This window comes from Bos indicus, chromosome 1 (genome assembly GCF_029378745.1).
Source record: "Bos indicus isolate NIAB-ARS_2022 breed Sahiwal x Tharparkar chromosome 1, NIAB-ARS_B.indTharparkar_mat_pri_1.0, whole genome shotgun sequence".
Classification (NCBI taxonomy): Eukaryota; Metazoa; Chordata; class Mammalia; order Artiodactyla; family Bovidae; genus Bos; species Bos indicus.
In genome coordinates this window covers 141924188-142050479 of record NC_091760.1, presented here as the reverse complement: position 1 = coordinate 142050479, position 126292 = coordinate 141924188, and the positions used below count along the sequence as shown (strand labels likewise).

At 45.4% G+C, this 126292-nt stretch overlaps 2 protein-coding genes and 2 long non-coding RNA genes across 5 annotated transcripts; 2 read left to right on the top strand and 2 right to left on the bottom strand.

Moving 5' to 3' along the window:
* The first annotated feature begins 2920 nt into the window (after positions 1-2920).
* Positions 2921-6442, top strand: LOC139184641 (uncharacterized). Its single transcript, XR_011568190.1, has 2 exons — positions 2921-3121; positions 6030-6442. It is a non-coding gene; the product is annotated as an uncharacterized lncRNA (long non-coding RNA).
* Positions 6443-15485: 9043 nt separating this feature from the next.
* MX2 (MX dynamin like GTPase 2) lies at positions 15486-52726 on the bottom strand. Its single transcript, XM_019962832.2, has 15 exons — positions 52609-52726; positions 46230-46416; positions 45817-46125; positions 44805-44997; positions 42597-42728; positions 39042-39196; positions 37555-37693; positions 35147-35345; positions 28073-28151; positions 24003-24125; positions 23641-23782; positions 22333-22491; positions 20667-20743; positions 19184-19438; positions 15486-17543 (listed from the first exon to the last, which is right to left on the bottom strand). The coding sequence occupies exons 3-15, from the start codon at positions 46054-46056 to the stop codon at positions 17304-17306; spliced, it is 2133 nt and encodes a 710-aa protein (XP_019818391.1). The 5' UTR covers positions 46057-46125; positions 46230-46416; positions 52609-52726; the 3' UTR covers positions 15486-17303.
* A 137-nt stretch (positions 52727-52863) lies between these two features.
* On the top strand, positions 52864-55954 carry LOC139184639 (uncharacterized). 2 transcript variants are annotated; one of them, XR_011568188.1, is made up of 4 exons: positions 52864-53159; positions 53627-53830; positions 54008-54071; positions 54945-55954. It is a non-coding gene; the product is annotated as an uncharacterized lncRNA (long non-coding RNA). The 2 variants fall into 2 exon arrangements; XR_011568187.1 differs by having other exon boundaries at positions 53627-54071.
* A 691-nt stretch (positions 55955-56645) lies between these two features.
* On the bottom strand, positions 56646-122722 carry FAM3B (FAM3 metabolism regulating signaling molecule B). Its single transcript, XM_019962909.2, has 8 exons — positions 122583-122722; positions 117028-117171; positions 94710-94833; positions 62916-62974; positions 61350-61400; positions 60189-60276; positions 58302-58434; positions 56646-56896 (listed from the first exon to the last, which is right to left on the bottom strand). The coding sequence occupies exons 1-8, from the start codon at positions 122599-122601 to the stop codon at positions 56807-56809; spliced, it is 708 nt and encodes a 235-aa protein (XP_019818468.2). The 5' UTR covers positions 122602-122722; the 3' UTR covers positions 56646-56806.
* Positions 122723-126292: the final 3570 nt, after the last annotated feature.

Below are 126292 nucleotides of genomic sequence, written 5' to 3'. Positions count from 1 at the left end.
CACCGCCCCCTCTCCCCACCTTTAAATCTCTTGACTGCTCTGCATGTCATGTGGGATCTTGGTTTCTTGACCAGGGATCAAACCTGTGCCCCCTGAATTGGAAGCAAAGGGTTCCCTGGACCACCAGGGAAGTCCCAAGCCCTCCCTGAAGTTTAGCTCATTTGATTTCTTCAGGATGGAAATGAGTAGAAAGGGGGGGACCAAGGTCAAATAGACCCAAAGATGAGCCCTCCCGGAGGGCTTTGGGGGTGAGGAGTAAAATTTCATTTTGGAAAAGGCTGGCACCCCACCTCCATTCTCCTTGGCTCAGCTAAGAAGCCTGGACAACAAGTGTCCTCCCCACAAAGACTCCTGTGGTTAGAGAGCGTCTCCTGCGCCCTACACAAAGACCCAGAACTGCCCCTTTTCCAAGTCCTGGGGTCAGATGTCGACTTTAAAAAAAAAAAAAAAAACTGCACACCTAAAAACATTGAGAATTATATTTTACTTGGTGGACTTGCTGAGGACTTTCCCTGGAAGACAGCCTCTCAGACTGCTCTTAGGGATGGCTCCAAACAGGTCAGAGAGGAGCCAGAATATATGGGAGTTTTTGCAACAAAATCCAGGTAGTGAAAATATTAACAAAATTACTGTTACTTAAAGGAAAACCAGACATCTCAAGTTCATGAATTCAGCACTTATTCTATGTATGGGAAGATGCAACAGTCTGGGCTCCTTGAAATTATTCCTTTGATGTGCACCTTAGCCGTCTAGGGCCAGCATCCTGCTTTTCCTCATCCTGAATCCCTGAAGGACATACAGTCACAGGTCAAAAAATGCAGTGGGTGCTAGCGTGATGGCTGCAATATCTTTTGTCTACTGATATGGCAGGTGACATTCTTCAGCCACATCGGGAAAACTTGGATGGAACCAATTTCAATGTCGTGGCACCCAAAAGAAGGGGAGGGGGCCACACAGAGCAGCTCCCTGGCCTGAAGTCTGGTATGTGGCCCTCTGCTGGGGTCTAATGGGAGAACACGGGCTTCCCCAGCAATTTTCAAGGAACCCTTGCATGGCTGCTTACCCATCCAGGCCTCAGTTACTTCCTAGTTACAAATGAGAAATGGAATATTTCCTGCCATATCAGTAAACAAGGATGTCACAGTCACCAGCCATTGTAGCCACAGCTTACGGTGAACTGGTGAGCCCTAAAGAAACTCAGGAAGGAGAATACTTGCCATCTAGCAGCCATCATGGTACTCTCTTCCAAAAACACAAGAGAGGATGCTACTCATGGACATCATCAAATGGTCAACACTGAAATCAGATTGATTATATTCTTTGCAGCCAAAGATGGAGAAGCTCTATATAGTGTGCAAAAACAAGACCAGGAGCTGACTGTGGCTCAGATCATGAACTCCTTATTGCCAAATTCAGACTTAAATTGAAGAAAGTAGGGAAAACCACTAGGCCATTCAGGTATGACCTACATGAAACCCCTTACAATTACACAGTAGAAGTGATAAGTAGACTCAGAGGATTAGATCTGATAGACACAGTGCCTGAAGAATTATGGATAGAGGTTCGTACCATTGTATAAGAGGCAGTGATCAAAACCATTCCCAAGAAAAAGAAATCCAAAAAGGCAAAATGGTTGTCTGAGGAGGCCTTACAAATAGCTGAGAAAAGAAAAGAAGTGAAAGGCAAAGGAGAAAAGGAAAAATAAACCCATCTGAATGCAGAGTTCCAAAGAATAGCAAGGAGAGATAAGAAAGCCTTCCTCAGTGATCAATGCAAAGAAATAAGGAAAACAACAGAATGGGAAAGACTAGAGATCTCTTCAAGAAAATTAGAGATACCAAAGGAACATTTCATGCAAAGATGGGCACAATAAAGCACAGAAATGGTATGGACCTAACAGAAGCAGAAGATATTAAGAAGAGGTGGCAAAAATACACAGAAGAACTATACAAAAAAGATCTTAATGACCTGGAAAACCACTATGGTGTGATCACTCACCTAGAGCCAGACATCTTGGAGTGTGAAGTCAAGTGGGCCTTAAGAAACACTACTACAAACAAAGCTAGTAGAGATGATGGAATTCCAGTTGAGCTATTTCAAATTCTAAAAGATGATGCTGTTAAAATGTTGTACTCAATATGTCAGCAAATTTGGAAAACTCAGCAGTGCCCACAGGACTAAAAAAGGCCAGTTTTCATTCCAGTCCCAAAGAAAGGCAATGCCAAAGAATGTTCAAGTTCAGTTCAGTTCAGTCATTCAGTCGTATTCGACTCTTTGTGACCCCATGGACTGCAGCACACCAAGCCTCCCTGTCCATCACCAACTCCCAGAGCTTATTCAAACTCATGTCCATTGAGTCGGTGATGCCATCCAACCATCTCATCCTCTGTCATCCCCTTCTCCTCTTGTCTTCAATCTTTCTCAGCATCAGGGTCTTTTCCAATGAGTCCGTTTGTCACAGCAGGTGGCCAAAGTATTGGAGTTTCAGCTTCAGCAGCAGTCCTTCCAATGAATATTCAGAACTGATTTCCTTTAAGATAGACTATTTGGATCTCCTTGCAGTCCAAGGGACTCTCAAGAGTCTTCTCCAGCAGCACAGTTCAAAAGCATCAATTCTTTGATGCTCAGCTTTCTTTATGGTCCAACTCTCACATCCATACATGACTACTGGAAAAACTATAGCTTGGGCTAGGTGCATACAAAGAAAAGCTGCTAAATTCCTTAACTTGGAATTATCTGGTTTTCTGTAATTTATAAAAAAATTTTTTGGAATTCAAACTACCTGCCCTTTGTTGCAAAACATCTGTATAACCTGGCTTCTCCCCAGCTCCCTTGTTCTCAGAGCAGTTTTCCCAGGGTCACTTGAGATGCTGTCTCCTGGGCTTGCAGTCCTAAAAGTTTCTGCTGAATAATGCATACCTCCAAACTTTTAGGTTGCATGTATTTTTTCAGCTGACACAAAGAAGAGTGAAGACTTAAATCTGAGGCATGATCCTACTTCTTCAAACCACAGGAGGCTCTCCCCTTGATTCCTGTACAGAAATGAACTCAGGAAGAGCCACTGGCAAAAGTGAAAATTGGCCAGGGCAAAAGTCACTGCCCGGGCCAGAACTAGAAACAGGTGAGTGAGGTGCCTGGAGTTCAGTGTTGAAAGAATCACTCCCTGTCAGTAGGTCAAGTGTATCCTTAACATTGGTGCCCAGATGCTTCACGCTCTTCCCCCTCTTGCCTCCTGGTCTGGGATTTTGGTACCTGCTGCTTCTATATGCACCTTAGAAGGTAGTTCCCTAAAGAGCCCAGGGTTTTGTTTGGAATGTAATTCAATAATAAGACAATAATAGCTTGTATGCTCTAGGCCATAGTATGTGGGTGCCACCCTGAGAAAATAACTCACCTCAGAACCACTCTGTGAGGGGAGTAAGATCATCACGCTCATGTTAGATATGAAGAGACTGAGGCCAACAAGTCAGGTTACTCTTGGGCCCCTTGACTAGGAAGTGGGGGAGCTTAGACTGTAATCAAGACATTTATTCTTAAGCCTGGGTTCCCTAGCATCTTCTCTCCATGCTAAAGCTGACAAGATGCAGCTCTTGTTCTTGGGAAGTTCACAACCTTTTACCTGACTTGTGGACTACTCTTCCCCTACTAGAGAGACACTATACTCTACCAGGTAAGTGTCAAACTCTTAGCCCTTGAGAGTTGCCCTCCAGGCTCAGCACCCCACTCACCACCCACCACCCCTGATCCCACTTCTGCTGACCTAACTGTCATCCTGGGCTCCCAGAGACATGCTCCTTTCTGGTCAAGCCCCAGCTGTGTGTTTCCTGTCTCTGCAGCTACCCTGGACAGCTCCTTCTAAGCCTGGGTCACACCTCTTCCAGCTTGGGTCGCACCTCTTCCACCTCTTCCCTTCTGTGGGCCTAATTAGCTCAGGCAAAGATGCTTTGCATTTCAGATGGATGTTCTGAATAGTGCGGATACGGCCACCTCCTTGATGAGGCTGTCATCTTGATAAAAGCCTATCAAGCTTGGATGCTCCAGTGCCTAACTACTTACCAACAGTGATTGCTTAGTAATCATGTGTGTGCTTAGTCACTCAGTCGGGTCCCACTCATTGCGACCTCGTGGACTGTAGCCTGCCAGGGTCCTCTGTCTATGGGGGTTTTTCAGGCCAGAATACTAGAGTGGGTTGCCATGTCCTCCTCCAGGGGCTCTTCCCCACCCAGGGATTGAACCCATGTCTTTTATGTTTCCTGCATTGGCAAGCAGGTTCTTTACCACTAGCGCCACCTGGGAAGCCCCCTACCCTCTTCTTACTGTTTCCTAACTTCATTAAAGTGTCTGGCGAAAACACAGCATCCACAGGAAAGCATTTGTTGCTGTTCAGTTGCTCAGTCGTGCCCTACTCTTTGCAACCCATGGACTGCAGCATGCCAGGCTTTCCTCTCCTTCACCATCTTCCAGAGTTTGCTCAAACTCATGTCCATTGAGTCGATGATGCCATCCAACCATCTCATCCTCTGCCTCCCCCTTCTCCTCCTGCCCTCAATCTTTCCTAACATCAGGGTCTTTTCCAGGAAAGCATATCAGAGGGAAAAAAAATCACGCTGACTCCAGAACCCCTTCTGCCTGTGCTGTCCTGGGTGCTCAGGGCTCTGTAGGTCTCTCTGGCCCTTGTCCAGCCCTCTCATCACCTGCTGGCTTGGCTCTGCAGAGGAGAGGTGCACTGGTGTTAATGGGAAGCCAGGCTGAGCAGTCTTCTATGCATCACTCCCTACTTGTAACTGGTGCATTTCCTCAGATACCTGTGTGAAGCAAACGGACCCCCGTGCCCCACTGCAGGGTTGGGAGAGGGTAGAGGCATTCCAACCTGCTCAGCTTGGCATGCCCAGCCTCACCTTGCTCCACCTCCATTGCCTGAATGTAATGCCTCCTCACTGCACAAGAACTTCCAGTTCAGGGCTTTCATCTTCCACCTGGGCTTCTCCCCAGAAGTCAGCCAGTCTCCGTCCTTCTCCAGGCCTAATGGACTTGCTTTCTGGGAGCTCCCCGCCCCAGCTTCCGGCTTCCCGGGACCATGGCTTCATCACACCGTCTTGGTCTTTTCTTGAACGCCCTGTCTGCTACCAGGCCATCAACAGGGCGGACAAGTCGGTGGTGTTTGTTGCTATCCTTGTGATCCAGCACAGTTCCTGACACATAGCATTTCAATAAATGTTCTAGAATGAATGAGTGAGTGAAGAGTCGGAGGACTGGCTCTGTTCCTGCAGAGTGGCCTGCATGACCACTCCGGAGGTTACATGACTTCCGGAGAGTTCCCCCAGGCCTCTCAGTTTCTGATCTCCGGTTTCCCAGTCTATTCAAGTTGGGTTTCGGTTTCTTCTTCTCGGTTCAGAAAAAAGAAAAGTCCTACTGGCGCCGCCCTGGAGTCCAGGGACCCGGAGAGGAGGGGGCGGTGCGCGGGGTGGGGGGCGGAGCCTCAGGAGACAGAAGGACTCGCGGGAGGTGGAGGGGGTGGAGTTAGGGGTCCGCACCCCGCCCCGCCGGATGATTTCGCAGCCTGGCTGTCCTGTGCGCTGCGCGTTGTGGCCGCGCTGCTGCTAGGACCTTGCATCCAGCCCGGAGGCAGTTCTTCCGGAGCGCAGGGTTGCGCGGGGCTCCGGGGGGCCTGGGAACCGACCCACCAGGGTCATGCTCCCCTCTCTGATGCTGGTCAGGGCCCTGTCAGTCCATGCTGAAGACTGAGTCTGGTGTCACTGCCGCGTTTTCTCTTCTGTGCGGGTGACATATATCCGTGCTTCTCAAAGGAAGGTCCCCCGGCCGTCAGTATCGGCTTCACCCTGGAGCTTACTAGAAACGCAGGGTCTGTCACTGGTGGAGCTGAGTTGGTGGCCCTGGGACGAGACTTGGTGGTGGTGTTAGTCGCCCAGTTGGACTCTGCAACCGCGGGGACTGTAACCCACCAGACATTTTTGTCCAAGGGATTTCCCAGGAAAAATACTGGAGAGGGTTGTCATTTCTTCCTCCAGGAGATCTTCCTGACCCAGAAATGGAACTCCCAGGGATCAAACTCGCATCTCCTGTCAGATCTCCTGTGTTGCAGACAGATTCTTTACTGTTGACCTACTGGAGAAGCTCTCATGTGGCCCAATGTGGAGTCGCTGGGGACGGTTGGTGGCCATTCCAAAATCATTTTGTCCTGGATAAGGGCCAGCTGTCCAGCTGGCATTCATCGTGATCACTTGGCGAAGGTTTGATATTCCAATGGAGGAGGCAAAAGTGCATGTTACCTGCCTTCCGGGGAACTCTCCCCAGGGGAATGGAAATTGGTCCATCCAGGCTGTCCTTCATACAAGTTTCCTGCAAATTCCAACTCAGTTCCTCCTCTGTCTGCAACTGAGTTCCATGCTTTATGGAATAAAGTTGAATTTCTGTGTTAAAATTGCCATCTCTTGGGTATGGAGCATCTGTGGAGTGACCACGTCAGGCGTTGGGCTAATTTGTCTACACATACGATCTGGAAGATTGCAAAAATAAATCAAACAGGGAAATGGAGCTCAGAGAAACGGACTTGATCTGGGGTGGCCTTGGCCTGCAGCGGCTTGCAGCAGGCTTGGCTTCCCTAGCCAGAGTGAGGTCAGGCCCCGGCAGTGAAAGCACTGAATCCTAGCCATTAGGCCACCGGGGCCAGTGGCTGGTGATAAGGCTCCAGCCCACTAGCTGTGTAGAAATAAATTTCCACAAAGAGTAAAACAAGTAAAGTGTTTATTAGGAGAAAAAAAGAGTAGGTGTGAATAGACACACATGGGTGGGCTCAGAGTCACGCCCTTGCGGTAGTTTGAATTACTTACATGGGGCATTTCTTCCAGGTTTCCTCTGGCCAATCATCTTGCTTTACCTGGTTCTGTGGCTGTATTTGGTATATCTCGGGAACCTCCCATGTGTGCACACATCTCTTAGCCAAGTTGGATTACAGCTAAGAGGCCCCCAGGTAGGTTGACATCACTACCTGTAGGGAGGGTGCCAACTCCCTCCGTTTTTGACCCCCCAAGGAGCCTTCCTGTGCATGTGCAGTCAAGAAGGTCACCTTGACCTTGAGGATGAGAAATATGTGGTCTTTGTCTCTTATCTGGACAGGGCTCTTGCCAATGCCATTACTGTTAATCTTAATTGTCTATCTAGAGGCAAAGCCAGCTATTTACCTTGTTCCTGTTATTATTTCTATCTGGAAGTTATTTCTGTCTGTAAATGTCTAACCTATTGTTGTTCAGTTGCTAAGTCATGTCTGACTCTTTGTGACCCCATGGACTGAAGCACACTAGGTTTCCCTGTCCTTCACCATCTTCCAGAGTTTGGTCAAACTCATGTCCATTGAGTTGGTGATGCCATCCAACCATCTCATCCTCATCATCCACTTCTCCTCCTGCCTTCAAGCTTTCCTAGCATCAGGGTCTTTTCCAATGAGTCGGCTCTTCACATCAAGTGGTCAGGGTATTGGAACTTCATCTTCAAATGTCTGACCTGGAACCCATCTATCTCCTGCCTCAAGTGCAGCTGACTGGCCCACAGCTGGACTGAAACTTCAGGAAAGACCCTGGGCCAGAGGCACCAGTCTGAGGCTCATGTGAATTCCTGAGTCAAGAAATGATGAGGAAATTTCAGGGCTAAAATTTGGAGTAATTTGTTATGTAAAAATATAATAACCATTATACCATGTCACTATGCATATTTAAAAGCAGAGACATTACTTTGCCAACAAAGGTCCATCTAGTCAAGGCTATGGTTTTTCCTGTGGTCATGTATGGATGTGAGAGTTGGACTGTGAAGAAAGCTGAGCACCCAAGAATTGATGCTTTTGAACTGTGGTGTTGGAGAAGACTCTTGAGAGTCCCTTGGACTGCAAGGAGATCCAACCAGTCTATTCTGAAGGAGACCAGCCCTGGGATTTCTTTGGAAGGAATGATGCTAAAGCTGAAACTCCAGTACTTTGGCCACCTCATGCGAAGAGTTGACTCATTGGAAAAGACTCTGATGCTGGGAGGGATTGGGGGCAGGAGGAGAAGGGGACGACAGAAGATGAGATGGTTGGATGGCATCACTGACTCGATGGACGTGAGTCTGAGTGAACTCCGGGAGTTGGTGATGGACAGGGAGGGCTGGCGTGCTGCAATTCATGGGGTCTCAAAGAGTCGGTCGGACACGACTGAGCGACTGAACTGAACTGAACCGATGCATGACAAAGGGGGCATTTTAGGACCTCAAGGAGAAGAAACAAGATGGACAATCCAAATTTGTTTATCCTACCTGTAGATACCCTCTTATGGATAGTCCTTTGTCTTATAGCTACTAAGTCCAAGCTTGCTGTGCTCACTACACAGCAGACCAATAATTTGGGAGACGAGGTGTTGAGGCAAGTGAGAGAGTTAAAGCTTCAGTTCAGTTCATTTCAGTCGCTCAGTCGTGTCCAACCCTTTGCGACCCCATGAATCACAGCATGCCAGGCCTCCCTGTCTATCACCAACTCCCGGAGTTCACTCAGACTCACGTCTATCGAGTCAGTGATGCCATCCAGCCATCTCATCCTCTGTCGTCCCCTTCTCCTCCTGCCCCCAATCCCTCCCAGCATCAGAGTCTTTTCCAATGAGTCAACTCTTCGCATGAGGTGGCCAAAGTACTGGAGTTTCAGCTTTAGTATCATTCCTTCCAAAGAAATCCCAGGGCTGATCTCCTTCAGAATAGACTGGTTGGATCTCCTTGCAGTCCAAGGGACTCTCAAGAGTCTTCTCCAACACCATGGTTCAAAAGCATCAATTCTTTGGTGCTCAGCCTTCTTCACAGTCCAACTCTCACATCCATACATGACCACTGGAAAAATCATAGCCTTGACTAGACAGACCTTTGTTGGCAAAGTAGTGTCTCTGCTTTTTAATATGCTATCTAGGTTGGTCAGAACTTTCCTTCCAAGGAGTAAGCGTCTTTTAATTTCATGGCTGCAGTCACCATCTGCAGTGATTTTGGAGCCCAGAAAAATAAAGTCTGACATTGTTTCCACTGTTTCCCCATCTATTTCCCATGAAGTGATGGGACCAGATGCCATGATCTTCGTTTTCCGAATGTTGAGCTATAAGCCAATGTTTCACTCTCCACTTTCACTTTCATCAAGAGGCTTTTGAGTTCCTCTTCACTTTCTGCCATAAGGGTGGTATCATCTGCATATCTGAGGTTATTGATATTTCTCCCGGCAATCTTTATTCCAGCTTATGTTTCTTCCAGTTGAGCATTTCTCAATTTCTCATGATGTACTCTGCATAAAAGTTAAATAAGCAGGGTGACAATATACAGCCTTGACGTACTCCTTCCCCGATTTGGAACCAATCTGTTGTTCCCTGTCCAGTTCTAACTGTTGCTTCCTGACCTGCATACAGATTTCTCAAGAGGCAGGTCAGGTGGTCTAGTATTCCCATCTCTTTCAGAATTTTCCACAGTTTCTTGTGATCCACACAGTCAAAGGCTTTGGCATAGTCAATAAAGCAGAAATAGATGTTTTTCTGGAACTCTCTTACTTTTTCCATGATCCAGCGGATGTTGGCAATTTGATCTCTGGTTCCTCTGCCTTTTCTAAAACCAGCTTGAACATCAGGAAGTTCACAGTTAGGCAGGTTGATAAGAGAGTCCAAGGCCCCTTAAGGAGGAGGAGGCAAACATTCTTTTTTTTTTTTTTTTTTTTTCACATTGTTTTGCCTTAGTCACATGGGCCCTTTAAGCAACAATACATCTTGCTCAAGGACATACTTTTCTTAAAGCTCTGTATTGCAGCAATATATCTTGTCTGAAAATTGGTTTTAAGGCCAGAGTTAATGATATATCACAATATATCTTACTGGTGGAAAATGCTTTTCTTAGGCTCCACGTTAATGATTATAATTTTAACAAATCTTGCCTTGGAGTCTGTTTTCCCATATCACTGCTTTCTTGCTTGAAGACACAGTGCCCGGAGCCTATTCTCCTTGGCTAATCTTATGGTGATAGTATCTAAGATATATGTTGTGAGAAAGAGGTCTGGCAAAAGTTTTGCAACCTTGAAGTATTCTTTTACCTATTCTTAGTAGCCAACTGAAAAATGTATAAAGCTCCGTTTAACCTCAAAAAAAGGGGTACTCTTTCTACCTCTTTCTGATGTCTATGTCAAAAGCTTTCTCTATCCTTTCACTTTAATAAAACATATGCTGCACGAAGCTCTGAGTGACTGAGACTGTGTCTTTGGCCCCGGAGAGAAATTTTCTCCTTTAGATACCACGAGCTGGGCACCATTCGCTGTAAGCTATCACAAAGAATAGTGACTTTATCAAAGAGTTAGCCTTCCAGGAAGATGGTGAAGTAGAGTTCTAGAGGACCATCTTTCGGGGGTCTGGATGCTAATTTCTTTTATAGAACAGAGAGGGGGAGGAGGTGAGGAAGTGAAATAAAAAGGCCACAAGTCTTGTAAAACATCTCCTGGTTTCACAGTCTTGGGGAGCAGTTGTGTTAATTTCTTCTTTGCTGCAGCCATTCAGAGGTGGGCAGGTCAGGGTGTCTCCTTGTGAGCTGAACAAAGGCAGTTTTGTTTAACATTAAGGTAGAGGGGCACGGTCCCCAAGGCAGGCCGTTACGGACTTGCCAGGTGGCTCTGCAGTAAAGAACCTGCGTGCAATGCAGAAGACTCGGGTTCAGTCCCTGGGTCAGCAAGATCCCCTGGAGAAAGAAATGGCAACCTACCCCGGAATTCTTGCCTGGAAAGTGCCACGAACAGAGGAGCCTGGTGGGATACAGTCCATGAGGTCACAAAGAGTTGGACACAACTTAGAGACTAAACAATGACAACATAGCTATAGACAGAACAAAAGCAATGAAAAGCAGAGGTCAAAGTAAAAGAAACACATCCAACATGGAGTCAGATTTTGTCTGTTATATTATCACTGCACCATTGATTGGGGAGAATATTCCTTCCCCACCCCACCTCCCCCCCAATATGGAATCTCAAGGGAAGGGAGGGGAGAGAGTGATACTGAGCAGGATCTTGTGGGGTTGCTGAGCACAAAAGCCTTTCTGTGTCCCCCATTTCTTGATTACAGAAAATAGGCTTCATTCAGCCTCCCTTCCTGAGTTCCAGCAGTTGCCGATTAGGGAAGGGAGGTGATGCTGAGACAAGGGAGAAACAGTTGAGAGGCAGTAGTACAGCCTTGGACCAGGGTCCTGGTTCCCCATCAAGGGACGTATAAAACAATATCTTTGAGCTGTTCTGCAGATACTGAAACTCTTGCCAGGTGGGAGAAATTAGTGGTATGTTGCCCATAAGTGCATAGACCTCAGAGGTTGATTCATCACCAACCAATGAGAAGAATGTCCACAAGCTGACCATGTCCTCTTTGAACCATTACCCTAAAACTTCTCACTACCCTCTTCAAGTTGGGACACACAGTTTTGAAGGCATTAGCTTATTGTGGCCCCCTTTGCCTGGCAAATCAATAAAGCTGTTCTTTTCTACTTCATCCAAATCTGTCTCCAAAAATTAATTCAGTGTGGGGGTAGAGAGGCTGGAATCAGCTTCAGGAGGGATCATATTCAAGCGTAGGCAGATCACCAGATTTTGATCAAAGCAGATTTCACCTGTAGGAGCAGGTCTACAGTGTCCAAGGGCAGAGGAGAAAGGAAGGCCGCGCAAGATCTCAGGGAACCCTGCCCCTCTGCCTGGATGTTAAATATAACTGCTTTTGTTCATTTCACAGGGAGACACCCGGACCTACCCATCTCTGAATGGCTGCAGGAAAGAAGAAATTAACCTACCCCTCCCCAAGACTGGTGAAACCAGGAGATATTTTACAGGACTTCTTTTACTTTACTTCCTCACCTCCTTCCCTTCTCTGTAAGCTGTCAGAGGCTTAACATACAGTGAATGGTCAGACCACATGTGAAAAATCTGACCTTTAGGCTGGAGCGACTTGTCTAGGAAACCAATCCATTTTTTGCGGTAGCCAACCAAGGAAGCCAGCCTGTCTCAGGCCAATTTGTAGGAAGTCAGATCGCTGTTTCCAATAGTCTGGGACGTCAAACAGTAACTCCTGGAACAATTAGCTTCAAATGACCAGGGATTTGTTACCAAACCAGGTCTGTTTGCAGCAGAGAAAGAGTTTATTCACAAAGCAGCCAAGAGTGCGGAAGAGAGAACAAGTCTCAGATCCACCTCCCAGAATATGAGGGAGTTGGAATATTTATGGGGTAAGCAGGGTGGTCTTAGAGTTGGGGAAAGGTGATGGAGATGGAGGAAAAAGCTGAGGTCATTGGCATTCTGCACAGGCACATCTGGGTTGCATACATTGACTAAAAAATTATTTAGAACCTAAAAGTTGAGAGTTACATTTTATTCAGCAGGGATTTTTAGGACTTCAAGCCCGGGAGGCAGGATCTCAAGTAAACCCGAGAGAACTGCTCTGAGGAGGCAATGGGGGGAGCCAGGATGAGTAGAAGTTTTTGCAGCAAACAGGTACTTGGAGCATCAAAAGATTACTGCTGCTAAAAGAAAACTAGGTGTCTCAAGTTAAGGAGTTGAGCACTTTTCCAAGTATGGGAAGATGCAAGAGTTTGGGCTCACTGAAATCTTATTCCTTTGATATGCACCTCACCTATCTGAGGCCAGGATTCTTTGTTTTCACATACTGTTTCCTCAGGGCTCAATTAGGGTGTAGCTGTAGTCTGATGGTTGCTAGGTGGCAGATATTCTTTTCCATCCTGAGTTCCCTCGGGGATACCGACTCACCATCAGCTGTGGCTGCAGTCACTGATCACTGTGACATCACTGTTTACTGATATGGCAGGAACGAATCCATTTATCACTGGTTTCTGTGTGGGGCTTCCCGGGTGACTCACATGGTAAAGAATCCGGCTGCAATGTGGGAGACCCAGGTTCCATCCCAGGGTCAGGAAGATCCCCTGGAGAAGGGAGTGGCAACCCACTCCAGTATTCTTGCCTGGAGAATTCCATGGGCAGAGGAGGAACGGGGTGCACAGTTTCAATTCGGTTATTATGTAACCACCAGATGGCATTTCTGGGGCCTCCAAGTCCTTTATGTCTGAGCACAGGAAAGAATTCAGCAAGAGGTAGTGTGATAGATATGAAGTGATTTATTAGAATATGAAGTTTATGTGACTTATAAGCAGGCAGGCAAGAGGGTGTTGCACCTCAAGAAATTAGTGGGATCCAGTTTTATAATCAAAGGAAAAGCGGGGAGGGGAAAAAGACCACTTTCTTCCTCTTTCTTGAATAGACGTCACACTTCCATCATCAGCTCCACTTCAGGCAGGCGAGTTTTCTTGTGCCTACACGGTCAATTCTGGACTGTCATGTTCAACAGAAATGAGCAAAAAGGTGGTAACATATGCTAAAAATAGAAAATCAGCTTAGGTTTTAGTATAATGTCACCTTTTCCATATATATATATATATATATATATATATATATATATATATATATATATATATATATTGGAGAAAGCAATGGCACCCCACTCCAGTACTCTTGCCTGGAAAATCCCATGGACAGAGGAGCCTGGAAGGCTGCAGTCCATGGGGTTGCTAAGAGTCAGACACGACTGAGCGACTTCACTTTCACTTTTCACTTTCATGCATTGGAGAAGAAAAGGGCAACCCACTCCAGTGTTCTTGCCTGGAGAATCCCAGGGACGGGGGAGCCTGGTGGGCTGCCGTCTATGGGGTCGCACAGAGTTGGACACGACTGCAGTAACTTAGCAGCAGCAGCAGCAGTGCAGAGGATGGTATCCTAGGAATTATTAACTTACTGAGCTCACTGGGCAGGATGTGAGTCTCATGCCACCATTGTATTTTTGTTTGGGGGCATGTTTCATGTTTCTGTTGCATGGTTTTGTTGCTAAGCAAGCCTGCTTGGTTTTGAGGTTTCGAAAACCACTTGAGCACTATCTTGAGTGATCATTCACTTACAAGGGTCTCCCATACTTTTTCTTTACTTACAATCCCTAGTGGGATTAACTATTTAATCACCTCCTTCTTCCTTTTACTCTGTCCCTACCAATAAAGTCTCACTTTTTTGTCCCCACTTTTAACTTAAGACTGTAAAGAAAAAGAATTGTTGCCTGACATTCCAGTTCTACAAGGATCAAGCCATTGGGCACCACAGTTGCCCACTCACAGTGCACCTGAGGGGAACACAGGAGGGGGAAAAAACAAGGAGCACTCTGTGCTTAGATACACCAGCCCTTAGATACCAATCATGAAGATGTACACTAAGGAAAAGTTTCAATGGCCCCAGATTCTTGCATCTTCTCCTATTTAGAAAAGCACTGAAATCATTAACTTGAGATATCTGTTCTTTGTGACCAGCAGTAATCATTTTCTGCTTGACCACATGTTTTTCTTGGGCTTCTGTGGTGTCTCAGGCAGTAAAGAATCTGTCTGCCAATGTAGGAGAGCCGGGTTTGATCCCTGGGTCAGGAAGATCCCCTGGAGGAGGAAATGGCTACCCACTCCAGTACTCTTGCCTGGGAAATCCCATGGACAGAGAAGCCTGATGGGCTACAGTCCAGGGAGTTGCAAAGAGTTGGACATGATGGAGCCTGCACACACACACATGTTTTTCCTAGCAAAAAATGTTCATAAATATCCTGGCTTCTCTGTTTTCTCTTTGGAGCAGCTTCTCAGTGCAATCTGAGCCTTCATTTCCGCCCCTCCCCCCCCCCCCCCCCCCCCCCGCCCCCGGCCGACCCCACTATTAAGCTTTCCCACTCCTCTGCCTGTCCTTGAGTTTCTGCCAAAATGTAAGCAACCGTGGCTGACCCGCTTGCTACCACCAGCTGTAAATGAGTAAGTTTGCTTGTCCTTGTGGACTAAGAATGCCTCCAGAAGGAACCAACCTTGCCCACACCTGGATTTCAGACTCCTGGCGTCCAGAACTGTGAGAGAACGAACTTCTGTTGTTTTAAGCCCCCCAGGTCGTGGTGCCTTGTGTTGGAGTCCCCGGAAACCTACACACCTGATACTGAGCATCTTCCCCAGATGCCTCGCACCTAAGTTTTGGGGTCAGTCCTGAGGTGGTAAGTGAGAAGGCTTGGTTGAGGCTGTGTGCATGTGCACACAGGTGTGAATGCATGTGTACACATGTGTGAAATGTACCAAGTATTTAGGGGCAGCTTTGACTATACAAGTTATGACACAAATGATAACATCAGATTTCATTTTTCTTAGATTCTATTGTTCACAACTGCATTTATACTGTGAAGGGATTTGATTCTTTTCTTTTCTTTAGTTCTGCTACTATTTGTACCTGTGACCCAATTCATAAAATGAGGAGGGAAAGCCAAAAATAAGAAAAGTATGATACCTAAACTGAGACCAATGCTTGTCTTTTAAATTTTCTCATAATCTTCAATTTTGATATTACACTTCTTTAAAATCAGAGTAAATTTGTAAGACATGGATTCCCACTTGTACCACTTTTATTTAACATAGTATTGGAAGTTCTAGACAGAGTAGTTAGGCAATTTATGGAAATAAAAGGCATCCAAGTCAGAAATGAAGAATCAAAATGATTTTGCTTCACAGATGATATGACCTTGTGTGTATTAGAAAAACCATAAATATACCACAAAACTATTGTAACTAAGAATGAATTCAACAAAGTAGCAAGATATAAAATCAACACATAAAAATGATATATGTAAATTTACATGTATGTAAATTAGCAGTGAATGATTTGAAAAGGAAATTAACAATTCCATTTACAAGAAGACCAAAATACTTGGTAACTAAGGGACTGAAAAACTTGTACACAGAAAACTATAAAATATTGCTTAAAGAAATTAAAGAAGACACAAATAAATGGAAAGACATCCTATGTTCACGGATTGAAAGACTTAATATTGTTAAGATGCAAGCACTACCCAAAGCAATCTATGGATTCATTACAATTTCTATCAAAATCCCAATGACCTTTTCTTTTGGCAAAAATAGGACAACTCATCCTAAAATTCATATGGAATTTCAAGGAAACCTGAACAGCCAAAACTCATGGGAAAAAAGGACAAAGCTGGAGGACTCAGAGTTCCTGATTTCAAAACTTACAAGTCTACAATTATCAAAACAGTATAGTAATGTCATAAAGACAGTCATATAGACCAATGGAATAGAACAGAAAGCCCAGAAACAAGTCCTTGCATATATGGTCAAATGATTTTTGACAAGGGAACTAAGATCAATAGGGAAAGAACAGTCATTAAAAAAAATGGTGCTAGGAAAACTGGATATCCATATGCAAAAGGATGCTTATCTAACATGATATACAAAAATTGTCAAAATATCAAAGAACTAAATGTAAGAATTGACTGGAAGAGTCTTAGAGCTGAGGACTTCTCTGTAGACCTAGAGGTAAAGAAAAATTAGAGGGAAAAATTGCTGGCAGTTTTGAACACCTGCTTTGGGACACACAGTTTGTAAAAATGGTTTCACTTAACTCTCCTAAAATTGCTGTGAAGTCATTAGCTTAGTTCGAGGGAGAAAATAAAATTATCCATAATCCCCCGATCTAGAGATGACCACTGTTGTGAAGCTCTATATTTTTTTAAAAAATGTTTTTCATTATTAAATTTCTCTTTAAGACTTAATACAGCAATGGAGCTCACTGCATTCAGAGAAACTAAATTAAAAATGGTATCACTCAGCTGGTTTCCTCTAGGGGGGCTGGGAAACACCATCACAGCAAATGATGGGAAGCAGGTGGTACGACTGAATTTATAAGAAAAGGACCAGCCAAGGGACACCATTCCAAACAACCAAACTGGATTTAAGCCACAGCCTCAGGTAATCCCCATCATTCATTTGTTCAATGAGATATTTATTAAGTGAACTACTATGTGCCAGAGGCCACGCAAGATTCTGGAAATACAAAAGAATAAGAACTGACCTTACCTCTCTGAGGTCTCCTAATCTAATGGGGAGGGGTGACAAGTGAACAAAGAATGGCGGTAGTATTTAAGAATATTGTAACTGGGAGCTATGGGGCCCAAGGACTGGAGAGACCCCTCTTCACAGAGGACCGGGAAGACCTCCTGGAGGAGGTGACAGCTCTGAGCGGCTCAGGACTTCAGATATAAACTCTTGTTCTGAGTGCAGTACAGCAGAGATAGATGCAGACAGCAGCAGAGAGGTCTGGCCCCACACAAGAGGCCAATTCCTGGACCACCTCCCTTAATGATCATGCACATAAGCAAAACCCAGAAGTACTGCTGTTGCTTTGGCATTTACCCCTTGAAATGGGGGAATTCGTAGAGAGCTTGCTGTGCCTGAGTCAGCCGAAAAATCTTCTCCTTCAGGAATTTCCTCTTGGTAGCTGTATCACTCTGTTCTTGAAGCAGCCAGGAATAGTGCTGTGTGTCCTGTAGTAGCTGCATCATGGCTTTCTGGACCTTATCGCCATTCTCTTGGAGCATAAAATACTGAATGATGAATGGGATCTGATTGGCGAGACGTTTGCTGGTTTCCTGGAAGAAGGGGTAAGAGGTCAGCTGGAGGGGTCTATGGTTGCAGAGAGAAGTTCCTTGGATGCATGCTAAGTCCTGGGGTCCTGTCCACCTCCACTCCAGTGGTCAGTACCAACCAAGGGAAGGATCTATTTGGGTTGCCTCATTTTCACTACTCAGGTATTCCCTCTGACACTAAGATCCACCTGAAGGCCAGCAGAACCAGCCACCTTCTGGACATCCCAGTCTTCCTGGAAGGGATCTCCTCCTCACTTCCACTTTCCTCCCTGGAGAGACCTCCTGGCAGTGAACCCCAGGTCCCTTCTGGGAGATGATCGGGACATATTTCAATGCTTATTTCATTCACTCGTTTCATCAGCATCTCCAGTTTGCCTGACAGCTGGACCCCACATCTGGGTCACTCTACTTTCTATCCTAATCAAGAAAGGGTTTCAGGAGTTGGGTAGTTTAAAAGCTACCTTCTTGGACTTCCTTAGTAGTCCAGTGGCTAAGACTCTGCATTCCCAATGCAGGGAACCTGGGTTCGATCCCTGGTCAGGGAACTAGATCCCATATGTCACAACTAAGATTCCATGCAACCAAATAAATAAATAAAAATTCAACTAAAATAAAAAGCTACCTTCTTTTCCATGCACCCTAATACTTTAATCAATGGATGAAGCCTTAGAAACCATGAAGTCAACTGGACCGCAAAATTTAGGGACAGGCTTTTTCACTTCCACTTTGTGGGACTTAGTTTGAGTTTGAGGCACTCTGGGTACCCTCTGAGAACATGCAGGAAAGCTAAAACATAGCCAGTAAAGTTAGTGCTTATGTTTGGCTGTATTCTGATCATAGTAATTTTGGAATTTATGCAGAGAATAAAATATAATGAACTTTGGAGTTGGAATTAATTTTGAGTACTGCTGCTGCTGCTGCTAAGTCACTTCGGTCATGTCAGACTCTGTGCAACCCCATATACAGCAGCCCACCAGGCTCCCCATCCCTGGGATTCTCCAGGCAAGAACACTGGAGCGGGCTGCCATTTCCTTCTCCAATGCATGAAAGTGAAAAGTGAAAGTGAAGTCGATCAGTCGTGTCTGACTCTTAGCGACCCTATGGACTGTAGACTACCAGGCTCCTCTGTCCATGGGATTTTCCAGGCAAGAGTACTGGAGTGGGGTGCCATTGCCTTCTTCAATTTTGAGTACATGTTCTGCTAAGATGAAAAATCTGATTTGGGGCAAATTAATTAAAAGTGTCTTATTAGGGTTACTGTCCCTGGTGGCTCAGATGGTAAAGAATCTGCCTGCAATGCGGGAGACCAGGGTTCAGTCCTGGGGTGGGGAAGATCCCCTGGAGATAGGAATGGCTACACACTCTAGTATTCTTGCCTGGAGAATTCCATGGACAGAGGAGCCTGGAGGGCTATAGTCCATGGGGTCTAAAAGAGTCGGACATGACTGAGCAACTAACTCTTTCCCTTTCAGTGTTACTGTAAAACTATGATGAGATGATATATGAGTAGGTTTTCACAGCCTAAAGGGCTTTGTACGCAGCAGTGCCCTGTTCTTTGCTCAGCTAAGCAGCTGTCCACCAGGATACCTGCTTTCTGCTCGGTAGGGACCACAGCACACTGACTTGTATCCCTACATGCTCACCATGAAATATGCGTTCAGGTGGACCCCAATCTCAACGATGGAGGAAATCGAAGATTGATCATTTAAAAAGGGCTGCTTCGACTGAGGCGTCTCTGAAGCCTTTCCCATGGAATTAAAAATATCTTCTCGGACTTTGTTCAGAACCACGCCGTAAATCTGGTCTTGACAAAAAACCAGCTTCTCCATCCTGAACTGAAGTTGGATCAGATTTGCTGCTTCTGCCATTTGTTTTGTTTTTATGTCTTCGATCTTGTTCTGGTGGAATAAGGAAGAGAAATACATTACCTTCCCTTTTCTTCCCCTGCTGTTTAAACAGCTTAGGAAGTATTATTACTATTACTATAGTACCGTATTATACCATACTATTATTACTTATTATAATACCGTACTATTATCACTTATTATAATACTGTACTATTATTACTTATTATAATACCGTACTATTATTACTTATTATAATACTTTACTATTATTACAGTACCGTCGAACACTGAATTAAAAATAATCCAAGGTCAACGAAGGTGTGAGACTTTTCGAGCAATTTTCAGAAGCTCCCACTTTGCCCTCTGCTGTGTCCTCACCTGTTGCCTCTTGTGGCTCCCCGCCTTGCACATGCCATGCTCACCCTCTCTCCTGCCTGTTGTGTGTTTGTCAGTATATACGCTGCTGAAGCGAGCACCTGTCTGTTCTTTCTCTTGGCCCCAACCTGTTTCCTCGCACGTTACTGCCTTTCTGCTTCCTCAGTTACGGTTTAGTCCACAGGTTCAAGCCCATCACTCTTGTCTCTGTTGTTGGCTTGAATCGAAGCATTCAAGAATGCATGCAGTACTAATGAGCACCATGGGATAACAGCTCCATCTCTGTGCTTCCCAGAAATCCTGCGACTCCTGAGTCATGCACATGGGCAAGGGCATCCCAGGAAAGGGAGAGGTGACTTGGTGGAACTGGGTTACAGGTTGACTTTTGAGTTTCAAAGGGATTTTTGTGCACTGAAGGCAGAGACAACAGTTTGCGAGAAGAGAGAAAGTGAGAGCTTCACAAGGGCAGGTTCTTTGTTGGAATGTATGTGGCCACAAATACGTATGTGACAACTCACTCTCCTTGCAGATTGGGCGCCTGAGAGCAGAAATGGACTGTGCGTCACTTCCAAGAGGAGTTTTATGGAAGGACACAAGATCCTGGCTTCTGATCAGACTCAGGAGAAGAAGGTACAGATGGTGGAGGGAAGTGGCTGGCTGGGAGCCAGGAAGCTGCACCCAGACCTCTGTTCATCCCTCACCCAGACCTCTGTTCATTCCAGGATGCTACAGGGATCAGAGGCCTTTGAACTTTCCTGGCCCCAGAACAGCCTATGCTTGCAGCAGGTAAGAATACTGGAGTGGGTTGCCATTTCCTTCTCCAGAGGATCTTCCCAGGCAGGGATCAAACCCACGTCTCCTGCACTGGCGGGCAGACTATAAGCAAGCAAACTGCGGGAGCTTACCTGGACTGTTTGATGCAGATTGCAAAATTCAGCAAAATGCTTTTTGGCTGTGTCCTTGAAAGTTTGCCAGACAATTTCTGATCAAGGAAAGAACGAAACATCAGCAAAATGCAAGCAGGAATGAAATGGGTTAAAGACACAGGAGGATAAATCATGATACACTGGCCCCATTCTGGTGCTGAGCTCCTCAGATTACAGACCAAGAGAGAAGGCGGGATGGCACATAATACCATGGAGACACCAAATCCACCCCCATCCTAAGCAGATCCTGTCAACTTCTGGTCCTTTCCTGGGTGTGCATTCTCGGCAGGATTGCCGCTGTTGTTTAGTCACTCAGTCATGTCCAACTCTTTTGCAACTCCATGGATGGTAGCCTTCCAGGCTCTTCTGTCCATGGGATTCTCCAGGTCAGAATAGGAGTGCGTTGTCATTTCCTCTTCCAGGGGATCTTCCTGACCCAGGGATCAAACCCACGACATCTGTGTCTCCTGCATTGGCAAGCTTACTCTTTACCACTAGTGCCACTTGGGAGCCCCTTTCTGCAGGGTTAGCAGCTAATTATTCCACACACTGTGTCATCCAGGCTTAGGTAAGAGGTACATAAAGCTCATACACACTCTCAGTTCAGTTCAGTTCAGTCACTTAGTCATGTCCAACTCTGCGACCCCATGGACTACAGTACACCAGGCATCCCTGTCCATCACTAACTCCCAGAGTCTGCTCAAACTCATGTCCATCAAGTCAGTGATGCCATCCAACCATCTCATCCTCTGTTGTCCTCTTCTCCTCTTGCCTTCAATCTTTCCCAGCATCAGGGTCTTTTCCAATGAGTCCATTCTTTGCATCAGGTGGCCAAAATATTGGAGTTTCAGCTATAGTATCAGTCCTTCCAATGAATATACAGGACTGATTTCCTTTAGGATTGACTGGTTGGATCTCTTTCAGTCCAAGGACTCTCAAAAGTCTTCTCCAACACCACAGTTCAAAAGCTTCAATTCTTCAGCACTCAGCTTTCTTTATAGTCCAACTCTCACATCCATACGTGACTACTGGAAAAACCATAGCTTTGACTAGACAGACTTTTGTTAGTAAAATAATGTCTCTGCTTTTTATACACTGTCTAGGTTGGTCATAACTTTTCTTCCAAGGAGCAAGCATCTTTTAATTTCAAGGCTGCAGTCACCATCTGCAGTGATTTTGGAGCCCCCCAAAATAAAGTCTGTCACTGTTTCCATTGTTTCCCTATCTATTTGCCATAAAATGATGGGACCAGATGCCATGATCTTAGTGTTTTGAGTGTTGAGTTTTAAGGCAACTTTTTCACTCTCCTCTTTTACTTTCATGAAGAGGCTCTTTAGTTCTTCACTTTCTGCCATAAAGGTGGTGTCATCTGTGTATGTGAGGTTATTGATATTTCTCCCAGCAATCTTGACTCCGGCTTGTGCTTCATCCAGCCTGGCATTTCACATGATATAGTCTTCATATAGGTTAAATAAGCAGGGTGACAATATACAGCCTTGACAACACTCTCCCCCTCCCGCTAAATGGACAAACATCTGCAGGCTGTGTTTGATACTTCCATTCCAATCTCTCCCTCCAAGCACTGAGACCTATGGGAGGTACAAGCGTAACAATCTGAAAGTTTTTTTTTATGAGAGTTCCTCACCCATGGCCTTCTGGAGCATCTTGAGTGCTGGGTCTATCAGCTGCCCCAGGTAATGCTTCACGACAGTCTCAAATGTCTTGTAATTGACAAATCCAAGAAGTTCTTTGCCTCGATACTTCTTTTCATATTTTGAGACTTCTTCGTTAAGGATACTTTTAACTGCAATGAAAACAAACCACCAGGATAAATTCTAATAATTTCACAGACAGTTTAAAGATAGGGATTTTTTTCAAGTCTTGCTTACCCAACGAATCCTATGGCAATGTTTCTAAATAGAGTTTCTTTTCATCATGAAAATAATTATCTGTGGCCTGATAATGCCAGTTTGAGAAATATTGACTGTTAAGAAACAAAAATCTTTTTATACTCCATTGTGTTTCAGTTGAGAGTCATCATGCCAGGAGAGAAGCTGAGTGTTTATAATTGGTAGGAAAAAAATCTGATTAATTAAATGAAAATAGAAACAAAAAATTCTTGTGGCCCTTACAGCTCTTCTTCCAAGGCTACATGTAGCTGGAAGGCTCTTACCATGGAAGGGATAGTGCTGCTTTTATTCAATGTCAAAACAGAGCTTCCTCAGTGGATCAGTGGTTAAGAACCCACCTTGCAATGCAGGGGACACTAGTTCCATCCCTGGTCCAGGTAGACCCCACATGCTGCAAGACAACTAAGCCCATGCACCGCAATCACTGAGCCCACGCCCTAGGGCCCATGAATCACAACTGCTGAGCCCACATGCAGCAATGACTGAAGCCCGAGTGTCCTAGAGTCTGTACTCCACAACAAAAGAAGCCCCTACTCTCTGCACCTAGAGAAAGCGTGTGTGCAGCAATGAAGGCCCAGTGCTGCCAAACATAAATAAATAAATATGGATTTTAAAGTGTCAAAGCAAAGATACACACACATACACACACTACAACACCACACAGGCACACACCCTATTGGCCTTTGGGCTGGAGCAGATAGAAGTTGGAACTCTGCCAGAGGAAGTAAGGAGTTTGTTGTCAAAGCATAAACCTTGCTGATCTCGGAATGGGGGTAAAGAGGAGGAAAGAGACAGGGTAAGAGAAACTGCCGAGCCTCAAAACACAGAAGCAAGGAGATAGTTGGAAGTAGGTGGTGGAATGGTCTACTATTGAATTGGCAAGGGCCGTGCTCCACAAGAATGGCTGGGAAGCTGTTATAGATACTAAGAGGTCCCTAGTATGGGCACAGTCGGCTCTTTGCACAATTTTTATGTGCCAGAAGTTGCTTCTGGTCTTGGTAAACGTGATGTTGCTTTTGGGGAAGCCCTGTCCCAGGACTTACCTTTTTCGATATTGGTGGTAAGTATGAGTATCCAGCTTGTAAACTCCTCTCTGATTTTGTTACATAAGCGAGACTCTGTCTCCATTACAATTTCTTCTCCTTCTATTAACTTTCCAATGTCCTCATTAAATACCTTAATTTTCTGAAAAGATGAGATAAAATCATCAATCTGTGCTGTAATTATATTAAAGAGCAGGGATCTGGATCAGCCGTGCATGGTGGGGTGGGGGCTGGGGCTCCAAGGGGGTGAGATGACCCACCACCCACCTCATACATCCCCCACCCCCTACCCCCTCCCCACACCCACCACCTCATGAGAAACAAGGAGGGCAGAGCAACAGGGAGTCCTGGGTAATCCCCACCTCAATGAGGAAGAACATTTTATCCCCTTCATCGCTGGGAATGTCGTCCCCATATTGCTGCAGCTCCTCTGTCGCCCTCTGGTGCTTCTCCTTTATTTGGTTTTCTAACAAGGGGAGCGATTTCTGAACAAAACAAGAGCAAGCAATGAAAGGCTGCAGCGTGATGAACTTGTTTTGTTTTTAAGTCGCTAAGTCCTATCTGACTCTTTTGTGACCCCAGGGACTGTAGCCCGCCAGGCGTCTCTGGGATTTCCCAGGCAAGAACACTGGAGTGTATTGCCATTTCCTTCTCCAGGGGATCTTCCCTGATAAGAGCAAACAAGGAAATGCTGCCGCTTGCTGAAATTAGCTGACGGGTATCTTAGGTGTATGGGCAGAATCCCGTTTGAAAGCATTCAGCTTCTATTATCCTGTGACTCTTGTTGAGCGCGACTCCTGCTAAGAACTCAAGGAGGACTCGGGATGCAATGCTTGAACAATCTGGTGTTGAGAATTCTGCAGCTCTGTCATGTGACCAGAGTGGGGAGGGGATCGGTGGTGGCCAGTTTGGGGTTTTTTGTTTGTTTGACTCAGAGCTTTCATTGAGATAACAAGTACCTTTGAATATAATGGAAGGTTTCCTTAGTGAAATGTTCCCTATAACATTTGAGTGTTATAAACTGATAAACGGTGCTTTGGAAGAGGTTATGCCTATGTGTTGGTGTCGGCTGGCAAAGGTCCAAAGCAGTCAATGTTGCGATGACAATTTAACAAAGTGGAGGAGCAGGAACGATGGAGAGGGCACCGAGGAGGGTTGTCTTTGGGTTGAGCATCATTCCAAGTCCTTTACATCTTAGTGAAGCCCTGCGCTGTGGTACAAAGCACATGACTTTGTTGCCTGTTTTTCACAAGAGAGGAAAAGGCTCAGAGAGACAAACTGTTTGATATCATCACTGAGGTGGTAAGCAGCAGACTTTACTTCACAGCTGCTCACACCTTTACAGCCCGAGCAGGTAAAAACTGCAGGTAAAGATATCTGAGTGAAGGATGTTAGTGTAGTCAGCCAGGCAGAATGAGCTATTGGGATTTAGAGGAAGTTTGTGGAGTAGCGTACCAAGAAGTTGATAAGGTCTCTCCTCTCTCTCTTTGGACAGTTTGTATCTGTAGGCAGAAAGGTATTAATCTTTTTCCTGGTATTTCAAACGATCATGATTGCGTCTTGATATAAATTTTAAAATTAATTTAAAATAGTACAAAACTGAAATTCAAAATTTTAAGTTCAATATTTAAATGTTGAGAACTGTTACAAAAAAATTATCAAAATACAACATCTTTTTAAAAAAGATGCTTTTCTCAATTAGATAGGAGATATAGCTTTTAGACGGGCTTCCCCAGTAGTGTTAGTGGTAAAGAAAGTGCTTGCCAATGCAGGAGACAGATGTAAGAAATGTGGGTTAGATCCCTGGGTTGGGAAGATCCCCTGGAGGAGGGCACAAAAACCCACGCCAGTATTCTTACCTGGAGAATCCCATGGACAGAGGAACCTGCCAGGCTACAGTTCATAGGGTCACAAAGAATCGGACACAACTGAAGGGATTTAGTACTAGCAGCATAGTTTTTAGACAGGGTTATTTCTTTTAGAATTCTCTGCTGCAAACTGAAGGGATTTCACCAGAATCAGTACTTCTCCAAGTATGTTCCCAAAGACCACCTGAGAAAAACAAATTCATGGGCCCCACCCCAGACCTACTGACTCAGAAGCTCAGCCAGGGCCCAGGAATACGAATTTAAACAAATTTTCTAGGTAACATTTTTGCCTGTGTGTTAGGCAAAAATTCTCCAGGCAAGAATACTGGAGTGGGTCGCCGTGCCCTCCTCCAGGCAATCTTCCCAACCCAGGGATCTAGCCCACATTTCCTACATCTGTCTCCTGCACTGGCAAGCACGTTCTTTACCACAAGCACCATACACAGTTTGAGAAATACTGCCCCTCTACAAACAAATATTTTGAATATGTGTTTTCTGGTTCAAAAGAATTCATTGTTTCCATGCAACGTGCAATTTAGCACGGACTGGGATCCAGCCCTTAGGTTCCACCTCTGTTCTCAAGGTTCATCTTCTCATGTACAAGGGTTCAGGCAAGCATGACAAATATTCCATTTATCATTTGGCTTTCTCTCTATTGTTCTGACTGAGTGATTTCCATTATTCTATCTTCCAGATCACTTGTTTATTCTTCTTCATTATTCATTCTGCTATTTATTGTCTTTAGATCAGCTTTCATCTTGGCAAATGAATTTTTTTTTTTTTTTTTGCTCCTCTTTATAGTTTTTAGTTCTTTTTTTATACTAACCTGCATTTCTATCCATGGCCTTTCTTAATTCCTCCAGTATTTTCATTATCTCCCTTTTGAACTCAGCATCTATGAGACTGAAGAAGTCTCTTTCATTGTTCTTTCAGGGGCATTCTCTTGGCCTTTTAATTGAGAGTTGCTCTTCTGCATCTTCATTTTACTTGTATTTCTCTTACTCAGAGAGTTTAGGAGAAATGATTATCCACTGTGGTCTCAGAGGGCTATTTTGAAAGGGTCCTTGTGTAGCTTGTGTGGGTTTAATATTTTTAATAGGAGGACTATTTTTAGTATGGACACCTGCCACTCTTTCCTCTGCATGTTCTGGCCATTATCCTCTTGATTTGTTGTTGTTCAGTCTATAAGTTGTGTCTGACTCTTTGCAACTGCGCAGACTGCAGCATGCCAGGCCTCCCTGTTCTCCACCATCTCCCAGAGTTTGCTCAAACTCATGTCCATTGAGTCAGTGATGCTATCCAACCATCTCACCCTCTGTCGCACCCTTCTCTTCTTGCCTTCAATCTTTTCCAGCATCAGGGTCTTTTCCAATGAGCCAGCCTTCCACATCAGATGGCCAAAGTATTGGAGCTTCAGCTTCAGCCTCAGTCCTTCCAATGAATATTCAGGTTTGATTTCCTTTAGGATTGACTGATTTGCTCTCCTTGCTGTCTACTGGACTCTCAAGAGTCTTCTCCAGCACCACAATTTGAAAGCATCAATTCTTTGGTGCTCAGCCTTCTTTATGGTCCAACTCTCAAGTCATCCTCTTGATGGGGGTATGCAGATGCAGTGGCTGGTGCCTGGTCCTGGAGCCCACAGTGGTGATGGTGATGGCTATAAATATTCTATTTCTCAATAAGCACTAAGCCAGAGTCCCCCTTCAATGACATCATGAGAACTTTGTGGTTTTCTTATTTTGAGAATCACTGAAAACCGAACATTTATTTCCTACAAGTTTGAAGGTAGGAAAATGTTTTATATTTATATTTTTAAATTATTGTTTAAAGACTTGTTGAGATGAACCATTTTAAAGTCTTTATTGAATTTGTTATAAGATTGCTTCTGTATTATGTTTTGGATTTTTGGCCTTGAAGCACATGGGGCCTCAGTTCCCTGACAAGGGATCCAACCTGCACCCCTGCAATGGAAGGTGAAGTCTTAACCAGTGTTCCATCAGGAAGTCTAAAAGGAAAGTGATTTTTATATTGTGAATTGTTAACAAACTATTAAAAATTTGCTAACTCAATATTCACTCCTTTTTACACTGCTAACCTGGTGTTAGAATTTTTCTTCTCTCTTTGCTTGCCCCAAATTGACAGATTCAACTCTTTATTTCAACACTATGCAGTTACTGCTTTTCTGTTTCAGAAGCTCTTTTGTGAGCCTCTGACCAGGAGTGATTTGGTTTTCAGAATGTTCTTATTTATCTGCTGGTTTGGACATTTCACTGGAGTATCCTAGTCAACCCATGACTAAGAAAGTGACCTGGACAGGCTGTCATTTTTTTTTTTTTAAGATTTGTTTTTTGCTGTGGATCATTTTTAAAGTCTTTATTGAATTCGTTACAATATTGCTTCTCTTTTATGTTTGGTTTATTGGCCACAAGGCATGTGGGATCTTAGCTAGAGGTTGAACCTGTATTGCCTGCATTGGAAGGTTAAGTCTTAACCACTGGACCACCAGGGAAGTACCCAAGGCTGTCATTTTATTTTATAGCTTGCAACTTAAACTACTGACTCACATTGATGTGCCAGATGAGCTCGGTGGTAAGTCTTTCTGCCAGAAGAGGCACTGTGGCCTTTCCTTCATCCAGAAGAACTCTGAAACAAGACAGAACACACATGAATTTAAGAAGGGCCCTTAGGATCACTTTCCAGTACTGTACCTTATCAGTGGGTAGATGAGCTCAGTTCCGTGGAGCGACACACACCATCAGAAAAGCCAGGTGGTACATGAGGACAGTTGATAATTAAGGAGCAAGATCACACCTAGGCAAGCATAGTACTAGAGAGGTTACTTTTTTTTTCTTTTTGTGTCCCAATAAACTCAGGTGGTAAGTCATTTTTTCAGGAAAAGCAAAACAGTACAATTTCATAGAGGTTAAGTGACTTGCCCAAACTAGTATTTTATTTCTTATAGCAAATATTTATCCTTGATTAGGTGTATCAATCTTGAAAAGAAGAAGAAAGCTAGAGACATCATATTTCTGATTTAAACTATATTGCAAAGCTACTGTAATGAAAGCAGTATGGAGCTAGAATAAAGACAGATATAGTCCAGTATTCTCATCTGGAAAATTCCATGGACAGAGGAGCCTGGCCGACTAGAGTCCATGAGGTTGCAAAGAGTTGGACATGACTTAGTGACTAAACCGTAACAGCAGAGACCTATGGGACAGAATAGCAAGCCCAGAAACAAACCCATGCTATGCAGTTCACTGATTCTTGCAAAAGTGCCAAGAATACACAATAGGAAAAGGATAACCACTTGAACAAATGGTGTTGGGGAAATTAGATAACCACAGCAAAATGGAGCCTCTTCTTACACTAGACACAAAAGTCAACGGAAAATTGATTAAGGGCTTAAATGTAAAACCCAAAACTGTAAAACTCCTAGAAGAAAACATGGGGGATCATCTTCATCATATCGACCTTGGAAATGATTTCATCAATATGACACTAAAAGCACAGGCAACAAAAGCAAAAATAGACTGGTAGGACGATGTCCAACTAAAAACTCCAGTACTGCAAGTGAACAATCAACAGAGCAAAAGGCAACCTACAAAGTGGGAGAAAACACTTGCAAAACCTTGTATCTGATAAGGGGTTAATTTTCAAAATATGCACAGAACTCCACAATTCAATACCAAATAAACCCTAATAACCCAATTTAAAAATGGGCTAAAAAACTCGAATAGAGATTTCCTCAAAGAAAACATAAAAATGGCCAAAAGGCACATGGAAAGATGATCAGCATCACTAATTATCTGGGAAATGCAAATCAAAACCACAATTAAATATCACATCATATCAGTTGGGATGATATTAAAAAAAAAAAAACAAGACAAGTGTTGGCAAGGATGTGGAGAAATTGCAACACTAGTATACTGTTGATGGGAACTCAAAATGATGCAGCCTCTATGGAAAGCAGCAATAAAGTACTGTAAAAAATTAAAAATGGAAATACCATATGATCTAGCAATCCCACTTCTGGGCATTTATTCAAAAGAATTGAAATTAAGATCTCACAGATTTATTAGGGCTCCTCTGTTCACTGTAGCACTGTTCACAAGAGCCAAGATGTAGAAACAATCTCAATGCTCATGGAAAGATAAATGGATTGAAAATTGTAGATACATGCAATAGGATATAATTCAGCATTTCACAAGAAGGAAATTTTGCAGTATGTGACAACATGAATTAACCTTGAAGATGTCATGCTAAGTGAAATAAACCAGTCACAGAAAGACAAATACTACATGATTCCATTTATGTGCTCTTTCTAAAACAGTCAGACGCAGGCAATCAGAGAGAGGAATGGTGGTTTCCAGGTGTTGTGGGGAGGAGGAAATGAAGAATGCTAATCAAAGGGCAAAAAGTTTCTGTTACGAAAGATAAACACATTCTAGAGAGCTGCCGAACAATATCGTGCCTGTACTTAACAACACCACATTGTGCACTTAAATATTTGTTAGGAGGGTGAGCCTCATGTTAAATGTTCTTTCCATAGTAAAATTAAATTTAAAAAATGTTTACATTGTCTGTACTAAGTGCCTATTCCATTCTAAGGGCTTTACAAATATTTAATCATTGAACAACCAATTTTAGAGAGCGAAAGGCAAAGGCACAGGAATGTTAAGCAGCTTGCCCAGAGTCACAGACCAGGTGGTCTGGCTGCAAAGTGTTTACCTTTAACATAAATTCACAAAGGACCCAGTAGGATCATTTTTTCCAGTGCTGCTGCGAGCATCTTTGCTGTAAAAGAGCTGAGTCCCAGCACTTGGGTACACAAGGATTGAAACGCAGATGTTCAGTGACAAAGAACTTCAGCACACTTTTTCATCCAAGCCTTAACTTTCCCAAAGACCTTGAACAGGGTTTTCAAAGTGTGGTCCCTGGACCAGCAACGTTGACCTCAACTGGGAAATTGTGCTTGTGCTTAGTCACTGCCATGTGACTCTTTGAGACACTTTGGATTGTAGCCTGCCAAGCTCCTCTGTCCATGAGATTTCTAGGCAAGAATACTGGAGTAGGTTGCCATTTTTTCTCCTCCAGGGGACCTCCCTGACCCAGGGGTCAAACTCAAGTCTCTCAAGTCTATAGCATTGCAGGTGGATCCTGTACCTGCTGAGCCACCAGGAAGGTCTGGGAACTTGTTAGAAAGTCTGGGGGCCTACCTTAGAACTCAGAAACTCAGATGGCACAGCTAGCTGAATTTTAACAAACTCTCCCACAAATTGGTCCTTGAAAGAAAAACTATGACAAATCTAGACAGCATATTAAAAAGCAGAGACATGACTTTGCCAACAAAATCTGTAGAGTCAAAGCTGTGGTTTTTCCAGTTGTCATGTAAGGGTGTGAGAGTTGGACCATAAGGAAGACTGAGCACTGAAGAATTGGAGCTTTCAAATGGTGATGCTGGAGAAGACTCTTGAGAGTCCCTTGGACAGCAAGGAGACCAAACTAGTCAATCCTAAAGGAAATCAAACTTGAATACTCATTGGAAGGACTGATGTTGAAGCTGAAGCTCCAATACTTTGGCCACCTGATATGAACCCCTGACTCACTGGAAAAGACCCTGATGGTGGGAAGGATTGAGGGCAAAAGGAGAAGGGGATGACAGAGGATGAGATGGTTGGATGGCATCACTGACTCAATGGACATGAGTTTGAGCAAACTCTGGGAGATAGTGAAGGACAGGGAAGTCTGGCATGCTATAGTCCTTAGTGTTACATAGAGTCAGACACAACTGAGTGACTGAACAACAATAACCCACAAATTCTGTTGCTTGCTCAGGGTTGAAAACCACGTGTGTGATTGTTACAGAATCTTCTCTTTGCTTGGCAGCAGTCTTCTCTGCTGTAACCCTCAATACTTCTGAAAACCTTCTATTTCTGTCATTCAGGGCCAGAGCAGAGAGAAAGAAGGAACCAAGGTGATATTTATGGTGTGCTGGCCAGAACATTTGCATGTGCCATGTTATTTAATCCTAAACCTAATCCCATGAAGCAGTAGCAGGACGTTCTGAGCAGATGAAAAAGCAGAAGCTCAGAGAGGTTGAGCCATCTCCCAAAGGCACAGAGTAAGTAGTAAACCAGGTCTGCAAAAATTCACCAGTTTCCCACAGTCACTCCTTAAAGTGGGAGTGACCACTATATCTTATTACCCTCTCCCCCATGGTTCAGGAACAGCAAGTTCCTAAATAAAAGGAAAGGAAAAAAGTATCCAGTTCAGTGGAAAAAATCCCAACGTCTTTCAAGACTTTGTGGGACTCAAAAGAGAGAGCAAGGGAAAACATTTTGGGAAACCAAAGTGTGCTATGCCCTGTGACAGTGGTTCCCAACCTTTTTGGCACAAAGGACTGGTTTCCTGGAAGACAATTTTTCCACAGAGGGGAATGGTTTTGGGATGATTCTCATAAGGATCTTGAAACCGAGATCCTTCACATCAGCAGTTGACAGTAGAGTTTGTGCTTCTATGAAAACCTAATGCTGCTGTTAATCTGACAGGAGATGGAGTTTAGGTGGTAACATAAGCAATGGGGAGCAGTTGTAAATACAGATGAAGCTTCACTCGCCCATCAGTCACCTCCTGCTACGTGGCCCAGTCCCTAAGAGGCCACAAACCTGCAATGGTCCATGGCCTGGGGTTGGGGACCCTTGCCCTGTGAAATACTCGACTTCAATTTTTAATCAGTGTCATCATCGGAATTCAAGAAAAAATGATTTAAGTAAGCCAATGCATTTAATACCAAACTAATGAAAACAGTTGGTTATGCTAATTGTGAATGTCGACATTTTAGGAATCAGCGAACTAAAATGGACTGGAATGGGTGAATTTAAGTCAGATGACCATTATATCTACTACTGTGGGAAAGAATCCCTTAGAAGAAATGGAGTAGCCATCGTAGTAAACAAAAGAGTCCGAAATGCAGTACTCGGATGCGATCTCAAAAACGACAGAATGATCTCTGTTCATTTCCAAGGCAAATGATTCAATATCACAGTAATCCAACCAGTAATGCTGAAGTAGCTGAAATTGAATGGTTCTATGAAGATCTACAAGACCTTCTAGAACTAACACCCAAAAGAGATGTCCTTTTCATTATAAGGGACTGGAATGCAAAGGTAGGAAGTCAGGAAACATCTGGAGTAACAGGCAAATTTGGTCTTGGAGTACAGAACGAAGCAGGGCAAAGGCTAATAGAGTTTTGCCAAGAAAACACACACAAGAGCAAACACCTTCTTTCAACAACACAAGAGAAGACTCTACACATGGACATCACCAGATGGTTAACACTAAAATCAGACTGATTATATTCTTTGCAACCAATGGTGGAGAAGCTCTATACAGTCAGCAAAAACAAGACTGGGAGCTGACTGTGGCTCAGATCATGAACTCCTTATTGCCAAATTCAGACTGAAATTGAAGAAAGTAGGGAAAACCACCAGACCATTCAGATATGACCTAAATCAAATCCCTTACGATTATACAGTAGAAGTGAGAAATAGACTCAAGGGACTAGATCTGATAGAGTGCCTGAAGAACTATGGATGGAGGTTCATGATAGCAAACGGGGATCAAGACCATCCCCAAGAAAAAGAAATGCAAAAAAGCAAAATGGCTGTTTGAGGAGGCCTTACAAATAGCTGTGAAAAGAAGAGAAGCGAAAAACAAAGGACAAAAGCAAAGTTATACCCATCTGAAGGCAGAGTTCCAAAGAAGAGCAAGGAGAGGTAAGAAAGCCTTCCTTGGTGATCTGTGCAAAGAAATAGAGGAAAGCAATAGAATGGGAAAGACTAGAGATCTCTTCAAGAAAATTAGAGATACCAAGGGAACATTTCATGCAAAGATGGGCTCAATGAAGGACAGAAATGGTATGGACCTAACAGAAGCAGAAGATATTATGAAGAGGTGGCAAGAATACACAGAAGAACTATACAAAAAAGATTTTCATGACCCAGATAATCATGATGGGGTGATCACTAACCTAGAGCCAGACATCCTAGAATGTGAAGTCAAGTGGGCCTTAGGAAGCATCACTACAAACAAAGCTAGTGGAGGTGATGGAATTCCAGTTGAGCTATTTCAAATCCTGAAAGATGATGCTGTGAAAGTGCTGCACTCAATATGCCAGCAAATTTGGAAAACTCAGCAGTGGCCACAGGACTGGAAAAGGTCAGTTTTCATTCCAATCCCAAAGAATGCTGAAACTACCACACAATTGCACTCATCTCACATGCTTGTAAAGTAATGCTCAAAATTCACCAAGCCAGGCTTCAACAGTATGTGAACTGTGAACTTACAGATGTTCAAACTGGTTTTAGAAAAGGCAGAGGAACTAGAGATCAAATTGCCAACATCCGTTGGATCATGGAAAAAGCAAGAGAGTTCCAGAAAAACATCTATTTCTGCTTTATTGACTATGCCAAAACCTTTGACTGTGTGGATCACAACAAACTGGAACATTCTGAAAGAGATGAGAATACCAGACCACCTGATCTGTCTCTTGAGAAACCTGTATGCAGGTCAGGAAGCAACAGTTAGAACTGGACATGGACCAACAGACTGGTTCCAATTAGGAAAAGGCTGTATATTGTCACCATGCTTATTTAACTTATATGCAGAGTACATCATGAGAAATGCTGGGCTGGATGAAGCACAGGCTGGAATCAGGTTTGCCAGGAGAAATATCAATAACCTTAAATATGCAGATGACACCATTCTTATGGCAGGAAGCGAAGAAGAACTAAAGAGCCTCCTGATGAAAGTGAAAGAAGAGACTGAAAAAGTTGGCTTAATGCTCAACATTCAGAAAACTAAAATCATGGCATCCAGTCTCATCACTCCATGGCAAATAGATGGGGAAACAGTGGAAATAGTGACAGACTTTAATTTTGGGGGCTCCAAAATCACTGCAGATGGTGACTACAGCCATGAAATTAAAAGATGCTTGCTCCTTGGAAGAAAAGTTATGACTAACCTAGACAACATAATAAAAAGCAGAGACAATACTTTGCCGACAAAGATACATCTAGTCAAAGCTGTCGTTTTTCCAATAGGTCATGTATGGATGTGAGAGTTGGACCATAAAGAAAGCTGAGTGCTGAAGAATTGATGCTTTTGAACTGTGGTGTTGGAGAAGACTCTTGAGAGTCCCTTGGACTGCAAGGAGATCCAACCAGTCCATCCTAAAGGAAATCAGTCCTGGATGTTTATTGGAAGGACTGATGCTGAAGCTGAAACTCCAATACTTTGGCCATCTGATATGAAGAGCTGACTCATTTGAAAAGATCCTGATGCTGGGAAACATTGAAGGCAGGAGGAGAAAGGGTCGACAGAGGATGAGATGGTTGGATGGCATCAGTAACTCAATGGACATGAGTTTGAGTAAACTCCAGGAGTTATTGATGGATAGGGAGGCCTGGCATGCTGCAGTCCATGGGATCACAAAGAGTAAAAAAGCTGGACATGACTGAGTGACTGAACTGAACTGATGTTAATTGTATAATTTTTAAATATGGTAATCATCTTGGCCAATTCTGGTAGGCAGGGCTGGTTTCCATCGAGTCCAAGGCTGTCGTAAAGAATCTTACCTGAAATACGGATGCGTCTCAAAGAACATCGTTTCTTTCCTGGTTGCCTCTGCCAAGCTCAGCTTGTTGGTGATATCCTGCTGGCCCCGGCACTTCACGATCATATAGCCCTTCTTGAGATGATAGGTGAGGTTCTGCATGACCTTCAGGACACCTTTCTCGGTGCCCTTGTCCACCAGGTCTGGTTTGGTCAGGATCCCTGTGAGATGATTAGAGGAGGGCAGTGGAAAGGTCAATTTTCTCTTCAAATATATTGAACACTGCTAGGCTATGGGGTCTTTTTTGGCCAAGACCAGCAGATTATCATTTTCCCATTGTATATTCTTACCACTTGTGCCCCAAATCAGCTAACTATACAGACATGGATTTATTTCTGGGCTTGCTATTCTTTTTGCTAGCACCATACTGCTTTAATCGCAGTCGCTTTGTAATATACTTAACATCAGGAATTATGATGCCTCCAACTTTCTTCTTCTTTATCAAGATTGATACGACCAAGAGTCTTTTCTGCCCAGTGCCTCTCAGCTCATTCTTTCATTCCATTTCATTCCTATCACTTGTATTTTTATTTGCTCATCCAGTCACTCAACTCATTAATTGCCTTGTGTAATTTATTTAACAAATGTCTCTTGGGTGCCCTCTGAGTCCCCAACACTAAGGCAGCAGGCATCATCAGAACCAACTCACTCCATCACCATGTCTCCAAAAGCACATCACTCCCTACTGTAAGGAGGGTCTGTGACTCTCTAGGGTCTCCTGTCACAGACTCACTCTGCCCCTCTAGTGGTACCTCCTTTGAGATCCTCCCTGCCTTCCTCTCCCACTCTCCTGCCCTTACTCCTCTCGCTCACACTGGACTGAAGGCTTTGAATTCCAAGCGACTGTGATCTTGGTGGATGCTTGGTTTGCTTCCACCTTTTGGCTGCTGTGTACTTGAGTGTATATTCCATTTCTTTTTTTAAATTTAGCATACTTTTCTCTATTTCTATACTTAACCTTGAATGCATGGAAAATTTGCACACTGTTATAAGGCTGTTTGGAATATACTAAGGCCTTATTGTGTATACTCTTTGTGTATAGTACTTAACTGAATTTACAACAATAATACTTATTATTTAGTGAAAGCTTACAGATTATCAGAGTTTGTGGCTAATGAATGCTGGAGTGGGTAGCTATTCCCTTCTTCAGGGAATCTTCCCTACCCAGGGATCAAACCCATGTCTCTTGTGTCTTCTGCATTGGCAGGCAGATTTTTTTTTTTTTTTTGACCACTGAGCCACCTGGGAAGCCCCATGAGAAGAATAGAAAACTCCTAGTAAGAAGTATTACTCAATTTCTATAAAGAGATGGATATCCAAATAGATCTATCTACTTAACAGATGAAACTGTCTTCTGTGGTCCTTAATGAGACATCCCTAATGACTTATGATTGCATAATGGTGGATGACCCCAAACCTGAGTTTTCTCTCTGGTTCAATGTATTCTAGATGCCTGGAGAAGTCAGCAGGTAACAGGGTACAAGTCTAGTCTGACATATAATAACACATTAAACTTGAGTTGTATTCCCCTACTGTTATTTTTATCCTTATTGGAAACCTGGGCATTTGTTGGAAAAAAAGTGGAAAAGGCAGTAATATACTGGGTATCCATTTAGTCAAAGAAAATGACTGGCACGTTTTCAGGAAAGTAAGCTCAATGGGTAAGTGAAGTGACTGGGGAGAAGTGATATTCAGTAATATTATTAGAATTTTAAAAATAGCAGCTCTCATTTGCCCAAGGATATGTAGCCAGTAAGTTGTAGAGCAAGGATTGAAACACAGGCAATCTGTGCTCTTAAACCAAATCCCCTATAATGCCTTCTGTGGGGGACATTTTTTAAAAAGGAATTTAAGAGCACCCATCTCCCCAAGGAGGAGTTCTACTTGAATATAAACTCTGTAGACACCTGTGCTGCAGTGTAAACCTGTAAGTGTATTCCCGGAATACGTTCATACACGCCCTGGCAGGATCTTTTCCATGAACCAAAGACTCACAAGAATTTTTCCTGTGGACTTGCAGAGTTGATGGGCCAGTCATTTCCTCCTTTCTGGACCATTGTGGGAGAGAAAATAAGGCATTTCTCCTCCCCGATCCAGAATGGGTTGAGAATGCAAATAAGGGACAATAGGAAGGAGGGCAAAGAACCCCCAAATATTGGCCATACATCTAGCCCTGACCATGAGTGAGGGTGACCCGTCTGCTGTGTTCAACTGCACCCTGAGCCCACAGAGTTTCCCTGGGAACAGAGTTTGTATCTGATGCAGGATGTGGGCACCTCTAACAGAGCTATTACATCCAGGACCTTCCAAATATCTGAGGGGTCTCCCCCGGCTTCCTGTCCTCTAAGAAGCTTGGTGCTTTCTTCTTACCGATGGTCCTGTCTCCATCGGGGTCCACCTCCTGGGCCATGCTCAGCGCCTCTGTGGTGGCGATGTCCACGTTGCAGGGGACTACCACCAAGTTGATGGTCTCCTGCCTCTGGATGTACTTTTTGATGAGTGCCTTGATCTGATGCCAGGGAGTCACAAAGGAAGAGCACATCTCTGGTCACCCAAGAGCACAGCTGGTCATCCCAGAGCACCACCCAGTTTTCACACTTCTGAGCTTTGGCTTAGCCTATACCCTTCCTCTAGAATGTCTGACCACCTGCCCCCATTGAGCTCTCTGTTGATGTCCTGCTTATCCTCCAGAGCTCATCACTGGTATTTCTTCTTTCCCAAAGGCTCCCTGATTCCCGTGGTCAGATGAGACCCCTCCTTCCTCGACAGATCTTCCCTGGGATGCTTCTGAGCTGACAGCAGGAGGAAGAGGCATGCTCTGACCCCAGGCAAGCATTTTTGTCATGCCCTGGGAAATCCCACCCATTTACTGAGTGAAGCAGGGTAAGAAGTGTGGAATTAGTCCCTTAATTCAGGAAGGGGAATGACCTAATTACAAGGCTCCCAGAGACAGAGAATGGTGATCTGGATGTTGAGGAAGAAAGAGTAATCAAGTGCCTAAGACAGTGGGGCCAGCAGAGACCCATCCAAGAGGGACTGCCATGGTCTTAGTTGGGCTGTAATTGGGTTCCCAACACTGTCAGTGTACTCCCCCGCTTCGGAAAAGGCAAGAGGGCATCTGTGACCTCAGTCCCAGGGGAAGAGGATCTCATCTTCTCCCTCTCCTCCACCCCGTCTCTTTACACCCTGGACAGCAACCCTGCTTCTGAGACTGTCCTTGCCTCCTTGGCCTCCATGTGAGCTGGCTTAGCAAGGCTTGACAAGGCTGGTCTCAGGGTAGACCCAGCCAGAGATCAGGTGTGATTCTGGCATCCCTGTGATGACTATGTTCTCAGGCAACCTTAAGTGGGAAGGTCTTTGGTAAAGAAGCCCCAGGCTCAGCAGCTGTTGGTTTGTATCGGTCAGAACTGCTCTGCGGTTCTCATGCCTCCACTGTACCAGCCTTCTTGTCCCCAGCCAGAGACCACAATCTGTGTCCTGATTGACTTACGTAGAATTACTTAAAAAACTTGTGGCTAAAATTGGCAGATCCCATGTAAAAATCCAATGTCTGATTTCTTTTAAGTATTAGGATAGTGGTAACACTGGATCCATATTTCCGCAGGACAGCATTGGGCAGGGTGTGCGTTATACACCTCCAGGCCTACAGAGTCAGCTTTGCCTGTTTCCATGGCTGCTGGGCCCTTGTCAGACCCCAAGTATGAGGCCCTAGCCCTAGACTGTCCTCTTCAGTCTCTTCCTCAACTACTGAGAGCAGGCTGGGAAGGTGCACCAGAGCCCTGGGGGCTGCCGGCAGAGACCTCAGAAGTGCCCCCTGCTGAGCGTGGGGCCCACTCCCAAGTCGCAGAGAGGCTCACCTGCAGTCCAATGTCTTGTGGCTGGTTTTCCACAGCCACCCTGGTGATGCCAGGAAGGTCAATGAGGGTCAGATCTGGGACCTCAGGGGAGGTGATCTCCAGATTAATGAGCTCATGGCTGATGCCAAGTCCATTCCCAGCTATGATGTTCTGGGCTGTGGAGACCAAGAGAGGAGAAACCCTGAGTCCAGATGAAGAACCCAACCAAGCAAAAGCAGTGGAATCTGTGGGCAGATTTATGTTCCTCACCTATTTATGTGTTTCACCTGTATCTGGGGACAGTCCTAAGGTGAGAAACAGGGAGGCAATTTAAGCACAGCCCTGATGAATTGCCTAATTCTTTAGAGATTAGGAGGTGGGAGAATGATGGCAACCAGGCTACTTTGTAAATGTTTCCTGTTTTAGCTATCAATGCACCCCACTCCAGTACTCTTGCCTGGAGAATCCCATGGAGGGAGGAGCCTGGTAGGCTGCAGTCCATGGGGTCGCTGAGGGTCGGACACGACTGAGCGACTTCACTTTCACTTTTCACTTTCATGCATTGGAGAAGAAAATGGCAACCCACTCCAGTGTTCTTGCCTGGAGAATCCCAGGGACGGGGGAGCCTGGTGGGCTGCTGTCCATTGGGTCGCACAGAGTCGGACACGACTGAAGCGACTTAGCAGCAGCAGCCCAGTCACTACTTAAGCTATGATTTTGTAACTCTGTATTGAAGTGAAACATACATACAGGAAAGTACCCTTTGTCTTAAACCTGTGACTTCGTGAGTTTCACAGGCGGGACCCATTGGTGTCACAGAAACACATATCAAGAAACAGAACATGGTCAGCGCCCCCTACCCTGCTAAAGCCCCTCTCTCCCTGTGGATCACTAGCCCTCAGGTAAAGTAGCACTTATCTTAAGCTTTACCAGCATCTACTCTTTTGCCCATTTTTGTACTTTATACTTGGTTGAGCTAAGTGAATTTGCTGATGGATAATCACTTTTGACCTACAAGACGAGCATTTTCCTGTGGTCCCACCTAATTATAAAAGGAATCATAAACTATGTCTTCTCTTGGTATCATGCATGTGTGCATGTATGCTAAGCCAGTCATGTCTGACTCTTTGCGACCTCATAGACTGTACCTCGAAAGCCTCCTCTATCTATGAGATTCTCCAGGCAAGACTACTGGAGTGGGTTGCCATGCCCTCCTCCAGGGGATCTTTCCGACCCAGGGATCAAACCCGAGTCTCCTGTGGCTCCTGCATCACAGGTGGATTCTTCACTGCTGAGCCACTTGGGGAAGCCCTCTCTTGGTCCTGCTTCCTCAGCTCAACATTTCGTTTGTGTGATTACCTTATACTGGTGCTTGTGGCTGAGGGCTGTTCCTTTTCATTGCCATTCTGTGTCTTGATCCAGTCTGTGGGGTGTGGGGGGGTTGGGGCTGGGGGGTGGGGGATGGGTAATCATAGTTGCTTGCTTGCTAAGTCACTCAGTCATGTCTGACTCTTTGCGATTCTATGGACTGGAGTCTGCCAGGCTCCTCTGTCCATGGGCTTTTCCAGGCAAGAGTGCTGGAGTGCGTTGCTGTGCCCTCCTCCAAAGGATCTTCCCGACCCAGGAACTGAATCTATTATGTCTCCTGCATTGGCAGGCAGATTCTTTTACCACCATCGCCATCCGGGTATCATAATAGTGCTGCTATAGAGATTCTAGAAGCGACTTTGTGTGCACATTTTGGCTGGGGTATACTTGGGATAAAGAAAGCTGAGAGCCGAAGAATTGATGCTTTTGAACTGCGGTGTTGGAGAAAACTCTCAAGAGTTCCTTGGAGACTGCAAGGAGATCCAACCAGTCCATCCTAAAGGAGATCAGTCCTGGGTGTTCATTGGAAGGACTAATGTTGAAGCTGAAACTGAAATCCTTTGGCCACCTGATGTGAGGAGCTGACTCATTTGAAAAGACCCTGATGCTGGGAAAGGTTGAGGGCAGGAGGAGACGGGGACGACAGAGGATGAGATGGTTGGATGGCATCACTGACTCAATGGACATAAGTTTGGGTAAACTCTGGGAGTTGGTGATGGACAAGGAGGCCTGGCGTGCTGCAGTTCATGGGGTCGCAAAGAGTTGGAAATGACTGAGCAACTGAACTGAACTGATACTCAGGATTAGAGTTTTGAGGTGTCATGGGGTGTGCACACAGCCTTAGTGGATATTTTGTCAATTTTCCAAAGTAGTTGCACCAACTCACACTCCTACTTGCAGTGGACCAGAGTTCCCAGATGCTATAGATGCTTTAGAGATGCTGTTCTAAAGATGCTTATTACTCATCCTTACACAGAACATTCATCCACGTTCACAGAACGTACCCTCCCAGACCTGCCCACAGAGCTCACAGCTAGAGAGACTGGGCAGATCTCAGCCACGCTGAAGGATGTGCTGGGCACATGTGGACAGGATGGGTGTAGCAGGCATGGCAGTGCAGAGCTTTTATCATTTGAAGCTAGGAAACTTGCCAGGTGAAGATCTCAGGAAGTTCCTGTTTTGGGGGTGGATCTAGAATTGAGGCAGCACCTTGCAATTTGGGGAGTGATCCCTCTGGTGAGCTAGCTGGAGACACAGGGTTCTCAGGGAGCTGAGCCCAAGGAGTCATGTGAAAACCCCAGCCTCAGATGCAGTTTGCTGCTCAGTGAGGCATAAGCCCATCTCCCTAGAATGGAAGCTATGGCCACAGAGTTTCTTGTTATGATCAGAGGGAATTTTTGCCTGTCTGGCTGAGCCCAGCTTGAGAGCAGGAAGGGGAAGATGCCTTGGGGAGGGGTGGGCAGGCTCAGGGACCTTGGAGGCAGGGCTGCGAGGGGATGACCTCCAGGGTCCCCTCTGAGTGGGTATGGAAGTGGATTTCAGGAGCGTGTGTGCGTGCTACTTCAGTCATGTCCGACTCTTTGTGACCCTATGGACTGTAGCCCACCAGGCTCCTCTGTTCATGGGATTCTCCAGGCAAGAAGGCTAGAGGGGGTTGCTATGCCCTCTTCCAGGGCATCTTCCCCCACCCAGGGATCAAACCTGTGTCTCTTATGTCTCTTGCATTGGCAGGCGGGGTTCTTTACGGCTAGCGCCACCTGGGAAGACATTCCAGGAGCAACTGAGCCTTCTCATTTGGTGGTTCCCTCAGGCTAATCTCAAGAGCTGGATGTACTTCTAGGAGTGATGGGTGAGCGGGGCTTGCCTTGGGGAAAACCTCAGGGCTTGGGGACAGGGATGCGGCCACAGGCAACCAGACACTTCAGGTTAGAGCAGCACCTCAGGACACACGTCCCCAGCACTGACCAGGGTAGCTGAAGCAGGAGTGCTGCCCGGGACACTTCCCAGAGGAGAGGCAGGTAAACTGACAGTCACAAAAGGGTAGGGTTATGTAGCAAGGAGGAGGGACATGTGAGAGGCAGAGGGCCGGCACGTGGGAAAGCCTGGAAAGAAGAGACGGTGCTCGCTGTGGAGCTGGAGAGGCCTGGGTGACCGCTGATGACCCCAGGGGGAGAAGGAGCCGACTTGCAGACGCCCGCAGGGCCCTACCTCTCCGAATCTCCCACTCCACTTCGGAGGGATTTTGCAGCTGCTGCGTAATGTTGCGGTAGGTGATTTTCCCGGTCCATTCACACTCCCGCTTTGTCAGTTTCAGCACCAGCGGACACCGGGTGATGATTCCTGAGAGAGAGTTTCCCAAACAGCCTCTAAGTTTCCCTTAAAAAGAAGTATTCACAGGTGCCCTTTTCTTTTCTTTTTTGACTGCACCACAAGGCATGTAGAATCTTGGTTCCCTGACCAGGGATCGAACCCCCATCTCTTGAACTGGGAGCATGGAGTTCTAACCACTGGACAACCAGGGAAGCCCCACCCTTTGCTCTTATCCTCCCCAGTGTCCTCAGAGGCCTTGTCTGAACTCTGTATCCCTCTCTAGGGAGGACTCAGTCCAGCCCCACTAATTACCCCCGGCCCTAGGAAGGCCTCAGGCACAGACCAGGTGGCAGCCAAGGGCCAGGACTGGGGTAGGAGTGGGAGGGAAGCAGTGAGATCTACCTGACCCCATCCAGCCCTCCCAGCCCCTGACACTCGGGCATGGAGGGAGCCCAAAGCACTACTGTAAGGGGCTCCTGCCTGCCCCGAAAGACTGCCAGGGCCACACCGGCCTCCAGACGCTTTGCTCTGTTGCTTTTCTCCTGGAAATGCTGAACCCAGGGTGGAGAGGAGGAGCTGCTGGTGTCCACTCTGACTCCATCACACACCAGAGTTGGGCTGATGGGGCTCTCACAGGAGACCCTGGAGTAAAGGACCGGCTGCCCATGCTTGGGAGGGCACACAGGCCGGGGCTCCTGGTCTGGGTGGTTGTTGAGGGCTGTGCAGGGTCCATGAAGCCCCCATACCCTCCTCTGTGCCCAGGAGGCAGCCCTGGCTCCCTGGGTTCCTGTTGTTTTTGACGGATGGGCAGTGCTGGAAGAAGATGGGCATGAGAGGGAATCAGGACAGGGGAAACTACCCACTTTAGGGTGCCAGGTCCATCCTTTTTTCCCCTTTATAATTATTTTCATTGTCAGAATGTATGACAGCTTTTTCATTCTGTGCTTGAATGTGTGTGTACTAAGTCACTTCAGTCATGTCTGACTCTTTGTGACCCCATGGACTGTAGCCGGCCAGGCTCCTCTGTCCATGGGATTCTCTAGGCAAGAATACTGGGGTGGGTTGCCATGCCCTCCTCCAGGCGATCCTCCCAACTCAGGGATTGAACCCAGGTCTCCTGCACTGCAGGCAGATTCTTTACCGACTGAGCCACCAGGGAAGCCCAGACGATCATAGTAGTAGTAGTGTTAGTTAGTTCTGTCCGACTCTGAGACCCCATGGACTGTAGCCTGCCAGTTTCCTCTGTCCATGGGATTCTCCAGGCAAGAATACTGGAGTGGGTTGCCATGCTTAATTCTACACAGGCTTAAATTTTTTTGTCTTTTGTTTTTTTTTGAAAGGAAGCAGGAACGTCCTTGGTGGTCCAGGGGTTAAGACTCTGCACTCGCAATGCAGGGGGTGCAGGTTTGACCCCTTGTTGAGAAACTGAAAGCCCACATGCCTTGAGACGGTGACCAAAAAAAAAATTTCTTTTTTAAAATGAAACATTGTGTCTTATCACACCATGATCCTGGCTAGTAGCTTCTCAAATTTGAGAAAATTCTTCAAAAAGACTTTACATGTTACCAGAAACTAACAAATTAACATAGAAATGTTTCTAGAGTCTTAGAGGACTAGACAGAGAAGGCAATGGCACCCCACTCCAGTACTCTTGTCTGGAAAATCCCATGGATGGAGGAGCCTAGAAGGCTGCAGTCCATGGGGTCGCTAAGTGTCAGACACGACTGAGCGACTTCACTTTCACTTTTCACTTTCATGCATTGGAGAAGGAAATGGCAACCCACTCTAGTGTTCTTGCCTGGAGAATCCCAGGGATGGGGGAGCCTGGTGGGCTGCTGTCTATGAGGTCGCACAGAGTCGGACATGACTGAAGTGACTTAGCAGCAGCAGAGGACTAGAAAGAAACCAACTGATACAAAGCCCAGCAATGACTGTTGCCACGTGAAAGAGGACTCAGAACCTAGGGGCAGCAGGAGCATCCAGGTCCACCCCCCCACCGCCCCCTGCCCACATCACCGGTCCAGGGGGGCTTCCCGTGACCTCTCCTGAGCCTACTGGTCCTGGGATGCTCTGTGGCTTGCAGGAGGCTGCCCCAGCAGTACTTACCGCTGCCCCTGGGGAGGGCAACCCCCGACAGAGCCTCCAGCACGGAACTCTTGCCGGAGCTCTGGTCCCCGATAACGGCAATGGCGGGCAGGGCCAGGTCCTGCTCCACGCCCAGGGCCCGCAGGGAGTCGATGAGGTCAATGCAGGGCCGCACCTTCTCCTCATACTTTCTGTACAGGTTGTTTTCCGGCCCCTGGAGGAGACAGACAGACTCACAGCCTTGGCCTTTGATGGACTCCCATCGCTTTCTGGAATTTGCGACTGAATTGGTGAATCTGCTCATGTGGGGTTGGAGACAGGAGGGGCGAGAGGCGGACCCAGGTGTGCCAGAGGCAAGGCCTCTGCATTTGTTCCTGCAGAGGCTTGGCTTCCACTGCTGTGGGCTGGAGGTGGAGGTGCCCGTGTGAGTTGGGAGATGGCCCTGCGAGGGCAGGCACTCCCAGTTGGAGGGAGGGGAGAAGCCCACCCCGGGCCTGCAGGGCTGGGGTAGGGGGTGGCTGGCAGTATGACTGTGGCAGTCACAGTTGGAGGGAAAGCTCCCAGGCAGGAGACCCCAGCACAGAGAACGGAGGCCCCAGATCCATGTCCAGGAAGGTCATGGTGCCCCAGAGACTGTTTCTGCCCCTGGGGCTTGTTGGAAGTGCCCAGAAGGTTGGGGGAGGGGGAGGGCACCAGCTGTGCCATGGGGACTGGACTAGACTGGTAGGTTTTATTCCCCACTTCCCCCCAACCCCTCCACCTTCTTTCAGATGGTAAAGAATCTGCCTGCAATGCAGGAGACCCAGGTTCCATCCCTGGGTCGTAAAGATCCATCCCCTGGGGGAGGAAACGGCAACCCACCCCAGTACTCTTGCCTGGAGAATCCCATGGGCAGAGGAGCCTTGCGGGCTGCGGTCCATGGGGTCTCAAAGAGTCGGACACGACTGAGTGACTAACACACACACTTCTCTCCACATCCCCCCAGCCCTCCCCATGCATGCACCCTTCCTGACCCACCCTCCTCTCACCTTACCTTTGACATCTGTTGGCCCCCTTTTGCTTCTGGCTGCTGAGGGTCCAAATTCAGCTGATTGAAGTTGTTGGGAAGGAAGTCTGGGTTGCTCTCTTCCACCTGCCATTGTGGGGGACTCATTGTCTGCCCCAATGGTGGCCCTGGTGGCTGCTGATGGAAGTAAATGTCTTGCTTTGGGTGGTGCTGAGTGGAAGTCTGAGTGTGCCTCTTGTACTTCAAAGGCCTGAAGGACATCGACATGACTGTCTGCTCGGAGAGCTGGGGTGTGCGGTCTTCGGGGCTCAGTGCCTCTGGTCCTCTCGGCAAGCTCTGCAAAGACGCAAGACGGGAATGTGGCCCAGAGGTCCCCCAGCAGACCTTCCTGGGGGCTGTATTTCTTCCAGCTCTGCCTCATCTAATCCCTTACAACTCACCTGCTGCTCACCGACTCAGGGGAGACCAGCAGCCCAGCTCAGGCCTGTCTGCAGACGGGGCTGATGGCAGCAAACGGGCACAGAACACAAAAGGGACGTTGGTGGGCCTGGAGACAAGTGGACTCTACGCTTCCACGGGAGAGTCTGAAGGTTCTGCTGTCACTTCTGCTGGGCTCCGCGTTGTCACCTACAGCTCAGGGCGAAGAGGAAGCAGTAAGGCGTGGAGAGATGACAGGGAGCCCCTCCAGGGTCCCTTGGTAGCCAATCTCTGCCCCACCATCGCTGTTTCTCACCCAGGCTGGGTCAGGCTGCTGGAGATTCTGGGAGAAAAGGTTTCTGGGGTCTCTTACTTCTCCGTGGGACCTATAATCAGGTGGTCTTCCGCCTAGAGACAGCTGGCCTCACCCAGCACTGCTCTGAAATGCTCATTTCACAGCAACCTATGATGCTATTTTCACAGCAACCCTGCATGTCAGTGCCTAATATGCACTTTTTCAGGTCAAGAAGGTAAAGTGCAGAGGTCTAGATACTGGCCTGAGTCAGGGCCCAGAGGCCGGCCAGGGACTCTGGGTCATGAACATTTTCCCACTATGCCCAGCCCCCAGCCACCCCACTACTGGGGCCAGAGTGGAGACAGTGAGTTGGATGGCTTCGCTCCCTCCCATGCGAGTCCACCTGGATATGTGACTGTGACCTTATTTGGAAAAGTCTACTTGCAGTGGAATTGAGGCAGATCTGGGGATGACGGTGGGCCCGAAATGCAAGAAGAGACAGGCGGAGAGGGTTTGAGACTCAGAGCCCCTTGGCTGTAGGGCAACGGAGGCAGAGACTGGAGGGTCGCTGCCCCACGTCAGGGACCCCCGAGGGGATCAGGGGCCCAGAAGCTGGGAGAGGAGCCTGAAAGGGGTTTCCCTCAGAGCTTCTGGGAAGAACTAACTCTACCGACACCTCACCCTGGAATTTCTGGCCTGAGAACCGGGAGAGAATAGATGTCCTGTGTGTCTGAGTTGGGGGCATCTGTCAGGCCAGCTCCAGGGCACTAACCAGTGGGGAGGATTGGAGTCTCGAGGTGGTGCCTACCCCATAGCTGCCCCTTGGGGCATCCATGTGTGCCCCGTTTCCAGCCCTCCATCCATCCCCTCCTCACAACAGTGGTTCCACCCTTGCACACACTGTGGCCCTTTCCCGTCTAAACCCTGGCTCATCCTATCACTGCGCTTTCTAAAAACTTCTGGGGTCTTTTTCTTTCAGAACAAAGTTCCTAAAGAATTTGGTCCTAACCTACCTTTTCCTATTTGATGCCACCTCTGAATGCTGGGCCAGGTTTTTTTACCTTCCCTCAAACTGGATCTGCACATTCATCGCCTTGTGTGTGCCATTGGCCTAGCTTTAAAAGTGCGGGTGGTTCATTCACTTATTCATTCATTCAACAGATGTGTTTTGAGGACTGATGCAGGGTGAATTGTGTCCCCAAGTTCATAGGTCAGAGCCCTAACCCCTAGGACCTCGGTGTATGTCTATACTGGAGAGATGCCCTTTAAAGAGGTGATTGAGGTAAACAAGGTCACTAATCCAATCTCACTGGCGTCTTAGAAAAAACAGATTAGGACAAATACACACAGAGGCAAGAGCGGATGAGGACACGGGGAGACCGCCGTCTCCATGCCCAGGCGGCCTCGGGAGAAAGTAACCCTGCTGACACCTTAGTCTTGGACTTCTGACCTCCAGACTGGGAGAAAATAAATTTCTGTTGTCTAAGCCATCTACCCTGCGGCACTTCGTTACAGCAGCCTGAGCAAACTAATACGAGGACCAACTATGTGCGAGGTGGTTCCTGCCATGAGGATTCAGTGGTGAGCAAGCCAGATGAAGTCCCTGTCTCCGGTACACACATTCTGTCACGGGGACCCCCCCCCCCCCCCAAAAAAAAACACAAGAAAGCCGATCAATGAAGAAGCCTGCAGTAATGCAACCCCAGGTGACGATGGAGTGTCTGGACGAAAGGGCGTGGGTGACAGATGCTGGGGTCAGTGTCAGAGGTGGAGGCAGGGGCTGTTTGAGGGCGGGTCCGTGTTTACAGAAAACAGGAAATGAATGAAGAGAGGAACTATTATGTGAGGACCTGGGGAGGAACCTTCCTGGCAGAGCAAGTCCAAGTGCAAAGGTCCTGAGGTCAGGATGAGCTCAGGGAACGGGGAGAAGCACACTTGTCTCCTGGGGGCTCAGAAAGCCCAGCCCAGGGGCGGCTCCTTTCTTTGGGATTGGGGGCTGGCCCCTCTGGTCCTCTCTGCCTTGCTCTTTCCGGGCTGTGCCCTGGCCTTTCCTGACATGGCTGGGGCTAGACCTGACATTTGGGTATGGGCTGGAAGGAGGTGGAGAAGTCTTCTACCTGCACTTTTCTGAGCAGTCAGCCCCACTGACCTGGAGACCCTAAGGAAAGGGAGACCCCCCCAGGCTCGGCCCCGCTCCTGGGGGAGCCCTGCAAAGGCTGTCCAGTGGAGGGAGCACCCTTATCTCGGTGCTGAAATCCTAAGACAGCACCTCTGTTCCCTCCTGTGGATGAAGGGCAGTAAGACTGCTCAGCTGAGTGTTGGGTGGAAGGCCAATCTTACAGGTAACCCCAATCTATGGTCAGCCAATTCCCGATGTGTGGGGCTGCTGGGGGATGAAGCGGGCACTTCCGGGCCAGGAATTGCTGGCACGCAGCCCTCAAATGCCCTGTGGCTAGCTTTAGAGGAAAAGACTCTCAGCCAGCCCCTCCCACTGGTTGGGGACTAAAACTAAATCTGGGTTTTTACAGCTCTTTTGCATCTTTCTATTCTTCATTTCTCTGAGTCCCTGAGGTTTAGCCTTTTCTCTGTTCTGCATCTGATTGTTTCCCATGGGGCCAGTCTCCTCCACGAAATTCCTCGTCTTACAAAATACATGACCCTTCAGCAAGTGTCTAGAGAAAGTATGATCCCATGAAAAGGCCTCTGCTTTTTGGTTTTCATCCTGCTGGCAGCATCCTCAGATATTTTCCCCCAGTAGTGCCAAGGAGTGCTGGCAATGAGCAGAAGCTGGAAGAGACAGGGATGGACTCTATGCAGAATCTCAGGAGGATTTGCTAATGCCTCCATCTCAATCTTCCAGCCTCCAGGGCTGGGAGAGACTAAATTTTCATTTTGTAAGCCCTCTAGTCTGGGATACTGTGCCATGACAACCCTAGGACACTCACACCATTGCTGTTCAGTCACTCAGTCGTGTCTGACTCTCTGCAACCCCATGGACTGCAGCATGCCAGGCTCCCTCTTTCACAGTCTCCTGGAGCTTGCTCAAATTCATGTCTATTGAATCGGTGATGCCATCCAATCATCTCATCCTGTCATCCCTTTCTCCTCCTGCCCTCAACCTTTCCCAGCATCAGGGTTTTTTCTAATGAGTCGGCTCTTCACATCGGTGGCCAAATTTTTGGAACTTCAGCTTCAGTATCAGTCCCTCCAATGAATATTCAGGGTTGATTTCCTTTAGGATTGACTGGTTTAATCGCCTTGCTGTTCAAGGGACTCTCAAGAGTCTTCTCCAGCCCCACAGTTCAAAAGCATCATGGTTTATACCTAATCTGTTCCCCCCAAGTGCCTTTTTTGCTGGGTGGACTTGGCATCATATCTGTCTCTAAGTAAAATTCTGAAGGTGTAATAATCCACCAGTTCATGCTACAATGGGAATCAGCAAATGCTAGAAAGCAGGTGTCCTTGCCCCTCGAGAAACAGTGTCAGGAGGCCTCTTGGCCACTACTGCCTCAAGCAAGAGGGATCCTGAAGCTCTGAGATCAGGCTTTGGGGCTTCAATTCTGATACGAGTTCCAAAGTGTGTCATTCTATATCATCAAACAGTTGACTCAATTCAGACACTATCTACCGGGAGATGACAGCAGACTATTATCAGATGGGGTGCACCCTACTCACCTGCCCCCACCCCATCCTGCTGCCAATTGCAAATGGGCACTTGTCATCTGTCTCTAGGCTTCCCGGGCGGCACAGTGGCAAAGAATATGCCTGCCAATGCAGGAGACTTGGGTTTGATCCCTGGGTCAGGAAGATCCCTGGAGAAGGAAATGGCATCCCACTCCAGTATTCTTGCCTGGGAAATCCCATGAACAGAGGCACCTGTTGGGCTATAGTCCATGGGGTCACAGTTGGACACAACTGAGTGACTGAGCACACACACAGACACACACACACACATACACACACACACATCTAACTCTACAAGGATTAAATCCTGAGCCACTGCAGTAGCTCCCCTGAAAGTAGTTCAGGATGGAGATCAGGAACAAGGCCCTCTGTGCTCTGGGAAAAACTGGCAGAACAGGTATTCAGATAGATATTTTCCGGAGAAGATTTTATGAGCACAATTCTTGAATCTCCTCATATCTAGAAAAGCACTAAAATCAGTAATAGTGACATCTGCTCCTCATGACTAGCTGTGAGCTTCTGCCGAAATGCGTGCTTGATTGCATGTACGCCCTTCACTAAAATCAGATATTACTGACTTCCCCACTAGCTGTTTGTTGCAGCTCCTCAGAGCTATCCAAAACGCTGTCTCCCAGTCTACCATCCTCATTTTGCCCCAAATAGAACTTAACTCACAAATCTCATGTGCATTTTTTCCCCAGTCAACACTGCCCATTTCAGATGCAAACTGCTAGCAAAGACACCCCCAACCTCATCCCACCGCCCCTCTTGGGTTTGAATAATCTGCTAGAGCAGAAACCTTTCACTGACTAGATCACAGGTTAATTATAAAAGGATTTCCCAGGTGGCGCTAGTTCTTTACAGAAACTGCCTGCAATGCAGGAGACAAAAGAGACACGGGTGGGAACCCTGGGTGGGGAAGATCCCCTGGAGGAGGGCACGGCAACTCACTCTAGTGTTCTTGCCCAGAGAATCTCCATGGACAGCCTGCTGAGCTACAGTCCGTGGGATCACAAAGATTCGGACATGACTGAGTGAAATCGCACGCACACAGACACAACTCAGGAGAAGTGAAAGTGAAAGCCGCTCAGTCACGTCCGAGTCTTTGAGACCCCATGGACTATACAGTCCACGGAATTCTCCAGGCCAGAAAACTGGAGTGGGTGGCCTTTTCCTTCGTCAGGGGATCGTCTCAGCCCAGGGATCGAACCCAGGTCTCCCTCATTGCAGGTGGATTCTTTACTAGCTGAGCCGCCAGGGAAGCCCAGCTCGGAAAAAGCCAGATGGCAGGCGCCGGGCGAGGGTGGAGCTTCCGCTCCGTCGGCGAGCGCCGCTCTCCCGCATCTCCAGCGCGCTCCAGAAGCCCTCCAAACACTCGGGTTTTCAGGCGGCTTCATTGCATAGACCTGAGTGATTTCATCACTGACCATCAGAGATTGAACTCAACCTCCTGCCCTGCTTCTCTTCCGGGAGGAAGGGAGTGGCTGGAAGTGCCAGTCCTCTGTCACGTGACCGCTCACCTAGGTAACCGGCTCCCATCTCATTAACATAACACAGGGACCTGACACCACCTGATTAGCATAACAGAAGCCGACGCTCTCCTCCCTTCTGAGGGTTTTAGGAACACCTGTTAGGCTGGAACTGACACAGACCAAATAATCTCTCCTTTTCCCCTACAATTGTGAATATTATGAAATAGTCACCTGGATGAGTTAATATCTATCCTCATACTTACTTTTTTTTTCTTGCGATGAGGACTTTTAAGATCTACTGTTTTTGTTGTTATTGTTTAGTCTCTAAGTCGTGTCTATTTTGCAGCCCCATGGACTGTAGCCTCCCAGGCTCCTCTGTCCATGGGATTCTCCGGGCAAGAATAGTGGAGTGAGTTGCCATGCCCTTCTCCCGGGGATCTTCCCAACCTGAGGGTCGAACCTGCATCTCCTGAGTCTCCTGCATTGGCAGGCGGGTTCTTTACCACTACTGCCACCTGGGAAGCCTTCTACTCTCTTAGCAACTTTCTAAAATGCTACACATTATTAGCTGTGGAGATGCAATGTACAGCAAGGTGACTATAGTTAATATATTTCTTATTATAAATCACAGCTTCACAGAGCATGAAACTCTCTCCCCTCCTCAGGATGTGCAACTTCCATGGAAGTTCCAGAAGCCACCTCTGAGTGGTCACAAGGTCTTTGGCCAGACTCGGGGAGATGGGGACCCCCTGTGTTCCCAGTCCCGCCGCTCCCTTTCTAGAGCGTGCATGCAGGGATGGCTAGGGGCCAGCACCAGCGCACAACGCAGGCAACTTCAGAAACAGCATCTTTGTGCCTCCAGCCTTCTGGCACAAGCCACGTTTATCAGGAAGCAGATCTGCTGCAGGAAGACGCATTAAGCAGCCCTCCCCGCACTGACCCAGCTCTTACCTGTGCACTTGTAGGAGGGAGGCCGGCAAGTCATCTCTACCCATTCCTCCCTTTCTTTTTATAGGATCCCTCCTGCCCTCGTGGCTTGCTTTCCCAGAAGTAAGGGAAATGAAACTAATGGCTTGCCCTAGAAACGAAACCATTAGCCTGCCACAGAAATGAAACCTGAAGCGTCCATCCATTTCCTTCTGCTTCACACAGTGATACTGACTTCAGCTGCATCAGTCTTCTGGTGGGCTCGAGAACCACAGGGAGGGGCGGGGTGGGGGGGGGGTGGGTAACGGGTCTAACAGGTTCTCCGGCAGGCCGGGGCTGACCACACTTGGAGAATGGGTCACTTAGCATGGCGCTGCCCAGGCCTTTCTGAGATTCTGTGTGCTGCCACTCTCTGCCCGTATTAAGCTCTGAACATTCCAGGAAGGGACATCCACAGCTCCTCCACAGCATCCTTCATGTAAGCGCGAGGTGCGTACCCTCACACTTGGGCTGGTTCCCAGGAGTGAGCCTGACTTCCTGGTCCTGTGTGGGTTACTTCGCCTGCAAAACTACAGGTATGCACCCCATGGGGGTCCCAAAGCCCTCCCTTCGCTGTGACTGAAGTGGGGGTGAGTTGGGCACTCCCATCACCAGAGTATTGGGGGCCCCAAGGAGACCTGGGGGTTCTGGGCTGGCACAGGATGGGGGGATTCTGCCTCCGTCTCAGCGTCACACCCATGAGGCTTTCTAAAACAAAACAAAAAATCTTAGAAAATTAATAAAATGAATCCCGAGCGCTTTTTTGCTCATTCACCTGACTTGTGGGCAAAATTTCCTCTAAAGAAGAAATTTGGAGGCTTAAAAGATGGTGTTCAAAGCCTGGCATGAAGAGGTCCTGGGGGGAGTTTCCAGGATCTGCGTCCTGCAGGACCTGATGCCCAGGTCATCCATCCAGAGACCCCTGGGCAGAGGAGGAAGATGGAGGGAAGAACTGGACAGCTGACTTTGCAGTGAGTTTTCTGATTCATCAACTGTGTCACAGGGTGGATGCCTTTGCAGCTCCAGGAAAGGCACAGGGAAGACACTGCAGAGGCCAGACAAAGTGGGACCACTTCCATGGAGGCAGCGAGGGAAGTTCGCTAAGGAGGTGGCTGAGGACCCACCCTCCCCAGCAGCACAGCAGCGCCCCTCGGCACGCCCTTCAGGAAGTCTCTCTGGAAAGGATCAGGGCCTCAGCAGCATCAAGGTGCTGGACTAGTTCGTAAACTGCTGTCTGGGGTTTCAGGCCGGAGCTTGGTGATGAACCCTGGCCGGGGTCCCTCATCCCACCCGGCCCACTGACCCTCCGAGGAAGGGCTGGCCCGGGTGCTCATACACCCTCAGCAGGACTGCTCCTTCTGAGTTTGCTTTCTCGGTTGCGCAGAGACCATGCAGTGTCTCCCCCACTAATGGCTTGAGGAGGTGAGGAACTGGGAGCCTGTGCACAGGTGAGGAGTTCTAAGTGTGTGTCTGTGCAGGGTGGTGGAGTGGCAGAGGCCTCTGTGGGTGGAAATCCCCCAACTTGTCACTGTCTGGACCCCCCTTGCTCCAGCGGTGCAGGGGCGGGGCTGGGGGATGATGGTGACCCATGTCAGGGCAGGTGCTAGGAGGCTGTCTGCCCTCATGCATGCATGGTGCCTGTGGACGGAGGACAGGCCTGGGTGGGCAGTGTCTGTCTGGGCTAGGGGGTGACAAAGGGCTGCTGGGCAGTAGAGGGGCTCAGCTCCTTAGACAGGAACATGCTCCATTTCTGAATCTATGATGTCTAAAGTCCAGTGTGTGTGTGTGTGTGTGTGTGTGTGTGTTCAATCACTCTTTTAAGACCCCTTGGACTGCAGCCCACCAGGCTCCTCTATCCATGGGATTCTCCAGGCACAAATACTGGAGTGGGTTGCCATTTCCTTCTCCAGGGGATCTTCCCGACTCAGGGATTGAACCCGCATGTCCTGCATTGACAGACGGATTCTTTACCGCTGAGCCACCAGGGAAGCCTGTCAAAAAATCCAGGCATATTGGTAATAGAGATTCTTAGAGCTCAGAAGTGCCTGCCTTTCACAGGGTGGAGGTTAGAGGCTCTGCCTTCTCATGGGAGGGGCAGTCCTTGCAGGTCCACCCACTCTCCAGCAGCAGAGAGAGGCGGGGCGGCCCTGCTGGGAAAGTTCTTAGGGTGGGGCTGGGGGTAGGGGAGGCTCAGGCTGACTTCCACATGGGGGCAGGGTGGGGCGTCTGGGGAGAGAGGACATACGCTCAGGACGGGTGGCTGCCCATCTGAGTCTGTTTCCTTGACAGCTTTGTTTTGTAATAGACTTTATTTGTTTTAGGTTCACAGTAAAAAGAGGAAGATACAGAGATTTTGAGATTTCCCCTAGACTCCCTGCCTCACCCCCCATCATAGGCACAGCCTCCCCTCTGTCGACCTCCCCCCCCCCCGCCTCCAGAGGGGTGACCCCCCGGACTGACACATTGTCATCACGCAGAGCCCATGGTTTACAGTAGGGTCACTCTTGGGGTTGGACGCCCGGTGGGTCTGGACAAGTGTATAATGCCAGGCGCCCACCGTGAGTCCTGAGAGGAGTCTGCTGCCCTTCAAGTCCTGATCACCCCTCCCTCCTCCAGCCCCCACCCTCCTGGGATCTCCATTCTGCTGCCTTTTCAGTGACCCTCAAGTTCCCTTCCAGGCCTCCTCTAAGGTGGTTCAGAGCCCAGAAGGGGGTTCTCTCTGATGGCCCGTTTGTGTCCAAATTTCTCCTTTTTGTTAGGACACCAGTCACACTGGATAGGGGCCACCTGACTTGAACTTATTACACCAAGAGTGACCCTATTTCCACACAAGGTCACATTCTGTGGTGCTGCCGGTTAGTTATGACTCAACTCACGAGTCAGGGAGGAACAGAGTCTAGCCTGTAACAGGGCCCCAGCCAAGATCCCACCGAGTGGTTTGCAGACTCCTCTGCAGAAAGAGACGCAGGCTCCCTGAGGGGCCGACGGTCACCCCCCGCCACTGCCAGGAGGCTGCCGTTCACCCTGGTTGGCAGCGGGATGCAATGATGAGGGCTCACATGTGTCCTGGCAGGAGCTCTGGCAAACATCTGCACTTGTGCTCTCTCTGGCTTCCATGCCCCATAGGGACCCTCCTTTAGCCTGGCCCCCACGCTCAGAATTGAGCCTCCACTGCCCTGCAGCCCGTCTACAACCATGGAGGACTCAGCACTGCTGTCAGCCACTGAGACTTGGGGAGTCGGGTCCTGCAAGGATGCTGAAATTCAGGGTGACACATACTGCCATGTTTTTAAAAGGAGGCCTGCTGATAAACGTACTTGAAAACCGTTCATCTGTTCCAACCCCTCTATGGATAGATGAGAAACTGGAGGCTAGATAAGCACTATCAAGCTGGCATCAAAGTCTCCTATCGTTTCTGGGAGCCAGATTTGGGAGGGAGGTCAGAAAGAGCATTTGGCAATGACTTGGTTTTCTTAACCCCAAGGCACTGGGCATCTTGGTATGTGGATCTACTGTGTGTCTCCTAGGAAGTCTGGGTTGTACAGTGGTCCTCCTGAGAGCAGCCCCTGCCCACCCAGCCCATCAGAGATCCCTCCTCCCCATCCTGTTAAACAAGGTGCCACTGGAGCAACACCCCTGCATGGAGGCAGACACTGAATCTCTTCACCATCATATTGCTTGTGCCTGAGTTAGGCGCACCCACATTTGTGGGATGAATGAATAAGTTCAGGGACCTGCAGGGAGAGCTCAAGAAGGTTGACCCAAGAAGGTAGCTAAGCCCTATGGCTGCTGCTCATTGTCCCTATGAGATGACCGTCCATAACAAGGGTGTGCTCCGTGGTCGGAGAATAAAGGTTTTCTCTCTGCAGAGCTATCTGGACCACGTGGGTCAAACTTGGATCTGATGATAAAATAGCTCCACACCTGGACAGGCAGGGGCTGCTTCCCAGGTGATGTCACTGAATCCTCTTGAACACTCCCGTGTATTTCAGCTCAACATCTTCACTCTATAAACACTGGCATAAAAAGTCTGTGGGACAAGATTTTATACAACTGGCAAATATTTTGATTGGTTGGTTGACAAACCTGAAATATTCATCAAATATTGACCATTGGAAAAGGGCCGTAGTCCATTCAGGATGCATTTGTCTATAAGAAGCCCATTTATCGAGGCGGGGCAGTGTTAGCTGGGCCCTTTTGGTATGCAGCCTTCTACCTGGATCTCGGCTGGCCAGCCAGAATACCTGTTCTTCACATCATCTGAGTGGTTGATCTGTGCAAAGGAAAGAAAAGGATTTAATGTATCCATTCATCTAATCAACAATGTTTAATGTGCCAGCTGTGAGCAAAATAAGAAAAGAGGATCAATTCCTAGAATGGGATTTGCTCCAGCCTACTCAGTAGTCACTTACGGATGTGAGAGTTGGACCATAAAGAAGGCTGAGTGCTGAAGGATTGATGCTTTTGAACTGTGGTGTTGGAGAAGACTCTTGAGAGTTCCTTGGACTGCAAGGAGATCCAACCAGTCCATCCTAAAGGAAATCAAGCCTGAACATTCATTGGAAGGACTGAGGCTGAAGCTGAAACTCCAATACTTTGGCCACTTGATGCGACGAATGACTAATTGGAAAAGACATTGGTGCTGGGAAAGATTAAAGACAGGAGAAGGGGATGACAGAGGATCCCCTTCTGAGACGGTTGGATGGCATCACTGACTCAGTGGACATGAGTTTGAGCAGGCTCCGGGAGTTGGTGATGGACAGTGAAGCCTGGCGTGTTGCAGTCCATGGGCTTGCACAGAGTCAGACCAACCGAGCTACTGAACTGATAACTGACTTATGTTTCAGGTACACTGCAAGGTGATTCAGTTATACATGTACACATATATTATTTTTCAGATTATTTTCTGTTATAGATTATTACAAAATATTGACTATAGTTCCCTGTACTATATAGTAAACCTGTGTTGCTTGTTGCATATCTATAAAATTCATCTATTTAAAGTGGTTTTTACTGGTTTTAATGGTAAAGTGGTTACTCAGTGGTTTTCAGTATATTCAGAGACATGCAACCATCATTACACTCAATTTTAAAACATATTCTGGGAATTCCCTGGCAGTCTAGTGGTAAGGAATTGGTGCTTTCACTGCTAGAGCCTGGATTCAAACCCTGGTCAGGGAACTAAGACCCTGCAAGCCACATCCTGGCAAAACACAAACGAAAACATTTTCACCCCTGAAATAAGAAAGCACATACCCACTTACCATGCCTCATAGCCCAGTGAGCTCCTAATCTACTTTCTCTCTCTGGGTTTTGACTGTTATGGAACTTTCATACGCGTGGAATCATACGGTATACGGCCTTTTGGTTTTGGTTTTCCTCACTCAGTGTGTTTTCAAGGTTCACTCATGTCACAGCATATATCAATACTTCATTTCTTTATGTGCCTGAATAATGTTCCAGTGGGCACTTATATCTATTTTATTTATACATTTTTAAGTCCATTCATCCAATCTTTGGGTTGTTTCTGCTTTTTTGCTGTTAGGAGTAATAGCACATTCCTGCGCAAGATTTTGTGCGAATATGTGTTTTTGTTCTCTTGGCTGTGCATCTGTGAATGGAATTGCTAGGACATACGGTAACTGTCTGAGAAGAAGGGATGTTTAACAACCACTCACCTTTTCTCTCTGAATTCCTGCAGGAAGTTCAAAGCCTTTTGCTGCCACAAACACCCAGCTTGACCTGAATCGCATGTTCCTGATCTCTGTACTTCCCAGGGCTTCTATGGCCTTCTTGGCATCTTCCTTCAGCCTGGAGGGATGCAAAGGGGGGAAGCCTATGAATGTCTCACCTGCAGACTTGGGTGTGTACCCTAGAACACAGTCTGGTCCTAGGACAGGTTTCTAAAGCAGCATCTGCTATCCTGGGGCACAGGGCAGGAGAGAGACGTGAATACTGGCTGAGTGTGTCACATCTTTGTGTGCATGTGTGCTCAGTCGTGTCCGACTCTTTGCAACCCCATGGGCTGTAGCCTGCCGGGCTCCTCTGTCCATGGGGTTTCCCAGGCAAGAAGACTTGAGTGGGTTGCCATCTCTTTCTGCATGGGATATTCCTGACCCAGGGATCGAACCTGTGTCTCCTGCATTGGCAGGCAGGTTTGTTACTGCTTGAGCCATCCGGGAAGCCTCTAGTTACCCATAAAGCCACATCCAGGACTCTTTGGAAAAGACCCTAATGCTGGAAAAGATGGAGGGCAGGAGGAGAAGGGGGCAACAGAGGATGAGATGGTTAGATGATGAATAAAAAACTCAAAACTCAATGGACATGAGTTTGAGAAAACTGGGAGACAGTGGACAGGGAAGATCACAAAGAGTCAGATGTGACTGAATGACTGAACAGCAACAACAAAGGACCGTTTTAGATTCAATCTGGGCACAGAGTTTTAATTCTCAATTCTGAAAAGCCCTGGGCTATGGTCCAATTATCCTCACCCCCAAACAACATAATTTCCGGTCCTTGCTGCTGCCTGTTTACTGACCACAGAATAAAACAGACAGAAAATGCTGAAAGATGAAAGCAAATGTCAAAACTGTATCTTTCATATTCACAAAAGTCAGTATCAAAAAAGAAAAAAAAAAAAAAAAAAACATCTTGAAAGTGAAAGTCACTCAGTTTCGTTAAGACTCTTTGTGACCCCATGGACTATACAGTCCATGAAATTCTCCAGGCCAGAATACTGAAGTGGGTAGCCATTCCCTTCTCCAGGGGATCTTCAACCCAGGGATTGAACCCAGGTCTCCTGCATTGCAGGCGGATTCTTTACCAGCTGAGCCACCAGGGAAGCCCTAAACAATCTTACTTTGTAGAAAGCTGCCATTTAGAGCTCACAAAGGAAAGAGGGCAGAAAGGAAAAGAAAAAAATAAGCTCAGATTTTCCTAAGTGGGCTAAATCCAAGTTTTTCAAAGCATATGCCAAATAATTTCCGCCTGGGAAGATACTCTATTAAAGAAGAAGATCTGAATTCAAACACATCTGGGAAATGTCTTGTTCAGTAGTCCCATCTTGGGAAGTCACAATGCAAATCAGGACCTTGAGGTTCTCGGAAGTTATGCAGTGAAGATGCACATGTTTACTTAGACGAGCACATCTGGAGAAACACTGAGCCAGGTCACTTTCTCTCTCATAAAAGCACTGTATCTGAGTGCACGTGTGTGTGTGTGTGTGTGTGTGTGTGTGTGTGTGTGTGTGTAAATCCCACTCTGTGTTTAGCTCTCTGGCCAAGGGTTAGCTTTGCTATTTTATTTACTGTCAGTGATGAGTTTGTCTTGCTACCTGGAAATAGTTCTTATTTCTAGGATTCATGTGCTCCACCAGCTCATCATTTTTGTGGAAATGCAATCTGTTCATTGTGGCCTCCCACTCCTTCTCCTTGAAGGAGCCTCCTGTTCCTTGGAGCTCTGTTCTCTCCCAAAGGGTGTCCTGCGGGACCCTGACAGGGCTGGCACTCTGCCCTCAGCTGGCATCTCTGACTCTGGCCCCTTCGGTGATACAACTGTACACTTACCTGCTGCTGCCATCATCGTGGGTTACCATGAAGAGCAAGGACTTCGAGGGAGCGCTCTGAATAAACTTTGTCATCAGTCCAGAGTTATCTGCCGGGTCAACGTACATCAGATTTAGGACCTTCTCTGTCAGCTGAGGCTGTGACCCTAGAGGTTGCTCTGCTCTCAGCTCTGTGCTCTGTGTTCTGAACCTCTGATTCTAGAGCTGTCTCTCCCCCATGCACCTGATCCTCTAGTGCCCTCATGTAAATGACCTGGGTTCCACGGTGGGGCCACGTGAAGTGGGCAGCACGATCAGATCATAAAGACTCTTGTGGTTGACTCCCAAACCAACCAGCAATGACTTCACAGATCAGGTGGGCTTTTCTCTACAATCACTGAGAAAGCACCAGACCTGGTGTGACCATCTTAGAGCTGAGTGGCCCTAGGACACTGAGGAGCAATAGGAGGCATACACACCTGACCCAGACAGGTAAGTCTTTGCTAAGAGACCCCTCTGTTTCTTACAGGGAGAAAACAAAGGCTCAGCTCAAACCCCGTTATTTACCATTGGAGCTTGTTATTTATAGTTACAATCAAGTTTAATGACACAGTGAAAACACAGTATTCCCAAGGGCATTGGGATACTTCTTAATTGTTCCTCTCCATTACCTTTACAAAGAGTTGTTTCTGTTAATTCTCAGGGTTAAATAAAAATAACTGCAGTGGAGATTCAGAGCCCAGAATGGAGGGATCATTGGAGGAGGGTGGGCACATGGTCTCCAAAGTCATGCCGACCAACAAGCCCATCACAGGGAAGACAACGATATATATGATGACATTCAGGACTGGGCACTGAGCACGTTATTCTACCTGTCTGGTTTAAAACAAAAAGAGATGTTTTCTCTTTTCCTTTATCTGATGAAGGAGCAGAAGCAAAGTTCCAGGACAAGTGTGAGCAGAGAAGAGACACTCTCTAGATCATGCCTTCCAACTGAAACAAACTCACTTAGAGACCACAAGGATTGTGTCAGACCATTCTAGAGCACTCACGTGCACTTCTGGCAGCTTTCTTGGTAGACAGAATAAGAACGTTTGACATTTTTGATTGCGGGTTTTTAATCTCAATTCATTTTAATTTGATATAATTCATTTTAAATTTAAGAGGAAAAGAGTTTTCTTACCACCTTCGTACATATCGAAATACTGTGTTGCTATCACTTTCCCAGTCACATCTGGAAATGAAATAAACAGCTTTTGAAAGATGGTTCATGGAGACTCAGGGTGCACGTGTGGTACTGCGGTTCTGAAAATGGGCGTCCCTGGTGGCTCAGGGGTAAGGAACCTGCCTGCCAATGAAGGTGACGCAGGTTCAATGCCTGGGTCTGGAAGATCCCACAGGGGAGAAAATGGCAACCTGCTCCAGGATTTTTACCTGGAGAATCCCATGGACAGAGGAGCCTGGAGGGCTATAGTCCATGAGGTCAAAAAGAGTTGGACACAAGTGAGAGACTGAACAATAATACCAAAGTTCTGAAAATGGTGTGTTCCTTCTCCCTGTCTTCTAGGAAGCATGATGTCTGGTCCCACCTGAAGGAAAGGCGTGCCTTCCCTGGAGGGGCCCCCAAGGATGTGGGTCAGGAAGGTAGGGCTCCTCATCTGCCCAGAGCTTCCCTCCCACCTGCTTCCAGTTAGATTCTCATCTATGCTCTTGCGCAGGGCACCTGCCTCTTCCTGAGAACACTGGGGCCGCCCTCAGCCCTTTCTGCTCCCTCTGTATATCTTCCTGCCTGATTATCAGAGCAGGCACACATTCCTCAGGATCCTACAGCCTGCGATCACAGGAGTCTGTGCTCACTTCACTCACAGGGACAGACACCACTGGAAGCCCCTTCCCTAAACCTGCTACCGTCCTTACTGTCAGGGGTCCCAGTGGCAAAAGGGACAGGTGTTCTTTTCCAGGCCTAAGAGGAGGTCAGGCTGTGCTTCTCTGAGGTCCTTTCATCAGACAAGGTAGGAACTGGTATCACCCTCTGCTAGGCAGCAGAGCAAACATGAGGCCCACCCCCAGGGCGTCTGTGTGCTCAGGTCTGCTGATCCTGTTTTAGCTCTGACTTCTGCAGGTCCTTCTTTGTTTTCTTAAAGTCGTTTTAGATTCCACAGATATGCACGAATACAGGATATGTGTTTTTCTCTTTCTGACTGACTTCACCCTATGAAAAACTCTAGGTCCACATGTCTGTACAAATGACCCTATTTTGTTCCTTTCAGTGGCTGTACCACATCTTCTTTATCCATTCATCTGTTGTTGAAAATTTAGGACATATATACAATACCATATGTAAAATAAATAGCTGGTGGGACCCTGCTATAAAGCGCAGGAAGCTCAGCTTGGTGCTGTGTGGTCCAGAAGGGTGGGATGGAGGGAGCAAAGCCCAAGAGGGAGAGGATACGTATACACACATAGCTGATTCACTATATCGTACAGCAGAAACTAACACAACACTGCAAAGCAATTATACACCAATAAAACTTAGTAAATTTATATCCGATTTCATTTTTTGGGGGGAAGAATCACAAATTTATAGAGTGAGGCATTGTAAAAATAGTTAAATATATACTCTTAAGTGCATTAAAATATAAACCTAGACTAGACTGTGTGCAAAAATCATAAAGAAACCCAAGGTACCACGGAATACCCAATCACAAAGCTTTTAGATGTGTTTTAAAGAAAACATTTAATAACTTACAGTTGACAATGGCAATGTTTATTCCTCTTGCAACATTTCCAGTCTTTTCTCCTATGAGCCTGAAATGTAAATAAGCATCAATCACAGAACTTTCTCACTGAGCAGTGAGCAGCCCTCCCGGCTCTATAAGATCTTCTCTTGGTAGAATTACTATTTATCCTTTGTCACTTATCATTTCCTTGTAGATATACACTGGCTTTGGCCCAGCTCCCTTGACAGTCATCCCTACACTTGCTGTATGCATATCCATCCCCACACACAGGTCTGTAGATGGAATCCCTCAGGGAATCTGGGAATTGCATATAGTGTCATAATCTACACAAACAGCCAGGGAGAGAAACACCAGTGTTTGCTTAGCACAGCATTTCTGCAAACACTCTCTCACTAAAGCTTTAACCTCCTCATAGGAGGGCATTCATTTTCCAACCATATAAATATGGAGAACAACCACCAATAGAATGCATTAGAAGCCAGAAAGTCTGTAGACAAACAGACACACACACACATACTTTACCTGGTTACTTGCATAGTCTAATGAAAGTTTACTAGACCATGAACAAGGAGATGAGAAATAGGAAGAGAAAGGAAATGGCAAAGTAAAGAGATATTGAAGATGTATACTTGCTGGGCTTCGACAATGGGTGGGATGTGAGACACACAGAGAAGGGGGTGGCAAACATGACTGACACATTCAGCCTGGCTGGCTGGAAAAAATGAGGTACAAGAGGTGAATGAAAAGAGCTGGGTCTGATCCAACTCTGGTGTCAGCTTCTATTCATCCTGTTCTGTTCACTGCTCTGACAGAGCTTTTGCTGATGCCTGGGAAGCTTGGCCTGTTGCAGTCCATGGGGTCATAATGAGTCGAACATGACTGAACGACTGAACAACAAAGAATCCTTTTATCCAACCACAAAAAGTAACCCTGTTTATCTCCTTAAATAAATTCCATTCACTATCTCACTTAATTTTTACTTTTAAATTGGAGAATATGAAATGCCCAGGTTCAAGCGGATTATGCCTTAAAACCAAGGAGAAAACTGACTATCCTGGAAATGGGAAACATTACTGAAGACCTCTGGAATTGTGTGTGTGTGTCCATCTGTATGTGTGCACGCATCCTCTGTCAAGTTTTAGAATCAATGATACGATAGCTTCATAAAAAGAATTTGAAAGCTGTCCTCCTCTTTCCATGCTTTAGAACAGTAAATACGGCCCTGGAATATTCTGTTCTTGCCATGCTTATCTAAAGTCCCCATGGATCTTCCAAACTAAGTCCTTTTGCAGAGAGTAGCTTTTAGGGGGCAATTTTAGAGAATATCCTATAACAATCTGAAGAAAGAAAAAATGGGTATTATAAATCTATTCTCTTATAGGGAAAATTTTTTAAATGGAACTTAAAAAAAAAAAAAGATCTGCTGAAGTATGCTAGATTACCTAGTAAGTAGTAAAGCATTCTTAGCCAAGATTTTTGAGAAGGCTAAATTTCAAGGTGGTGACCAGCATTTAAAGTCACTTTAATACTAGGACCATTTGCTGATTTCAGAGAAAGTACAAAAGATGAGTAGCATTTCTGACAACCATCTGAGGCAAGGAGGACAAAGGTTGGAAGCTAGGGCCAACCAAAGGGAGGGCCCTGATAAACCCTCCACTTTTGTTTGGGTTGGGGTCAAAAAGAATTGAATCCTAGAAGTGAAAATGAATCAGAAAAAAAAAAAAAAAAAGAACTTGCATGGCTGTGATGCTGTTTTAAGTCCAATGGGTGGCTCAGAAAAATAAATCTCAATCCTTAACATATATTCAGATCATTCTGTTTTGCTAAAGATTCTGCATCCCTATCAGAAGCAAAAAAAAAAAAATCCTCAGTAGAAGATAATACCATCTAATGCCTCAGTAAAAAACAAAACAAACAACAAAACCCAAAGCAAAGCAATTTATCAAATGCACTCTCTGGCATACTGCATGTAAGGAGAGAAGCCAACATAAAGAAGAACCAACACAACCAAAAAAAAAACTGATGATAAGGATAGACTCATGGACCCCAAATAGTAGAATTATCAAACAGACTTTCAAACAACCATACTTAATATGTTCAAGAAGATGACAGATAAGACTGAAGATTTCAGAACTGGAAACTACAAAAGAAAGATAGATTAGAAAAATAAAGTTCGGATAATAGAATATTTAAAATTAATAATTTAACGGCAGATTATCCCACGTCCGAGGTCAGGGGCAGTGGCCAAGAGTGCCAGACTGCGATGGCGCAGGAACAGCCGAGAGGAGCTACCCCACATCCGAGGTCGGGGGGGCGGCCGAGAGGAGATACCCAGCGTCCGAGGTCAGGGGCGGCAACAAGAGGAGTTACCCCGTGTCAGAGGTCAGGGCGGCGGCCGAGAGGAGATACCCCACGCCCCTAAGCCTGAGGCCAGGGGCGGCGGGTAAGAGTAGCTACCCCATGCCCCCACACCCAAGGCCAGGGGCGGCAGCCGGGAGGAGCAACCCCAAGCCCGAGGCCAGGGGCGGTGGCCGGGGAGACCAACCCCACGCCGTGGCTGCTTGGGCACAGGAGGGCCTAGAGGAGCTATCCTACATTGAAGGTCAGGAAGGGTGGCGGTGAGGAGATACCCCTCGTCCAAGGTAAGGAGCATTGGCTGCGCTTTGCTTTAGTAGCCGTGCAGAGATACCCCACGTCCAAGGTAAGAGAAACCCAAGTAAGATGGTAGGTGTTGCAAGAGGGCATCAGAGGGCAGACACACTGAAACCATACTCACAGAAAACTAGTTAATCTAATCACACTAGGATCATAGCCTTGTCTAACTCAATGAAACTAAGCCATGCCCGTGGGACAACCCAAGGTAGGCGGGTCATGGTGGAGAGATCTGACAGAATGTGGTCCACTGGAGAAGGGAATGGCAAACCACTTCAGTATTCTTGCCTTGAGAACCCCATGAACAGTATGAAAAGGCAAAATGATAGGATACTGAAAGAGAAACTCCCCAGGTCAGTAGGTTCCCAATATGCTACTGGAGATCAGTGGAGAAATAACTCCAGAAAGAATGAAGGGATGGAGCCAAAGCAAAAAGAGTACCCAGCTGTGGATGTGACTGGTGATAGAGGCAAGGTCCGATGCTGTAAAGAACAATATTGCATAGGAACCTGGAATGTCAGGTCCATGAATCAAGGCAAATTAGAAGTGGTCAAACAAGAGATGGCAAGAGTGAATGTCAACATTCTAGGAATCAGCGAACTGAAATCGACTGGAATGGGCAAATTTAACTCAGATGACCATTGTATCTACTCCTGTGGGCAGGAATCTCTCAGAAGAAATGGAGTAGCCATCATAGTCAACAAAAGAGTCCAAAATGCAGTACTTGGATGCAATCTCAAAAACGACAGAATGATCTGTTTGTTTCCAAGGCAAACTATTCAATATCACAGTAATCCAAGTCTATGCCCCAACCAGTAATGCTGAAGAAGCTGAAGTTGAATGGTTCTATGAAGACCTACAAGACCTTTTAGAACTAACACCCAAAAAAGATGTCCTTTTCATTATAGGGGACTGGAATGCAAAAGTAGGAAGTCAGGAAACACCTGAAGTAACAGGCAAATTTGGCCTTGGAATACGGAATGAAGCAGGGCAAAGACTAATAGAGTTTTGGCAAGAAAATGCACTAGTCATAACAAGCACCCTCTTCCAACAACACAAGAGAAGACTCTATACATGGACATCACAAGATGGTCAACATCGAAATCAGATTGATTATATTCTTTGCAGCCAAAGATGGAGAAACTCTATACAGTCAGCAAAAACAAGACCAGGAGCTGACTGTGGCTCAGACCATGAACTCCTTATTGCCAAATTCAGACTTAAATGGAAGAAAGTAGGGAAAACCACTAGACCATTCAGGTATGACCTAAATCAAATCCCTTATGATTATACAGTGGAAGTGAGAAATAGATTTAAGGGCCTAGATATGATAGATAGAGTGCCTGATGAGCTATGGAATGAGGTTCGTGACATTGTACAGGAGACAGGGATCAAGACGATCCCCATGGAAAAGAAATGCAAAAAAGCAAAATGGCTGTCTGGGGAGGCCTTACAAATAGCTGTGAAAAGAAGAGAAGTGAAAAGCAAAGGAGAAAAGGAAAGATATATCCATTTGAATTCAGAGTTCCAAAGAATAGCAAGAAGAGATAAGAAAGCCTTCTTCAGTGATCAATGCAAAGAAATAGAGGAAAACAACAGAATGGGGAAGACTAGAGATCTCCAAGAAAATCAGAGATACCAAAGGAACATTTCATGCAAAGATGGGCTCGATAAAGGACAGAAATGGTATGGACCTAACAGAAGCAGAAGATATTAAGAGGAGGTGGCAAGAATACACAGAAGAACTGTACAAAAAAGATATTCACGACCCAGATAATCACGATGGTGTGATCACTCACCTAGAGCCAGACATCCTGGAATGTGAAGTCAAATGGGCCTTAGAAAGCATCACTACAAACAAAGCTAGTGGAGGTGACGGAATTCCAGTTGAGCTATTCCAAATCCTGAAAGATGATGCTGTGAAAGTGCTGCACTCAATATGCCAGCAAATTTGGAAAACTCAGCAGTGGCCACAGGACTGGAAATGGTCAGTTTTCATTCCAATCCCAAAGAAAGGCAATGCCAAAGAATGCTCAAACTATCACACAATTGCACTCATCTCACACGGTAGTAAAGTAATGCTTAAAATTCTCCAAGCCAGGCTTCAGTAATATGTGAACCATGAACTTCCTGATGTTCAAGCTGGTTTTAGAAAAGGCAGAGGAACCAGAGATCAAATTGCCAACATCCAGTGGATCATCGAAAAAGCAAGAGAGTTCCAGAAAAACCTCTATTTCTGCTTTATTGACTATGCCAAAGCCTTTGACTGTGTGCATCACAATAAACTGTGGAAAATTCTGAAAGGGATGGGAATACCAGACCACCTGATCTGCCTCTTGAGAAATCTGTATGCAGGTCAGGAAGCAACAGTTAGAACTGGACATGGAACAACAGACTGGTTCCAAATAGGAAAAGGAGTTTGTCAAGGCTGTATATTGTCACCCTGTTTATTTAACTTATATGCAGAGTACATCATGAGAAGCGCTGGACTGGAAGAAACCCAAGCTGGAATCAAGATTGCCAGGAGAAATATCAATAACCTCAGATATGCAGATGACACCACCCTTATGGCAGAAAGTGAAGAGGAACTCAAAAGCCTCTTGATGAAAGTGAAAGTGGAGAGTGAAAAAGTTGGCTTAAAGCTCAACATTCAGAAAACGAAGATCATGGCATCCGGTCCCATCACTTCATGGGAAATAGATGGGGAAACAGTGGAAACAGTGTCAGACTTTATTTTTCTGGGTTCCAAAATCACTGCAGATGGTGACTGCAGCCATGAAGTTAAAAGACGTTTACTCCTTGGAAGGAAAGTTCTGACCAACCTAGATAGCATATTCAAAAGCAGAGACATTACTTTGCCAACAAAGGTTCGTCTAGTCAAGGCTATGGTTTTTCCTGTGGTCATGTATGGATGTGAGAGTTGGACTGTGAAGAAGGCTGAGCGCCAAAGAATTGATGCTTTTGAACTGTGGTGTTGGAGAAGACTCTTGAGAGTCCCTTGGACTGCAAGAAGATCCAACCAGTCCATTCTGAAGGAGATCAGCCCTGGGATTTCTTTGGAAGGAATGATGCTAAAGCTGAAACTCCAGTACTTTGGCCACGTCATGCGAAGAGTTGACTCATTGGAAAAGACTCTGATGCTGGGAGGGATTGGGGGCAAGAGGAGAAGGGGATGACAGAGGATGAGATGGCTGGATGGCATCACTGACTCGATGGACATGAGTCTGAGTGAACTCCGGGAGTTGGTGATTGTCAGGGAGGCCTGGCATGCTGGGATTCATGGGGTCGCAAAGAGTCAGACATGACTGAGCGACTGATCTGATCTGATATTCAGTAGAAAAGAGAATTAGGGAACTGAAAACAGCCCTGTCCACAATGAAGGGCAGAGATACAAAGATGGGAAACAATAAATGGAGTCTATCCTTGGAAGGAAAGTTATGACCAACCTAGATAGCATATTCAAAAGCAGAGACATTACTTTGCCAACAAAGATCCGTCTAGTCAAGGCTATGGTTTTTCCTGTGGTCATGTATGGATGTGAGAGTTGGACTGTGAAGAAGTCTGAGTGCCACAGAATTGATGCTTTTGAACTGTGGTGTTGGAGAAGACTCTTGAGAGTCCCTTGGACTGCAAGGAGATCCAACCGTCCATTCTGAAGGAGATCAGCCCTGGGATTTCTTTGGAGGGAAGGATGCTAAAGCTGAAACTCCAGTACTTTGGCCACTTCATGCGAAGAGTTGACTCATTGGAAAAGACTCTGATGCTGGGGAGGGATTGGGGGCAGTAGGAGAAGGGGACACCAGAGGATGAGATGGCTGGATGGCATCACTGACTTGATGGACGTGAGTCTGAGTGAACTCCGGGAGTTGGTGATGGACAGGGAGGCCTGGCGTGCTGTGATTCATGGCGTTGCAAAGAGTTGGACGCGACTGAGCGACTGAACTGAACTGAACTGAACTGATTTTACAGAGAACATAGCAATCAAGTCTGGCATACGTTTCATCAAGAGTACTAGAAGTATGGGAGACAGTGAATGGGGCAGAAGATTCAATGATGACGAATTTGTTAAATGTGATGATGGACTTCAATAGGCACATATTTAAGAAGCCAAATAAATTCCAAACAAGATAAAGCAACAAAAACAATAGACAAAGAAGGTGCAAGTACTGAAAACCACAGACAAGGAAAAAAGTCTTTAAGGTGATGAGGGAGGGGAAAAAAAGAGTTACTTTTACAGTATCAGCTTTTAGATTGTTGGTTGACCTCTCAAGAGAAACAATAGAAGCCAGAAGACAATGGAATGGTATCTTGAATGAGTTGAAAGAAAAATAATAGCCAACTCACCACAGAAAAAAAATCTTTTAGAAATGAAGATGAAATAAAGATATTTGAAAAAGACAGTCAAATAAAGAGATTTGAAACTTAGAAAATTCTCCACCAGCAAACCATTCAGTAGCTTTTGCTCCATGTCTTTTGCTGTAACAAATTTTATCTGTAGTATTAACTCTTTTTTAGTCTTATGAGTCCTAGTCATTGAAACTAAGGGTGTTTATGCCCCTCCCCCAATACTCAACCAAAATATATGCACATATGCAGCAAAAGTATGAATAGAACTATTTATAGCACCAGGATTAATCACAACTCCAGAGTATAAATGACCCAAATGTCATTCAACAGGAGAATGAATAAATAAATTGTACTATATTTATGCAATTCAATATTATACAGCAATGCAAATCAACTGCTTTTATATACTAGCAACAAAAAATTGGAAATTAAAAATTTAAATTATTTTGTAGGTTTTAATTTAAAAAAAATGCACAATAGCATAAAAGTGTGAGATGTTTAGAGATTAAAAATGGCAAAAGGTCTGTAAGATGCATACACTGAATACTACAAACCATTACTGAGACAAATTAGATTTAAATAAATGGAGCTGAGTAAAAGACTCAATATTACCAAGATGTCAATTTCCCCCAAATTATGTAGAGATCCAACACAATCTCAATTAAAAAAAAAAAATCGAGTTGGCTTTTTGTATAGACATTTATAAGTTTATTCAAAAACTCATATGGAAATAGAGTTTCCATAGAGGATTCAGTAGAGAAAGACAGTGTGATGAACACATGGTTGTAGAAAATTAGCCACATTTTTAAATGATTACGATTCACATTTCACATCATTTGCAAAAAAAAAATTCAAAATGGATATATCATCTCATATAAAGTGAAAACCTAAAACTATCAAAATTCCAGAAATTTAAAAGAAACTTTGGAACACTTTGGAGAAAAAATCTGTGACCTTGGGTTAGACAGAATGTTTTTAGATATGCCATGAAACACATGTTCTGTAGAAGGACAAAAACTGGTAAATTAGATTTCATTAGAGTTAAGATTCTCTGGGCTTTGATAAACACAGCTAGGAGAAGAACACAAGACACAAAATGGGAAAATCTGTATGCAAATCTTATATTTAATAAAGAGCCTGAATACAAAATATATAAAGAAACCTCGAAATTGATAAGAAAACAACCCAATTAAAAATGAGCTGATTTGAATAGGTATTTCACAAAACAAAATACACTTACAACAAATAAACACATGAAAAGAGGCTCAACATTATTAGTAACTAGAGAAATGCAAATTTAAACCACAGTCTGCACACCTATTAGAATGTCCAAATTAGAAAGACTGACCATACCAAGCACTGGTGAATATAGTGTCTAAACTGTAACTCTTATACATAGATAGGGAATTAAAATGGTATGCTCACTTTGCTTTAAATATTTCACTCCAATTTCTTCTTGCATGGTTTCTTCTTGCTTGCATGATTTCTGAAGGAAAGTCTGATGTAATTCTTATCCTGTTCTTTTACAGGTAAGGTGTTTTTTGTTTTGTGGCTATTCCCACCTCCCCCGGCTAGTTTCAAGATTTTCTTTTTTGTCTTCAATCTTCTCTAGTTTGAATACAGTTTACTTAGGTGTACATTTTGGGGTATTTATCCTACTTGGAATTCTATGAGCTTCCTGAATCTGTGGTTTGGAGTCTGTGTCTAATTTTGAAAAGTTCTCAGCAGTATTACTTCAAATATTTCTGTTGCTTTCTCTTTTCCTTTTTCTGGTATTCTTATTACATTTATTATACTTTTTGAAGGTGTCCCACAGTTGTTGGATGTTCTCTTCTTTTTTGTTTTTCCAAGTTTTTCTCTTTTTTTCTTCTCCTTTTCTCAGTTTGGGAGGTATTACGGACATATTCTTAAGCTCACTGATTCTTTCCTTGGATGTGTCTAGTCCACTAATGAGCCCATCAAAGGTGTTCTTCATTTCTGCCTTTTCCTTTTGATTCTTCCTTGGGATTTCCATGTCTCTGCTTACATTACTCATTTTGTTCTTGCATTCTGCCCACTTTTTCCATTACAGCTCTTAGTATATTAACCATAGTTGTTTTAATATTCCTTTTGTGTTAATTCCAAAATCTCTGCTCTATTTGGATAAGCTACTGATGCTTTTTATGTCTTTTAAATTGTTGTTGTTGTTTTTTTTTACTTTTAATAAGCATTGTTATTTTTTGCTGAAAGCCAGACATAGATAACTCAGTGTTTAACATGAACTTTATGTTCATCTGGCAAAGAGTTGGGTTGTGTCAGAGGCTAACATTTCTCCCTGCCTTCTTGAGTATCCCTATAGGCTTTTTAGACCCTGATGCTGGGAAAGATTGAATGCAGGAAGAGAAGGGGGTGATAGAGGATGAGATGGTTAGATAGTATCACTGACTCAATGGACATTAATTTGAGCAAGCTCCAAGAGATTGTGAAAGACGGGAAAGCCTGGTGTGTTGCAGTCCATGGGGTCACAAAGAGCCAGACTTGACTTAGGGACTGAACAACAACAGACTCTTTAACACTGGGTTTGAGACTTTCGGTTCTTCTCAGCTTTAATCCTTTGTTATTTTACAGGAGCCCTATTATGTGGTACAGAGATGTTGGATGAGGACGTGTTCTCTAGTCATGTGACTAGGTCTCAGTCTCTCAGTGAGCCTGTGCCCCTGGGTTGTGGCCTTCACAAGTGACCTTATTTTTTCTTTCACTCCTTAGGTGAGACAGAAAGGCCAGAGGGGCCTGGAGTTGGGTATTTTCCTCCCCAACACAGGTCAGCCTTTGTTAAAATCTACATTGGTTAGACTCTGGTAAAACCACTTCCCTTGAAGGCAGGCTATTGTTAAGGAGAACAGAACACTGTGAACTTATTTCAAAAGGGCTATTTTTCTACTGGCTTCCCTGGAAGTTCAGCTGGTAAGGAATACACCTACAATGCAGGAGACCTCAGTTAGGTTCCTGGGTTGGGGAAGATCTCCTGGAGAAGGGATTCCCTCCAGTATTCTTGGACTTCCCTGGTAGCCCAGTTGGTAAAGAAGTGAAAGTGGCTCAGTCATGTCCGACTCTTTGTGATCCCGTGAACTACACAATCCATGGAATTCTCCAGGCCAGAATACTGGAGTGGGTAGCCTTTCGCCTTCTCCCGGGGATCTTCCCAACCCAGGGATGGAATCCACATCTTTTGCATAGCAGGTGGATTCTTTACCAGCTGAGCCACAAGGGAAGCCCAAGAATACTGGAGTGGGTAGCCTATCCCTTCTCCAGCAGACCTTCTGGACCCAGGAATTGAACCAGAGTCTCCTGTATTGCAGGCGGATTCTTTACCAACTGAGCTATCAGGGAAGCCCTAGTTGGTAAAGAATCGGTCTGCAATGTGGTAGACCTGAGTTTGATTCCTGGGATGGGGAAGATCCCCTGGAGTGGGAAATGGGAACCCATTTCAGTATTCTTGCCTGGGAAATCCCCATGGACAGAGGAGCCTGGCAGGCTACAGTCCATGGGGTTGCAGAGTCAGACACTACTGAGCGACTTAGCAAAGCACAGCACCACACAGCACTTTTCCACTGCCACTGCCAGAACCTCAAGGGGATTTTTTTTTTCTTTTGATTTTCACTCTGAAAGCCTGGTAGGATTCTTGGAGGAAAAACTCAGGAAGGCTTAGGAGCTCCTCCAAGGCTTGGCTTCCAGGAGTTAATTTCTCAAGCTTGTCCAAGCTCAATCTCCAGCAGTTAGTCATTTCACCTTTAAGGGTTCCTACCTAATGCAGGCTCCAGCTGAGCTCTCTGCTCCAGGTAAGCTGTGATTCTATGAATCTGCCTGTCTCTCCAGTTTTCAGGGTACTGGTTTGCCCTGTGATCTCAATTATTTTGTATGTACATGTTTTTAATATACAGCATAATTTGGGAATTTTGTGCTGTGATTCGTCTAAGAGTCACCTTGGCAGTTTATAGGCCACTTATTAACATGTGAGATATATTTGTTTTTTTTTGTGTGTGAGTGTGATGCTTTTATACTTGTGTTGTTTTCGTTGCTTTTCAAATATTTAAACTTTTGCTTTCACTATATGGGGTGTATTTGCTTTGTTAAAGGTCCTACATTAACTACAGCATGGACATGCTTAGTCATTCAGTCATGTCCAATTCTTTGTGACCCCATGGACTCCTCTGTCCATGGGACTTCCCAGGCAAGAATGCTGGAGTGGGTTGCCATTTCCTACTCTAGAGGATCTTCCTGACCCAGGGATTGAACCCATGTCTCTCGTGGCTCCTGCACTGGCAGGAGGATTCTTTACCACTGGGCTACCTGGGAAGCCAAAACTAAATCATGTTGTGCTGCGCTTAGTCACTCAGTCATGCCTGACTCTTTGTGACCCCGTAGACTGTAGCCCACAAGGCTCCTCTGTCCATAGGAATTCTCCAGGCAAGAATACTGGAGAGGCTTGTCATTCCATCCTCCAGGGGATCTTCCCAAACCAGGGATCAGAACCAGCTCTCCTGCATTGCAGGTGGATTCTTTACCATCTGAGCCACCAAAGAACTCATGGATAAGCATGTTTAAAAAAGGTGTCTAAAAAATAAAAAGCAAAGTATGGAGAACAGTTTTACAACACAAAAGGGCTAACTACCTTAATACATAAAGAAATCAATTTTAGAAGCCCAATGATACTAATAAAATGGGCAAGAGATATGAACAGTTCACAGGACATATCATCCTCCTTCAGTCTCTGCAAAGAGTTGGTTCCAGGATTTGCCATGGATACCCAAATCCAAGTGCTGAAGTTGCATAGCTGATCTTTGTATCTGCCAGATCCACATCAGTGGATTCAACCGAGCACAGATCATAGACATAGAGGGGGAGAGCTGACATACAGCTAGGTGTTTTTAGCATGAAAAGACCCTGGATTCACTTGGGTTCACACACAGCAAGAATGATGAGAGTAAAACACTATCTGAGATGAACATTCTTCTCTTGGAATGGAAAAAAATAAAAATATGGGTCAACATGCTTTGTTGGACACACTATGAGGAAGCCATCATTCTCATTGTGTTCATATGAGTCCTCTGAGAAGCAGATAATGAAACAGAGCTAAATGCCAAGAATTTTTGTTGTGAAAATAGAGAAGATAACAGGGATGGTGGGCAGACCCCAACTCAAGCCTGACTCTAAGGGGAGGAAAAGCTGGGGTGGACATGTCCCAGGCTGCTAGGCAGTCTCAGGAGGTTACAGCAAGGTCACTGGACATCTGAGACCTCAATCTGGCCTTCAGCTGAGCTTGTGTTTCCCAGGAATGGAGCTTCCTGCTTCTAGGTTCTGACAAGGGTTATTATCTTTTTGGCCAAAATGTATTCAAGCTCTCCAAGCTCTTTTTCAAATTTTAAAAATCATTTTATTTATTTATTTATTTATTTAATTTTTGGCTGTGCCGGGTCTTGGTTGCTGTGCAGACTTTTCTCTAGTTGTGGCGAGTGGGAGCTACTCTCTAGTTTCAGTGTGTGGGCTTTTCATTGCAGTGGCTTCTCTTGCTCTGGAGCATGGGTTCTAGGAAGCTCCGGCTTCAGTTGTTGTGGCTCCCAGGCTCTACAGCACAGGATCAATTTGGACTTAGTTGCTCCGCAGCATGTGGGATCCTCCCAGATCAGGGATTTGAACCTGTGTCTCCTACAATTCTGAAGTTCATGGGCTCGCAAAGAGTTGGACACGACTGAGTGACTGAACAACTCCTGCATTGCCAGGTGGGTTCTTTACCACTACTGAGCCACCAAGGAAGCCCTGCCCTGAAATCTTTTTAAACTAGGTGTGACTTTGGATAAACTTCAGTGTTTATCTTCACATCCTCCAATTTAAGTAGGAATTCTGCTAAGTCAGTTTAAAGGTGTGGTTAAATGTCTCCCCTTTGATATCTGATCATCACCCATATAAAATCAGTTTCCTTATCCTCCTAGCCTCTAGGTGATGTCTGATCACCATGGCCCACCTTTAGCAAGAATCTTGTTAGCCTGTTTAGCCAGAATGCCCTAATCCCCGGTGCTTCCTCTTGGTAGGCTTCCATCCATGGTCTCCACACTGTTTCTTGGCTCTCACTTCTTGCCCACGATGTATCTGGAGTTGAATCCTATTTCTCACCTTCACTGCAGGACCTCACAGCAGTTGTCCCCACATCTACTGCCATCACTCCCTTGAATAAAGTCTGACTGCCATTTTCACAAAGTGTCATGAACATTTTTTTTTTTTTTTTTCTGTAACAGTCCTCAGTCACTGGCTGGAAGCAGACAGGGGAAGCCTGGTCTCCAGCAAACCTGCTAGGGATTTCAAAATGCAGCAGCTGGAACTCTTCCTCAATGAACTTCCTGCCACTAGAAATCTGAGAAGTGCAATCTCACAGTCACCTTACTCAAATGTTGCTGGAGGGACAGTTGCTTAATTCCAGGCAATGACTTAAGATTCAAAGTGGATGCTATTTATACAGTGCTGTGCTGTGCTTAGTCATGTCCGACTCTGCGATCCTACAGATTGTAGCCCACAAGGCTCCTCTGTCCATGGGATTCTCCAAGCAAGAATACTGGAGTGGGTTGCCATGCCCTCCTCCAGGGGCTCTTCCCAACCTAGGGATTGAACCCAGATCTCCTGCATTGGAGGCAGATTCTTTACCGTCTGGGCCACCAGGGAAGCCCATGAATACTAGAATGGGTAGCCTATCCCTTCTCCAGGGGATCGTCCCGACTTCGGAATCAAACAGGGGTCTCCTGCATTGCAGGTGGATTCTTTACCAGCTGAGCTACCAGGGAAGCCCATTTATATAGTAACACTGTAGTAAGTATGTGGTAATCAATAAGTCTGTACTCAGCCAAACTATCAGTTGATTGTGAGTGGGAATGAATACACTTTAAACATAAAGAATCTTTAAAAAAAATTACCTCCCCTTGTACCCTTTTCTCAAGATGTTACTGGAAGGTGTGCTCCAGCAAAACAAAGGTGAAAACTAAGAAAGCAGAAGGTACTGTATCCAGGAAACAGGGGCTCCAACTGGAGAGAAGGAGACAGAGGTCATCCAGAGTGGTGTTAGAGAGGGGTCCTGGGATGACAGACACACAGTGGCTTCAGGACAACCTGGCTGATTGGAGCGGAACAGAAGCTTCACAAGGTGAAGTTGGCAAATATCTGATGTGAGAGATTTATTTTAACTGGAGGAAATTTAGGGATTAAATTGACATTAAGTTCATGGAAAACCAAGAGAGTCGACCACAAACAAAACGTAATTATTGTACACAACACGCTTCAGTCGTGAAGAACATTTGCTTCATCCCATTAGTAAAAAACCAAACTAGAGGCTAGAGTTTGAATATATCCTGAGACGGACCCTCACAGCCACATAACCAAAACTTAAAACCTTCCTGACGTCCCCCCAGTGCTCACTTTGACCTTAAACAAAACCTACACTTTCTTCATGTCATCATGAACTTGCAGTTATGAATAAGTCAGCTCATGCAATACAAAAACATGTAAGTTTCTAGTAACAAATCACACTAGAAGACAAGGCACTTATTCATACAAGATTTATAAACCCAGTCGTGAGCGCTGGGAGCCACACCTCCTAACCACCTTCCAGCTGGAAGTATCCTTGTTCGCCAGAAGTTGGGTTCTCACTTGGTAAAATATTCCAATCAATTAAAGGTCTCTGAATTTTATGCTCACAGTTATAATCATGTAAAGGATGAATTTTGCTCAAACCACGATGACAGTATAGTGAATTAATCAGAACAATGGTAAGGAAAGTGGACAGGAATTGTGTGATACAATAGAAGACAGCTAAGCTCCCAAGGGGCAAGTTCCCTTCTCCAGGGGATCTTCCCAACTCAGAGGTCAAACTCAGGTGTCCTGCATTGCAGGTAGATTCTTTACCATCTGAGTCAGAAGGGAAGCCCAAGAAAAGAGAATAGAAATTGTGTGGTACAGTAGAAAGAGAGCTGACCTACTGGGGCAAGGCAGCAGATAAAACAGGGAAACAAGAGTATGGTATAATCTTGCTGATCAGAGGCAGGGATGTAAGTGAGGAGGGAGCTCTGCTGACAGCTGGAGGGGCTGTTCCCGGGGCAGGAGTGCCTGCAGGTGCCCAGACCATGACATTTGTAGGGCTGAAGGAAATGCAAAAAAAAAAAAAAAAACCAAAACCCAACAAAATACTTGTCATTCTACACAAATCTGCTTCTTTTCTATATAAGACAACGAGGTCTCTACAACCTGAACTGTCTGTTCCAGGAGTCAGTAACGAGAAAAATACAATGCTAAAGCCACAAACAAATGTCTTGGCATCTGGCCGCATTTATTCCTGTTCCTTTTAATTTGCTTTTATTTCTGCTTATCCTGCTTTATTCTGCATTGAATTCTGAAAAACATCTAGAATATTGTTGGAAGCAGGCAAGCTATCTTTGGGTGCTACACATTCATAGAAAGATTTAGTGGTTCCTTTAGATGACTGGATTCAAGGTGGTCCACTCAGCAGATCCTACGCTCACCAGGGTGGAATCCTGGCCCTGTCACTAACAGCTATGTGATGGGGGGGCAGGTGATTGAACCTCTCACCTCTCTGTGACTCGTTTTCTTGTCAGTATCATGGGAATCATAATGGTAACTACCTCAGAGGGAGTCATATGAAGTTAATGTTTAAGTGAGGTGGTGTGTACCAGGTAGGATGATATACTCCTATGTCATGGTCTGGAGAAGGTGTCCGGAACTGTGGAGCAGGGCGACTCCTAGGCTCTGGGGTCTGAGCCTGACTAACCCCCTTCTGATGATGTGATTCTAGACAAGCAACCTGACCCCCTGTGCCCAGTCCTCCCAGGTCTTCCTACCTCTTCCTTTCCAAGGGATCCTGCTAAGTTTTCAACCTATCTCATGACAATTCTGTTCATTAGGCCATCACCTCTGAAATTATATCAATTAGGTTCAGTTCAGTTGCTCAGTTGTGTCCACTCTGACTCTTTGCAACCCCATAGACTGCAGCACGCCAGGCTTCCCTGTCCATCACCAACACCAGGAGCTTGCTCAAATTCATGTCCATCGAGTCAGTGATGCCATCCAACCATCTCATCCTCTGTTGTTCCCTTCTCCTCCTGCCTTTGATCTTTTCCAGCATCAGTCTTTTCCAGTGAGTTAGTTCTTCCCATCAGGTGGCCAAAGTATTGGAGCTTTACCTTCAGCATCAGCATCAGTCCTTCCAATGAATATTCAGGACTGATTTCTTTAGGATTGACTGGTTTGATCTCCTTGCAGTCCAAGGGACTCACACAATTACCATACAGCATAACCATCAGTTCAGTCCGGTTCAGTTGCTCAGTCATGTCCAACTATTTGAGACCTATGGACTGCAGCATGCCAAGCCTCCCTGTCCATCACCAACTCCTGGAGTTTACCCAAACTCATGTCCATTGAGTTGATGATGCCATCCAACCATCTTTCATCCCCTTCTCCTCCCGCCTTCAATTTTTCCCAGCATCAAGGCCTTTTACAATGAGTCAGTTCTTTGCATCAGGTGGCTAAAGTATTGGAGTTTCAGCTTCAACATCAGTCCTGCCGATGAATATTCAGGGCTGATTTCCTTTAGGATTGACTGGTTGGATCTCCTTGCTGTCCAAGCGACTCTCAAAGTTTTCTCCAACACCACAGTTCAAAAGCATCAGTTCTTCAGTGCTCAGCTTTCTTTATGGTCCAACTCTCACATCCATACATTACTACTGGAAAAACTATAGCTTTGACTAGACGGACCTTTGTTGGCAAAGTAATGTCGCTGCTTTTTAATATGCTCTCTAGGTTGGTCATAGCTTTTCTTCCAGAGAGTAAGTGTTTTTAATTTCATAACTGCAGTCACCATCTGCAGTGATTTTTGATCCCCAAAAATAAAGTCTGTCACTGTTTTCCTATCTATTTGCCATGAAGTGATGGAACCAGATGCCACGATCTTAGTCTTCTGAATGTTGAGCTTTAAGCCAACTTTTTCACTCTCCTCTTTCACTTTCATCAAGAGGCTCTTTAGTTCTTCATTTTCTGCCATAAGGGTGGTGTCATCTGCATATCTGAGATTATTGATATTTCTCAAGGCAATCTTGATTCCATCTTGTGCTTCATCCAGCCCAGCATTTCTTATGATGCTCTCTGCATATAAGTTAAATAAGCAGGGTGACAGTATACAGCCTTGACATACTCCTTTTCCTATTTGGAACCAGTCTGTTTTTCCATGTCCAGTTCTGACTGTTACTTCCTGACCTGCATACAGGTTTCTCAAGAGGCAGGTCAGGTGGTCTGGTATTCATTCCCATCTTAGAATTTTCCACAGTTTGTTGTGATCCACATAGTCAGAAGCTTTGGCATAGTCAACAAGGAAAAAATAGATATTTTTCTGGAACTCTCTTGCTTTTTTGATAATCCAACGAATGTTGGCAATTTGATCTCTGGTTCCTCTGCTTTTTCTAAAACCAGTTTGAACATCTGGAAGTTCACGGATCACGTACTGTTGAAAGTATTACCATGGACATTGGCAAACTCTGTTCTCTCCATCTATACCAATGGTTCTTCTTCTCTTTTTTAATTGAAGGATAATTGCTTTACAGAATTTTGTTGTTTTCTGTCAAACCTCACCATGAATCAGCCATAGGGATACATCCCTTACCTTTTGAACCTCCCTCCCATCTCCCTCCCCATCCCACACCCCTAGGTTCAGACAGAGCCCCTGTTTGAGTTTCTTGAGCCATACGGCAAATTCCCATCCGCTGTCTATTTTACATATGGTATTGTAAATTTCCATGTTACTATTTCCATACATCTCACCCTCTCCTCCCTTCTCCCCATGTCCATAAATCTATTCTCTATGTCTGGTTCTCTGTTGCTGCCCTGTAAATAAGTTCTTCAGTATCTTTCTTCTAGATTTCGTATGTATGTGTCAGAATGTGATATTTATCTTTCTCTTTCTGACTCACTTCATTCTGTATAACAGGTTCTAGGTTCATCCACCTCAACAGAACTGGCTCAAATGTGTTCCTTTTTATGGCTGAGTAATATCCATTCTGAGTAATACACAAGATGGTCAACACTGAAATCAGATTGATTATATTTTTTGCAGCCAAAGATGCAGAAGCTCTATACAGTCAGCAAAAACAAGACCGGGAGATGACTGTGGTTCAGATCATGAATTCCTTATTGCCAAATTCAGACTTAAATTGAAGAAAGCAGGGAAAACCACTAGACCATACATGTATGACCTAAATCAAATCCCTTATGATTATACAGTGGAAGTGAGAAATAGATTTAAGGGACTAGATCTGATAGACACAGTGCCTGATGAACTATGGACTGAGGTTCGTGACACTGTACAGGAGACAGGGATCAAGACCATCCCCATGGAAAAGAAATGCAAAAAAGCAAAACGGCTGTCTGAGGAGGCCTTACAAATAGCTGTGAAAAGAAGAGAAGTGAAAAGCAAAGGAGAAAAGGAAAGATATAAGCATCTGAATGCAGAGTTCCAAAGAATAGCAAGGAAAGACAAGAAAGGCTTCGTCAGTGATCAATGCAAAGAAATAGAGGAAAACAATAGAATGGGAAAGACTAGAGATCTCCAAGAAAATTAGAGGTACCAAGAGAAAATTTCATGCAAAGATGGGCTCAATAAACAACAGATATGGTATGAACCTAACAGAAGCAGAAGATATTATGAAGAGGTGGCAAGAATACACAGAAGAACTGTACAAAAAAGAGCTTCACGACCCAGATAATCACGATGGTGTGATCACTCACCTAGAGCCAGACATCCTGGAATGTGAAGTCAAGTGGGCCTTAGGAAGCATCACTACGAACAGAGCTAGTGGAGGTGATGGAATTCCAGTTGAGCTATTTCAAATCCTGAAAGATGATGCTGTGAAAGTGCTGCACTCAATATGCCAGCAAATTTGGAAAACTCAGCAGTGGCCACAGGACTGGAAAAAGTCAATTTACATTCCAATCGCAAAGAAAGGCAATGTCAAGGAATGCTCAAACTACCACACAATTGCACTCATCTCACACGCTAGTAAAGTAATGCTCAAAATTCTCCAAGCCAGGCTTCACAATACGTGAACCGTGAACTTCCAGTTGTTCAAGCTGGTTTTAGAAAAAGCAGAGGAACCAGAGACCAAATTGCCAACATCCGCTGGATCATCGAAAAAGCAAGAGAGTTTCAGAAAAATATCGATTTATGCTTTATTGACTATGCCAAAGCTTTTGACTGTGTGGATCACAATAAACTGTGAAAAATTCTGAAAGGGATGAGAATACCAGTCCACCTAACCTGCCTCTTGAGAAACCTGTCTGCAGGTCAGGAAGTAATAGTTAGAACTGGACATGGAACAACACACTGGTTCGAAATAGGAAAAGGAGTACGTCAAGGCTGTATATTTCATCATGCTTATTTAATTTATATGCAGAGTACATCATAAGAAACGCTGGGCTGGATGAAGCACAAGCTGGAATCAAGAATGCCAGGAGAAATATCAATAATCTCAGATATGCAGATGACACCACCCTTATGGCAGAAAGTGAAGAACTAAAGAGCCTCTTGATGAAAGTGAAAGAGGAGAGTGAAAAAGTTGGCTTAAAGCTCAACATTCAGAAAACGAAGATCATGACATCTGGTCCCATCACTTCGTGGCAAATAGATGGGGAAACAGTGGAAACAGCTGCTGCTGCTAAGTCGCTTCAGTCGTGTCCGACTCTGTTCGACCCCATAGACAGCAGCCCACCAGGCTCCACCTGGGATTCTCTGGGATTCGTCCCTGGGATTCTCCAGGCAAGAACACTGGAGTGGGTTGCCATTTCCTTAGACAGAAGTTATTTTGGGGCTCCAAAATCACTGCAGATGGTGATTGCAGCCATGAAATTATAAGACGCTTACTCCTTGGAAGGAATGTTATGACCAACCTAGATAGCATATTAAAAAGCAGAGATATTACTTTGCCAACAAAGGTCCGTCTAGTCAAGGCTATGGTTTTTCCAGTAGTCATGTATGGATGTGAGAGTTGGACCATAAAGAAAGCCGAGCACAAAAGAATTGATGCTTTTGAACTGTGGTGTTGGAGAAGACCCTTGAGAGTCCCTTGGACAGCAAGGAGATCTAACCAGTCCATCCTGAAAGAGATCAGTCCTGGGTGTTCATTGGAAGGACTGATGTTGAAGCTGAAACTCCCATACTTTGGCCACCTGATGCAAAGAGCTGCTCATTTGAAAAGTCCCTGATGCTAGGAAAGATTGAGGGTGGGAGAAGGGGACGACAGAGGATGAGATTATTGGATGGCATCACCGACTCAATGGACATGAGTTTGGGTAAACTCTGGGAGTTGGTGTTGGACAGGGAGGCCTGGTGTGCTGTGGTTCACGGGGTTGCAAAGAGTCGGACATCACTGAGCGACTGAACTGAAACTGAATATTCCATGGTGTATATGTACCACAACTTATTTGTCCATTCATCTGTCCATGGTCATCTAGGTGGCTTCCATGTTCTAGCTATTGTAAATAGTGCTTCAATGAACAATGGGATACAGGTCTCTTTTTCAATTTTGGTTTCCTCAGGGTATATGCCTAGGAGTGGGATTGCTGGGTCATATGGTGGTTTTATTCCTAGTTTTTAAAGGAATCTCCGTACCTTCTTCCATAGTGGCTGTATTAATTTACATTCCCACCAACAGTGCAAGAGCGTTCCCTTTTCTCTACACCCTCTCCAGCATTTATTGTTTGTAGATTTTTTGATGATGGCCATTCTGACTGGTGTGAGGTGATATCTCATTGTAGTTCTGACTTGCATTTCTCTAATAATGAGTGATGTTGAACATCTTTTCATGTGTTTGTTAGCCATCTGTATGTCTTCTTTGGAGAAATGTCTGTTTAGGTATTTTTCCCACTTTTTGATTGGGTTGTTTGTGTTTCTGGTATTGAGTTGTATGAGCTGCTTGTGTATTTTGGAAATTAATCCTTTGTTAGTTGTTTCATTTGCTATTATTTTCTGCCATTCTGAGGGTTGTCTTTTCACCTTGCTTATAGTTTCCTTTGTTGCACAAAAGCTTTTAAGTTTAATCAGGTCCCACTTGTTTACTTTGTTTTTATTTCCATTACTTTAGGAGGTGTGTCATCGAGGATCCTGCTTTGATATATGACATCGAGTGTTCTTCCTATGTTTTCCTCTAAGAGTTTTATAGTTTCTGGTCTAACATTTAGGCTTTAATCCATTTTGAGTTTATCTTTGTGTATGGTTTTAGGAAGTGTTCTAATTTCATTCTTTTACATGGAGCTGTCCAGTTTTTCCAGTACCATTTATTGAAGAGGCTATCTTTGCCCCATTGTATATTCTTGCCCCCTTTGTAAAAAAATAAGGTACCCACAGGTGCATGAATTTATTTCTGGGCTTTCTGTCTTGTTCCATTTGTCTATAGTTCTGTTTTTGTGCCAGTACCATACTATCTTGATGACTGTAGCTTTGTAGTATAATCTGAAGTCAGGAAGGATGATTCCTCCAGCTCCATTCTTCTTTCTCAAGAAGACTGCTTTGGCTATTCAGGGTCTTTTGTGTTTCCCTATGAATTGTGAATTTTTTTGTTCTAACTCTGTGAAAAATACTATTGGTAATTTGACAGGGATCAGATTGAATCTGTAGATTGCATTTGGTAGTACAGTCATTTTCACAATATTGATTCTTCCTACCCAGGAACATGGAATATCTCTCTCCATCTGTTTATGTCATCTTTGATTTCTTTCATTAGTGTCTTATAAATTTCTGTGTACAGTTCTTTTGTCTCCTTAAGTAAGTTTATTCCTAGATATTTAATTTTTTTTTGTTGCAATGGTGAATGGGATTGATTCCTTAATTTCTCTTTCTGATTTTTTATTGTTAATATATAGAAATGCAAGTGATTTCTGTGTATTGATTTTGTATCCTGCTACTTTGCTAAATTCACTGATTAGCTCTAGCAATTTTCTGATACTATCTTTAAGGTTTTCTATGTACAGTTTGATGTCATCTGGAAACAGTGAGAGTTTTACTTCTTCTTTTCCAATCTAGACTCCTTTTATTTCCTTTTCTTCTCTGATTGTTATAGCTAGGACTTTCACAACTATGTTGAATAATAGTGGTGAAAGTGAACATCCTTGTTTTGTTTTCGATCTTAGGGAGAATGCTTTCAGTTTTTCACCATTGAAAATAATATTTGCTGTAGGTTTATCATATATGGCCTTTACTATGTTGAGGTAGGTTCCTTCTATGCCCATTTTTTGAAGAGTTTTAATCATAAATGGGTGCTGAATTTTGTCAAAGGCTTTTTCTACATCTATTGAGATTATCATATGATTTTTATCTTTCGATTAGTTAATATGGTGTATCACACTGATTGATTTGCATATATTGAAGAATCCTTGCATTCCTGGACTAAACCCAACTTGATCATGGTGTATGAGCTTTTTGATGTATTGCTGAATTCTGTTTGTTAAAATTTTTCTGAGGATTTTTGCATCTATGTTCATCAGTGATATTGGCCTGTAGTTTTCTTTTTCTGTGTTGTCTTTGTCTGATTTTGGTATCAGGGTGATGGTGGCCTCGTAGAATGAGTTTGGAAGTGTCCCTTCCTCTGCCATTTTTTGAAAGACTTTTAGAAGGATAGGCATTAGCTCTTCTCTAAATGTTTGACAGAATTCTCCTGTGAAGCCATCTGGTCCTGGGCATTTGTTTTTGGGGGAATTTTTGATCACAGCTTCAATTTCAATGCTTATAATTGAGTTATTCATAATTTCTATCTCTTCCTGGTTCAGTCTTGGAAGATTCAACTTTTCTAAGAATCTGTCCATTTCTTTCAGGTTATCCTTTTTATTGCCATATAGTTGTTTATAATAGTCTCTAATAATCCTTTGTATTTCTGCATTGTCTGTTGTGACCTCTCCTTTTTCATTTCTAATTTTGTTGATCTGACTGTTCTCTCTTTTTTTCTTGATGAGTCTAGCTAAAAGTTTGTCAATTTTGTTTATCTTCCCAAAGAACCAGCTTTCAGTTTTATTAATCTTTACTACTGTTTCTTTCTTTTGTTTTTCATTTATTTCCGCTGGAGTTTTTGATTTCTTTCCTTCTACTAATTTTGGTGTGTTTTTTTTTATTGTTGTTGTTCTTCTTTTTCCAGTTGTTTTAGGTGTAAAGTTAGGTTGTCTATTTGGTGCTTTTCTTGTTTCTTGAGGTAGGACTGTATTGCTATAAACTTCCCTTTTAGAACTGCTTTTGCTGCATCCCATAGGTTTTGAGCTGTCGTGTTTTCATTGTCATTTGTTTCTAGAAAATTTTTGATTTCCCTTTTGATTTCTTCAGTAACCTGTTGGTAATTTAGAGACATGTTGTTTAATCTCCATGTGTTTGTGTGTCTTACAGCTTTTTTCTTGTAATTGATAATTAGTCTCATAGCATTGTGGTCAGAGAAGATGCTTGAAACGATTTCAATTTTTTAAAATTTACTGCGGTTTGGTTTGTGACCCAAGATGTAGTCTATCCTGGAGAATATTCCATGTGCACTTGAGAAGAAGGTGTATTCTTCTGCATTTGGATGGAATGTCCTGAAGATATCAATGAGATCCATCTCATCATATGTGTCATTTAACACTTGTGTTTCCTTATTAATTTTCTGTTTTGATGATCTGTCCATTCACGTGAGTGGGGTGTTAAAGTTTACTATTGTTATGTTATTGTCAATTTCTCCTTTTATGTCTGTTAGTGTTTGTCTTATGTATTGAGGTACTCCTATGTTGGGTGCATAAATATTTACAATTGTTATGTTTTCCTCTTGGATTGATCCCTTGATCATTATGTAGTGTTCTTTCTTATCTCTTGTAATCTTTATTTTAAGGTCTGATATGAAGATTGCTATTCCAGCTTTCTTTTGCTTCCCATTTGCATGGAATATATTTTCCCATCCTTTCACTTTCAGTCTATAAGTGCTTTTTAGGTCTGAAGTGGGTTTCTTGTAGACAGCATATATATGAGTTTTGTTTTTGTATCCATTCAGCCAGTCTGTGTCTTTTGGTTAGAACATTTAATCCATTTACATTTAAAGTAATTATTGATATATTTGTTCCTATTGCCATTTTCTTAATTGTTTGCAGTTGATTTTGTAGATTTTTTTTTTTTTCTTCTCTTGTACTTCTTGACTATAAAAGCCATTTTAACATTTGTTGTAAAGCTGGTTTGGTGGTACTGAGTTCTCTTAACCTTTGCTTGTCTGAAAAGCTTTTTATTTCTCCATCAATTTTGAATGAGATCCTAGACAGGTACAGTAGTCTTGGTTGTAGATTTTTCCCTTTCAGTACTTTAACTATATCCTGCCATTCCCTTCTGGTCTGCAGAGTTGCTGCTGAAAGATCAACTGTTAAGCATATGGGGTTTCCCTTGTATGTTACTTGTGGCTTCTCCCTTGTTGCTTTTAATACTCTTTCTTTGTGTTTAGTCTTTGTTAGTTTGATTAGTATGTGTCTTGGCGTGTTTCTCCTTGGGTTTATCCTGTATGGGACTCTTTGTGCCTCTTGGACTTGGTTGACTACTTCCTTTTCCATGTTGGGGAAATTTTCAACTATAATCTCTTAAAAAATTTTATCATACTCTTTCTTTTTCTCTTCTTCTTCTGGGATCTGTATAATTTGAATGTTGGTGCATTTGATATTGTCCCAGAGGTCTCTGAGACTATCCTCCATTCTTTTCATTCTTTTTACTTTATTTTTCTCTTCAGAAATTATTTCCACCATTTTATCTTCCAGCTCACTGATTCATTCTTTTGCCTCAGATGTTCTGCTATTGATTCCTTCTAGAGTATTTTTAGTTTCAGTAATTGTGTTGTTTGTCTCTGTATATTTATTCTTTAATTCTTCTAGGTCTTTGTTAATTGGTTCTTACATTTTCTCCATTTTGTTTTCAAGGGTTTTGATCATTTTTTACTATCATTACTCTCAATTATTTTTCAGGTAGTTTGCTTATTTCCTCTTCATTTACTTGTACTTCTGTGTTTCTAGTTTTTTTCCTTCATTTGTGTAGCATTTCTCTGCCTTTTCATTATTTTTTTTTAAACTTACTATGTTTGAGGTCTCCTTTTCCCAAAAGACTCTTGATGAAAGTTAAAGAGGAGAGTGAAAAAGTTGGCTTAAAGCTCAACATTCAGAAAACGAAGATCATGGCTTCTGGTCCCATCACTTCATAGCAGATAGATGGGGAAACAGTGGAAACAGTTTCAGACTTTATTTTCTTGGGCTCCAACATCACTGCAGATGGTGATTGCAGCCATGAAATTAAAAGATGCTTACTCCTTGGAAGGAAAGTTATGACCAACTTACATAGCATATTGAAAAGCAGAGATATTACTTTGCCAACAAAGGTCCATCTAGTCAAGGCTATGGTTTTTCCAGTGGTCATGTATGGATGTGAGAGTTGGACTGTAAAGAAAGCTGAGCACCAAAGAATTGATGCTTTTGAACTGTGGTGTTGGAGAAGACTCTTGAGAGTCCCTTGGACTGCAAGGAGATCCAACCAGTCCATACTAAAGGAGATCAGTCCTGGGTGTTCATTGCAAGGACTGATGTTGAAGCTGAAACTCCAATACTTTGGCCACTTCATGCAAAGAGCTGACTCAGTGGAAAAGACCCTGATGCTGGGAGGGGTTGGGGGCAGGAGGAGAAGGGGACGACAGAGGATAAGATGGCTGGATGGCATCACTGACTCGATGGACGTGAGTTTGAGTGAACTCCGGGAGTTGGTGATGGACAGGGAGGCCTGGGGTGCTGCAATTCATGGGGTCTCAAAGAGTCGGTCAGACACGACTGAGAGACTGAACTGAACTTTCCCAGGCTTCAAGGTTGAAGTCTTTCTTCCTTTTGGTTTCTGCCCTCTAAGGTTGGTCCAGTGGTTTGTGTAAGCTTCTTTTCGGGTGAGATTTGTGCTGAGTTTTTGTTTGTTTTTCCTCTGATGGTCAAGGTTGAGTTAGGTGGTAATCCTGTCTGTTGATGATTGGGTTTGCATTTTTGTTTTGTTTTGTTTAGATGAGGCATCCTGCACAGGGTGCTACTGGTGGTTGGGTGATGCCAGGTCTTGTATTCAACTGGTTTCCTTTATGTGAGTTCTCAGTATTTGATACTCCCTAGAGTTAGTTCCGGAGAAGGCAATGGCACCCCACTCCAGTACTCTTGCCTGGAAAATCCCATGGATGGAGGAGCCTGGTAGGCTACAGTCCATGGGGTCGCTAAGAGTCAGAGACGATTGAGTGACTTCACTTTCACTTTTCACTTTCATGCATTGGAGAAGGAAATGGCAACCCACTCCAGTGTTCTTGCCTGGAGAATCCCAGGGACGGCGGAGCCTGGTGGGCTGCCGTCTATGGGGTCGCACAGAGTTGGACACGACTGAATCGACTTAGCAGCAGCAGCAGAGTTAGTTTTCTGGTAGTCTAGGGTCTTGGAGTCAGTGCTCCCACTCCAAAGGCTCAGGGCTTGATCTCTTTTCAGGAACGAAGATTTCACAAGTGGTTTGTTATGGCATTAAGTGAGATTAAAACAAATATCCAAAAATGAGAAACCAAAGATGAACTGCAGACAAATGGCAGTTAGAAAACTGGCAAATGAGAATTAAAAAAATGAAATATACACATATACATATACACCCATGAGCAAAGAGAAAACAGTCCAACAAAAATAAAGTACAGTAGATTGACCCAGCGAACAAAGAAATCAAAAATTATATTTACCAGTTATAAGAACAAAGCTAACTAAAGCACAAACTGGAAAACAAAACTAAAACAAGGTGCCAAGGGGGAAATAAAGCAATGAAAACAAAAGTAACAAATATGTTGAGAGGAAAGGAAAGAAATAAAAGAAAGAATAGACATGCAAGGTTAAATCGAGGTAGATGAAGAAGATTTATATATATTAAAGATTAATTTAAAGGGGAAAAGAACAGTAAGAAAGCCAAACAAAGGTATAAATGTAGAAAAAATAATAACAGGTTTAAAAAATTTTAAATTTAAAAAAGAGAAAATAAAAATGAAATTAAAAAAAAAAAAAGGAAAACTCCACAGAACTGCAAAAGCCCAACATAGAGGCAGAGGTTTATAACAACAATAGAAAATGTGGCTGAGGAAAAAAAAAAAAATGCTCAAAAGCTTAATTAGATTTCATAGTGCTGATAAAATCGTCAACTCCAACAGAGAGGGGATAAAAGGGGGAAAAAATCCAAAAAATCTACAGAACAAGTGAAAACATAAGAATAATAAACCTTTTTCTTGAGTCACTGCTGTCAGAGTCCTTTCCTTGGCTTGGAGTCACAGTCCACCTCACCTCCCTAGAATGCCCTCCAACACTGTGCTGATCTCTGTACCTGCTGTGGGGGCAGCTCAGATTCTAATCTGGTCCTTCTCCTGTGTGTTCTTGCCTCCAATGTCCACAGCTATCAGAACTAGTGCGTTTTCTTCTGTGGGAGCTCTCAGTGCCCTTTTGTATATTTCATAGACAGAGTCTGCCTAGTCGATTGTGTGGATTTTGTCTGCAGCTTGTACAGCTGGTGGGAAGGTTTTGGGTCTTCCTTAGCCACACTGCCCCTGGGTTTCAATTGTGGTTTTATTTCCACCTCTGTATGTGGGTCATCCACTGAAGTTTGCTCCTGAGTCTTCCCTGGAGGACTTGGGTTTACCCCTGTGAGGGCCAGGTATGGAGGTCGTGAAGCTGCCTGGGTTTCAGGGGTTCTGGCAGCACCAGGTAACTCAGGGGAGTTGGCAGCTAGGGCAGCAGGAAACACAGTGCTCTAGAAGGGTATGGCAACCAGTATTGGTCAATACATTCCAGTATTCTTGCCTGGAGAACCCCCTCCCTGACAGACAAGCCTGGCAGGCCGCAGTCTACAGGGTCACAAAGAGTCAGATGTGAGCAAAGCGACCCTGCGCACATGGATGAAAGACTTTTTTTTTGCCTGTGGCAGCTCTGCCCCAGTGAGAGTTGAACATGAAGGCAGTGCAGCTGCTTGGCTTGAGGCGACCCTGGCGGCACCAAGTGTGCAGGGACACAGACTGCCTCCACCGCAGGAGTTATGGCTCTATCAGAGTCTTTTTTCGAGCCTCTTGTAGCTGGCGATCAGAAGGCCTCTTTGGCCAGTGTTTCTCCATAACTCTGCCCATTCAGACACTTAGAGGGCTCCCTTCCCTGAGGTCCTTCTCTGTTGTTTGGTGCATCAGGCACACAGAGGGGGCCCCTCTGACTGGGGTCCTACTCTGTAAATCAGCGCATCAGGCACTTAAAGGAGCACCCCGAGTGGGGTCCTGCTCTGTAGTTCAGTGCATCAGGCGTTTGACAGGCCAGCCTCTCTATTGTTCAGCTGCCAGTGCTGGCATGTGGGGAGAGAGAGCCTATGGTGATGGCCCCACCCACTACATGTGACTCAGCAGTTTCGCCTTGCTCCTATGGCTGCCCAGTGGAGCAGTGGAAAAGGAATCTTTTCTCCACAATCTCTTACCTCACATCCCCTCAATCCACCTCTCCATAGTCATCAGCAGCCCTCCCCCTGGGATTGCTCCACAATCCCTAAACTTCAGCTCCTAGCCGCTGTGTCTTCCAGAGGACCTGTGTCCCTGTCCGGGGTATGTATGGCTGTGGCAAGGACTGTCTGATTCTCATTTCATTTAGGCTGCCACAGATCAGCTTTTTCACTCTCAGCCCTAAATGTCTCTCCTCTGCCTCAGACAACTAACCCGATGTGGGGATTGGACCCCTGCTTCAGTCCCCCACCCGCCGAGGTCCAGTCCTACTAACACTCCAGTTTTTCCCCGTAGTTCCTTCATGCTACTGAGTTTTGCATGGTTTTATATATTCTTTTCCACTGGTCAGGTACTCCTGTTGGCTCTCAGCTGGTGTTCCACATGCACTTCTGTGTCTGAAGGTGTATTCCTGATGTATCTGTGGAGAGAGATGTACTCCACGTCCACCTACTCCTCTGCCAACTTGTTCTCTCCATACCAGTGGTTCTTAATGGGGTGGGGAGTAGGATTATGCCACCCTGGGGACATGTGACAATATCTGGGATGAGTGCTGTTGTCATAGCCAGAGGGAGGGGGGAAGGCTCTATGGCATCCAGTGGGTGGAGGCCTGGGGAATTGCCAAGCCTGCAATGCCCAGTGAGGCCCCCACCACACAGAACCAGCAGGCCCTTGTGGCCATGGGGTTGAGGTGGCGAACCCTGAACTGTGATGTCAGCTTCTTGGGCAGGAGCCACATGTTCCATGTCAGGGTCCCTCCACTGAGTGCCTCAGGGGGTTCATTGGTGGATGAACGTTTGTCAATAAACTGTCTGGCAGAGTGAATGGGGCTTGGAGAAGGGATGGACCCATAGAGGGGCTATTTCTACCCAACTCATAAATACTGAACAAAGGATATGCCAGGACCAAGTAAGGCATGTGGAACTGAATCTGACCCCCTCTCTGAGCATGCTGCCCACTCCCTGGTGGATGAGGTGTGTGCAGAGACAAGTGACTGAGATGGAGGGAGGAAAATGCGAATGAGCCAAGTGCTCTAGGCAACAAGTAACTAACAAAGAAGGGAGGGTTGGCCTGGCTTTGGGGGAATTGGTGGGATGATTCCAAATGACCTCCTACTCAGGGTTAGGAGCACTCAGTTTCTTTTATCTGCAGTAATCACTTAATCACCCAAACCATCCTTAATTTGGGTGTTGTGGGTTACCCTGTGTTCCCTCAAAGTTCAAATGTTATACTAATCCTAAGAACCTCAGAATGTGACCTCATTTGGACACAGGACCTTTGAGGAGATGACTCATTTAAAACAAGTTCTTTAGAGTGACCCTAATCCAATATGAAACAGCCTCTTGATGAGGGTGAAAGAGGAGAGTGAAAAAGCTGGCTTAAAACTCAACATTCAAAAAACTAAGATCATGGAATCTGGTCCTATAACTTCATGGCAAATATAAGGGGACAATGTGGAAACAGTGACATATTTTATTTTCTTGAGCTCCAAAATCACTGTGGACGGTGACTGCAGCCATGAAATTAAAAGACACTTGACCCTTGGAAGAAAAGTTATGACAAACCTAGACAGTGTATTAAAAAGTAGAGACATCATTTTGCTGACAAAGGTCTGTCTAGTCCAAGCTATAGTTTTTCCAGCAATCATCATGTATGGATGTGAGATTTGGACCATAAGGAAGGAGGAGCATCGAAGAATTAATGCTTTCAAATTGTAGTGTGGGAGAAGACGCTTGAGAGTCCCCTGGACAGCAAGGAAATCAAACCAGGCAATCCTAAAGGAAATCAACCCTGAATATTCTTTGGAAGAACTGATGCTGAAACTGAAGCTCTAATACTTTAGCCACATCATGCAAAGAATCAACTCATTGGAGAAGACCCTGATGCCTGGAAAGATTGAAGGCAGGAGAAGGGGGTGGCAGAGGATGAGATAGTTGGATGGCATCACCGACTTAATGAACAGGAGTTTGAGCAAACTCCAGGAGATAGTGAAGAACAGGGATCCTGGTGTGCTGCAGTCCATGGGGTCACAACAAATTGAACATGACTTAGCAACTGAGCAACAACAACAATCCAATATGAACGGTGTCCTTTCAAAGAGGGGAATCTGGGACCAAGACACAAGGAGGGAAGGTGATGTGAAGACCCAGGGTGAAAATGGCATCTGCAAGTCAAGGGGAGAGCCTGAGACAGACATTCCCTAGCAGCCCCAGAAGGAACCAGCCCTGCCCACACCTTGATCTTGGCGTTTGGCTTCCAGAGTGTGAGAGAATGAATGTCTGTTGCCTAAGCTGCACTGTCTGTGTACTCTGTTATGCAGCTCTAGTCATGGAACACGCTGGGCTAGGAGTGTTCCAAGTGCCAGGGATTAGTGGGCTATTAAGGGTAAGGCAGTTGCAGGGAACCTGGACTGAGTTGAGCAAGGGGTGTGGGCTGCAGGGAGAGATGACACTGACTATTCAGGAGGGTGAGACTCAAAACCCAAATGCAAGGACAGCTATGTCCTGAGTTTTGGTGTTTCCCTGATTTTGAACAGCTAGAGTGCAAAATATATCCTGAAGTTTGTGCTGTGTGTGTGCAAGCGTGCTTACTCGCTTCAGTTATGTCTGACTCTGATGCTATGGACTGCAGCCTGCCAGGCTCCTCTGTCCATGGGATTCTCCAGGCAAGAATACTGGAGTGGGTTGCCATTTCCTTCTCCAGGGGATCTTCCTGACCTAGGCACTGAACTCCCACGTCTCTTACATCTTCTGCATTAACAGATGGGTTCTTTACCACTAGTGCCGCCTGGAAAGCCCTGAGTTTTGTGCTGACTGCTGTCAGATGGAAGCTCAACATGTGACACATAAAACCACGAGAGACAATCCATGTGTCCCCACCCCACCATGGGCACAGCAGGCTTTCTCAGCTCCCCTCGGATGCCCCTAGCCTCTGGCTGAAGTCCAAGACATGCCTTTCTCTCCTGGGACAGACTTGTTGCCTAGTCAGTTTCAGATTCTGCCTGCAAAGCGGGAGACCTGGGTTCGATCCCTGGGTTGAGAAGATCCCCTGGAGAAGGAAATGGCAACTCACTCCAGTATTCGTCCCTAGAGAATCCCATGGACAGAGGAGTCCATAGGGTCAGGAAGAGTCAGACACAACTGAGCGACTTTCATTTTCACTTTTCAGCCTCAGAGAAGGCAAACAACCACGCGGGGGAGCTAGGCTTTCTTTTCTTGCACTGATACTTACATCTCATCCTCAAAGCAGATCTTGGCGTATTTGTCCCTGCCACCCCCGCTGAGCAACCGGTAAGCGTAGGTGTCTTCAGGACACGGGGACCAGTGGTCACATTTTTGCCTTTTTGGGGTTGGGGCTGCAACAAACAAGAATGTAACAGTTAGCACCACACAGTACTGATCAGGAGAAACCACTGCTTGGCTATGAATGGCAGTTTGTCTGTCCCAGGACTTCGTACTGGCAAATCCCAGGAGTGGTAGAGGGCTTCTCAGGTGGCTCAGATGGTGAAGAATCCACCTACAACACCGAAGACCTCGGTTTAATTCCTGGGTTGGGAAGATCCCCCAGAGGAGGGAATGGCCTCCCATACCAGTAGTGGTAGAGGAAAACTGGGAAGATGTGAAGCTAACTGAACCTGCTTTTGTCTTCAAATACCAAATATGCAAAAGGAGGGGATGCTGAGTAGGTGGAACCATTTAAAAGGAGTTGGGAATCACTCTTAATCGTTAAGTATTATGGTGAACCAACCAGTAGCCTGTGGAACATCTGTCCAGCTTCTGAATTTACATACCTAAAACACACACACACACACACACACACACACACACACACTCCTGACTACTGTTACTCCTGCCCCTAGGCCACAGGTGCAAGACCTTGTACCAAGGCCAGAAGGAGAGCCCAGAAACAAGGTCACCTCATCGTTGCCAAAAGCCACCCCTTAATCTTCATGAACAGGCTTCCTGACTCCATATTAGGCAAAAATGCCCTTTCCAGTGCTCACCCTAACCAATCAACTAATGCCACCCTTCCAGCACAAATTTTCTTTGTTTTGAGGCTATAAAAATTGGCTACTAATCCACGAAAGGGGTCAGCTCTCCTGGTCTGTCTGGAGGTATTAGCCTGCTAGCTCGCAGCACCCACATTATCTCTGCTCTTTGGTCTCTATAAACTCACTCCCTTCTGAGATGCTCTGTGTCTGGAAACTCTTTTCCAACCCACGTTCAGATTGCCTCCATAACACCACTCTGGCCCTGGCTGACCTCTCTCCTTTCCCTTAAGCTGGAGACACTGAGGTTTTCTGCCTGGGCTGCTATGTCAGTGGTGGCAGGCCCCAGAGATGTCTTGCCCAGCAATAGAGGGCAGCAGTTGGGGAGGATGGGGTCAGCCAGCCCTGGGCACTACCTGCATCTCCCACTACTGGGTGCCTCGTTGCCATCACTTGTGTCTCCCTCCTTTCACAGGTGCAGCTATCTGTCATCACCCACAGAACCCAGAGTCTTGTGCTGGGCTTAAATTGTAATCCTGAGTCTCCAGAAAAAAATGAAAATCAGAAAGTGCTCCCACTCCTCCAGTTTGAGTGGGGACATGCTGCCTTATGGATCCCTGCAGTGCTCTTCTGTTTCATCTACCTGGATGAAAGCTCGGCCGGCAGGGTGGCTGGGAGGCCCTGCTGTGGGAGTCAGGACTACCCGTGAGTGTTGTGATGGCCAAGCGCCATGGGGCTGAGCTGGACCAGGGCTGAGCTGCTTGGGGATCATGCGGATGCTGGTCCATGCCCAGTCCTGGTGCCCAGGAGGCCACAGAGTTCTTGGGGGGAGTGCACCCCAACATCGCACTTAGCTCTTCACACCTTTCTTCCCCTCACTGGCACTACCCCCATCACTAACCAAAGCTTCAACCCACCTCGCACCGTCCAGCTTGCCCTGTTTTATTTTCTTTTGCTTAGCGCTCATCACTGTTTAACACCCCATAGTTCCCTCTTTAAAAGCTTCTGCATGAGGACAGGATGTCATCTGTTTATTTTCACAGCACCCCCAGCACCTAGTGGGTGTGCAGCACAAGCAGCTGCTCCATCAACATGTTGAACAAATACGTAACGGAGCAGGACCCTATGGGGTCTTCCTGGGCCAGATCCCCACTCTCCCCCTGGCCCCACAGTCCTCTGCCTGCCTCTCGTCTGTAGAAGAGCTTAGTCTCCCAGGACTCCCCAGAGTCACAAAAGCCTGACTCAAGGATTAATGACTGAAGGTATGTGATTGTATAGTGACAAAAGTAGCAGTTGGGCCAGGAGAACTGGTAACAATTCAAACAGTAAATCAGCCATATGGCAGTGACAGAATCTTTAGTTCCTCCCTGAAGTCCACAGCAGGGCTAACAGTATCTCATGCACATCACTGAGTTGTTTTCCAGGTTCTAAAACCAGCACCAAAAGGAAGAGGTTAACTACCCAATGACTACTGTGTGTGTTTTAAGTTGCTTCAGTCGTGTCTGACTCTTTGTGACCCTATGGACTGCATCCCACCAGGCTTCTCTGTCCATGGGATTCTCCAGGCAAGAATACTGGAGTGGGCTGCCATGCCCTCCTCCAGGGGATCTTCCCTACCCAGGAACTGAACCCACATCTCTTACATCTTCTGCACTGGCAAGCAGGTTCTTTACCACTAGTGCCACTGGGAAGCCACCCGATGACCACTATTAGCATGTATATTCCAGACCTACTGGAGCCTCAGGAGTGATTACGTTAACCCCTGGTACCCTGTCCTGTCACCTCTCTATCAGCCAATCAGAGAACTGTGCACAAGTTGATCATGTACTCTAAGGCTCTTTCCCTCAGGTTGCCTTTAAAAATGCTTCCCTGAAACCCATCAGGAAGGTCTAGTCTTTTGAGCACTAGCTGCCTGGACTCCTTGCTTTGCACCTGGAATAAATGCTGTACTTTCCTGCAGTACAACCCAGTGTCAGCAGACTGGCTTTACTGCAAGAAGGTGAGCATATCAAGGTTTGGTTCGGTAACAAGTGAATGGACATCTGGCCCTTTGGTGAGGCAGAAACCTTTACTTACTTTGGCAGAAAACTCAGAGCCACTGAACCTGCTCCCCCACTACAAAGGGGATGAGCAACCTGGAGTCAGGGCTTTTTGTACATGCGCTACAGCAGCTCTGGTTTGCTTTTAGTAATAACAAAGGACCTTGGGATTTTATCTTTTTTAATCTAATTTCTGAAGAAAAAAATTGAAAGTAATAGAAAGGCAAAAAGAAGGGAAAAAGTCTTATGTATTATTCTAAGTAATCATCACTGTTTTCTCTTTTGGTATATTTTCTTCTGGACTTTTCTATGCCTGCAGAGGACATATGCAAAGTTGGAAAACATGGATTAACAATATATAAACAGTTTATCTATAACATATATGAACATATACGTTACCTCACTTACATTTTCATATATTATAATATACTAAATACATTTTTTCTTAATCTCCAGTTACCTAAATTTAAAGCAAGTTGTCCAACTATTAACATGCGAAAGTGCTATAAATACAGTATCTTCTCAATGTTTCTCAGTTTTGAACATGAAAGTGTATTTATTTTAGTTTTTTAAAAAATTAATGATAATGCTCATTACTTTGAATTCAGGGGTAGTTTACCTAAAAACACACTGAGCATAATATTTAAAAATGTAACTAACACGCTGCCTAAAGTCTGTTTCCAGACTCTGCTGATATCCTGAGTGTGTACAGTTGGTTCCTTATGATGATTCATCTTTATGATGAACTTATGATGGTTCATCTTTATGATGGTGTGAAAGAAATATGAATTCAGAGAAAACTATACTTTGAATTGTGAATTTCTATCCTTTCCCAGGGCTTCCCTGGTGGCTCAGTGGCAGAGAATCCGAATATTCATTGGAAGGACTATTGCTGAAGCTCCAGTACTTTGGCCACATGATGTGAAGAGCTGACTCACTGGAAAAGACCCTGATGCTGGGAAAGATTGAAGGCAGGAGGAGAAGGGGACGATAGAGGATGAGATGGTTAGATAGCACTGCCAACTCAATGGACATGAATTTGAGCAAACTCTGGGAGATAGTAAAGGACACAGGAACCTGGCATGCTGCAGTCCATGGGATCGCAGAAAGTGGACACGACTCAGTGACTGAACAACAACGATCCTTTCCCACCTAGTGCTGTGGGGTCCAGTGCCTTTGTAATGCTGGACAGTGGCAGTCACAGCTCCTCCCAGTCAACCGCATGATCACAAGGGTGAATAACCGGTATGTGGACAGCCATTCTGTTTTTTTTTGTTTTTAGCAAATTACAGGAGATAATCAACACAATTATAAACAGACTTTGTGATAGATGAATTTGCCCACCTGTAGGCTAATGTACATGTTCTGTGCCCAGTTAAGGTAAACTTGGCTAAGCTAGGATGTTCAGGTGTATTAAATACATTTTTGACCTGTGATATTTTCAACTTATGATAGGTTTATTGGGATGCAACTCTATTGTAAAGTCAAGGAAGCGGGACTTCCCTGGTGGTCCAGTGGTTAAGAATCAGCCTGCCAATGTAGGGGACTCGGATTTGATCCCTCGTCCAGGAAGATCCTACATTCACGGAGTAACTAAGCCTGTAGCCACAACTACTGAACCCACAAGCCACAGTTACTGAAGCTTGCATGTCTAGAGCCTGTGCTCCACAAGGAGAGCAGTCACTGCAATAAGAGGCCCCCACTTGCTGCAACTGGAGAAAGCTCACGAGCAGCAATGAAGACCCAGCACAGCCCTCAAAAAAGGTAAGCCAAGGAGGCTCTGTACTGTCTAGAGAGAACACTCCTAAAGTGGGATCCACACTCATCCTGCCTGCCACCTGTATTTCTCTTCCCAAGGACACAGACTTGCTCAGTGGACCCTGCTCTTCTTGGCAGGACTTCTTTGAGATTCCTCTTCCCCCTGCTCTTGGAGAAAGGCAACATTTCCAGGCCCTCTGCCATCATCACCATGCTGGTAGGTGCCCTGGCTACATAACCCTCTTGTCCTCACCGAGTTCTGGACGTGCAGACAGCTGTGGTGTGACCAGCAAGATGGAAGGTCTAATATGGCCCAGCCCCAGTGTTGCTTAAAATATCCCAAGGTCATGGGGACACTGTACCTCCTGACCCCCAGTGGAAGTGGTAGTTTGGAGACAGAATGAGAGCAGATTAGTATGGGAGGCAGGGCGTGGAACCGGAAATGGTATTTTACTCTATTTTTAAGCCAGCTGGAAAAAGAGAAGCAAACAGGGCCTGGTAACATCACAAATAAGTGGGACAAATATTCCCACAGGGTGAAAGAGGCAGCCTGTCTTCCGGAACCTGGGCAAAGCATCACCCATGCTGCTTCTGAGGGTCCATGGTTATCAACAACGTCCTGGGTGTAACCAACCATGTTCCCAGCCATTAACCCTGTGCTAGCTATCTCCTGAGCAGGCCTGCTCCGTAAGTGATTCCATGACACAGCCCAGAAAGCAGAGAGAAGTTAAACTCAGGTGAGGAATTCAACTTCTGAGTAACAGGGAAGGAGAAGGCCATAAGGCAAGAGAGCCCGTTTTGCAAAAATGTTGGGAAGATTTAAAAAATAGCCTGTCTTTTTATGATTCAGCTAAGGGCTGTGCCTGCAAACATATCAAATGCAGTTTTATGTATTTAATATGATTTCAGTAAGATTCAAATACATTTTTATGTTGAGAAAATAGCAGTGAGTGGTTTCCTTTTTATGGAAGAATAGTTCATAGTTGATTTACAATGTTGTTAGTTTGAGGTGTGTGGCAAAGTGCTTCAGTCATATATACATATATATATATGTATGTACACACACACATATATATATATGCATATTTGCTGTTCAGTTGCTAAGCCATATTGGACTCTTTGTGACCCCATGAACTACAGTATGCCTGTATACATATACATTATAATAATTAATATATATTATATACATTATATATTAATATATTATATAACATATTAATGCATATTAATACATAGTATATATTAATATATGTATCTATTAATATATACTTCTACCAGTGGAGCCTTATATATAGTAATATTAATATACTTTATTATACTTTATTAAAGTATAATACTATATTAAAGTATATTATATTAGTATAGTATATTAAATTATATATAGTATATTAAGTATATTATATTATATATATTAAATACATGTTAAATATATCAAATGTATTATATATACTATATATAGTATATTCAATGATAGTATATTCAATATATTAAAGTATTAATATACTTTTTTAATATATTAATGTTATAGTTTATGTATTATATATAATGTTTTATATATAATATATACATTATATATTATATATAATATGTATTATATATACATATTTATGGGCTTCCTTGGTGGCCCAGATGGTAAAGAATCTGCCTGTAGTATGGGAGGCCTGAGTTTGATCCCTGGGTTGGGAAGATCCCTTGGAGAAGGAAATGGCAACCCACTCCAGAATTTTCACCTGGAGAATCCCTTGGACAGAGGAGCCTGGTGGGCTATAGTCCATGGGGTCATAAACAGTGCCTAACACTTTCACTTTCATACATATATATTTTTTATATATATATATATATATATATATATATATATATATAAAGTTTATTTCTCCTAGAAATAAGCTGTGACACTGAAGTAGCGGGTAGTCACTCCTCACCCTTCTTTTCTGGGTTCTAGCAGCAACAGGCCCTTGAGCCCCAGGTCTGGCCTCTGCGTGCCCCTGCATGACAGGTGCCCGAGGCAGGAGCAGCAGGCTGCCAGCTGAGAGCAGGAAGGAAAGCGGGAGCTGGCAGTTCTCTGAGAAGCACAGCTGCATGACGGCCTAGCGTGCTTGGGCACCAGGGAGTTGGGGTTCCTCCCTCAACTGGCCCTTGTTCCTCCTCCTGCCTGTCAGAAAGAAAAATAAGGTCAGCCCTCCCTCCTCTCTCTGTGGATTCCACATCTTGGACTCAACCAACCAGGAACTGAAAAGATTTTTAAAAATTTCTGAAAGACCCGAAAAGCAAAACTTGAATTTGCGTCTGGCAGGCAATGCTTTACATAGCATTTACATCGTATTTACAACTATTGACATATCATTTACATTGTACTAGGCATTGTATGTAACCTAGTTATGATTTAAAGTATGTAGGAGGGTTGTTAAGACAGCAAATGCTCAGAGTTCTCATCACAATTTTTTTTCTATTTCTTTAACTTTGTGTTTATATGAGATGGTGGATATTTACTAACTTGTGCAAACCATCGCATGATGTATGTAAGTCTAGTCATCATGCTGCACACCTTAAACTTATACTTGGTTGTTTAGTCGCTCAGTCGTGTCCGACTGTTTGTGACCCCATGGACTGTAGCCCGCTAGGCTCCTCTGTCCATGGGATTATCCAGGCAAGGATACTGGAGTCGGTTGCCATGCCCTCCTCCAGGGGATCTGCCTGACCCAGGGACTGAACCCATGTCTCTTGCATTGCCAGGTGGATTTGTTACTACTGACCACCAGAGAAGCCTCCAAACATATCCAGTGCTGTATATCAATTATGGGATCCCTGGTAGCTCAGCTGGTAAAGAATCCGCCTGTATATCAATTATATCGCAATAAAATTGAAAGAAAAAGAGATGAAGTATAAAGGAGGATGTGGGTGGGTAACATGCAGAAATTGTGCCATTTTATATAAGGCACCTGAGCATCTGTGCACTTTGGCATCTGCAGAGGTCCTGGAATCAATCTCCCACAGATAAGGGGGATGACTGTAGTTGTCTAAATTGGGCTTGACGTTCCAAAGGTCATTGGAAGCCTGAGAAATGCTCATCACAGCGGCAACTTGCTGCTTTGTGCCTGTCCCACTGGGAAACTTGGGAAGCTGGGAACTGCGCCTGTTGCTGAGGATGGCGGGAGACAGGAGCCAGTTCTGGAAAACTGTCAGGCTCGACTGAGTCACCTGAACTGACAGGTGCGGTGTGGTTCCACTCCTGGGTATGTAAATACCAAGAAAAGTTTCAGCCATGTCCACGAGGAGACCTGTGGGATGTCTGCTACACAGCATCTGTGTGGTGACAAGCTGGAGGCAATGGGGAGCTGGCCCCCACTCCCAAGAGAAAGAGGAGGAAAATGCGAAGACTCAAGCCCCAGGCACCATGCAGCCTGAGCAGCCTCAGAGGAGAGGCACCCACAGCCAGATAGGGCCTCAGGCATGGCGCTGAGCGACACCAAGAACCAGGTCCTTGAAGCACCGAAATGCACGCCTGCAAAACAGGACAAGCTGGCATGCAAGTAGGTGTTCATCAGAAGGGTGTCATTAGATGCATCAGAGGCCTGGGGGACACTGGGTGATGTCGGAGAGGGAAGTGGGGATAAAGGGAGAAATAAATAAAATGAGAGAGCAAGGAGGAGATGCATTAGAGGCCTGGGGGATGCTGGGTGATGTCAGAGAGGGAAGTGGGAATAAAGGGAGAAATAAATAAAATGAGAGAGCAAGGAGGAAAGTGGGGGAAAGGATGGATTAGGAGATTAGGATTGACATATATACACTACTGTGTATAAGATACACATTAATAATGTATATATAAAATAGCTGAGAAAAAAGAAGCTGAAGGCAAAGGAGAAAAATATACCCACCTGAATGCAGAGTTCCAAAGAAGAGCAAGGAAAGATAAGAAAGCCTCCTTCAGTGATTGATGCAAAGAAATAGAAGAAAACAATAGAATGGGAAAGACTAGAGATCTCTTGAAGAAAATTAGAGATACCACGGGAACATTTCGTGCAAAGATGGGCTCAATAAAGGACAGAAATCATATGGACCTGACAGAAGCAGAAGATATTAAGAAGAGGTGGCAAGAATACACAGAAGAACTGTATAAAAAAGATCTTCACGACCCAGATAACCATGATGGTGTGCTCACACAACTGGAGCCAGACATCCTAGAATGTAAAGTCAAGTGGGCCTTAGGAACCATCACTACGAACAAAGCTAGTGGAAGTGATGGAATTCCAGCTGAGCTGTTTCAGGTCCTAAAAGATGATGCTGTTAAAGTGCTGCACTCAACGTGCCAGCAAATTTGGAAAACTCAGCAGTGGCCACAGGACTGGAAAAGGTCAGTTTTCATTCCAATCCCAAAGAATGTTCAAACTACCGCACAACTGCACTCATCTCACACACTAGCAAAGTAATGCTCAAAATTCTCCAAGCCAGGCTTCAACAGTATGTGAACTGTGAACTTCCCGATGTTCAAGATGGGTTTAGAAAAGGCAGAGGAACCAGAGATCAAATTGCCAACATCTGTTGGATCATTGAAAAAGCAAGAGAGTTCCAGAAAAACATCTACTTCTGTTTTATTGACTATGCCAAAGCCTTTGACTGTATGCTGCTACTGCTGCTAAGTCGCTTCAGTCATGTCCGACTCTGTGCGACCCCATAGATGGCAGCACACCAGGCTCCCCCGTCCCTGGGATTCTCCAGGCAAGAACACTGGAGTGGGTTGCCATTTCCTTCTCCAACGCATGAAAGTGAAAGTGAAGTCGCTCAGTCGTGTCCAACTCTTAGTGACCCCATGGACTGCAGCCTACCAGGCTCCTCCGTCCATGGGATTTTCCAGGCAAGAGTACTGGAGTGGGGTGCCATTGCCTTCTCCGACTGTATGGATCACCACAAACTGTGGAAAATTCTTAAAGAGATGGGAATACCAGACCATCTTTCCTGCCTCTTGAGAAATCTGTATGCAGGTCAGGAAGCAACAGTTAGAACAGGACATGGAACAACAGACTGATTCCAATTTGGGAAAGGAGTGCCTCAAAGCTATATATTGTTACCCTGCTTATTTAACTTACACGCAGAGTACATCATGTGAAATGCCGGGCTGGATGAAGCACAAGCTGGAATCAAGATTTCTGGGAGAAATATCAATAACCTCAGATATGCAGATGACACCACCCTTATGGCAGAAAGCAAAGAAGAACGAAAGAGCCTCTTGATGAAAGTAAAAGAGGAGAGTGAAAAAGCTGGCTTAAGACTCAGCATTCAAAAATCAAAGATCATGATAGCCAGTCCCATCACTTCATGGCAAATAGATGGGGAAACAATGGAAGCAGTGAAAGACTTTATTTTGGGGGGCTCGAAAATAAAAAATCATTGCAGATGGTGACTGCAGGCATGAAATTGAAAGACATTTGCTCCTTGGAAGAAAAGCTATGACCAATCTAGACAGCTTATTAAAAAGCAGAGGCATTACTTTGCTGATAAAGGTCCGTCTAGTCAAAGTTATAGTTTTTCCAGTAGTCACATATGGATGTGAGAGTTTGACTATAAAGAAAGCTGAGTGCTGAAGTATTGATGCTTTTGAACTGTGGTGTTGGAAAAGACTCTTGAGAGTCCCTTGGACTGCAAGGAGATCAAATCAGTCAATCCTCAAGGAAATCAGTCCTGAATATTCACTGGAAGGCTGACGCTGAAGCTGAAACTCCAGTCCTTTGGCCACCTGATGTGAAGAACTGACTCATTGGAAAAGACCCTGATGCTGGGAAAGACTGAAGGCAGGAGGAGAAGGGGATGACAGAGGATGAGATTGGATGGCATCACCAACTCAATGGACATGGGTTTGAGCAATCTCTGGGAGTTGGTGATGGACAGAGAAGCCTGGCATGCTACAGTCCATGGGGTCGCAAAGAGTCGGACAGGACTGAGGGACTGAGCACAAACACATGTATGAGATAGATAATTAGTAAGAACCAACTGTAGAGCACAGGGAACTCTACTCAGTATAATTCAAGGAAGGGATATATGTATATATGTGGCTGATTCACTTTGCCGTACAGCAGAAACTAAGGCTACACTGTATTTTTTCCCAATAAAAAATTTTTTTTAATTAATTAGTTAATTAAGTGAGGGCAGCCTGGTCCATGGCAGGTCACCTCTACTCCTAGTCCAGAGGTTCTGACCACTGAAGATGGCTGTCCTCTTGCTCTCTGTCCCTCCCTGGCTCCACCAGTGCTTGCCTCACATCCATCCACTCACCTGCCTGACCTTCCTTCCTACGACACTTGTCCCAGGCCCACCTAGTGACAGTTCTTATTAAAGGGGCAGTGAGGGGCCTGCCTCTCTGCTGGCTTCCCTGGTAACCGAAGAGCCCACCTGGTTCAGTGTCCCCTGTAACTGATAACCTCCCCCTTCCCCCGGGAGCAAAACCTGCCACCAGGACCTGCTCCCTTGGCAGCACAGTGAGTGTGGGTGTCACCCCAGGACCCTGATTCCAATGTGTAAGCCCCCCATCCATTAAACCAATGATGTCTGTGTTGCTGACTCTGGGTGCTTTCTTGGGTCTTGAAACTGGGCAAGTGCAGGGCTTGTAGGCCTGCTGGGGGACAGCCTGACAGGGAGGAAAGGAAGGAGTGGGTCAAGGAAGAGAGACGTGGGAAGCCTTACCCCTCAGGGGGAGGGAGACTGTGTGTTTGTCCTGTCGTGGAGGCGAGCACAGAACCTTCCACAAAGTCCTAATCTCCCCGTGAAATATGAGAAGGGGGATGCAAGGGTTAATAGTCAGTTACCTGTCGCTCTGGGTAAGCCATGAGAAGAACAGCATAGGTAAAGAATATAAGCCAGATATAGCAACTAAGTATAATCTAAACAAAAAGTACATCGGGCTGATTAGTTGGGCTCGTCATGCCTTGCTGAGCTAAGGAGGAACATGGTGTGGACCTTGGAACTCTGGGTCAGCGCAAGTTCAGAACGCTGCTTGTGCACACACTGATGGTTCTTCTGATGTTCCTGCGAAGATTGCTGCCCCTCGGCTGTGTGATGCCCTTGGCACTAGGAGGTAACATAAAAGTACAGAGAAGAGCATTAACTCTGGGATGTGACTGGGGGCATGGGAACCTTATGTTATCTAAAAACCAGATACTTTCTGCATACCAGGAGCTCAATAAAAGCAATGTGGAATCGGTCAGCAGGGCTCTTGATCCTAGAGGTCATGAGTCCCCTGGTCCCATCTTTAAAACACCAATACAGTATACTAACACATATATATGGAATTTAGAAAGATGGTAACAATGACCCTATACACGAGACAGCAAAAGAGACACAGATATATAGAACAGTCTTTTGGACTCTGGGAGAAGGCGAGGGTAGGATGATTTGAGATAATAGCATTGAAACATGTAAATTATCATATGTGAAACAGATCACCAGTCCAGGTTCAATGCATGAGACAGGGTGCTCAGGGCTGGTGCACTGGGATGACCCTGAAGGGAGGGATAGGATGGGGAGGGAGGTGGGAGGGGGGTTCAGGATGGGGAACACATCTACACCCATGGCTGATTCATGTCAATGTACGGCAGAAACCACTACAATATTGTAAAGTAATTAGCCTCCAATTAAAATGAATAAATTAATTAAAAAAACTTTAATTCTGTCTCTAGTTTCCTTTTTCCAAACTGTGCGTTAACCACTTTCGATCCCCACCTGCTGCTCTGGCCGCAGCAAGTGGTGCCCAATGTGGGGCTCGAAAGTGAAGGATCGCTGAGAGGGAAGCTAAAGTTAAACAATTGTAGCAGGGTCCCGAGGAAAATCGGGGTGAGGCCTCTGGAAATCCCCCTTTGCAGTAAGTAACACTCTCTCAGGCATTGAAACCGGGGTTAAGCATGGGAAATTCAAAAAGCTCGGAACAATACCCGCCGTATGCTGCTAGCTGCTAAGTCACTTCAGTCGTGTCCGACTCTGTGTGACCCCATAGACGGCAGCCCACCAGGCTCCCCTGTCCCTGGGATTCTCCAGGCAAGAACACTGGAGTGGGTTGCCATTTCCTTCTCCAATGCGTGAAAGTGAAAAGTGAAAGTGAAGTCGCTCAGTCGTGTCCGACTCTTAGCAACCCCATGGACTGCAGCCTACCAGGCTCCTCCATCCATGGGATTTTCCAGGCAAGAGTACTAGAGTGGGGTGCCATTGCCTTCTCCGACCCGCTGTATATATGCCTTGTAAGGCAGCTTTTAAGAGGTGAGGCACCGGGGTGGAGGAGGGGACAAAAATCAGTGAGGGCCGGCTATTGGAGCTTTTACCAACCATTGAGAAACATTGCTGGCGGTTCCCTTCTTTAGATTTAGGAACATGGGAGAAGGTAGGTAGTGAATTAGAGAAACTTCTTTGCAAGGGAGTGCCCTTGCCTGCATCTATCAGGTCAATTGGACACTGAAAATCTGCTTTGGAACCTCTTCCGACCCCCAAAAGCTCAGAAGGGAGTGAGGATGAATGTGAAACCCCGTCAGAGGGAGGACTTGAATATACAGAGCCCAAGGGGGTAGAACAAGCTGCAGTTCCTTTTCGCCTTTGTTTAAGAAAGGAATTTCCTCTGCCTCCTCTTCCTCCCCCTCTTGTCTTAACTGCTGGAGCAGCTCAAGCTTTTGCTTCTTTAGGATAGACAGCAGTTCTGTCACCCCTCCAGAAAGGTTTTTTGGCGCTCGACAGGAGGGGTGATTTGGAGGTTATGGCTAGGGCATTTCCATTGACAATACATGAACGGATAGCTCCTGGGACAGATCCTAATAATCCTAGTGGGGTGTGTGAGGCTATACACAAGCAGATTCAAAATATTAAAGGAACCTAAGCAAGTTGTTCAGAATTATGGAGTAAATTCTCCTTTCATCATGGGAATAGTGCAGGGACTAGCTGAGGGTTCCCGTTTGATAATGGAAGCTCATGACCAAGTCAGGTAGATCCCCATCTCTTCAGATCAATTGATAGGCAGTGGAAATTGGGGGAGAACTCAAGATCAAGTGCTTATGGAAGATCAGGCTATAGAACAGGTGAGGCGATACTACAGAAGAGCCTGGGAGAAAATAGAGGTTAAAGGACAGGCTTTCTTTACTTTAAGAGAAGACCTCACCGCTCCAGAGAGACAATCCCTGCTGGAACATCTTATCAGTCAGGCCACCCCTGTCATTAGAGCCCATTTGAACACGCTTTGATTTATTTTTTAGCTATGAAACAATGACTACAAAAAAGAGAGATGACATTTTTGACACTGAGTGGCCAGGATATGCTTTAGACTCCAGAGAAAACTGGTTAAAATAAAATCTTTTTTGAAATTGCAAAACCGGTTCTTCTTGCATGTACAATTAGGAAAAAGTTGACTTGTTAAAATACTTTTTTGGAGCTTCAATTCTGCCTAAGAAACAAAAACAGGCCTGGGAAAAAACCTGAAGTTAACTCTTGTCTTGTCCTTGGGATACACAGCCCATTCTATCTGGGACTCCAGCCATGAACAAATTGGTAGAACTTAAACCAAGAAAAAAAAAAAGAAGAGGCAAAGAGACATTTTAAATTTCAAGAGGAAAACTATGAGATCTCTGTCCGTCTGTCTGTCTAAATTTATCTGTATCTCAGTGTGTGTCTTTGTTTTAGGATAATATAAGGTTAATTTATAAATGAGCTCTATTTAATTTCAGGTTCACATGAACTGAGAAATATTGAATATTAACTATCTAACATTAATGTTTTTTTTGTTAAGCTAATTATGTCTTGAGTCATCAACATTGTGTAATACTTTGATTGTGCCTAGGCTTAATGTAAACTAAATTTGTCGACAAGGAAAGTAACTCGAGTGAAGAAACTTCAAAAATAACACACACATACAAATATATATGAGATGAAAACTTTTAGATAAACTCTACTAAAATAATTATATTATAGAAATGTCTATCTAAAATAATATGAGGACTGTGGTAACTTAAATTTCTAGGGTTGTGCTAAACTAAATGATAAAAATTTATTAAATAGCTAGGTCATTTCCAAACAAATTAAGATTTTGAAACATTAATTACTGAACACTAACAGAGAAACTAAAGAGATTGCCATCCGAGATGTTCTCTGTTAAGAAAAAATTAAAACTAGTATTTATGTTCACCAATCTACAAAATGCTAATATAAAAGACAGTTCATGGTTTAAGGAAAATGAGATTTATGTTTTTAATAAAAAAAGGTATGAAAAATAAAATTACAGTCTATTAAAAAAGAAGTGAGCCTAAACTTACCAGTGGTTATTTGCTAAATAGATAAATGAAGTGATGAATACAAAAAAGTGTGAAAAAGGTTTGTAGCAAATGAAAGAAGAGTTTTGTGCATGGTATATTTTCTTAAGACATTAAACTGCCTTTGAAGTCTTATTGTTACTTTGACTAAGTAAAAAAGCTATTATTTTACAGTGAATATAAGCTGGTACCAAGCTGGAATTTGGTTTTCTCTTCCAAACAAAGTTTGGAATATGGCTTTTGATAACAGATTATACAAATTTCTTTGTCTTTAAGTGATTCATCAGTTCAGTTCAGTCACTCTGTCGTGTCTGACTCTTTGCAACCCCATGAATAGCAGCACGCCAGGCCTCCCTGTCCATCACCAACTCCTGGAGTTCACTCAAACTCACATCCTTCGAGTCGGTGATGCCATCCAGCCATCTCATCCTCTGTTGTCCCCTTCTCCTCCTGCCCCCAATCCCTCCCAGCATCAGAGTCTTTTCCAATGAATCAACTCTTCGCATGAGGTGGCCAAAGTACATAATTGCTTATAAAATCTTTTGTTACTTTGATAAAATGAATGAATGTTATTTCACAGTGATCTATGGAGACTATGGCACACATGGACAAAGATCATTCTGCTTCTACAAAATTAACCCCTCATCAGGAAATTTAAAAAGGATAAACAATGGTTATAAACCAATGGCACCCCACTCCAGTACTCTTGCCTGGAAAATCCCATGGACAGAGGAGCTTGGTAGGCTGCAGTCCATGGGGTCTCGAAGAGTCGGACACGACTGAGCGACTTCACTTTCACTGTTCACTTTCATGCATTGGAGAAGGAAATGGCAACCCACTCCAGTGTTCTTGCCTGGAGAATCTCGGGGACGGCGGAACCTGGTGGGCTGCCGTCTATGGGGTCACACAGAGTCGGACACGACTGAAGCGACTTAGCAGCAGTAGCAGCATAAACCAAACAGTCAGGGCTATGGGAAGTCCAAGACAGCCACTTGGCTTTTCCTGGGTCCCTTTCAAACCTCACTTTTATTTCATAAGCTAAAGCCTTTCCTGGCTTCAGGGTTGATATCTCACAATAGAAAAAAAAAAAGGTTAAAATGTGTTTTCTACAATCTCCAGTGATTGGGTCATCCACTTTGCTGGACAGGTCATACAGACATTGGCAAAAAACTTCACAAACTTCTTGCAGACTATCATTTTTACTGATGTCCTTGGTCGTCAGGCAAGGACCACAGAACAAAGGGATTGGTTACATGAGATTGAACAGACTGCTAAATATGACTAAAGTTTTCATGACTTTTTGTCTGACATATTACTGGCTTCTCATTTTTGTTTTCAGATATAAAAAAGCTCTTCTCCTCAAGTCACTGATGGTTTAAAACAATTTAGTCATTTACACCTGTGGGTAAAATTAAAACATTTTCTCTTTTCTCTTTACCTTGTCCCTCCAGAAACTGGAAACATTTGGGTTGTGAACAGCCTCATCAAGGTAAAAAGGACAGTTTCCAGACATTTACAAAAATCTCAGAGTATACTGAGGATTTCTAAAAGAAATCTCCACCCAACTGATGTCAGGCCTATAACATCTGTTTCACTGAATCTTCAGTTCTAGTTTTGTTAATAAGATCTGTATTTACTAAGGGGGCTTCCCTGGTGGCTCAGATGATAGAGGTCTGCCTGCAATACAGGAGACCTGGGTTCAATCCCTGGGTTGGGAAGATCCCCTGGAGAAGGAAATGGCAACCCACTCTAGTACTCTTGACTGGAGAATTCATGGACAGATGAGCCTGGAAGGCTAGTTCCTCGTGGTTATGTTACACTGCTAAGAGGTTTAATTAAGTTATTTAAAAGGACACTCTAAGTTTGTTTCTAAAGATTATATCAGTAACCAGTCTTTGAATGAAGATCAGATGCTCCAGGATCTACAACCAGCAAATTAACAACAGGCCATAGTCATTTAACAAACTAAGTCAGATGACCTGGAGATGTTACTGAGCTATACCTAATGAAAGTTCTTGACTTAAGTTCTTACTTATGATTTTACTATTACTGCTAACTATATTGCTTTCTATATTGCCTGTTTCAAAAAGTGTTGTCCCTTACATTATCAAATGTGTGACTAAGCCACTGATATAATAATGGTATATAGTTCCATATGAAACCCATAGTTATAATGGATATAATTCATATATCTTCCTTTGGTAATCTCTGTTACATACATGTGACTATTGATACATTCTCTCAATTTATATGGACCACTACTCAATCTGGTGAGCCCACAAAATGTGTACAAAAACATTTATATGCTTGTTTTGCTGTTATAAAACTACCAAAACCTCTAAAAACTAATAACGGCCCTGCTTATACCAGTAGAGCATTCCAACAATTTCTTAAAATTTGGTCTATAAAACATTCTACTGGAATGCCCTATAATCCACAAGGACAGGCCATAGTGGAGAGGGCTAATCAATCACTTAAACATATGATACAAAAACAAAAAAAGGGGGAGATGCCATAGGACAATAAATAATATTGAAGAAAGCTTTATTTACTCTCAATTTTTGAATATTTCAGCACAAACTACGGAAACTGCAGCTGAGTGACATTTTCAGGCTACATCCACAAATAAAACTAAGCCTGTGATTTGGTGGCAGATCCACTAACAAATGCTGTTACTGGGGAAGTTAATTACATGCGAATTAATTACATTGTAATTACATTGTAATTAATTACATTAATTACATGGGGAAGAGCGTTTGCTTGTATCTCCCCAGGAGAAGGTCTAGAACCTGTGTGGATTCCAGCTCGTAGAGCAAAACCAAGCAGAAACAATCAGTGACTCCAGGCAACCTGATCATGGCTATGTTTGCCCTGATAACCATTGCAGTGAGTATACTCCTGACTTTGGCAGAAGCAAAGAATTATACCTATTGAGCCTATGTACCTAATTCCCCCATTGCTAAGGCCTGTTAATTGGGGTGAAGGATCTATCCCTATTTATGTTAATGAATCCTCCTGGATCCCTGGTCCAGAAGAGAAGCGTTTGCCTTTCATAAAAAGGAAAAGGGGACTCCCTACAAGAGTACTTTGGGTTTTGACCCTTGGCTTGTTTGCCTGGGTGCTGACCAGGCCTGTCTTAATCTATCAATGCGGGCGTGGCTTTCCGTAAATTCTTTGAACAGAAATCACACTAAGGCTCAACAGTATTTGCTTTCTGGATTGAGCTTTGGATATCGAGAAACTAATCAAAATAATCTACCACATCAGATAGACCCATGTGAGAACAGACCCACATGGGCCAACCGACAAGACCAAATACAATGGGATACCTGTCGCGGGACTGAGGGGGTGATCTGACTTAATGGTTCCTATGGAATTGTCTGGGACTGGTCCCCTGAGGGGTATACAGTCTCTAATTGCTTACACCGTAACTCACCCTGCAATCCTTAAAAGAAGTTGCATTGGCATGTATGTGAGTGCAATCACACTACTATTACTACACACTGAGAATACCCCATTATCTGGCCTGGCAGTGGCATGACTTCACCACAGCCACAGCTCGAATCAGGGAGGGCTCAGACATAAATATGGAAGTTGGCCATAAGCCTGAAGAGATATCGAATTTGGGATGGAAATTATTCTCATTCCACAATTTATACTCTGTCATTCAATACATCAACAAACTGGACGTTTTATACTCAAACTTGTGTCTGGGATCCATATGTGATTATTACTGGCACTATAACTATTAACAAGACAGAAAGGGACCTAACCTGCCAGGATTCCAAACTATATACTTGCTTGATTCAACTGTAACCATTCCTATGTGATGTTGCGCAGATATTTAGGAGTCTGGCTGCCAGTAACTCAAAGCAGGCCTTAGGAACTCTCCCCTGACATGCATACTTTGCTCACAGTACTAAATACCATTTTGAAAAGATCCAAGCGTTTCATTGGGCTCCTTATTGCTGCCATAATGGTCATTATTGCCATCACTACCACAGTGGCAGTGGCAGGAGTAGCTCTCCATCAGATGGTACAAACCACCACTTTTGTGCAGGAGTGGCATAAAAATGCCAGTTCCGCTTGGGGAGCCCAAACTCATACAGATGAGGAGATTAACAACAGGTTGGTGGATGTAGAAAGGAACCTATATCCTGCAGTGCTACTCTTAGGGGAAGAAGTGCAAAATCTTAAATTACAAATGCATTAAAGTGTGACTGGAACATTACTACTTTCTGTGTGACCCCCCCCAGGAATATAAGCAATCTGAACATACCTGGGAAAATATTAGACAACACTTGCAGGGCTATATGGCTGACAACGTTACTCTAGATATTAAACAAGCAAAAATCATTGGCATGCAGCATGCTTCTCTTAGACTACTACCAGGAACAGATATACTTCAAGGAATAGCAAAGGGCCTTAAATCATTGAGTCCTCTTGAGTGGATCAAAGGTATCAGAGGTGGTCTCATTAAAACATTACACGTGCTTTGTTGTTTCACTGTAATCTTCTGTTTAGTCTTCAGAGGCACATGAAAGTCCTCCAAGAACTAATGAAGAAAGAAGTCGTGAGATTGACATATGTTCTGCTACAAAAACAAAAAGGGGGAAATGCAGGGGTTAATAGTCAGCTACCTGTTACTCTGGCTAAGTCATGAGAAGAACACCATAGGAAAAGAATAAAAGTGAGATAGAGCAATTAAGTATAATCTAAAGAAAACGTACATCGGGCTGATTAGTTGGGCTCGTCATGCCTTGCTGAGCTAAGGAGGAACATGGTGTGGACCTTGGAACTCCGGGTCAGTGCAAGTTCAGAACGCCGCTTGCGGAAACACTGATGGTTCTTCCGATGTTCCTGTGAAGATTGCTGACCTTGGCTGTGTGATGCCCTTGGTACTAGGAGGTAACATAAAAACACAGAGAAGAGCACTAACTCTGGGACTTGACTAGGGGCATGGGAACCTTATGTTACCTAAAAACCAGATACTTATGCATACTAAGAGCTCAAAAAAAGTGATGTGGAATTGGCCAGCAGGGCCCTTGATCCTAGAGGTCATGAGTCCCCTGGTCCCATCTTTAAAACTTTAATTCTGTCTCTAGTTTCCTTTTTCCAAACTGTGTGTTGACCACTTTTGATCCCTACCTGCTGCGCTGGCTGCAGCAGGGGGAGGCAGGGAGGCCAGAGGATGAAAACCTGCCATCCAGGCAGATTCCAACCACTGCCCAGGTTCCTGAGCAGAGGAGACTGGCTCTAGAAAATAAGCCAAGTCAGCGGGACTTGCCCATGCATGCAAAATCACACGGATATGGTAGGGAGGCTACACCCAATCTACTGACAGATGGTGTGAACCCAGGGAGAGCTGGATTTACAAAGGGAAGGGTCAACTTCGTGGAATTCCAAAGCCATGATCAAGGGCCTCCACAGCTATGTCAAGAAATGGGCCATTTTAAGAGAATAGGTAATGAAGTGGGAAAAGCCAAGCCAGGAATGAAGGGGTGGGAGCCCACGGTGGTGGATGCAGATGGTCTCACTCCAGGGCCTTGGCCATAGGGTTTCAGTGCTCAGAGCCCCAGTTTCAAGGTTCATTTTGCTCAGTGCCCGACACTGACCTCACACCTCCACGTGATCTTCCTTTGCTGCTGATTCTGAGTGGATGTGTCACTCACAGTGGCCCGTAGCCTTGGGGACTGAGGAATGTAGGTCAAACTCTGTGCGGAGCCCAAAGTAACAGAGGATTCCAGGGCCCTGAGGCCTGCAGGAGTTGTGCTCTGTCTTTGAACCTGGTCCTGAGGCCAGGAAAGCATCCTCTACCCACCTGTCTGCCAGGCACAGAGGGGCTCTAAAGGTGGCACCTGGACAGGGGGCACCTGTCCCTGGGGAGCATCCATTCCCCCAGCCACACTGTGGATAACAGCCCAGACTAAGTGTGGCCGCAAAGCCAGCCTGACCCTGTGGATGATGCTGTCCCCTTTTAATCTTTTATCCACGTAAGAAATGGAATATTTCCTGCCATATCAGTAAACAAGGATGTCACAGTCATCAGCGATTGCAGCCCTCCTACGAGAGCCGGTGAGCCTTGAGGGAACTCAGGAAGGAAAGAACACCTGCCATCTTTCAGCCGTCAGAATGAAGCCACTTCCTACGGTGAGCTCTGAGGAACTCAGGACACAAAACAGGATACTGGCCCCAGAGAGCTGAGATGCAAATAAAAGGAAATGATTTCAGTGCACCTAGATTCTTGGGTGCTAAAGTGCTAAATTCCTTAACTTGGGATATTTGGTTCTCTTTAATTAACCATCATCTTTTGATGTTCAGACTACCTGCCTTTTGTTGCAAAACTTCTATATATACTGACTCCTCCCCTTGCCTCCTCAGAGTTTCTCTCTCAGAGCTACTTGAGATGCTGTCTCCTGGACCTAAAGTCCTAAAATTTCCCACCAAATAAAACATAACTCTCAACTTTTAGGTTGTGAATATTTTTTAAGTCAACACATGTGAGCATCAGACTACGAATCACAAGATACAACCTCCACACTCTGGGTCCATCAGACTCCTGAGCAGTCATGAGTTCCCCCAGAGCAGAGGCTCCAAGCCAGTAGGATCCAGGACACAGCTGCTGGCTTTCAGCACTACCTTTGGTTCCCAATAACTCGACGTGCTTTGTCACGAGGGAGGGTGACAGGGCTTCCCCTTTCCCCTGGTGGGAATCAGAAACCACATGAACTAGCCCACATAAAAAGATCAGGTTAGAGGCAGCTCCTGGAGGCAAGCCCTCACCCAGAACAGACTTCCCATTTTGTGTAAAATCGGAGAAAATGAGAAAGTCAGCCCTTTGAAAGCAGATCCATTCCCTGAACATTCAGGGTCTCCCCCAGCGTACTGGCCTCATCCATAATCCACATGCAATAAAATCCATCTGATTACAAGCAAATTCACTGCGAAAAATCCTACTTAAAATAAAAACACTTCAGTCATAGTCAATACATAAAAAGTTCTTTTTTTTTTTTTTTCTGGCCACAAAAGGTAATTAAGTTTGAAAAGGAATGATTTTTATAACATTTTAAAATCATTACCTGGCTCTTTATATGTGTGAAAATTAATTTTGTATCATTTATTTCTGTTAAAAATATATCAGCTACCTGTTTACAATGAGATTGTGGAAAAAGGTACAGATGATGACTTCAGGGTCTCACACATTTTCCAATGTAACTTTTAGTGGATATTTTGTAATTTCACTTCATCCCCAATTCCAGTGTGAATTTTTAATGCATCCCACATATAAAGCTTGTTTTCCTAACATCATGGCGTGCTTGGGGTCTCATGGGGTGTGAGCAAGGCAATGGAGTGGGAACTATGGGAGAGGATTCTTCCTCTTCCTCCTCCTCCTCCTCTTTTTCATCAACATAAATGGCAGTAGAGACCACAGCCCAGTCTCACCGCTGCAGCAGGGCTGCAAGTCCTTGCCTTGACCCCACCGTGGTACCCACCTTTGAGGACGGGCCTCTTGCCAATGCTCTGGATGCTGTAGACGGCGCTGGACAGGTGCACGTCTGGGATGAGTTCTGCCAGCAGGTACCCGGAGTACCAGGCACACAGGGAGGCGAAGATGAAGAACACTGCCTTCAGGGTGCCTGTGGACAGACAGATGACAAGATGCATGTGGGTGCCCCCACCTGCTCTCCTGACCCCATCCAGGCCTTCCTGATGGCACCCTTGAGTCTTAGCAGAATGCCCCATGGGAAATTCCTCAGGACGGTGGGCTGGCGAGGGCCTGGGGCCACTCAGTGGAGCCCATCAGCTTCTGAGCACAGCTGCTGAGGGGAACAGGATTGGGTGAGGTGAGCGGGTGACAGGAGTGGGATGTGAAGGCAGTCGGGCTGAGGTTCCCATCTGCTGCTATGCTGGGTCTCAGAGCTTCCTCCCGGGCTCACATCAAGGGCTCGTCAGGCAGCCCTGACGGCCTAAGGACAGACGAGGCCCTTCCCTCCAGAGCCCATGGGACTTAGGAAGCTCCTGGAAGCAAACAGAAACCCAGCGGGTGGCGGAGGCACCCTGGTGTGTTTACCGTGTCACCAGTGCTGAGGGTGGTACCTGTGCCTGTAAGCAGGCAGTCACCCCTGTGACACTGGAAATGGTCCCAGACTGTCATTATCCTCAGGCAAGGCTGGAGGGACACTCACGGTTCCTGGCGAAGGATGTTGGTGAGTTCTGCTGCAGGCCACAGGTGCGAGGCTTTGCACAGATCACACGGAAGTGGAAGCAGAACCCCGAATCAAGGTCACCTCTGAAGCTGACTGAGCCCCTTTGTAACCATTGCCAAAAGCCCCCTGATCATTACTAACCAGCTTCCCGACTCCCAGTTAGACAAAATGCCCACTCCAGTAAACACACTGTGCTGTGCTTAGTTGCTCAGTCATGTCTTAACTCTTTTCGACCACGCTGACTGGAGCCCGCCAGGCTCCTCTGTCCATGGGGATTCTTTAGGCAAGAATACTGGAGTGGGTTGCCATGCCGTCCTCCAGGGGATCTTCCCAACCCAGGGATCGAACCTGTGTCTCCTGCATTGCAGGAAGATTCTTTACCACTGTACTACCTGGGAAACCCTGCATTTGGCTGGTCCTCCTGATTTGTATCCTAAAGGATAAAACTGTAATCACAAATATAGTGGTGCTTGCGGTGTTTCTGTGAGTCGTTCCAGCAAATTACAGAACCCCACCCCCTACCCCGACCCAGGAGTTGTGGGAGCCCCCAGTTTTGTAGCCGGCTGCTCAGAAGTGTGGGTGGCCCCTGAGGCTGGCATCTGAAGGCAGGGCAGCTTTGCAGAGGGCACTGCCCTTAATGCCTGGGCTCTGGAGCCTCCTGTGGATGGTGGGTGTCAGAGGTGAACTGAATGGCTGGACACCAAGTCCATGTCAGAGGACTGGTGACTCCCCACCCAGAGCCCTGAGCAGAGACCAGTGGGTATTCCCCAGCCCCCTTTCCAACTCTCCAGAACCCAGCCCTGGGTATCCTCTTTCTCTGGCCATGATGAAATGCAAACCTCTGTCAGTCTGGCCGTGTTGAGCCCCGGATCTCAGCTCCCTCCTCCTTCCTAGTACCTAGAGATTCCCTTCTCCTCCGCCCCTCCCCCGCCGACCTGTACTAACATGGGGTAGGTTATATCCATCAGTGTTGCAGGTGCTTGCGGAGGGGTGTGTCTGGTTAGCTTAGGTAGTCACCTGGTGAAACAGGGCCCTCTGCCTCACCTGGATCATTTAGTCTTTTTTCAAGTGCATAATTTCAACATCAATTCCCTCTTTTTTCCAACCATGCAGTTTCTGAGACGGTTAGAGCATAATGCAGAGAAGGCTTCCTGCTGGAAAATGACTGAGACAGTGTGGTCATTGCAGTCCCTGGCATAGGGACATCTCCAAGCTGGAAAAACCAGCCACAGAAAACTCAGTGAGAGGCCAGGGGAAGCCGGCATGCTGTCCCGGAAACCCCTGTCTGTTCTGAGCTCCAGCCGTGCTGACCCGCTGCCATGCTGGCCTCTCCATCTGCACCCTGGGGGTGAGTTTGTCCCTCTGCCCCCACGGTGCCCACCTCCAGACCCCTGGCCATCTGTTCCTTCAACGGCCCCCGCGCGGATCTGTGGCCTCCTGGATGTGGCCTGCACGGCCACCCTCAGGTCAGCACATCAGCGCTGCCCACCATGTTTCCCCTCCAGGTCTGTGCTGCACACCTGGGATGGTGCGAGGGTCACAGGGTGTTCCAAACAGGCTGCTAGATGCGCCCTGAGTGAACCGTGTGATGCGACTGCTGGAAACATGGATTCGGCGTCAACAGAGTCTCAGGTTCAAAAACAATAGTTCACTGTGTCCCGTGTGTCAATTCACAAACAAGTGTCGTACTTGAAGAAAACTGGCAAAGCGGAGCTTATTCAGATCTTCTCAATGTCACACGTGAGATCTTTGAGCAAAGGGTTGCTGTTTGGTTTGGAGGAGACTGAAAGGGAATGGGGTGCCACCTCTCTGATGCCTTCCCACTCCGAAGGGAGGCATGGTTTTGTTCTCAGGTGAACAAGGACAAACCGGTGGCAGTGACAGGGAAGATAATGAAGAGAGAATAAAAGCCCAGACATCCTCACGTGGAGAATCATGAACTTGGAACTCCGGGGGAGGGGTGCAGCTGCTGACCCCCAGGCCAGATTTCCCACAGTGGCTGGGAGGAGCCAGGATCTGCAGCCAGATCCCTCCTGGGGAGGGAGGGCAGACCCACAGCATGCACTGGGACCAGTTTACGGTAAGATGAGGCATGAGCAGGTGGTGGAGCTAGCACCTGGGGCCACGTGGGGAGCATGGCTGAGGATTCCTCTTGGGAAAGGTGGGGGCTCAAGACCAGCCCCGGTGCGGGGGGCGGGGAGGTGGAGGTCTACCCCAGCAGGAGAGGTCCAGCACCTTCAGACGTGGAGGAGGAGACAGAGGAAGTACACAGAGTCCAGGAACTTCTGTGATTCTGTGACCAGGATCTGGTCTTTCCTCAAAAGGCAATAAAGTTGTCATCAGCCCACAGACATGTCCTGAGCACTTCCACCAGCAGTCACCCGTGAGCATTAGAGCAAAGGCCATCCTGGGCACAGGTAGGAAGTTGGAACTTCCTCCTTAGAGACCCTCTGTTAGGGCACATGTGTGCATGCCCTACCCTCGCCGCCCTCCCTCAGATTCTCGGGTGTTTCAGGCTGGCACTGACCACTTAGGCTGGAGGACAAAGCCAGTGCACACTAAGGCAGGATACTGGTGAGGAGGGTCTCAGGATCCCCCTGCCCATCCAATCCTGAACCTACAAGAGCACTCTCAAGAGGGATTCCTTCCACATCAAGTGGACTAGGATGCTGTTTGTCACTGGCAGCCTCCCCACGGGGACCCACATCCCCTGGACCCCGGAGCAGCCACACCTGCACTTCTTGTCCTTGAGAGGCTGGGGGCGCTGAGGGGTGGGTGAACCAGACTTGGATTTCAGCAGCTTTGAGGCTCCAGGCCCTGCTAGCCCCAGTGGCCACAACTGTCACAGTCCTGTCAATGAGGCTTTTTGGCAGTAGGGCTGGGAAGTGTCACACCTGAGCATCTTGGCAGGTTTGCAAGGTAACCCACCTTTCAGAGTTCACCCGCCAGCGCCCTTACTTTTAAGGAATTGGGATGACTGCTCCAGGTGGCTGCCCTTCTCCTTCAGTCTGGGTGTCCTTCCTAGATCCTTCCTAGAGCCCTACCCGGGGCAAATCTGGGGCTTGACTGAAGTGTCTAGGGAAATGCTACTTCCACACACTGCCAGATCCTTAGCTAACAAAATCAAAAGTGGCATAACCTTGACCTTTTGTGAGTATTCTCTCTGGCAGCCACACCCAGATAAATGCAAACTCGGTGTGACCTCAAAGCTTGACATGAAAGGACCACATAACTCACAAATGAATCACAAGGACTGCGTGTGAAAAAGTAGTAGGTGGGGGGAAAAGCAATCTAATAATATTCAATTATTTTCCACCCAGTCAGCAGCAAAATCATACGATAAGTATATACCAAATAACATATTGTGCTCAGATGCTCGGTTGTGTCTTAGTTTTTGTGGCCCCATGGACTGTAGCCCACCAGGCTCCTCTGTCCATGGAATTCTTCTGCAAAGAATGCTAGACTGGGGTGCCATTTCCTCCTCCTGGGGATCTTCCTGACCTAGGGATTGAACCCACGCCTCTTTTGTATCTGGCATTGACAGGCAGATTCTTTACCACTAGCGTCACCTGGAAAGCCCAAGTATATAACGTAGAAATAATGAAAAAAATTCTTCCAAAATGGCTGTAATAAAAGTCAGTGCCCCAAGAGATATATTTTCCCCCAAGCAAATAGGTGCATCGTCTCACATTTATCCGGCAAGCCATGCAAGTTACCCAAAGCAGTACTGTTCGTAGGAAAATGGTTTTGTAGAAAGCACGGATATTTTACACAAATACAATAAAAATCTTAAAACTGGGCTTTCCTACATGTTGGGCATGGAGCAGAAAGGCAGTGAGTGGGACTCTCTGCAGTGTGGTCATACAACCATAAGCCTCTCAGGGAGGAAGGAGATCACCTGCCACCCAGGGATGGAGGGCTGACCTCTGGAGAGTCCAGGAGAATGCTTTTGATCTTTTCATTTCTTCCCACTATGCTGCCATACTCTGGGAGGAATCTAGATTCCTCAGATTATGGAAGAAACAGCAAAATCGATTAGAAAGGGAATGTGTGGCAGGAACCAGAGGTTCACATGGACCCCAGAGTGCCTGAATTCACAGGCAGGTGGGAGGGCGAGGCGCACAGAGGCCACTGTTGGGAAAACCGAGTGCTAGGAGATGAAATAGTGTCTTTCCTACTTTTTCCCCAAACCTTCTGCAGGCTCAAGTAGTTTGGAGGTGAGGAGTGGGGAGTAGGGAGTCTTATAAAAAGATGCTACCAGAACTGTCATAAAAGGGACAATGGGGCCTTCCTTGATAATGAGCCCCCACTTCCCAGCCACCCGCAGACAGGTGACTTAAAACAGTCTCAGTTTCTGCACTTTTCATAATTCTCTGGGTTCGTCAGGTGGACCTGTGGCTCAGGATCCCTGGCTTCAGCCAGAGGGACCCCAAGTGCAGTTCACAACGGCCTCTGACCGGCTCGGGCGGACCCCTCCCCGCTCAGGAGCGAGGGGGCACTTGAGCAGCTCCCGCCTAAGGGCTCACTGGGTTCCGCTCCAGCTGCGCTCAGCCACCGCCTGCTTTCCAGGCAAAGCGTCACAGTCACTGGTTCCCCCCTTTGCTCCGCCCTGCACGCCGCTAGGGCGGTGGGGACAGGCGGGAGGGTGGATGAAACCTCAGCCCACTCGCGCCGCGGCTGGATTCGCTTCGCGCATCCCTGATCCCGGAAGAGAAGACCCTCCTCGTGCCGCCCCCACCTCTGGCTCCGCGTGGCAGGTCCCGGGAAGGGCGAGGGGGCGGGCGACTCTCCAGTGCCGGGGCCCCCCTTCCCGCCTCCTTCCGGTGGGGGATTGCACTCACCGGCAGCCACGGGGCGCATTTTCCAGGTGCGGCTCGGGCCCTTCTGACCCTTGGCCGCAGCTCCGGACGACCGAGAGAGCTTCTCGAGGGCTGGACTGACCACTGGGCGACACGCCCTGGGGGGCAGGCCAGCGGCAAGGAGGGCGGGCAGATGCGTGTGCTGGTGTGCCAGGCGGGTAAGGGCGGGGCAGGTGAGCGCGGCAGGTGCGCTGGCGGCGCCCTGGAGCTCTGGGTCAGCAGCCCAGGCTGACTAGGGGATCAGAGAGAACCAGAGGGTTTTGCTCTGAAGGGAGGACGCCCTCCCTTTATGGTTGGCAGCTCTAGACCCCAATTAACGTCTCTCAAGGTCAAGAGACTGCCAAGATAGCCATATTCTGAGTTTTTAAGATGTTCCACCCGAATCCAGGTTCAAAGTCCAGGTCACCACAGCCACTGTTGTAAGGCTCTTCACTTCCTCCAGAAATTTCTGCCCACTGCTGTTTGCACAGCCCAGTCTCCTGCCTCTTGCTTCCTCCTTGACTCCGGCAGTTGATCGTGGAAAACAGAACAATGTCCCAGGCCCCGTGGTCAGGATGGCAGGGCTGCAGGTCCTTGAATTTCCAGGAGGCCAGGCATGCTTGAGCGGGAGGCCAGCAGATGTTGGAAGTGAGCTTCCCAGAAGACGCACCATCTCCAAAGAGAAAGAGCTGCTTCTCACCCACAGATGGCTTGCACTCCAGATATCCATCAGGTTGTAGGGGCTTTTGAAAGTCATGGTGGACTCAGACTCCCAAGGGCAAGTTAAAGCTCCAAGGGCAGTTGGTCACTTTCGTGGAAAACAGAGTTCCCAAGAGGCAGGGAGCACCACCCTCTGCATCTATTGGCTCCTGAAGTTCTGCTCCCCTAAGAAAGCCCAGAAGATTCCAAAGTACCCTGGGTGGTGGTGGGGGGCCAAGGAAGCTTGGCTGTGACCCACCCAGAAGACAGGGGTCTGTATTCCTTCTCTATTCCTTCTCTAACTCCTCCTCTGGGACTCCAGCTTCCCTGGTAGTTCAGCTGGAAAAGAATCCATTTGCAATGCAGGAGACCCCAGATCAATTCCTGGGTCTGGAAGAGCCACTGGAGAAGGAATAGGCTACCCACTCCAGTATTCTGGCCTGGAGAAGTCCATGGACAGAGGAGCCTGGTGGGCTACAGAGGCAAACCGTCCGACGCGAGTGAGCGACTTTAACTCACTTCACCCCAGGACTCCAGAAGGGTAACCGGCTTGAGCATGGCACATTTCAGTCTGGATGCTTTTCTGAGCTGCTCTATGGTGCTACTCAGAAGTCATTTCCCAACTATTCCTAACAACTACGCTAAACACTGTGCATCAGCTCATTAAAGGGAGTGTGGGTTTCATCTCCTCTTTGTCTTGAGCTCACCTCATTTCAGAGATGGAGCTTTTATCTCTGAGTTTGCTTTCATTTTAAAAAAATGTGGTCAAAAGTGCTCTTAACAGAAAATTTATCACTTTTTACCAAATTAAAATAAATGTACACTTTTAAGTGTACAGTTCAGTGATGTTAAGACTAGTCACATTTTTGTACAACAGAACTCTAGAACATTTTTATCGTGCAAAACTACAACTTTGCTCCTATTAATCAACTTCCCATCCCCTCCCCACTAGCACCTGGTAACCACCATTCTATTTTCTGTTTTCAGACTTTGAGTACTTTGGATATCTCAGATAATTGGAATCATACAGTGTTTGTCTTATTACGACCAGCTTATTTCCCTTAGTATAATGAACCTGAGGTTTATCTGTGTTGTAGTATGAGACAGGATTTCAGTCCTTTTTAAGACCAAATACTATTATCATATGTGAAACAGATCGCCAGTCCAGGTTCGATGCATGAGACAGGGTGCTCAGGGCTGGTGCACTGGGATGACCCAGGGGATGGGGTGTGGAGGGAGGTGGGAGGGGGGTTCAGGATGGGGAACACATGTACACCCATAGCTGATTCATGTCAATGTATAGCTTTGTCAATATTCATGTAAAGTAATTAGCCTCCAATTAAAATAAAAAATTAAAAAAAAGACCAAATACTATTCCACTATATGTATAGGCTACATTGTCTTTATCTGTTCGTCCCTTGATGAACACTTGGGTTGTTTCCACCTCTAGGCTAGTGTAAATGATGCTGCTATGAACATAGGTGTGCAAATATCTTTTCAATTCTCTTGGGTATGTACCAGAAGTGGGATTGCTGGATCATATGGTAATTCTATTTTAATTCTTTTGAGGAACTACCATACTGTTTTCCACAGTGGCTGCACCATTTTACAGGCCTAATAAGTCCATTTTACAAGTGTTCCAATTTCTCTGCATGCTCACCAACATATTATTTTTATTTTATAGTAGTCATCCTGAAGGATGTGAGGTGATAGCTCATTGTAGTTGGATTTCCATGTCTCTAATATATCAGTATTGTTGATCATCTTTTCATAGCTTGTTGGTTATCTGTATATTATCTCTGGAGAAATGTCTGTTCAGGTCATTTGCCTATTAATAAATCTGGTTGGTTTTGTTGTTGTTGAGTTGTAGGAGTTCTTTAAATATTCTGGACATTAACTCATGATCAGACATATGGTTGACAAATATTTCCCCCAATTCATAGTTTTAACTGTGAGGACTGTGCCCTTTGATGTGCAGAAGTCTTGTTTGATGTAGTTTTTATTTGGCTCATCTACTTTTCTTTTTGTTGCCTGTGTTTTTGGTATCATACCCAATATATTATTATCAAATCCAGTGTCAGGAAACTTTCCTCCTATGTTTTCTTCTAAGAGTTTTACAGTTTTAGGTCTTGAATCCACTTCAAGTTAATTTCCTTGTACATGGTTTTAGGTAAGGGTCTGATTTAATTCTTTTGCATGTGGACTAATTCTTTTGCATGTGGACTTTCAGTTTTTCCCAACTCCATTTGTTGAAAAGACTTCCTAGTCTGTTGTTATGCCAGTACCACACTTTTTGGATGACTGCTGCTTTATAATAAGTTTTGAAATCAGGAAGTGTGAGCCCTCCAACTTTATTCTTCTTTTTCAAGGTTATTTTAATTGTTCAGAATCAACTCAAATTCCATATGATCCCAAGAATGGATTTTTCTATTTCTGCAAAAAGCAGAAATATTTTGATAGGAATTGCATTGAATCTGTAGATTGCTTTTGTGTAGTATAGGTGACTTGTGTGTGTGTGTGTGTGTGTGTGTGTTAATTGCTAAGTTGTGTCTGACTCTTTGAGACCCTATTGTAGCCTGCCAGACTCCCCTGTCTGTGGAAATCTCCAGGCAAGAATTCTGGAGTGGGTTGCTATTTCCTTCTCCAAGGGATCTTCCCAACTCAGGGATCAAACCTGGGTGTCCTCAATTGCAGGAAGGTTCTTTACCGTCTGAGCCATCAGGGAAGCCCATGGGTAGCTTAACAATATTAAACCTTCAGATCTATAAACACTGGGTGTCTTTTCATTTCTTCGTGTCTTCTATAGTTTCTTTTGTAGTCTTGTACTTTCCAGTGTACTTAGTTAGGTTACTGTTTGCTTTCAGTTTGCTGTAATCACCGTACTCCAGACCCCACTCCCGATTCTCACACTGTCTATGAGAAACTTCCTCAAGTTCTCCTTAGCAACACAACATAGGTTCCATGTCTGGGGAGCTGTACTAAGGAATTTTCTTTAAAGAAGAAATGCCATGTAC

What these genes read in the sequence shown, in the direction of transcription:
- FAM3B (XM_019962909.2), bottom strand. An exon ending in AAACATTGCCATTGTCAACT is followed by an intron (nt 61,401 to 62,915) that starts GTAAGTTATTAA and finishes TTTCATTTCCAG; the next exon opens with ATGTGACTGGGAAAGTGATA. An exon ending in CAGGAATTCAGAGAGAAAAG is followed by an intron (nt 56,897 to 58,301) that starts GTGAGTGGTTGT and finishes TCCTTTGCACAG; the next exon opens with ATCAACCACTCAGATGATGT.
- MX2 (XM_019962832.2), bottom strand. Translation starts at nt 46,056, where the DNA reads ATGTCGATGTCCTTCAGGCCTTTGAAGTACAAGAGGCACACTCAGACT. An exon ending in CACAAGACATTGGACTGCAG is followed by an intron (nt 37,694 to 39,041) that starts GTGAGCCTCTCT and finishes CCCTGGCATCAG; the next exon opens with ATCAAGGCACTCATCAAAAA. An exon ending in CGATGGAGACAGGACCATCG is followed by an intron (nt 35,346 to 37,554) that starts GTAAGAAGAAAG and finishes ATCATCTCACAG; the next exon opens with GGATCCTGACCAAACCAGAC.